The 144179-nt window shown below is 43.9% G+C and overlaps 2 protein-coding genes across 3 annotated transcripts in view; one reads left to right on the top strand and one right to left on the bottom strand.

The window, feature by feature from the left end:
- LOC138773770 (sulfotransferase 6B1-like) overlaps window positions 1-8811 on the bottom strand; it is a 25190-nt gene extending 16379 nt beyond the window's left edge. Inside the window, exons 1-3 of one of the 2 annotated variants that reach the window (XM_069954144.1) lie at window positions 8482-8811; window positions 2756-2865; window positions 2346-2435 (exon numbers count right to left, since the gene is read on the bottom strand). In XM_069954144.1, the coding sequence (XP_069810245.1) occupies window positions 2346-2435; window positions 2756-2865; window positions 8482-8692 (411 nt within the window). In that variant the 5' untranslated portion in view covers window positions 8693-8811. Of the gene's footprint in view, window positions 1-2345; window positions 2436-2755; window positions 2866-7170; window positions 7399-8481 lie in introns of those variants that run through there. The other variant, XM_069954145.1, reaches the window with a different exon arrangement.
- A 26196-nt stretch (window positions 8812-35007) lies between these two features.
- Window positions 35008-115305, top strand: STRN (striatin). Its single transcript, XM_069954143.1, has 18 exons — window positions 35008-35539; window positions 67118-67221; window positions 70082-70155; window positions 71884-71965; window positions 72489-72656; window positions 80253-80382; window positions 80904-81039; window positions 87071-87181; window positions 96881-97024; window positions 100663-100799; window positions 101865-102040; window positions 104671-104718; window positions 106541-106662; window positions 107515-107682; window positions 109455-109595; window positions 112436-112537; window positions 114326-114412; window positions 115100-115305. Exons 1-18 carry the CDS (start codon window positions 35282-35284, stop codon window positions 115267-115269), a joined length of 2358 nt encoding a protein of 785 aa, XP_069810244.1. The 5' UTR covers window positions 35008-35281; the 3' UTR covers window positions 115270-115305.
- Window positions 115306-144179: the final 28874 nt, after the last annotated feature.

Here is a 144179-nt window from a genome sequence, read left to right as displayed (position 1 = left end):
GATGGTTAGTTTCATATGTACATTTTCCATAGGTACTCTGTCAGTTCTCTGTTTTTTCCCTTCATGCACTTACATTGACCATCTATCATATGCACAGCACCTTCAGCTGTCCAGGCATGATGGGAATTGTAGTTTTGCAACAGCTGGAGAGCCGAAGGTTCCCTATCCCCAAGCTAATTGGTGAAGTTGGCAAGAAATGGACCTCCACCAACCTAAGAAAAGGCCAAAATTTTCAAAGAATGAATAGCTCCTTTAGGCCATGCTCCCACAACGTCTATTTTTTTATTTATTTTTTGTCGATTTCATAACCATTTTTTTGGAAGGCTGTAATTTTGGAGCTAAAATGCAACAGTTTTATGCAAAGTATGGCTCAATGGCCATTTTAGTGGCAAAAAGATGGACGCATTCCTCCTATTTATTGCTTGTCTAAACAGTTCACATGTGCCGCTTCGGATCGTTAAGGTAAATGTGCAGTGTTCAGACAAGTGGTGAATAGTAAATACATTAGTAAATACAAGAGTAAATACATTTTAATGGGTCATTCAGTCATTTCAAGATCCATGTGCATGAAGCCTATATGACAGTGTCATTCCATGTGACTTAAGGGGGAATTATCAGCAGGTTAGACAAATCTAACATGCTGATATGTCCCTATTGCACTGGAGACACTGAAGGTATGTCTCTTACCTTCATCCCCGGTGCTGTTATGGTGCAGTTAGTTGTCTGCTCCACAATCCAGTAAGACCGTTAGAAGCACTGGGGCACCCATTAGGGACACTGCCCGCCTCCGTAGCACCGATCCCACCCGCCCCTGGCTGGTCCGCTTGATGGATTATCATTAGAAGGAGCCAATTGAGGGAAAATTGGTGCCATGGGGCCGGCAGTGCTCCTAACAGTCTTACCGAACCATGGAACAAACTACTAACTGCACCGGAATGGCGCAGAGGATGAAGGTAAAAGACATACCTACCTACACAATAGGGACACATTAGCAGGTTAGATTCGTCTAACCTGCTGATAGTTCCCCTTTAATATGATGCCTCTGTAAAGCTCCATATTATAAAGATATTCTTTTAGGGTGCGTTCACACCTACAGGATCTGCAGCAGATTTGATGCTGTGTTCAGTTATTTAAATGAAATCTGCTGCAGAAAATCAGCTGCAGATCCTGTAGGTGTGAACGCACCATTAATCTGGATTTTTATAGTAAGGTTTTCGGCATAACAGAGAAAAGAGACAGTACAATCTCAAACAAGTGATGTTCCATCGTATAGATAACAAAGAATCAACAAGAAGTCCATTAGGTTGTAAAGTCTCCAGAGGAGACACGAATTGTACCAACAGTGCCTGTCAGGGCCGGCTCCGCAGTGCGACATGGCAAAGGACAGCGGGTGATATATAGTGACCAACGACCCAATGTGCTCAAAGAAGAAGGAAAGGAAGAAGAAGAGCGAGATAGAAGGCAGCTATCTAAGAAGGAGAGAAGAGGCAAGGAGGCAGAAGAGGAAAAGGGGGGTGGGGAGAAAAAAAAATGCCCTGGCCCTCTGCCACTGAGTAAGCCAGCGTGCCAGGGAGAGGCCAGCCTTAAAAGTGAGCCATGGGAGCCCAGTGCGCTCCACCTTCTTCTACAGCCATGTTCCTCCACTGTTATAGAGTTTGAGCTGTGTAATATGGCATTGATCCATGCTCCAATTTATTTTGCTTTTTTGGAACTTTGTAGAAATGGAACCAAAAAAGAACTAGACTTCTCCGGGTGCAAAGTTATGTCTTGTAACTAGCTGGGAAATATAATAAGTCAATGTGAATAAACCATAAAATGGAGATGGGAAAAGCAAATAATTTTGTGCAGTTCACACATTACTCTTTCTATTTTTTCACAGTTTTAGATTTAAACTTTGCTCCCGTTTCTTAATACTTGGCATGTACTTTAGCATTGGTGCCAGGTGATAATGACAACGATGGCCTAGGTGCTAATATGCTGAAATCTGGCTGTGATGCTGAGCATTGCTCTAAGCTCGGGGACACGGCCCCACACTGTCAGGGAGAAGGGTGCACAACAACAACCCATCACTCATACGCACATTGTACAGAGTGGGCGACTTATCAGGAGGCAGGAGAGACGGGTCAGTAAATCCTCCTTTCTGGTTTTGACTAGTGATGAGCGAATAGTATTCGATTGAATACTACGCTATTCGAGCTATTCGTTTTCGTTTGAATATTCGAACAAAAACGCAGTAAAAATTCGATTGGACTTTAAAAAAAACTCTAACTGTGATTGGCAGGCTAAACTACGTCACCTCCTGAATATACGAATAGGTGATTTCAGTTACTCCTCTCCGCACCCACCTTGACTTTCTTTTCAAAAAAAGACTTTGGAATGGCTTGGAATTGCAAATGTGTTGAGAATATCCTCGGTGAAGGACGGTCTTTAAACCTCTGCATAAAGAAAATAATAAGTTTTATGTTACATTTTTACCTTGACAGGTTTTAGGTGTAGATTTACTAAGGGCATGCATCATTTTCTGCATCCAAAGCTTTGAGGAACGTGTCCACCAACCATGAGGCGGCATAAGGAAGAGAAACTGCACCAAATATACTAATCTACGCAATACTTATAGGCCGCTGCCACACTTTTATATTTCCCGTTAGAGATGAGCAAATTGCTTGGTTAGCTCGGCAATCTGCTTATCAGCCGGCTGCTTTTGAAGTCCATGCCGCTCCATGCCTTTATGGCAGCCATTGGTTTTAGTACTCACAGCAAGTACTTCTGGATTTCCAAATTCAATCATTGTTGCGTCCAGCCCCCGCTCCCTGTTGTGAACTAAGGCCACGATTTCATACAGTATCTGGATTACCCAATTTGTTCCTGAAACAAAAAATATGTAAATTAAATATAACAATCTTTTAAAGATTTCTTTCCTTCTAGTCATTGTCCTATATTTCTGTATAAGGCGCCATGGAAGTTATTATGTTTTACCTATTTGATATACACCGTCCCAGTGTCACCATGTCGAAACTACTGCAAATAAGCTGAAGTTGACATTTGTAACTGTGCAGAGCTAGATACGTATTTTCTAATGACCTAGGCTGGGTTCACACTACGTTCTTGCAATCCGTTTTTTGTGTGCATCCGTTTTGAACTGTTTTTTATTGAATTCCATAATAATAATAAAAAAAAACGAATCAAAACAGATCTGTTTTTTTCAACAGACACAAAAATGAGGTCGACTACGTTTTTGTGTACGTTAAAAAAACGTATCCGTCTTGATCCATTTTTTTAATAATGGAATTCAATGGAAAAACGGATCAAAACGGATGAACTGTTGTTGTATATTGTATGATAGTAGCATTCAATTATAACGATAGTATTTCTGTATTTTTGTGTATTTTTTTATTTTACTTAGCAACCGCATAAAAATATTATTCAGTCACTGTATGGCAGTGTTACCCAGTCCTGGTATACGAGTGTCCCCCAATCTATGGCGGTGTTACCCAGTCCTGGTATAGGAGTGTCCCCCAATCTGTGGCGGTGTTACCCAGTCCTGGTATAGGAGTGTCCCCCAATCTATGGCGGTGTTACACAGTCCTGGTATAGGAGTGCCCCCCAATCTGTGGTGGTGTTACCCAGTCCTAGTATAGGAATGTCCCCCAATCTGTGGCAGTGTTATCCAGTCCTGGTATAGGAGTGTCCCCCAATCTGTGGCGGTGTTACCCAGTCCTGGTATAGGAGTGTCCCCCAATCTGTGGCGGTGTTATCCAGTCCTGGTATAGGAGTATCCCCCAATCTGTGGTGGTGTTACCCAGTCCTGGTATAGGAGTATCCCCCAATCTGTGGTGGTGTTACCCAGTCCTGGTATAGGAGTATCCCCCAATCTGTGGTGGTGTTACCCAGTCCTGGTATAGGAGTGTCCCCCAATCTGTGGCGGTGTTACCCAGTCCTGGTATAGGAGTGTCCCCCAATCTGTCTTGGTGTTACCCAGTCCTGGTATAGGAGTGTCCCCCAATCTGTGGTGGTGTTACCCAGTCCTGGTATAGGAGTGTCCCCCAATCTGTGGCGGTGTTACCCAGTCCTGGTATAGGAGTGTCCCCCAATCTGTGGCGGTGTTATCCAGTCCTGGTATAGGAGTGTCCCCTAATCTGTGGTGGTGTTAACAAAAATGCAAATATGGAAATACAGGCTTAGACTATGTTCATACACCGTTTGAAACAACAGCCATTTTTACTGGACATCCATCATTTACTGGCAAATAATGGCCATTATTTTATAAGAATGCCCGTAATTTTACAAATACCAGCTGTTATTTGTCGTTAAATGATGGCCGTCCAATAAAAACGTCTGTCATGTTAATGGTGTGTAAACATAGCCTTAGAATGCAACATCATACAATCATTTCATAGTAAAACATGGAGCATAGTTCTCTCTTCTTTCCTTCCATCTTCCCTCCATACCTGCTGACTCTCTTCTCCTCCTTCCACCCCAGCTCCTCGCAGTCTGATGCATGGGCCAAAACAAATATTTACCTATCACCTTCCATCTCTAATTCCCTTTAATCCCCGATAATTGCATCTCATGAAAAAGTGGCACTGCGAGTTGTTCAGATTTCACTGTAGAATTTACATAGAGATATAACATACTTAACCATGTTATACGGTCAAGGACACCTGTGCAAGAAAAGATTTCCACTCTTCCCAGGCATATTGTATTTTCATAGGTCATACTCTGTTAGCATGCGCATAGACTAGAAATGTAATATAAAAGTTATAGTCCTGTTTAATAGAAGTTGTGATTCTTATAGCTCTATTCTTTAAGCGAATATACCATCAGGTGCATCGCTTTAAGATTATTACATCAATAGACCGGCACCTGCGCTGGGATGCCATTGCTGCGGTCCTTTTTCTGAACTGCGGCCCAGTTTCGGCGAATGGCGTTGGTCTGGCCTAGCCTGCAGCACTGAAGGCGGACCCGTCACCCCCAGTGTGACGTTCTGTCCTCCCATCTATGACGCGGCTCCATTAGAATCAATAAAGATGTGTCACAGGTGGGAGGGGATTTCATCACACTGGGGCAAACAGGTCCGCCCCCAGTGCTTCAGGCCCAGAACAGACTGGTGGCGTTTGCGGGAACCAGGCTGCAGTTAAAAAAAAGACTGCAGCAACAGCATCCCCACATTGGCACCATCTATTGATGTAAAAATCTTACAGCGATGCACCTGATGGTATATTCGCTTTAAAACAGAATCTGTAACCTAAAAAAATTGCTTCGAAACTGCATATTCATGGAAACAAAATGTAGGCTCCTTTTAAAAATGTAACAGCAGGAGCGGCACCCAGCAGCCCCTCTGCATGTGTCTCTAAGTACTTTAATTAGTAATTTATTAATTTACTTTAAATTTAAACATACAGACTTGGGCGGCCCACTAGGAAACTGCCCAGCTTGACAGATTGTCAGTCCGGGCCTGGGCTGTAATCTGGGCCGTTTCTGCTATGAGGCAAAATTAGTTTATTGCTCAGGTGGAAGATTTGTAGGGGCGGCATGTTTTATGGAGTGGCCATAAATGATACTGTCTGCTACACGCCACTGACTTCATTGACCTCATAAACTGTAAATGATAGCTGGATACAGACAGAGAATGAAAGGAAGTCAGGACTGCAAACAATCTACAGGTATTGTTATACCTATATTAAAATAAAAGGACATCTGTGGATGGCTCAAGTCTTTCTAGTCACTCAAGCGCAGAAGTTCTTCTTATTAGCCTACAGGCAACGATCACACAACATCTTTTATTTGCCATCCGACTGATGTTTTTTGTCCGGTTGTCATTTTGCAACCAAATAACTGCAGTCAAACGGCCAAAAAAAGACGTTGTGTGGTAGTGGCCATTGGATGACATTCTGAGTAGTAATGCACATGGACTGGTGGCTTTGTCCGAAGCCTGTGTGAATGGAAGCAGGAGGTCCCTAAACTTTGCTACAGAAAAATACAGGTACAAATGTAATAGAGATATATTACAAGATCATACAACATAACATCGATAGATACAACAGGAGGTTCTGGAAGGTATGACATTGACTTTTCATCAATTCGGTTATAATGCATAAGCAATGTTTAAAATACAGTGGTACCTTGGTTTAAGAGTAAATTGGATTAAGAGCGTTTTGGAAGAAGAGATCAGTTTTTCAAAATTGTAACTTGGATTAAGAGCATTGCTTTGGTTTAAGAGCTTTCATTACTGGGTGGGAGGGGGAGTGGGGGAGGGGCATGGTCTGCATAGCGGGGTCTACAGCCCTGTACTCTGTCCCAGAAAGTCTCCCTCACCTTCCAAATCATAGCAGATCCACTTCAGGCTGGGGCTTACATCAGGGAACAGGACTGTGGAGGTAATCTCTTCATAGCTGTAACCCCTCTCTCCCCGGACAGAGAGCGCTGCACGTATGTGCCCACATCTGTCCTGCTCATCCCTTCCTGCTCCCTGCAGTCTCTGTCAGCCCGTGTGTTTCACATTATCTCCATACCTGCTATAATGTGCACTTACACTCAGCTATACATACTGCTGCTATGTGCCTGAACTTACACTCAGCTGTGCACACTGCTGCTATAATGTGCCGGCACTCACACTCAGCTATACACACTTCTGCTATCTGCCTGCACTTACACTCAGCTGTGCACACTGCTGCTATAATGTGCCTGCACTTACACTCAGCTATACACACTGCTGCTATAATGTGCCTGCACTCACACTCAGCTATACACACTGCTGCAGATAATGTACACTTACACTCAGCTATACACACTGCTGCTATAATGTGCCTGCACTCACACTCAGCTATACACACTGCTGCTATAATGTGCACTTACACTCAGCTATACACACTGCTGCTATAATGTGCCTGCACTCACACTCAGCTATACACACTGCTGCAGATCATGTGCACTTACAATAAACTATACACACTGCTGCTATGTACCTGCACTTACACTCAGCTGTGCACACTGCTGCTATAATGTGCCTGCACTTTCACTCAGCTATGCACACTGCTGCTATAATGTGCTGGCACTCACACTCAGCTATACACACTGCTTCTTTTACTGTATACACACTGCTTTCTGTCACTGTCCTCCTGCAGAGCTCTGTGGTTCTCACTTCCTGATTGGTTCATGCTGAACACTCACCATTTTTGGGATAGGTTACAATCAATAAATCATCTTCTCTGGCCTCAAACACTTCCAGCGCCTGAAACGTCTCCAAGCTGCAAACAACACTTGGGTATAGGATCCCCTTATAAGAAAAGAGCAAGTCTTCACACGATGTTCTGGTAGTGGAATGAATCATTTCCATCAATGCCGCTCGGTCATTTTTGCTTGTTTGCGTAATGTCCGCCATCTTTTACCTGTGTGATCCTGACCTGGACTCTCTACTTTCGTCTACTGCACCGAGCTTATATAGAGAACAGCAGTGTGGAGACTATGACAGAGGGCAAAAATGCTTATAATCTCTGCCAGTGTAACATAATATTACAGGGAAACAGCAGAGAGTTGTTCTAGTATTATCCATGTAATCAATTCTACCACATCCCCACATAACCGGCATTATATAACTATACACTGGGGGGGGCTGCAGCGTATAGAGACAGACGTATAAATGACCAACCCAGATCTCTCACCATGGACAATGGGCAGGATTGCCAATATACAGAGCAATTCTTATTAGCTCAGGGTCCTTTTACACAGACAGATTTATCTGACAGATTACTGAAGCCAAAGCCAGAAATAGATTTGAAAAGAGGAGAAATCTCAGTCTTTCCTTTATGACCTATTCTTGGTTTATAGCCTGTTCCTGGCTTTGGCTTTAATAATCTGTCAGATAAATCTGTCTGTGTAAAAGAACCCCTTATATTATGGTGTTCTGAGTAGGGCATATGGCTGTTTTGCAACAGAACAATTCAGCTACAACCTTTATAGAGAGATTGTCAGGACTAGGGACTTGAGGACATGAGACAAGTGATACCCTAGCACTGACAACCTCCCTGCTGTCCCTGCCTAATTACCTCAGCTGCCCTAACTGGCAGCAGAACTGGTCGACAGTCCTTGATCTGCACACAAGACAGACAAACACAATAATTAACAATTATATTAAAAACAAGACATCCAATAGATACTCTGAAAGGTATAACATTGACTTCAGGTATAATGCATAAGTAATGTAGTTGGATTTTCTCTGAAGGGCATGCAAGGAGGAAATGTTCAAGTATATCACATTGCTTGGAGTAGCAGTATGGCAGTATCCCCTTCCTGTGCTGTTTACTATAGTACTTTATGTATTACGCCTTAGTGAAAGATTTGATCACTTTGTGGCATGATTTATGTTCCTTTCAGTCACATAGGCGAGCAACATATTATCATAAACATGTAATCATCAGAAAATACTCTTTAGCTGGAAACAAATCTCTGATATCACTATAATTCTATTCTGCCACCACTCACCATTTTTGGGATAGGTCACAACCAATAAATCATCTTCTCTGGGCTCAAACACTTCCAGCGCCTGAAACGTCTCCAAGCTGCAAAGAACACTTGGGTATAGGATCCCCTTATAAGAAAAGAGCAGGTCTTCAAATGATGTTCTGGTAGTGGAATGAATCATTTCCATCAATGCCGCTCGGTCATTTTTGCTTGTTTGGGTAATATCCGCCATCTTTCACCTGTGTGATCCTGACCTGGACTCTCTACTCTCGTCTACTGCACCGAGCTTATATAGAGAACAGCAGTGTGTAAACAGTGGAGTCTATGACAGAGGGCAAAAATGCACATAATCTCTGCCAGTGTAACAAAATATTCCTGGGAAACAGCAGAGAGTTGTTAGTGTCCCTGTCATTATAACTTTCAAATTCTAAATCAGCAGTAGATGTGATATAAAGCAAGTTTGCAATTTACATTCATCATTTATATATTTTTTAATTATCATGGAAAACACGGCAATTCCTGTGTTCTGACTCGTTTTTTTCAAAGAGTCTAAAAACAAGAAGTCCTGTGTTTCCCAGGTCACCTGCACTCACAGAGAAGGCAGTCATGTGACTGATGGACACACTGAGCCCTAACACTCTGTACAGGTTATATAGCAGCCTTCAGGAGACTGGACCTGCATAGAGTAAGTATAGCTGTTATATACTGTAGACTGGACCAGGATACATGTAAAACAAAAACAAAAAATGCCCAAAATATATAGTCCTTAACGCACAACAAGATACAAATCAAACAAAAAAGGATCCACAAAGGGATACAAAGAATGCAGGACAATCAAAGATAAATATTATTGTTATTTTATATTGTTATATAAATATTATTATTATTTAAATAATTAATACTTAATAAAATTCATTAAAACAATGAAAGAAGATGAAACAGAACCATACAATAAAGAAATTGGTGAGGGGACATACATATATACTTTATGGAATAATAGATTGCACGTGCATAGAGAATGCTCATAGAAAAAAGTATAGATGTTGTAATGCAGGCAGCCTCCACTAGATGGCGAACAAATACAAATGCAGGAAGAAAGACATAGAATGGCAAGAGAAAAATAGTTTTTTCTTCAAACAGGCAAAAACCTATAAAGTGCCAAGGGTACTGGATAGGTACCACACAACAGGTGAAGTCACCCAATCATGTTACATGTATACTAACCCAGGAGGATGCGTGTATTCAGCCAAGTCCCTCTCACCCACTCACCCCACGCAGGGCCGTCTTACCCATTGGGCAGGGTAGGCGGCTGCCCGGGGGCCCTTGCGTCCTAGGGGGCCCCCTAGGACGCAAGGGTACCCATTGGGCAGCCGCCTACCATGCCCAATGGGTAAGACGGCCCTGCGCGCCCCCCCCCCCCCCCCTTCCCCTTCTCTTGCGACCGCAAGCACTTTCTTGCTTGCGGTTGCAAGAGGAAATCCGGCCCCGACTGATGCGTCGCTCCCTGGGGGATTCTCCGGGAGCGCACGCATCAGGAACCTCAGTGCGCGTCGCTGGGGCTTCCTGTACTGGAAGTCCCGGCCCGAGCGCACACTGAGCTTCCGGATGTGTGCACTCCCTGAGAATCCCCCGGGGAGCGACGCATCAGCCGGGGGCAGAAGAGGAGAGGAAGCAGCGACAAGGGAGCGCTGGTAGGTGAGTTGGGTGTTTGTTTTTTTTATCTGCTGTGCAGGGGGGAGCGATCAATAAGGGGGGAATACGGGGGAGCCATCTATACGGGGGGAGGGGATACAGGGGGGAGCCATCTATACAGGGGGGATACAGGGGGGAGCCATCTATAAGGGGGGAATACGGGGGAGCCATCTATACGGGGGAGGGGATACAGGGGGGAGCCATCTATAAGGGGGGAATACAGGGGGGGAGCCATCTATACGGGGGGGGGGGATAGAGGGGGGAGCCATCTATAGGGGGGATACAGGGGAGCCATCTATACGGGGGGGGATAGAGGGGGGAGCCATCTATAGGGGGGGATACAGGGGGGAGCCATCTATAAGGGAAATACGGGGGAGCCATCTATACGAGGGGGGGGGAATACAGGGGAAGCCATCTATACGAGGGGGGGGAATACAGGGGAAGCCATCTATAAGGGGAATACGGGGGAGCCATCTGTAGGTGGGGGGGAATCAGGGGGGAGCCATCTATACGAGGGGGGATACAGGGGGGAGCCATCTATAAGGGGAATACTGGGGAGCCATCTGTAGGGGGGGGATACAGGGGGGAGCCATCTATACGAGGGGGGGGGGGATACAGGGGGGAGCCATCTATATGAGGGGGGGGATACAGGGGGGAGGCATCTATAAGGGGGGAATACGGGGGAGCCATCTATACGAGGGGGGATACAGGGGGGAGCCATCTATAAGTGGGGGAATACGGGGGAGCCATCTATTGGGGGGAATACGGGGGAGCCATCTATGGGGGGGATACAGGGGGGAGCCATCTATACGAGGGGGGGGATACAGGGGGGAGCCATCTATAAGGGGGGAATACGGGGGAGCCATCTATACGGGGGGGGGGGAATACGGGGGAGCCATCTATAGGGGGATAAAGGGGGGAGCCATCTATAAGGGGGGGATACAGGGGGGGGCCATCTATAAGGGGGTAATACAGGGGGGAGCCATCTATAAGGGGAGGGATACAGGGGGGAGCCATCTATAAGGGGGTAATACAGGGGGGAGCCATCTATAAGGGGGGATACAGGGGGGAGCCATCTATAAGGGGGGGATACAGGGGGGAGCCATCTATAAGGGGGTAATACAGGGGGGGAGCCATCTATAAGGGGAATACGGGGGAGCCATCTGTAGGGGGAGCCATCTATACGAGGGGGGATACAGAGGGGAGCCATCTATATGGGGAATACGGGGGAGCCATCTATAAGGGGGATACAGGGGGGAGCCATCTATACGAGGGGGGGGGGATACAGGGGGGAGGCATCTATAAGGGGGGAATACGGGGGAGCCATCTATACGAGGGGGGGATACAGGGGGGAGCCATCTATACGAGGGGGGAATACGGGAAAGGGATACAGGGATACAGGGGGGAGGCATCTATAAGGGGGGAATACGGGGGAGCCATCTATACGAGGGGGGGATACAGGGGGGAGCCATCTCTACGAGGGGGGGGGGATACAGGGGGGAGGCATCTATAAGGGGGGAATACGGGGGAGCCATCTATACGAGGGGGGGATACACGGGGGAGCCATCTATACGCGGGGGGGATACAGGGGGGAGACATCTATAAGGGGGGAATACGGGAAAGCCATCTATACGGGGGGGGGGAATACGGGGGAGCCATCTATGGGGGGGATACAGGGGGGAGCCATCTATAAGGGGGGAATACAGGGGGGGGCATCTATAAGGGGGTAATACAGGGGGGAGCCATCTATAAGGGGGGGATACAGGGGGGAGCCATCTATAAGGGGGTAATACAGGGGGGAGCCATCTATAAGGGGGGGATACAGGGGGGAGCCATCTATAAGGGGGTAATACAGGGGGGAGCCATCTATAAGGGGGGGATACAGGGGGGAGCCATCTATAAGGGGGATACAGGGGGGGAGCCATCTATAAGGGCGTAATACAGGGGATGCCATCTATACGGGGGGGATACAGGGGGAGCCATCTATAAGGGGGGGATACAGGGGGGAGCCATCTATAAGGGGGGATACAGGGGGGAGCCATCTATAAGGGGGGGATACAGGGGGGAGCCATCTATAAGGGGGGGATACAGGGGGGAGCCATCTATAAGGGGGGGATACAGGGGGGAGCCATCTATAAGAGGGTAATACAGGGGGGGAGCCATCTATAAGGGGGTAATACAGGGGGAGCCATCTATAAGGGGGTAATACAGGGGGAGCCATCTATAAGGGGGTAATACAGGGGGAGCCATCTATACGGGGGGGATACAGGGGGAGCCATCTATACGGGGGGGATACAGGGGGAGCCATCTATAAGGTGGGGATTAAGGGGGGAGCCATCTATAAGGGGGGGATACAGGGGGGAGCCATCTATACGAGGGGGGGGGATACAGGGGGGAGCCATCTATAAGGGGGTAATACAGGGGGAGCCATCTATAAGGGGGTAATACAGGGGGAGCCATCTATACGGGGGGGATACAGGGTGAGCCATCTATAAGGGGGGGATACAGGGGGGAGCCATCTATAAGGGGGGATACAGGGGGAAGCCATCTATAAGGGGGTAATACAGGGGGAGCCATCTATAAGGGGCCAATACAGATGTGCAGTGTGTAGAGAGATGAGGATGGTGACAGAGTGTGGAGCCTAATATGTATGTCTGGCAGATTCTGTGGATTCGTGGCTCGAAGAAGTTCTCATAAAGGCCCAGGGCAAATGGAAAAGAAAATGAAAAGGGAAGAACTCCGATCAGAGAAGACGTCCCCTGTGAGTCACCTGATATAACTGCACTTTAATGTATATGGTGTATAGAGCCTGTGTAGAGCTGGGTACCTCTATATGACTGGATGAGGTGATAGTGATCTGTGTACAGTGGATTAGTCAGTAGCAGCGGTGGGGTTAGTCAGTATGCGGTAATAATATTTGTGGCTTGTTATCTGGCATATATATAGAGAAGGGCAAAACAACATGTCTCATACATACAGAGGAGCAACAACATGACTATTATATTATATATGAACCATGTTGTTTCCCTGTATTCTGTATACATGGAAACAACATGGTTCTCATATATAATAGTCATGTTGTTGCCCCTCTGTATATATGAGACATGTTGCACTGGTGTGACAATAAACCCTGCAGATTGCTGTTGGAAGTGCTGTCTCCATTGCGTTTTTTAGATACTTTGAGGCCAACCTGGTCTGGTTTGGTGAGGCGGCACGCACGGTTATTTTTTGTTTTTGTGCTGCTGAGAAACTGTGTTGTGAATTACAGTTTATGTTAACAATAATTTGTATTTTTTATTGTATGTAATTGTACTGGCTAGGGGCGGGGTTGTAAAGTTGGGGGGGGGGGTTGATTGCGGCGGCCGCGGGGGGTGGGGCCCAATTTGCACCTCTGCCCAGGGGCCCATAATGCTGTTAAGACGGCCCTGACCCCACGTACGTTTCGCTTAGCTTTATCAAAGGATGTTGTATTTGTTCGCCATCTAGTGGAGGCTGCCTACATTACAACATATATACTTTTTTCTATGAGCATTTTCTATGCATGTGCAATATATTATTCCATAAAGTATATATGTATGTCCCCTCACCAATTTCTTTATTGTATGGTTCTGTTTCATCTTTTTTCATTGTTTTAATGAATTTTATTAAGTATTCATTATTTAAATAAAGATTACAATAATATTTATTTTTGATTGTCCTGCATTCTTTGTATACCTTTGTGGACTCTTTTTTGTTTGATCAGGATACATGTAAGTATAGTTGTTATATAGCAGCCTTCAGGAGAGTGGACCTGGATACAGTAAGTACAGCTGTTATATAGCAGCCTTTAGGACAGAGGTGGGGAACCTTTTCCATGTCGAGGGCCGATCGGGCCTTAATAAAATCATTCGAGGGCCGCACTCAATGTTATACCGTGCGCGGCAGTTAGTAGCGGGGGTTTGCAGCACCCAAACAAGGCAAAGTATTGTTCCCCTAATGCCCCTGCTATTGTAGTTAACCCTCTGTGATGCCCCTTGTACCTGATTTGAATTCTTAGTGATGCCCCTGGTAGCCTAGTTAACCCCCCAGCCATGTCCCTGGTAGCCTAGTTAACTCCTCAGTCATGTCCCTGGTGGCCTAGTTAACCCCTCAGTCATGTCCCTGGTGGCCTAGTTAACTCCTCAGTCATGTCCCTGGTAGCCTAGTTAACTCCTCAGTCATGTCCCTGGTAGCCTAGTTAACCCCCCAGTCATGTCCCTGGTAGCCTAGTTAACTCCTCAGTCATGTCCCTGGTAGCCTAGTTAACTCCTCAGTCATGTCCCTGGTGGCCTAGTTAACTCCTCAGTCATGTCCCTGGTAGCCTAGTTAACTCCTCAGTCATGTCCCTGGTGGCCTAGTTAACTCCTCAGTCATGTCCCTGGTGGCCTAGTTAACTCCTCAGTCATGTCCCTGGTAGCCTAGTTAACTCCTCAGTCATGTCCCTGGTGGCCTAGTTAACTCCTCAGTCATGTCCCTGGTAGCCTAGTTAACTCCTCAGTCATGTCCCTGGTGGCCTAGTTAACCCCCCCAGTCATGTCCCTGGTAGCCTAGTTAACCCCCCAGTCATGTCCCTGGTAGCCTAGTTAACCCCCCCCCCCCCCCCCCCCAGTCATGTCCCTGGTGGCCTAGTTAACCCCCAGTGTCTGCCCCAAATGAAAAAAATAAACATCCCACTCACCTTTCCTCCGCTCCCACGCTGTCCAGGTCCTCTTCTCCCTCCTCTCTTCTGTGCCGGTCTTCTCCTGCAGGCGGCGCGCGATGAAATGACATCATCGCGCGCGGCTCGCAGGAGTCAGAAGACGTGCGCCGCTCCGCGCCGCGCTGGTGAGGCAGGAGCCGGCATACAACACATCTTCCTGTGTCTGTGCCAGCTCCTGCCTCACCAGCGCGGCGCACGTCACAGGAGGGCAGGAGATGTACACCGCTCTGAGGGGAAGGAGCCGGCACTCACAGCATCCTCCTGGCAGCTGTCACAGACACAGGAGGATGCCGTGTGTGTCGGCTCCTTCTCCTCCAGATCGGCGCATGTCACAGGGAAGCCGCGGGCCACATCCGGAGGTGTCAGGGGCCGGATGCGGCCCGCGGGCCGGAGGTTCCCCACCCCTGCTTTAGGAGACTGGACCTGGACACAGTAAGTTAGCTGTTATATAACTGCCTTCAGGAGACTGGACCTGGATACAGTAAGTATAGCTGTTATATAGCTGCATTCAGGAGACTGGACCTGGATACAGTAAGTATAGCTGTTATATAGCTGTATTCAGGAGACTGGACCTGGATACAGTAAGTATAGCTGTTATATAGCAGCCTTCAGGAGACTGGACCTGGACACAGTAAGTATAGCTGTTATATAGGAGCCTTTAGGAGTCTGGACCTGGACACAGTAAGTATAGCTGTTATATAGCAGCCTTCAGGAGACTGGACCTGGATACAGTAAGTATAGCTGTTATATAGCAGCCTTTAGGAGTCTGGACCTGGACACAGTAAGTATAGCTGTTATATAGCTGCCTTTAGGAGTCTGGACCTGGACACAGTAAGTATAGCTGTTATATAACTGACTTCAGGAGACTGGAGCTGGATACAAGTAAGAATAGCTGTCAGTCAAAGAATATCTGAGAGTCAATGCTGACAGCTGCATTTAAGTGTCTGTGTCAGTGCCTGTGTCCCCCTGTCCCAGGTGTCTAGTGGGGGGATCTCCCCCTAGCAATGCGATTGCAGAGGTGAGATCCCTTCTACTGAGCTAGTCGGGGCTCAGCATCGGAATGATGCTGATCATGGCTCAGCAATAAGTGTATCTGGTCTGCTGCAGACCAGAATAATAGAGCACTGATCTGATGGATCAGTGCTCTATTATATACAAAGCATTGATCTCAATGGGAGATCAGTGCTGTGTATACTTGTAATTTACTTATTTTTATAGATCTTCAGCTGCTGTATGTTCTGCAGGAAGTGGTGTATTCTTTCCCGTCTGACACACTACTAGAAGCTGCTACCTGTGAGTCCCTGGATATAACAGCACTGTAATCACTCATATCCAGTTTATAGGGATTATATCCTGCAGAGACCCAGTGTAGTGCTGGTATGTGACCATTACATTAGAATTGTATGGCAAAATAATTGGTTATATTGGAGTCTGTGGTGGATTTATGGGTCATGGTCTGGAGATATTATATGGAGCTTGCATAGTGCTATTTGGCTAATACATGCATGACTATTATTCGGCGATATATTATTATTATGACTATTATTCGGCGATGTTTATACCAGGGTAATATATTTGAGGACAGTGCTTAGACCCGGATTGCTGGGACTGGTGTTGAACCTGCTTGTGGGCTCTGTTTTTTTGGGGGCTACTAATCACGGAGGCCAGAAGTGGTAACACCCACCGCTGGACACACACCAACCGGACCTTGGTTAAGACTAATAAGACGTTCAACTTTACTTATGAAAGTTATACTTAATGCCAATAAATTACAGCAAATAGAAACTGATAGGAGATGATCTGATAGTAAAAGATAACAGTAGCAGGTGTCAGGGATCGGATTGGAGGACGCCTTGCCTAATTTAGTGAGTACTCTGGCGGGATGTGGTGAAGCTAAATAGTATCTTGAAAAAGTCCTCGTACTAACATATAGAAAAATCTCAACAATTTCCTCAACAATGACCACCTTCTGTTCCTTAGTGTCAGGTTTCTGTCCTAATGGGGTAGTACAAGTCCCAGGTATTTGTTACTGGGGGAGCTAGCTAGTAGTATCCCTCATACTCAGCCGAGTGTAAGTCAGTAGAGAGCAGCTAACATGCACTGTGCTCTACTGCGGTACAGCCTTAGTGTTCCTCTCCTTTCTTTAGGTGGTTGACTGTCCAAAAACTAGAAAAAGGCACAGAGTAGGCAAGTAGTGAGACTCCCCTGTGTCTGGCTTCCTGGGGGTAAAGTCTAGCAACCTGTTAAGGTTGAGTCACTAGTGCTGTGGAAAAGTCTGCTCTCCTCTCTGGCTGGAACTACACTAGACTAAACTTCCAGGAAGTGGTGAGTGAGAGAGAGGTGCGTGTAGCTGAACCTAGTATTGACTGCAGCTGTTCTGTGGGAGAGTGTGACACCTAGTGGTTGGAGTCGGCTACAGCAGCTTATTGTCCTAAGTGTGACACTGTAGAGAAAACACTTTTACCTAGGTGTAAGAAAACAAGAAAACACATAGTAGGACACTGCAACAGGGCTGATGTATCTATAGGCAAAGGTCTGATGACACCTCCGATATAGGGGACAGTGTCCTGATGTGGGGGTATGTCTGAGTCAGTTGACAACCCATGTCATGTTAGTATGGCACAGATAGTCAGCTATAGAGGTCATGTGGCATATATATTGATGCAAGGGATTGTGCGGCTCTCCTGAATTTTCAGTTGGTATCATGTATCCCCCGGTCTCTCTGGAGGTGCCCTTCTCTTGCTTTATGCCTAATTAACATATGTATGAGTACACATCATTCATATAGGAATATACAGTTTATATCTGCATTCATATGTTAATGTTTCCTTTGTACTCATACTTCACCAGGGCTGCCTATCTCTGCATTACTATAGTGACTTTAGTTACATACATTCCACCCTGATCATGACTATATATATACAGTATAGACTTATATTCTGATGCCATGTACATCAAGTCTATTGAAAACAATGTACTTGTAGGATGTGCTCACATATGGCAAATCATCAAATCTCCGTCTCATTTATATCTGACCCTTGTGAATGCACATCTGCAGAAAAGCCATACAAATATACAACGGTGCATCTTGATTCCTATATTCTTGCAGTAACATTGCTATCTAGTGGCCATTTTAGAAATTACATTGGATAAAAAAAAAATCTTTCAAATCAACTGTTGTCAGAAAGTTATATAGATTAGTAATTTACTTTTACAAAAAAAAACCTCAAGCCTTCCAGTACTTATCAGCTGCTGCATGTCCTGCAGGAAGTGGTGTATTCTTTCCAGTCTGACACAGTGCTCTATGTTGCCACCTCTGTCCATGTCAGGAACTGTCCTGAGCAAGTTCATGGACATGGACAGAGGTGGCAGCAGAGAGCACTGTTTCAGATTGGAAAGAATACACCACTTCATGCAGAACATACAGCAGCTGATAAGTACCCCCTCCTAAGGGGGTACTTATAAGGATCCCCTCCTTCTCTATTCATTTCAGCAGCTTTATTAATAATACTCTTTGGCCGCCTTTTCCACATACAATTTCATAAGATATTCAGCAGTCTCCTTCATGTTAACAAATCAGCCATATATAACCGTATACCAGTGGATTCTAAACTGAGTGACTGGTAATGCTGGGAATTGTAGTGTATAGAAATGTCAGAGAACCACAAGTGTCCCTCCAAAAAGTTGGGAGCTATGGAGGAAGGGCTGACTACTAACCAATCACAGCTCACCTTTCATATCCTAACAAGCTCCTATAAAAATAAAGCTGAGCTTTGATTGGTTGCTATGGGCCAGTGAGACACATGGCATGGCACATGGCAACCAATCAAAGTTCAGCTTTTATTTTACCAGAGTAATGAGAAATGAAAGCTGAGCTGTGATTGGTTGCTATGGGTCACATCAAACCATATTATTTCGTGTTCTTAGTGAGGCCTAACCATGAGCTGTTTGCTTGGTCACAAGTGTGTTTAGTGACCTCTGCAGTAAAGCGCATTGCCAGTCATTAATGGGTTAATGCTTCAGATGTGTTTACCTGTTGTAACCATGGCAACCGTACACTGTAATAACAAGCGCTTATATCATAAAGAAGGTTCCATAAAGCAATGCGCCGCGCCCTGATCAGTGCCATCTTGGATGCGCCAGAGGACCTTGAGCTTGACCACTTTACTGCCCCCCCTTAATGGAATTTGGAGGTTCTAGCAGGGGAGAAGGGGTGGTCTGCTTTAGACTACCCCTTCATCGAGTCGCCACCTTCTTGTGGACCTGGATCTAGAGGGAGAAGAGATACATCCGCCATCCATAAGGTGAAAGATATTGCAGCCAGATTTCTCTCCCATCCAGCTTATTATATTTATAGTATGGTATTACCCTCTAAGCCCAGGGGCGGGGCAACTCTCCAGCCATGGCTCCCTCGAGGTTTCCCCCACAGGGGGTTTTTCCTCGCCTGAGTGCTGGAGGGTGACTCTTTGTGAGTCAGGGGGTCTGCCATTTTTCAGTGTCATGTAATTTTAAATAAAATTGGGACCCTTTGACACCTGATAACCATGTGTTGTGTCTTTATTTTGCATTCTTTGGTTGACCTTCTATGCTCTTGTGGGGAATGTGGGGAACGTTTACCCCTTCAATAAACAGTGCGGATGGTGCTCCATTAATTCTCTATGGGTCTTTTTAGCCCTTTTTCTGTGAATAACTTTGGGACATGGGTATGTTCTCATGTGCTGTAATTTTCATAAATATGTCATATGGCATTGTTGGGGGTCGCAACGCTGCAACCAGATGTTGGTCAGTGAGGAAAAGCGAAACGCAATACTCATAGGACACTTTTCTGCTATGGTGGGGTTTTTTTTGTTTTTTTTTGTGAAATCATGGCAGGCTATGTGTTTGGTGTATTGCCACAGACTTCTATGGGGGGGAATACTGTTTCCCCAGTTCTTGAACAGAAATTCAACGCCTAGAGTAATTTACACTAAAATGAGATAATGGCAGAAAAAGTGCCAGAAAAAAAAGACCAAAAAGTAGGAAGTGTCAGAAAGTTATAAAGATTTGTACTTTGCTTGGATTTAAAACTCTCCAATCTTCCCATACTTATTAGCTGTTCTATGTCCTACAGGAAGTGGTGTATTCTCTCCAGTCTGACACAGTGCTCTCTGCTGCCACCTCTGTCAATGACAGGAACTGTACAGAGCAGGAGAGGATTTTTTATGGGGATTTGCTGCTGCTCTGGACAGTTCCTGACATGGACAGAGGGGGCAGCAGAGAGCGCTGTGTCAGACTGGAGAGAATAAACCACTGCCTGCAGGATATACAGCAACTGATAAGTACTGGAAGACTTTTAATTAGAAATAATTTACAAATCTAAATAACAGTTGATTTGAGAAAAAAAAACTTTTTGCGGGAGTACATCTTTAAATTAAATAAAGTCAATGAGGAATTAGCTTGACAGTGGAAACTTAGAGTAGACAATGTAAAAATGTTCCATATTAGGACACAGGAGGAGGGGTGGGAGAGGGTCTGCAGCCTGCACAGTATGGCTTCGGAGCAGAAGATCTGACAGCATGTGAGCTCTACCTGGTGAGTTCCGGTACCAGAGGTAAATCTGTGTACATGAAGGATGTTTGTGAGACTGTGTGTATTGTGCATGTGTGTATTATCTATGCATATATGTAATGTGCATTTGTTTATATCTGTATATGATGTGTGTATGTACATATCGTGCATGGGTGTACTATGTATGCATATAGGTAATGAGTATTTCTTTATATCTGTGTGTATATTATTGTGCATATTTGTATGTAATATGTATGTACAGGTTATGTTCATCTATTTGTTACTCCCCCTCCCATACCTAAACCTGCTGGGGACTCAGCTTCCAAGTGTCAATTAAGCAGGGAGAAGCCTCTATGACTCTTTGTACAAGAGAATAAAAGCAGTTTGTATGCTATGGAAGCACAGACAAATATATTTCAGGTACCATGTGTCTTTTTGACCTAACAGCATCCATCAGTGTCAGGAATTTGGAACTGAATTACAGCTGACAGATTCCCTAAAGGAGAAGTCTTGTGAAACTAACAAATGACAGGGAGGCAGGGAGGTGCGTGAAAATCATAAAGAGAGTATACTTACCAGTCCCTGTGCCCCAGTAGCGCTGCTCTTGGGTTGCTCTTCTCACAGCCGGCAGCAATGATTTTTGCCCGGGTTCGGTCTACATGTCAGCTCTGGCTCCTCCAGCAGCAATGTCATGGAAACTGATGGATTGCCTGCTCAGCTAGTCAGTGACTGCAGAGGTGTCCCGTCCCAGACACTCTCTGGCTGAGTGGGTGATCGATTGGCCGAGTATGTGACGTTGCAGCTGGAAGAGCTGCAGTAAGCTGGCGTCTGTTAAGGAAGCGCTACGAGGGAACAGGGGCAGGTGAGTATACTTAGGTTATTATGGTTATTTTGGTTATAATTTTTTCTTTGTGTCAACATAGCCTCAGCGGATTAGAAGAATCTGACTATCTCCCTATAGTGTTCGGGGGGCTGAGAAGGACGATATGTCTCTCGCCAATCTAGCCTGACCCCGGTTAACCTGCCCCTTCTATTGAATATCAGCAGAGCAGAGCGCCCTGTGTGCAATAGGGACACAATAGGGACGGGTTAAATACTTCTAACCTGCCGGTAGTTTCCTCTTTAAGAAATCTGCATAAATAACCATATTACAATACAGTATTAAATGAAGATAAACTGGGGCAGTCATCACATAAACGTAAGAAGTAAAATAGAGACGCAAAGCTGACAAGTACTGACATAAATACCCAGCTACAAACCATTTCATGTCCTATTTAGCTTTTTATAGCACTTCTGCATAAGAGGACTGTAAGAAGCTCTAAGAGTGACGGTTTAATAGTCTTTTAATTAGCTGGGATTGCCGCTAATATCACTGTGATTTGTCATTGTATGTTGTTTATTTTACTACTTTATTCATAGTCACATGACTACTTGTTCATCCCGCAGTACTGAGGCTCCTTATCATGTGTTGTGCAAATAATCTATTTATCATGCAGTATAAATGCCAATTGTTTCCATATTAATACTCATTGTATTATTATTATTATTATTATTATTATTATTGTTTCACATTGCATTTTATCAAGCTGTTTGACATGTGAGGGTGGAAAGCTGGCGGCACATTCCTCAAACTGATCCATGGGTCTTCATAGGTCACATTCATAGTCTTGCTTTACTATTCAATGGCTGATAAACTTTCAAATCAACTTTCAGGTGTACGAAATCCCAGTAAAAACATTAAAGAGGGAACTTGAGTGATTTATTTATTTATTTTAAATCAGTTGGTTGTAGAAAAGTTCTAAAGATTTGTAATTAAAAAATCTCCAGTCTTCCAGTACTTATCAGTTGCTGTTTGTCCTGCAGGAAGTGGTGTATTCTCTCCAGTCTGACACAGTGCTCTCTGCTGCCACCTCTGTCCATGTCAGGAACTGTCCAGAGCAGGAGAGGTTTTCTATGGGGATTTGCTGCTGCTCTGGACAGTTCCTGGCATGGACAGAGGTGGCAGCAGAGAGCACTGTGTCCGACTGGAGAGAATACACCACTTCCTGCAAGACATACAGCAGCTGATAAGTACTGGAAGACTGGAGATTTTTAAATAGAAGTAATTTACAAATCTTAATAACTTTCTAGTAAAAGTTAATTTTGAAAAGTAAAAAAAAAAATCCACTTTAAGTATGGTCCAATAAATAATGAAGCAAGTTTATAGAATGGAAACCTTAGTGTGATACTCCTTGTGGAGAACCAGATTCTGTCTGTCAAAATGTAATATAGTCATAGTGTGGGCTGCAGGCACCCAGGGCAAGGCAAGATACTAAAACGAAAAAATGCTTTTTCAATTAAATATACTGTTAATAAATAAATATATTATATATATATATTTATATATTTATTTATTTACAGTATATTAAATTGAAACAGCATTTTTTCTTTTCCGTTTTGCTATTATAAACGAAAAATAGAAATATGAAAACAAAAATTTGCTGTTTTAATTAAATATTAACTGTTACAGGGAGCGGTATTAGCTAATACCACTAATACCGCTCCCTGTAATAGCTAATATTTAATTAAGAGGACGCCGGGGGAACGTGGACGGGTAATTATGGTATACTATACTATATAAACAATTGTTAAGCTGTTTTACTAAAGCCCATTAAAATTTACATTTTCGATCAGCTACTCGATCAAAAACTAATTTTAGTGCATATAAGTGGCCATGTAAGTGATTACAGTGCAGCTTCAACCAGTAAATCACAGGTGAGAGATGGAAGCCTTTATACCAGAAAATTTTGTCTGATAAGATATATCGCAAACTTTCCAAAATTTGCTTGTAATATTAATTTATGCAAAGTTTGTTGAAAAGGAATTGAACAAAAACAGAATCGATCCACGACCACCCAGATTGTGGTAGATTTTTTTTTTTTAATCTGAAGGCAAATCATTATTAAATTGAAGACAGAACACATCAGGTAAGGATCCATGACATAAATGGTCCCCTGAGGTACACATCCCTAATAAAAAGTGTCAAAAAGTGCTAAAAAAATCCCCAAACAATAAAAATCAATCGAAAAAAACATAGAAGGATATCTTCCTGGGAAATGCATCTCTTCAGTTGCTGCCATATTTTAACAGAACAATATAGACTGTATTTTACACACTGGGATAGATGCAGTGGGAAAGGAAGTATACATTCTATGGAATTGCAGGAGATAGCAGAGTACAGCACTCACCTATCAGCTCCATAGAAAATAAATAGAGTGACGTCCCTTACAAAAACAACACCATTACACGTGTCCAGGGACAATCCAAACTCTGGAGACATGTGGGATGTCAAAAGGAGATATAAGATAATGCAATGTACAGTGGTCCCTTGGATTACGAGCATAATTCGTTCCAGGTCTGTGCTTGTAATCCAAATCCACTCTTTAACCAAAGCAAAATTTCCCATAAGAAATCACTTAAATGCAGACAATTGGTTCCACACCCCAAAAATGTTTTTTTTTTAAATTCTGAATAACATCTGAAAAATCAGCAGCAATTTGTAGATACAGGATAGAGCTGCAGATCCCCATAATGCAGTAGCGTAGAACAGCAGGCTAGAATAGAGAAGCAGGGCTGCTGTCAGAGGTCTGTGTGATCACATGACAGCAATAGTGAAGGGGCGTGTTCAGCATGGACCAATCAGGAAGTGAGAATCACAGAGCCGTGCAGGAGGACAGTGACAAAAACTTTGTATACAGCAGTGTGAATGGCTGAGTGTGAGTGCAGGCACATTATAGCAGCAGTGAGTATACCTGAGTGTAAGTGTAAGTGCAGGTACATTATAGCAGCAATGTGTATAGCTGAATGTAAGTGTAGGCAGATTATAGCAGCAGTGTGTATAGCTGAGTGTAAGTGCAGGTACATTATAGCAGCACTGTGTATAGCTGAGTGTAAGTGTATGTGCAGGCACATTATAGCAGCAGTGTGTATAGCTGAGTGTAAGTGTAAGTGCAGGTACATTATAGCAGCAGTGTGTATAGCTGAGTGTAAGTGTAAGTGCAGGTACATTATAGCAGCAGTGTGTATAGCTGAGTGTAAGTGTAAGTGTAGGCAGTCTATAGCAGCAGTGTGTATAGCTGAGTGTAAGTGCAGGTACATTATAGTAGGAATGGAGAGGATGGGAAACACAAGGGCTGAGAGAGACTGCAGGGAGCAGGAAGGAATGAGCAGGGAATATGTGGGCACATACATGCAGCACTCTCTGTCCGGGGAGAGAGGGGTTACAGCTATGAAGAGATTACCTCCACAGTCCTGTCCCCTGATGTAAGCCCCAGCCTGAAGTAGATCTGCTATGATTTGGAAGGTGTGGGAGACTTCCTGGGTCAGAGTACAGTGCTGTAGACCCCGCTATGCAGACCATGCACCTCCACCACTCCCCTCCCACTCAGTACAGGGAGCTCTTAAACCAAAGCAATGCTCTTACACCAAGTTATAGTTTTGAAAAACTGTGAGCTCTTCTTGCAAAACGCTCTTAATCTGAGTTACTCTTAAACCAAGGTACCGCTGTGTTTACAAAATTGCTGTCTTTTGCATTTTCCATCATGCAGTAAAAGTTTAGGTAATGAGAATACTCTCACAAATGAATTTAGTCAGTGCTTAATGTAGAGAGCTGCAGTGGTTGTCAGGTACTCCTACACATACTCAACTCCCACCCGCTATTCTTTACAGATATTCCAGGCGGCAATGAGTCATCATGTGAGGCAGCAGAAAACGGCAAGTATACGGTATGCCCTGGGTGTCACCATGTGCCCTTGTAGCTGTCTAGCACGAGGCAAGCCTATCAACTAAGGCATTATATCCAATAACATAAATAAATAAGAATAACCACTATCCCCTGACGTCACTATTTTCATGAAGCCACGTCCCGCTGCTCAGTATTTCCTAGTTATGCTGGGAAGGATAAACTGAGGTAAAGTTGCTGATTAATTCATTGTGATTAACCCACCGGGCATTACAAAGTTGCAGCTAGGGACTTGTTTACATCAGCCGTCTCAGAAGGGTGGGGGGAGGAGGGGGAGACAGAGAGAAAAGCTCACACACAGATTTTTATGTCTTCAGCAGAAAGCAGACCAAAACTTGGGGAAGGAGACTGAATAGATAATAACAATTATGGAATGAATTGTTAGTCTCACCATGGGCAGCAACATATCAGAAGTTACGTTTGAGTGGAGTGACCCTTTAACTGGGTATTCCATGATAAAATACCTTGTCTTCTATCCACAGAATAGGGGACAAGTAAGATCACGGGGGTCCGACCTTTGTCACCCAGGGCTCCTTTGTTTTGAATAGAGCCACGGGTATGGCACGTGACCCGCAACTCTATTCATTCCAATGGAGCCATTGAAAAGAGCCGAATTCTGTACTCCGATGCCTCTATAGAGAATGGCCATTTCTGCTGCTGTATTCATAACATAGAGGCGATACAGAGATCCGCAGGGGGTACAGAGGTTGGACCCCCCCAGTGATCTCTCACTTGTCCCCTATACTGTGGATAGGGGACAAGTGATGTTATATTGGACTACCCCTTTAATTACTCCTGGCACAGTTGCATATTGTTAACCCTGCTAAATGCGCTGTAATCAATACTAAGCCTCCCCTAATGCCTGCTATGCGGCACGTTAGCATTAGAATAGACATTAGTCTTGGGAAAGAAGCCTGTGTCAGAAGCATTTCAGCCACCGCACAGTCAAGCAGACAGATAGCTGTCAATCACTGCCAGGCTGCCGCTTCCCCAAGTGTAACAGGCATTAGATGGGACACAGAAGGATGCTCAGTGTCGCAGCTCTAGCTATATGTCACTGTGCTGGGTCAAAGACTTGTGCAACCCTGCAGTACCTGACACAGCCTTTGGTGGCAGCAGAGGGGCTGTGTCACATATTAAAATAAATAATAATATAAATAAATAAATAAGTAAATAAATATAAGTATAAAAATACATCTGCAACAAAAAAATTGCATAAATATCAATTGTAAATGATTGTATTGTGATTTTTCTAGTCCAAGTTTACAAGTTTAGGAGGATAAAATATCTAAAAAAAAAAAAAAAAAGACCCCTCAGCCGTAATACTGTAGATGGAACTCATTGATATGCTGACAAATAACCAGTGAATGATCTGTGCTAGAAATAAGTGTTGCCAAGTGGTCAGTTGGGGGCGTGTCCCTGCACTGATTGGATAGTGAGGGGACACGCCTCTGACTGGTAACACCCAGTTGGCTATTTGGTCATACATTTGTAGTAATCATAATGGAGAAATGGCACAACCCCTAAGAAGAGATGTCCAGAGCTGTGATTGCACAGGGAATACATGGATTTACTACATCCCACAAGTCAGGAGAGGCTTTGGGTTCTCTTTCAGCACTGTTACTTACAATTTCAATTTTCTTCTTCTTGAGTATTGATCACAGAAGCACCTACACAGCCTTACGATCAGGGCTATCTTTGTCATTAGCTGATTGGCATTGCTCTCTTGCATGAGGTCATTCATATGAGATAATCACTTATGGTCAACTGAACAATCATATACTGGATAATTTGTACAAACAATTGCTCCATACACAAGCCATTAAAGGGGAACTCCATCAATTAATTTTTTTTATTTCACATTAGCTGGAGTCAGACAGTTATATAGATTTGTAATTTACTTGTATATAAAGTGACTCTGTACCCACAATCCCCCCCAAACCCCTCAACCTTCAGATAGCTGCCTTTAATCCAAGATCTGTCCTGGGGTCCGTTCGGCAGGTGATGCAGTTATTGTCCTAAAAAACAACTTTTAAACTTGCAGCCAGTGCCAAATTGGCGTGGCCTGTGCCCTAGGCCTGCGACGCCCGTCCGTCCCACCTCCCTGCTCTCTTCATCATTAGGAATGTCCCGGGCAGGATTTCTCTTATTTATTACTTGTCTGAACACTGCACATGTTTTGGATCATTAGGGCACCTGTGCAGTGTTTAGACAAGTGATGAATAGGAGAAATCCTTCTAAGGGTGTTCCTAATGATGAGGAGGACTGAGAGGCGTTGCAGGCCTAGGGAACAGTCAATCTAGGACACACCAATTTGACACAGGGCTGCAAGTTTGAAAGGACAATGTTTTTTAGGACAATAACTGCATCACCTGCCGAAAGGGACCGCAGGACAAATCTTGGATTAAAAGCAGCTATCTAACAATAAAAGGGGTTTGGGCGGCCAGATTGTGGGTACAGAGTCGCTTTAGAAATCTCCAGACTTACAGTACTTATCAACTGCTGTATGTCCTGCAGGAAGTGGTGTATTCTTTCCAGTCTGACACAGTGCTCTCTGCTGCCACCTCTGTCCATGTCAGGAACTGTCCAGAGCAGGAGAGGTTTTCCATGGAGATTTGCTGCTGCTCTGGACAGTTCCTGACATGGACAGAGGTGGCAGCAGAGAGCACTGTGTCAGACTGGAAACAATATACTACTTCCTGTAGGACATACAGCAGCTGATAAGTACTGGAAAGTTGAAGATTTTTAAATAGTAGGAAATTACATATCTATATAACTTTCAGACACCAGTTGATTTGAAAGAAAAAAACTAAATATTTAGCTTGAGCTTTCCTTTAAGAAACTTTGATTTTTAAAATGATCTGTGCATGATTGATGCTCGTTTTCAGAAACTGTTGGAGATATTGGCACATTTACAGAACAAAAAAATGTGGATGAGAACGCTTATTTCAGAGAAACAGCCTTTGATAGCGACCTTGTGTTTCCTGGCAACCAGGCGTTCATTAGATCTTAGAAGCAGTATATCAGTCAAGCTATGGCGGCATTATAATGTGTTCCATCAAAGTAAAGGAATTAGAACAATACCGCCATGAGGAAAGAGAGACAGTCTTCAAGTCAAAAATATCAGTAATAATACAGGACATGCACATAATTCTAACCAGCATGGGAGACCATACATCTGTACGCCTTCTTTGTCTCTATCTAGCAATGTTTTTAGAATGTTTTCTGAATTGAAATACGCAGGTTTAAGTCGGTCAGCTGACTTTAGTCACATGACATGTAAGTTGGTGTTTGGTCGACATACCCCATTTTCTAGCATTGTGTTTTGAGCTGATTTTAAGCATGTATGTTCGCCCTTCCAGGTGCCAGGAGGTGAGCTGGATCAGGTGTATGTCTTTGACCTTTAGCAGCAAATGATGGTTTTCTGTATGACTATCAGTCACTTCACTTTGTCCCACTCTTCTTTACAATCTGGGTGAGGTTTTTGGACATAAGTGCTGTCAGAAAGTTGTATAGAAGTGTCATTTACTTTTATTTAAAAAAAAATCTTACGTCTTTTAGAACTTATCAGCTGCTGTTTGTCCTGCAGGAAGTGGTGTATTCTTTCCAGTGTGACACAGTGCTCTCTGCTGTCACCTCTGTCCATGAGAGGAACTTCGCAGAGTAGTAGAGGTTTTCTATGGGGATTTGCTACTACAGTTCCTGACATGGACAGAGGTGGCGGCAGAGAGCACTGTGTCAGACTGAAAAGAATACCCCACTTTCTGCATTAAATACAGCAGCTATTAAGAAGTAGAGGACTTATTTTTTAATAAAAGTAAATTACAAATCTGTATGACTTTCTGAAACCAGTTGATTTGAAAGGAAAAAAAAATATGCTGGAGTACCCCTTTAAGGCCCTTCAATTGGGTTGAGGTCTGGAATTTGGGACATTACTACACATTGATTATTTTTAGATATGCTGGTGTACTTTCATCATTTGATCAGCTCTCGGTGTATCAATTCCACCAACCGATCCCTCTCTCTTCATGAATATTCATGCAAGTCTTTACAGTAACATCACTTTGGCTTCTTATCACTGCAGAGGCAGGTGGGAGATCAGTGCACTAAGGCTCTAGTACTGCACCAGTGCATCAAACAGCCTATTAATATAATAACAAAAAGTATTTTCACCATTTTGTGGTCTTATACTGGGGTGTATAATATATTGGGGGCCTGGTACTGGAGTGTATAATATCTTGGAGATCTGATATTGGAGTGTATAATATACTGGGGACCTAATAGTGGTGTGTATAACATACTGGGGATCTGATAGTGGGGTGTATAATATACTGGAGATCTGATACTGGAGTGTAAAATATACTGGGGACCTGATAGTGGGGTGTAAAATATACTGGGGACCTGATAGTGGGGTGTAAAATATACTGGGGACCTTATTGTGGGCTGTATAATATACTGGGGACCTGATAGTGGGGTGTAAAATATACTGGGGACCTGATTGTGGGGTGTATAATATACTGGGGACCTGATTGTGGGGTGTATAATATACTGGGGACCTGATAGTGGAATGTATAATAAACTAGGGATCTGATAGTGGGGTGTATAATATGCTGGGGATCTAATAGTGGAGTGTATAATATACTGGGGATCTAATAGTGGAGTGTATAATATACTGGGGACCTGATAGTAGGGTGTGTAAAATACTGGGGACCTAAACATGGGGGATATAATATGCTGGGTACCTGATAGTGGAGTGTATAATATACTGGGGATTTGATAATGGGGTGTATAATATGCCGGGGATCTAATAGTGGAGTGTATAATATACTGGGGATCTAAAAGTGGAGTGTATAATATACTGGAGACCTGATAGTGGGGTGTATAATATACTGGGGACCTGATAGTGGAGTGTATAATTTAATGGGGTCCTGATAGTGGAGTGTATAATATACTGGGGACCTGATAGTGGGGTTTATATACTGGGGACCTGATAGTGAGGTGTATAATATGCCGGGGACCTGATAGTGGGGTGTGTAATATACTAGGGACCTGTTAGTGGGGTGTGTAATATCCTGGGGACCTGCTCCTTTTGTGTTGTCATGACTGGAAAAACAAAACAAAACAAAAAACACTGGTAAAAAGCCACTCTGCATAAACCACACCTACAGCCACACACCCCACAAGACCACACCCACAATAAGCCACACCCCGAGTCAACGCTAAAGTGTCCCTGGAAAAAGAATACAAGTGTTGGGAACTATGAATCACTTTGTATGTACATTTTATATTGTATCAGCCCTTCTGTAAACTTTTCCCTATTTTGGATACATTCCTGGTATGGAAAAATAGGCAAAAAACACTAAATCTCGACAAGTCCAGCTGGGATTTATCTGCGATCGTTCAGACACCCGTTTGTATTCTCTCCCTCAAATTCCACGTGATCCGTCCACAACAAATTCTAGATATGCATATTTGCTATTTTATGAAACAAAACAGAGAAGGGTATGAGAGGCATGCGAAGTATTCATTCATGAACGTTGTGAGATATAAACACGGGGGGGGGTCAAGAACTTTCTGCAAAGTATTAAGTATGTGTCGCGAAGCAAGTTCAAAATGCAACATGCAAAAAATAAATAAATTATTTAGGATGGGTGACCAAAGCATGGTCCTTCATGTGTTTATAGATATAATGGTAAAGGGGGCCTACGCCATCACCAACCATGTGGACCCCCTCCCCCTTTCCATTTTTATTGGCACCCTATATGCCAATGAGGGACAACACTATGATCTCTTAAAGGAGAATTCCAAGCTGGGGTGATTTTTGGCAGAGTGCCGGGGAGGGGGTGCTCTGTTCATGTCTGTTTGCAAGTTATCCGTCGTCATCACTTTTTTCGTTGAGCATGCACAGAAAACATGAGAAAGCGGGAAGAAAAAAAAACAGTCAGGGTCCTAGACAAAGCGATTTTTAACAATTAACAGTAAATGATTGCAAACGAGATTGTTTATCGCTCACCTGAAATCGTTCCCCATATGATAGTCCTCAGTTACGATCGTTGATCTGCACGATAATCGCCCTTTGTAATAGGGCCCTTATGCAAGTGGATGCCAAGGAAAAAAATGATAGTTTTGCAGTCTGTTTGTTCATAAGTCTGTGATTCTACATTCATTTCATAGGACAGATCCGTTCATGGATGAGACAAAAGCAGGTGTGAACCCACAACATTTTGCCCCCCTAAATGTAAAGTGAGTGGCAATACGTCATTTAATATACATCTAAGAGGGGGAGGAGGGGAGTTATACTGGGGGCATCCAAGGGGAACGATGGCGGTTATACTGGGGGCATCCAAGGGGGGAGGAGGGGAGTTATACTGGGGGCATCCAAGGGGAACGAGGGGGGTTATACTGGGGGCATCCAAGGGGGAGGAGGGGAGTTATACTGGGGGCATCCAAGGGGAACGAGGGGGGTTATACTGGGGGCATCCAATGGGAAGGAGGGGGGTTATACTGGGGGCATCCAAGGGGGAGGAGGGGAGTTATACTGGGGGCATCCAAGGGGAACAAGGGGGGTTATACTGGGGGCATCCAAGGGGAAGGAGGGGGGTTATACTGGGGGCATCCAAGGGGGAGGAGGGGAGTTATACTGGGGGCATCCAAGGGGAACGAGGGAGGTTATACTGGGGGCATCCAAGGGGGAGGAGAGGAGCTATACTGGGGGCATCCAAGGGGAGGAGAGGAGTTATACTGGGGGCATCCAAGGGGAGAAGGGGAGTTATACTGGGGCATCCAAGGGGAAGGAGGGAGGTTATACTGGGGGCATCCAAGTGGGAGGAGGGGAGTTATACTGGGGGCATACGGGGGATGAGTTATACTAGGGGCATCCTGAAGGGGGCAGGGGTTAACTATACTAGGGGCATTCTGGAGGGGGCAGTGGTTGACTACAATACTAGGGGCATCCTGGAGGGGGTTAATTACAATACTAGAGGCATCCTGGAATGAGCAGGGGGTTATTTAAAATACTAGGGACATCCTGGCAGTGGAGGGATTATATACATTACTAGGGGCATCTTGGCAATGGAGGAGTTAACAATAATACTATTGGCATCCTGAAGGGGGGACCTTAAAGCTATATAGGGGCACAGAGGGGCTTATTTACTGTATGTTCTGGAGCAAGGAACCTGAAATGTTTCTCTAGCAGATTCTGGATAGAGGATTTGTGGCCAGGAGAAGTCTTTGAGAAAGCCTGGCCTGGTTGGAAAGGAAAAATAAACGACTGATCAGAGAAGACGCCCCACGTGAGTCACTGGATGTAACTGCACATATCTGATGCTGTGTAAACCAATATAATTAAATTTCTAACTATTACATCAAATCTGTAACCGATATCCATGTGAATGTACACTAAGGGGGACATTTATCAAGTGAAAAAAGCGTAAAATGGCCAGATGCAAATAAATTTATTCGCAAATGGCCATTTTGTGAATAAAATATTTGCATCTGGCCACTTTCCACCTGGTACGCCAGGGGGGCGGGGGTGTGGAGGGGCAGAACTTGAGGTGCGGAGTCAAAGTCCGCGCTATACAACATTTTGTACGGCAAAAAATAGTCAGGAAACCTACTCCAGCTCTGACCTGGCGTAGGTTTCCTGATGCGAGCACTGGTGCGCACAGGATTTATGTAGAGGCAGTCCGCCTCAACATAAATCTCCGTAGTGTCGGCGCTGCGGGGACATTTTTAAGTCTGGTGCAGAAAACGCCGGACTTAATAAATGTCCCCCTACCTGTTCCACTATCTTACATTAGACTATGGTACCGACTTTCCTGTGTTAGGTTTTTGGTTTGCCCAACTTTGCTTGAACATTGCTCAGCTCACTTGTCATTCCGCTCAACAGTGGCCGGAGCTTAGAGGGAACATTGTTTGCTGAAGGTGAAATAAATCTCCAAAATCTGAAAATAAAATGGATTTGAACACCTACGGCATTTCTTTCTCTTGTGTTGTACCTTTTTTTAAATTGTTACAAACTACTTGCTTAACAATTGACCAGTAATGAAGTAACTCAGTTTCATCTGGTATAGTACACTCATAGCCTAAAAAACAACAACATGCCAAGGAGATGGAGGAACCAAGTACAACTTTATTTGCTTGACTGTATTGATGATAAATGTAAAACACGACATGGAGACAAAGGAACAGCTGCACATCCCATCTATGGCTGATACTAATGCCGCTAAGCCTATTTAAAAAACAACACCAAGGTGTCTGTATATAATTTGATCAAACCATAATAGCCCTGTGTACCACGTGCAGGTCCCTTGGTTCACACGGGTCCCTACGCTAACTCCACACCATCTCCTGGATGATAAATGTAAGTGATTACAATATTAGTGCAAGTATAAGTTCATTATACAACTGGCACCGCATGGACCAGTATATGCAATCCAATGATTGCTGCTAATAGTGCCCAAGGGAGACTTAAAGGAAAAGTCCAGCGAAAATTTTTATTATTGTATTGTCCCCAAAAGTTATACAAATCCCCAATATACACTTATTACGGGAAATGCACATAAAGTGTTTTTTTTCCTGCACTTACTACTGCATCAAGGCTTCACTTCCTGGATAACATGGTGATGTCACTTCCTGGATAACATGGTGATGTCACTTCCTGGATAACATGGTGATGTCACTTCCTGGATAACATGGTGATGTCACTTCCTGGATAACATGGTGATGTCACTTCCTGGATAACATGGTGATGTCACTTCCTGGATAACATGGGGATGTCACTTCCTGGATAACATGGTGATGTCACTTCCTGGATAACATGGTGATATCACTTCCTGGATAACATGGTGATGTCACTTCCTGGATAACACGATGATGTCACGATCCGACGATGGCAGAGGGATGCTCAGTGTCCCTCCAGTGCTCTGTGTTCCTCAGTCACTCGCCCAATGTAAATTGAAAAGTTTAAATCACCCCCTTAATCATTTTATATATAAAATGCATAAAAAGTAAATAATTATATATATCGTACCATGCGTAATTGTTCAATCTAGTCAAATATAACAAAAGTGAACAGTGTAAGCGAAAAAAACAAAAAAGTGCCAGGATTGCTGCTTTATGCTACAATATATATCATGAAACAAATACTGAAAAGAAAAATACAGTAAGGGCCTTTTCATACTACGGAAATTCTGTGCGGAACCCCTGCGTGCGGACTCGCCACCGAATCCTGCCTGCTATCTGCTCTCCGCTCAAAGAATTGACATGTCAAAAGTTATTGATCAGAGCGGGTCTCACGCAGCCCGTCAATAATTTCCCATAGACTTCCATTATGAATATTGACTGAGCCGCCAGCCGGGGAGAGGATCGCAATGCCGCAATTTCTGCAAAAATTGTCCTTTATGGCTATGTTCCCCACAGTATTTTTGCTCAATATTTTGCAACCCAAAAACACAGAAAGGCTATGTTCAAACACAGTTGAAATTAAGCTGATGGACGACATTTAATGGCAAACAACGGCCGTTATAAAAAAAAATTGACTTTCGTCCACTGTTGTCACACTGCCAACACACAGAGAGGGATGCCCCATATCACACCTAGAAGAACCAAAGCTATGGGGGTAGAAGCTGGCATCAAAGTGGGCATTGGAGCCATCCTCATGACAGTGAGGTCTGACCACCCAGGGTAGTCTGTCATTTTGTAAATTGTGTACAGTTACATTTGTTAATAAAGTTTTGTGAAATAAAAAAAAACTAACCAGGAAGAATCGGCGCTAAGGGCGGTGCCGAACCTTACGGCTTGTGGTCGTACGTGACGTCACGGCGCCGCTGTCAGAGAGGCAGGAGACCCGCCCAGGCAGCCGCTTCTCTTCCTTCGAGTGTGGGCGGCAGCGGAGCCCGGGTGTTGGGTGCAGAACGGCGGCGGACGGGACCTATGTGACGTGAGGCGGCCAGTGCGGAGTCGCAGCGTTACCGCCTGTGTGAGCGCCCGTCCCTCCTCCTGCTGCCGGCGGCTCCTCAGTCTCCTCTGTAGGGATCGGTGGCGGCCGCTCGGTGGTAACCGCGGCCCCTGCTGCGAGGGCGGCCATGGACGAGCAGGCGGGGCCCGGCGTCTTCTTCAACAACAATAACAATTCGCTGCTGTCCGGTGCGGGGCCCGGGAAAGGCTTCGAGGCCGGGGCTGGAGATGCGGCCTCAGCGGCTGGCGGAGCGGGAGGAGGCGGCACCGGGGCGGCGGGCCGGGCCCAGTACAGCATCCCCGGCATCCTGCACTTCTTACAGCACGAGTGGGCCCGCTTCGAGGTGGAGAGAGCGCAATGGGAGGTGGAGCGGGCCGAGCTGCAGGTAACATCACGGAGGGGCTGATATATACTGTATACAGGGTGAGGGGCCGAGCTGCAGGTAACATCACGGAGGGGGGTATACTGTATACAGGGTGAGGGGCTGATATACTGTATACAGGGTGAGGGGCTGATATATACTGTATACAGGGTGAGGGGCCGAGCTGCAGGTAACACCACGGAGGGGGGTATACGGTATACAGGGTGAGGGGCTGATATATACTGTATACAGGGTGAGGGGCTGATATACTGTATACAGGGTGAGGGGCTGATATACTGTATACAGGGTGAGGGGCTGATATATACTGTATACAGGGTGAGGGGCCGAGCTGCAGGTAACATCACGGAGGGGGGTATACGGTATACAGGGTGAGGGGCTGATATATACTGTATACAGGGTGAGGGGCTGATATATACTGTATACAGGGTGAGGGGCCGAGCTGCAGGTAACATCACGGAGGGGGGTATACGGTATACAGGGTGAGGGGCTGATATACTGTATACAGGGTGAGGGGCTGATATACTGTATACAGGGTGAGGGGCTGATATATACTGTATACAGGGTGAGGGGCCGAGCTGCAGGTAACATCACGGAGGGGCTGATATACTGTATACAGGGTGAGGGGCTGATATACTGTATACAGGGTGAGGGGCTGATATATACTGTATACAGGGTGAGGGGCTGATATATACTGTATACAGGGTGAGGGGCTGATATATACTGTATACAGGGTGAGGGGCTGATATATACTGTATACAGGGTGAGGGGCTGATATATACTGTATACAGGGTGAGGGGCTGATATATACTGTATACAGGGTGAGGGGCTGATATATACTGTATACAGGGTGAGGGGCTGATATATACTGTATACAGGGTGAGGGGCCGAGCTGCAGGTAACATCACGGAGGGGCTGATATACTGTATACAGGGTGAGGGGCCGATATATACTGTATACAGGGTGAGGGGCCGAGCTGCAGGTAACATCACGGAGGGGGGTATACAGGGTGAGGGGCTGATATATACTGTATACAGGGTGAGGGGCCGAGCTGCAGGTAACATCACGGAGGGGCTGATATACTGTATACAGGGTGAGGGGCCGATATATACTGTATACAGGGTGAGGGGCCGAGCTGCAGGTAACACCACGGAGGGGCTGATATATACTGTATACAGGGTGAGGGGCTGATATATACTGTATACAGGGTGAGGGGCTGATATACTGTATACAGGGTGAGGGGCCGAGCTGCAGGTAACATCACAGAGGGGCTGATATACTGTATACAGGGTGAGGGGCTGATATACTGTATACAGGGTGAGGGGCTGATATATACTGTATACAGGGTGAGGGGCCGAGCTGCAGGTAACATCACGGAGGGGCTGATATATACTGTATACAGGGTGAGGGGGAGTATACTGTATACAGGGTGAGGGGCCGAGCTGCAGGTAACACCACGGAGGGGGGTATACGGTATACAGGGTGAGGGGCTGATATATACTGTATACAGGGTGAGGGGCTGATATATACTGTATACAGGGTGAGGGGCCGAGCTGCAGGGAACATCACGGAGGGGGGTATACGGTATACAGGGTGAGGGGCTGATATATACTGTATACAGGGTGAGGGGCCGAGCTGCAGGTAACATCACGGAGGGGGGTATACGGTATACAGGGTGAGGGGCTCATATACTGTATACAGGGTGAGGGGCTGATATACTGTATACAGGGTGAGGGGCTGATATACTGTATACAGGGTGAGGGGCTGATATACTGTATACAGGGTGAGGGGCTGATATACTGTATACAGGGTGAGGGGCTGATATACTGTATACAGGGTGAGGGGCTGATATATACTGTATACAGGGTGAGGGGCCGAGCTGCAGGTAACATCACGGAGGGGCTGATATATACTGTATACAGGGTGAGGGGGAGTATACTGTATACAGGGTGAGGGGCCGAGCTGCAGGTAACACCACGGAGGGGCTGATATACTGTATACAGGGTGAGGGGCCGAGCTGCAGGTAACATCACGGAGGGGGGTATACGGTATACAGGGTGAGGGGCTGATATATACTGTATACAGGGTGAGGGGCTGATATATACTGTATACAGGGTGAGGGGCCGAGCTGCAGGTAACATCACGGAGGGGGGTATACGGTATACAGGGTGAGGGGCTGATATATACTGTATACAGGGTGAGGGGCCGAGCTGCAGGTAACATCACGGAGGGGGGTATACGGTATACAGGGTGAGGGGCTCATATACGGTATACAGGGTGAGGGGCTGATATACTGTATACAGGGTGAGGGGCTGATATACTGTATACAGGGTGAGGGGCTGATATACTGTATACAGGGTGAGGGGCTGATATACTGTATACAGGGTGAGGGGCTGATATACTGTATACAGGGTGAGGGGCTGATATACTGTATACAGGGTGAGGGGCTGATATACTGTATACAGGGTGAGGGGCTGATATACTGTATACAGGGTGAGGGGCTGATATACTGTATACAGGGTGAGGGGCTGATATACTGTATACAGGGTGAGGGGCTCATATACTGTATACAGGGTGAGGGGCTCATATACTGTATACAGGGTGAGGGGCTCATATACTGTATACAGGGTGAGGGGCTCATATACTGTATACTGAGGGGCCGAGCTGCAGGTAACACCATGGGCTCTGTGAGGGGGAGTATACTGTATACAGGGTGAGGGGCTGATATATACTGTATACAGGGTGAGGGGCCGAGCTGCAGGTAACACGGGGTCTGTCACTGAGGGGGAGTATACTGTATACAGGGTGAGGGGCTGAACTGCAGGTAACACCACAGAGGGGGAGTATACTGTATACAGGGTGAGGGAGAGTATACGGTATACAGGGTGAGGGGCTGATATACGGTATACAGGGTGAGGGGCTGATATACTGTATACAGGGTGAGGGGCTGAGCTGCAGGTAACACCACAGAGGGGGAGTATACTGTATACAGGGTGAGGGAGAGTATACGGTATACAGGGTGAGGGGCTGATATACGGTATACAGGGTGAGGGGCTGATATACTGTATACAGGGTGAGGGGCTGATATACTGTATACAGGGTGAGGGGCTGATATACTGTATACAGGGTGAGGGGCTGATATACTGTATACAGGGTGAGGGGCTGATATACTGTATACAGGGTGAGGGGCTGATATACTGTATACAGGGTGAGGGGCTGATATACTGTATACAGGGTGAAGGGCTCATATACTGTATACTGAGGGGCCAAGCTGCAGGTAACACCACGGGATCGGTCACTGAGGGGGAGGGGGGTATACTGTATACAGGCTGAGGGGCTGATATACTGTATAGTACAGGCTGAGGGGCTGATATACTGTATAGTACAGGCTGAGGGGCTGATATACTGTATAGTACAGGCTGAGGGGCTGATATACTGTATAGTACAGGCTGAGGGGCTGATATACTGTATAGTACAGGCTGAGGGGCTGATATACTGTATAGTACAGGCTGAGGGGCTGATATACTGTATAGTACAGGCTGAGGGGCTCATATACTGTATAGTACAGGCTGAGGGGCTCATATACTGTATAGTACAGGCTGAGGGGCTCATATACTGTATAGTACAGGCTGAGGGGCTCATATACTGTATAGTACAGGCTGAGGGGCTCATATACTGTATAGTACAGGCTGAGGGGCTCATATACTGTATACAGGCTGAGGGGCTCATATACTGTATACAGGCTGAGGGGCTGAGCTGCAGGTAACACCACGGGCTAAGGGGCTCGCACACGGTGTATACAGGCTGAGGGCTATGGGTGTTTATATAGTGTATAGAGGTGGGAGCTATGGTGCACAGGCCTCGTATTGGTATAGTGAACTGGCTATGGGGGCAGATGCATGTGTAGCGTCCAGGCTGTGGCGGCACACATGTACAGGCTGTCAGCTCTGGGGCGCTCACATGACAGCTCATACATGTACTGAGGGCACTGGTTTGGTGTGTGTGTGGTGCAGCTGGTAAATACCCTCTCGATTATATGTGTATGTCGTCATGCCTTGTGTGTATAGGGGGATGTATAGAGCTGGGTGACGAGGGGTTTGCATTGGGCTCCTATATCTCATGCCCAGATCCTATGTAGTGAATATCACTGTGATTGCACTTTCAAGTAAAGGGTCAGGGGAATCCTGCTCACTCCTCGCACATGAATGCTGAGAGTCCCAGGGGAGGTTTTTTTTTTTTTATTAATAAAGTTTAAAAGGATATTTCACTTTAACATAACTTTTGATATGTTGCTGCCCATGATGAGACCAACAATTCCTTCCATACTTATTTTCTATTCAGTCTCCTTCCCCCAGTTTTCAACTGCTGCTTTCTGCTGAAGACACAAAAATCTGTGTGTGAGGGTCCTATTACACTGAGCCTTTTTTTTTTAACGATAAGCGATCGCAAACGGGATTGTTTATCGTTAAGCTGAACTCGTTCACCATATTACGCAGAGCGATAATCGTTATTAGGATCGTTACTATGATTGTTTATTCCTTCTGATCCCAGAAAAACAATGAACAATGTGCAGCTACAGTGAACGATTAGTGAAAAAACGTGGAACTTGAACCAACGTGGAATTACAGCGAACCATTAGCAATAATTTTAGGTTCAGATCTAAATCAACGACCATACGAACGATTTTGGAAACGTTGCCTGCAATTACACAGAACGATTATCGTTTAAATTCGAACAATTTAACGATTTTTCTCACGATAATCGTCCTGTTTCTCTCTGTCTCCCCCTCCTCCGTCCTCCCATCTTAGACGGCTGATTTAAATATGTCCCTGGCAGGCTTTATCTGCAACATTATAGCTTCTTTGTAATACTGGGAGGGTTAATCTGAGGACAGGTTGCTGATGAACTCATTATGATTAATCCTCCTGACTTTACAAAGAAGCTTGGGGACATGTTTACATCAGCCTCTCAGAAGGGGGGGGGGGGGGGAGTGAAAAGCTCAAGCAGAAAGCAGCATCTCAGAACTGGGGGAAGGAGACTGAATAGATAATAACAAGCATGGAAGGATTTGTCTCACCATGGGCAACAACATATCAAAAGTAAGTGGAATATCCCGTTAATCTTGGTCACAGCAATAATTTATTTTTAGACTAGGGGCTGTATCATAATACCCATGTTATGCCGCCCTCTGGTCCCTTGTAGGTGCTGCAGTGTCTCCCCGTCCTCTGCTGTGTCCAGGTTGTGTATCGCCCTGTTCTCACAGGATGTACCCGTCTAGCCTCAGACCTTGATGGGCCGAGCAGGTGGGTCTTGTAGGCTCAGGAGGACAGAACCTGGAAGACGTGGAGCATTGGCGTGGCATCTGGGGGGCCTGAGCAGGTGACTGTGGCACGTCCGTTATTGTTTTATGCCCTTTTAACATGATAAAGCTGCAGCTCTCCCTCCTAACTGAATAGGATCCATCCCTCATCTACAGGAGGGTTTGTATCACAATGATCCAGCACTTGATGCCAAACCTGATCAAATGCAGCAAACCAGGTAGCCAACACCTTGTATTTACTAGGGGTGCCCAGCTTTGCATTGTTTTTTTGCCCTTGCCAGGCTGTGTTAGTTAGGTTGGCATTTGTCGTCTTGAGCCTGTAGTCCTGAGCATTGCTCACGCAGACAGCCGACTTCTCAGGCACTGACTCTGCAACTCACTTTGACGCCTATAGTCTCCCATTCTCCTTCATCCATTGAAAAGTGAGCTCCCAAACCTGTGTACGGCTCAAGATTACATTATTGGTTTATGCTGATGGATCTGCCCCAGCGCATGCCAATGTGGCCGATATCGGGCATCCGCAGGTTTCTAGACAATGGGCCTAGGAACATGATGCTGTATACATAGTATACATCAGCCTTGCAGTAGTGTGTGTATATACATCAGAAGGAGCTATAGTGATACGCCATATATCAGCCATACAGTATATTGTGTATATACATCAGGTAGAGCTATAGCCATACGTCATATATCAGCCATACAGTATATTGTGTATATACAGCAGAAGGAGCTATAGCCATACGTCATATATCAGCCATACAGTATATTGTGTATATACAGCAGAAGGAGCTATAGCCATACGTCATATATCAGCCATACAGTATATTGTGTATATACAGTAGAAGGAGCTATAGTGATACGTCATATATCAGCCATACAGTAGTGTATATACATCAGGGGAAGCTATAGTGATACGTCATATATCAGCCGTACAGTATATTGTGTATATTCATCAGGAGGAGCTATAGTGATATGTCATATATCAGCCATACAGTATATTGTGTATATACAGTAGAAGGAGCTATAGTGATACGTCATATATCAGCCATACAGTAGTGTATATACATCAGGGGAAGCTATAGTGATACGTCATATATCAGCCGTACAGTATATTTTGTATATTCATCAGGAGGAGCTATAGTGATAGGTCATAAAACAGCCATACAGTAGTGTATATACATCAGGGGAAGCTATAGTGATAGGTCATATAACACGGGTTGTCAGTGTGGTGGACTGCAGTTGCAGAGCTATATGTCTGATTTGTAGTTTTGCAGAGAGGCAAAGGTTGGCTTATTGACTCCCTGATATTCTAAGGGTTAGTCAAGGACTGATCCTGGGTCAGTGTTCGGGATGGGGAACCTTCAGCTCTTCGGCTATTGCAAAACGGCTGTCCAGGCATGATGGGAATTGTAGCTTTGCAACAGCCGGAGGGCCGAAGGTTCCCCATCCCTGGTCTGTGGCCTCCATTGCTCATATCTGTAATGTAGTAAAGGCGTGATGCTTGCTGTCAGGCATTTACATGGGATAGATCTGTTGCTGGCACATTGTAATTTCAGATGCATATTTATAGATGTGGCCAGGGCTTGGTCTTTTTGGCTGCAGTTGCTGGTGTTATACAGGTTTGTAGAGATTATTGTCTTTATGTAATGTACATAAACAGGACATAATGTCACTGCAGAGAATCCATAGGAGCCGCGCTGCCAGGATACTGGAGTAATAGTGATGCAGTGATGGCAGGGTTCCCGTGGCTGTGTAAACCATCCTGGTACATCATAGCTTTTACTGTCCGCTTCCTGAGCCTGTGATGGCGTCACTAAACCAGACTACTGCGCTGAGCTAACTGGGCTCGCTCTGAAGAGTTATGAGATTGATAATATTACCTATATATAATGTATGTACATGGTATTCAGAGTCATTGCAACCCCGACTTGTAACTAGACTTGTAACCCCACATTTGGGAGTTCAGCAAAGTTTAGTGAAGATTTTAGAAATCTGTAATAAAAGAAGGAAGAAACAGAGAGAAGTTTAAAGGGGTACTGCAGCGAAAATCTTTTTCTTTCAAATCAACTGTTTTCAGGGGGGAAAAAATTAAAAAATAAATAAATATTAAATATTAAAAATAATAAATATTTGTAATTTACTTCAAAAATCCCCCGGTGTTTCAGTGCTTTATCAGCTGCTGTATGTCCTGCAGGAAGTGTTAAGTAGTATTTTCGGTCTGACACAGTGCTCTCTGCTGCCACCTCTGTTCATTTCAGGAACTGTCCAGAGCAGGAGAGGTTTTTTGTTTTTTTTTTTTTTTTTTTTTTATGGGGATTTGCTACTGATCTGGACAGTTCCTAAAATGGACAGAGGTGGCAGCAGAGAGCGCTGTGTCAGACTGGAAATAAAACACCACTTCCTGCAGGACATACAGCAGCTGATACGTACTAAAACACTGGAGATTTTTAAACAGTAGTAAATAACATATCTGTATAACCTTCTGAAACCAGTTCATTTGAAAGAAAAAGATTTTCGCTGGAGTACCCCTTTAAAGAGGCTTTTCAGGGGCAAAACCAGCTTTTCCCCTATCCGCTGGACAGGTGACAAGTGAGAGAACACAGGGGGGTCCGATCTCTGTATCGGGCCCCGACTTCTGTATTATGAATAGAGCAGTGGGTTCGGCACGTGACCTGCGACTCTGTTCGTTCCTATGGAGGTGGCGGAGGGATCCCAGTACATCGCTCTTTCGGCATACTCTGCTCTTTCTGACGTTCCATAGGAAATAATAGAGGAGAGGGTCACATGCTGTACCCGCGGCTGTATTCCTATCACAGAAGCCGGGGCCCGATGCAGAGATCGGCGGGGGGTTACAGAGGGTGCCCCCCACAATCTCTTGTCATGTGGATAGGGGAAAAGTTGATTTTGCCCAGACAACCTCTTTAAAGAAGTTCCATGAAACTGAAGAAATTGAGGCAGGCGGGGGGGTTGCGTGAAAATAATAAAGTAAACTCTCTTGTCCTGGTGCCTCCGTAGTGCCACTCCTGGGTCCTGATGCCGGCTGAAATCCGAATACATCACGTATCCGGCTCTCCCATCTGTAACCTCACGGCCCGGCTGACATTTCACATTTATCCCTGATTCTCAGCAACCCTGGCTTTATGGGGATTCCTTGTTGCACACTCCTTCTTGGAGCAGTCATGCAGAAGAGTATTGGCATGTAATGCGTGTCAGTGCTTCATGCCAGCAGGGCATCCTACATATTGCCATGGTGTATAATGTAGGGTTTGCTGCTGCCTGGGTGCCAGCTTGGCAGGAGAAGCTGCCATCATGAATACCATCCTTACCATCACAGGATAGTGGTAGGGTTAAGCAGATGACGCACACGCGGATGGTGAATCAGTTGTGTAGAATTAATTCTGCATTGCTAGCTGTTTCATGTTGGGGAAGCTGCTCATCTTTTATTTTTGTAGGGGTTTCTCCCTCCATTGAGATCATAATTTATTCATAAGCTGATGACAACACAGCAGCGCTGCCTGTCAGGGATTTCATGGCAACACAGCAGAAGGAACATTTCCATGTAGAGTATGTTGCATATATACAAGCTCATCAGTTATCCGGAGAAAGGCCCCGTGTATACTTGTTATAATGGGGTCTAGACTACATACAATTGTATAGGATGTGTCAACTGGATTTCCATTGATTGTCAGTGTGAACGACCTTTAGATGCAAAGATATTTAGCTAGAATGTAGACACATTGATCTCATCTGCTATTTCCCATGATGGGGGATTCCTCGATGCCCTACTTTCTCATGCAGCGATCACTATTTATAAGTACAGCCCTATTTATAATAGTCTGGAAAGAATGGGATGATTGTTAGCCGCCTGCCGTCTGAGGGAAGTGATCGTCATACTGCTTTAAATGGGCTTCCATATGAGATAGAAGGGTCTGCTTCATCCCCAGGAACAGCATCCCCCTTGTTTGTGGTCTCTGACATGGCGGGCCTATCCTGTTTATTAGATTACAGGAAAGACTAGGGAGTGTGCTTGCTGGCTTGGTGTTTGTTAAAGATTCCGATCCAACCTCCAATTTTATGGCAAATAGATAGATATAGCTATAAATCATCCAAGTATACCAACAAAGTTTCTTCAGTGGCAAGAGGTCAGCACGCAACCTTGACGATCCTTAGGCTGGGTTCACATTGCGTTTTGTTTTTTGCAAAAAAACAGATGCATTTGTGTGCATCTTTTTTTTTTTCCATTAACTCCCATTATACTCCCACTTCCATTATAAAAAAAAAAAAAGGATCAGTAAACACGAAAATGAGGTCAACTACGCTTTTGTGTGCATTATGTTGGGATCCATGTTTTTTTTTTGTTATAGTGGAAGTCAATGGAAAAACGGATGCACACAAATGCATTATTTTTTTCATCAGTTTTTTGCAAAAAACGGATGACAAAAACGTAGTGTGAACCCAGCCTAACCTTGTGTGAAGACATATAAATTATATTTTCGCACACACAATCCATTAAAGTGGGAGGAAAACACCTATTGAAACGGATCTGTAAGTTTGTTCACACTGAGGAATAGGTGAGAAATTGGAGAGGAAAGTTTCCTGTTTGAAATCTCCTTTTCTCCAGCTTTGGCAGAATAGGCGCGGAATGCGGAAATTCAAAACCCCATTGACTTCTTTGGGGTTTCTCTAGCAGATCTGTGTTGGAAATTCCACTGTGTAAACAGCAGAGTGGAAATCCCATTGAACACAATGAGACATTGCTGTGTACTTATTTAACAGGTGGAATTTCAAGCAGAATACATGTAAAATTAATTGTTGATTCCGCTTGAAATTCCTCGTTTATTTCTCAGTGTGAACATACCCTTAAGCTTTCCATAGCTCACCAATTTTCCCTCATATCATTGGCCTATACTCATGCGTGCTCGGCCTGGAAGGTGTGCTTGTGTTTTTGCTGTCTTTTGTGGTCGTGCACTTGTTTAGGAGTATGTTTTTGTTTTCACTCCACCAATTCCCTGGCCCCTTTAAGGTTGAATCTGCATGCTTACACACCTTTTCCACCGTGGACCTTACAGCCAATTTGATCTGTTTGTTCCAAGGGATGTCTCTCCACATTTGCATTTGGAATGTGGTTAAAGGGGTAGTTCACAAAAAATGTTTTCTTTCAAATTAACTGGTGACAAAAAGTGCCAGAGATTTGTAATTTACTTCTATTAAAAATATCTCAATTCTTCCAGTACTTATCAGCTGCTGTATGTCCTGCAGGAAGTGGTGTATTCTTTCCAGTCTGGAAAGCAGGAGAGGTTTTCTATGAGGATTTGCTCCTGCTCTGGGCAGTTCCTGACATGGACAGAGGTGGCAGCAGAGAGCTCTGTGTCAGACTTGAAAGAATACACCACTTCCTGCAGTACATACAGCAGCTGATAAGTAGTGGAAGACTAGATATTTTTTTTAAATAGAAGAAATTTACAAATCTCTTCCATTTTCTGACACCAGTTCATTTAAAAAGAAAAAACTAAACTACCCCTTTAAGGTAGCAAAATTCTCAAGAAATATGCTGTTGGTGTGTTTTTTGCCTTTGTGGCTACTAAAGTCTTGTATTGGATTCTGGAGCTGTCTCACTCATCAGTGCTAGAGGCACGGGCCTGCCCTCCAGGGCGTTTGGGGGTTTCCCAATGTTTCCCTCACATCAGATGTCAAGAAGTTGGAGAAAAGGAATGATTGTGCTGTGGGATTTCAGTGACCAGTCCCTTTGTCGCGGGGGGGAAATAAGCGGCTATCAGAGGTGTCTGGCAGCAGCAAACTCCCCTCTTCCCATTAAGAACACAGACTCAGCTGAGCCTGCATGGGTATGGGAGGCATGGGGTAAGGAGGAATGGTTGGTTCATGCGTCAGCTGTCTCATGTGTACAGCCAGCCTTGTATTGTGTATAGAGCTGCTGGTTGTCACCTGAGTCTGCAACATACAACGGAGATGCAAATCGCCTGACATATAATAGAATTGTTATAACACCATGTAAATATTTATGTTCCATGGCATATCTTGTCGGGGAAGTGAAAGGCGTGCAGTCTATTGTGTATAAAGTGCAGCGTCTATGTAACCTGATCAATGATGAATCATAAAAATGATTATTACTGATGAGAAACTTGGTGGAAAATTGATCAAAGCCTTCCTTCATTTATTCCTTCATTCATTGGGGACAGTGGCCCTCTAGTCTCAGGATCTATTGGGGTCGCAGTGGCCGGACCATCACCTGTCAGCTTGTTTTGTTGGGTTAACCCCATTTATTGTCAGACATCTAGGACTTTACGCCTTGCTTAGGACCCCTTGGACACGTTTCTTGATTTTCTAAGTAACTTATTTTCTTGGGTCTTGTTTACAGCAGTTTCCCTGATGGCTAAAAGTCATCTTCTTTATATGAGCGTCTAGTCAATAATTTGCCAAAATGGAATGTCTCACTGTCACAGCAAGTTGTAGCCGTAAGTGCTGCTTACCAGTGGCATTAAAGGGGTTTTCCAGCCTTATTAAACATATGTTGTTTTCTCAGCATAAGAGATTAGCTTTCTGGTGATCTAAAGTCACAGTGTAGCCCAGGCCTTAAAGGGGTAATCCAGTCTGACACAGTGCTCTCTGCTGCCACCTCTGCTTCCCCATAGAAAACCTCTCCTGCTCTGGACAGTTCCTGACATGGACAGAGGTGGCAGCAGAGAGCACTGTGTCAGACTGGAGAGAAAATACCACTTCCTGCAGGACATACAGAAGCTTATAAGTACTGGAAGACTTATCAGACTTTTATAATAGAAGTAATTTACAAATCTGTATAAGTTTCTGTAATCAGGTGATTCAAAAACTATTTGTAGTATAAGGTTGTTAATGTTTTATGTTCATTGTGTAATAGTAAAATAGAACCTGCTTTATAAACCTGTGTATTACTAGGTGTGGCGTAACACTTGTGTAGTGTATTCTCCTTTCTCCCTTTGTGGCAGGGTAGAGTTTCTTTTCTTTTCTCCCATGCTGTGCTGTTATATAAGGGTAAGAGATGAAAGGGCGGTATGACCGCGTCTCTTCTCTCTGGGACATGGCTGTGGCTTTCGCTTTCTTCCTCATTTCAGCCACTTTCCTGAAACCCAACAGAATGTTCCCAGCTTTCAGCTGCAATTGAAGCATTGGGGTAGAATATAATGATTTCCAGACATTGACATGACTTTTTTTTTTTTTTTTTAATTTAATTAAAACTTACATCAATCAGAACTTGACATCAATGATCCGGTCTGTATTTAAAGTGTCACTATCATTTGTAAAAACTTGTCTAAAGTTTTGGATGGTCCAAGTCTAATTGTTCAGACCGATATCAATAACGAGCTTGGAGAGGACTGGGCTAAGACACGGATCTATAATGTGTCAATAGTTTTACAATCCACAGTGACACTTTAAATACTTGTATTCCCCCTAAAATATCCGTGCTAGATCTCCTCTTACCTCCCTGTCTTATGTCATTCCTATTTAAATGTTTTTAATAAATTGGCAACTGGGCGTTACCACTTACAGATGGGGTGATTACTTAGGACCCAGTGGACAGAGTCAGACTGTATAGGGACCATATCCCAGCTAGTTGTCAGCAGGGAGGGGAATAAAACATTGTTTCCGAATTGTAAAATTTTTGGGAATACAAAAACATTCTAAAACAGACAAGTAGGTATCAATATTTTTCAAAGGCTAGAGTTCTAATCATGGCTGAGACATATTGTCAGTATTATACCTTCTTGCTATGAAATTGCCTAAGGGCCTGTTCACACCGCGGAAATGCTGAGCGGAATCTCCACTACGAACATGTCAATTCTTTTAGCGGAGAGCAGAGGCGCCCCTGTACTTAACATTGATGCATTGAGGCAGGTGGAATTCTGAGCGAAATCCACAGCAGTGTTTCCACTCCTGCAGTGTGAACGGGCCCTTATAGTTATAAGATGTGTCCATAGTGTCCATAGCTATGTGTAACATAGAACTGACCTGGAAAGCTTATATTGTGTAAATCCTAGATCCATTTCCTTATGGAACAGTGAAAAGAAACCCTAGAGAGTGTGAGTTAGGCTAGGTTCCCACTGCGTTTTTGCATTCCTTTTTTTATCTGTTTTTTTTTTTTTCATTAAAACTGATACATTTGTGTGCATATGTTTTAATCCATTTTTCCATTTCCTTTCATTAGAAAAAAAAAGGGGTAAGGGTAAGGTTTTTTTTAGCATACACGAAAATGTGGTCGACCACAAAAAAAAGGATGTGTTCTGATCCTTTTTATCATTTTTTTAAAGAATGGAAGTCAATGGAAAAATGGATGCACACAGTTCTTTTCATCTTTTTTTTTTTTTTTTTTTTTTTTTTTTTTTTTGCAAAAAACGAATAAAAAATACTTCAAAAACGCAGTGTGGACCCATCCTTGTAGTCACTAGTATTCCCTGTGAGGCTGTGTGACTGTAGGTGCGTGCATTCTTACAGCTTGCTTGTTAAAGAAGCTTTCCACATATTTTTTATTTGTCCCCCGGCTGCACGCTGGCACATATACTTACCAATGACGATCGTTGTCCAGTTTCTTCAGTCCGGTCTGCAGTGCCGTTCAATCCCGCCGCCGCCCATGTGACCTCTCAGCGCTGCAGCTATGGAGGCTGGAGGTCATAGTCTTCAATGTATCTCCATAAGAGCGCTCTCCTACGGATGCAATGGAGACCCTGACTTCCGGCCTTCAATAGCCCTGGAGAAAGAAGAGAGATATGACTTCACCGCCTGCGGAATTTGAACGGTGCTGCAGGACCGGAACAAAGATCCGCCACAGGACGCCGATCATTATTGGTAAGTATGTGTGCCCTTGTGCAGCAGGGAGACAAATAAAAAAAAATAATGTGGACTGCTTCTTTAACCGTCCTGATGGCACCGCTGTCTGCCTCGTTGTTATAACCTTCTGATATAATGCCTCCCGGACCGCCTTACTGCCCTTTATTAGTACCGTTTGACCACGGACGTTACCATATGTTATTAGAATGAGTGAGAACGTCTTGTATTCTAAGAATAGCCGGGCTGTAAATGCTGTTACTATAGGAACATAATAAATAGATGAACATGTCTTACCTGTGAGCATGCTGTCCAGCATGTACTATAAGTACCTGGCGTCACTAGGACATGATAGGTGATTACACATTATAATGGATCCTGAATTATTGAATGCTCACTGCAGAAGTATTTATAGCTCAGCCTCCTGTTGGGGTGGAAAACCTCCAGAACGGAGACAGAAAATTAGACTAAAATTAAAAGTTAACGCAATCTGCCGCTATAATTCTGTATATTAAAGGGCTAGTTCACCAGAAATTGTTTGCCTTTCAAATCAACTGGTGCCAGAGATTTGGTACTTATTAGCTGCTGTATGTCCTGCTGGAAGTGGAGTATTCTTTCCAGTCTAGAGAGCAGGAGAGGTTTTCTGTGGGGATTTGCTGCTGCTCTGGACAGTTCCTGACCCGGACAGGGGTGGCAGCAGAGAGCACTGTGTCAGACTGGAGGGAATACACCACTTCCTGCAGGACATACTGCAGCTGATAAGTACTGGAAGGCTGGAGATTTTTTTAATAGAAGTAAATTACAAATCTCTGGCACTTTTTGGTACCAATTCATTTGAAATAAAACATTTTGTGACCCACCCCTTTAAGTGAATTTTCCAAGTGGGCTCAATCTCCAGGTTCTGTTGATCTCCACCATATGTTGCATATCTGGGATGGAAAGAAAGGCTTTGCTTTATTCAAGACTTTATAGTATTATTCATGGATAGACCTTGAGGTTACGTTCACCAGTGATGGCTTCCTGCAGAAAAAAAAATAAACGATCACAGCCATTGCCCCATGAACATATGAGTAAACTAGCCTTGGGGTATGTTCACACCTGAAACTCCACTAGGCATGTGGTATATGTTGATAAGCCTGCAGAACTGTATGATGTGTGCAACCAGATCTATTCATTTTACTGGTATTCTCGTTCTCACTACATTCGGTTTATTTGTAAGGTCAGGTTCATGACGCATTTCATGCATCCGAATCAGAAAATCTGCGGCCAACATATCTGTGCTTGGGCGGGGAAAGGGCTACTCCGTCGCTATGATTCGTAGAATACGCGCGGGAGCCAATCGGCAGCTGAAGGGGTTAAGGGGACAGCTGCATTACATACTTGCAGTGGTCTTTCAGGACCTTAACTCGTAGCGGATCTCGCTGCTAGTCAGTACGTGTGAACCCACCCTTAGACTACATTGGGTTCTCAGGAACCTGTTTCTGCAGGAGTATATGTCGGCCTACAGCTCTGTTGGTCTCATGTATTCTGCAGACATAATACAAATACATTTCATTAGATTTATGATCCGGCCGCGCGCACACGAATGATAAGAGCAGAATGAAATCTCATTAATAAGTTTAATGAAGAGTGGAGATGTCACACCCTGATATATGGCCGGGTCCTCCACCTCTCCAGGGTTTGCTCTATGCCCAGCAGGTAGTCACAAGCGCCAATCTCAGTTTCCTTACAGCCCCAAAATGACATCCTCCAACTAAAGGGTATAGTAACAAAGGATTCCCATTAGTTTCCCCTTCAGGCTTTCCCATCGCAACAAAGCCAGACCTTGTTGTTGTTTTTTTTTTTTTTTAATTTTTTATTAAATGGGTTATTCAGTGCTACAAAAACATGGCCACTTACAACATGACTCTTGTCTCCTGTTTAGGTGCAGTTTGCAATTAAGCTGTCTCTAAAAGAAAGTGGCCATGTTTTTGTAATGCTGGATAACCCCTTTAATTCTGCACAGTTTTTGGGACACTGTTTGACATATTATGTGTCGTATTGATTGGCTATATCTTCTGATCCTAGCACCAGGTAGTGAAGAGCAGCCCATACTGGCCACCATGGTATTGGAGGCTATGGTGGAGCAAGGAAGGTAAGTACAGGGTTTTCTTATTTTAAAGGGGTTATCCAGCGCTACAAAAACATGACCACTTTTCCCCCTCTCTTGTCTCCAACCTGGGTATAGTTATAAACAAAAAAAGAACTTTCTTGAAAAGCGCTTTCGTTTTTCCCTCCTCCCCTTCTAAGAGCTCCAGCATTCTCAGTTTTCTATCTACAGGCCATGTAAGTGCTTGTTTGTTACAGGAATAGTTGTACTTTGTAATGGCGTCATTCATTTTACCATAACATGTACGATGGAATTCCAAATATATTATTTATGAAGATATAAATAGGTGAAATCGTAAAAAAGAATGCAATATGGTAACGTTTGGGGGGTTCCTGTGTCTACGTAATGCACTATATGGTAACAGCGACATGATACTATTATTCTATAGGTCAGTCTGAACACAACCATATGCAGGTTACACAGATTCTCTAATGTTATATATGTATTTTTTTATGAAATCCCTTTTTTTGGCAATTAAATATTAATAAAATGGGGCTATTGTGACGCTTATAACGGTTTTATTTTTTCACCTACGGGGCTGTATGGGGTGTCATTTTTTCCGCCATGATCTCTAGTTTTTATTAATACCATAATTGTGAAGATCGGACGTTTTGATCACTTTTTGATTTTTTTTTAATATATAATGTAACATAAAATCGGTAATCTGCGCACTTCTTCCCCTCTTTTCGTGTACGCCGTTCACTGATCACAATGACGCTTGTTATATTTTAATAGATCGGACAATTACGCACGCTACGGTATATTATATGTTTATCTATCTATTTATTTTTATATGTTTTATTTATATAATGGGAAATGGGGGTGATTTCAACTTTTATTGGGGGAGGGGTTTTGGGGTAGTGTAATAGTGTTTTGAACTTTTTTTTTTTTTTTACACATTTGAAGTCCCTTTGGGGGACTTTTACATACACTACTTTGATTTTTACACTGATTATTGCTATGCCATAGGCATCGCATTGATCAGTGTTATCGGCGCTCTGCTCATTGAGCCTGCCTGTGCAGGCTCAGTGTAGCAGATCGCCGTTCGGACCGCACGGAGGCAGGTGAGAGACCTCCGGTGGTCCGTTTCACTGCGGGGGTCCCGATCGGTAAGTGACGGGACTCCCCCTGTCACTTACACTTAAACGTTGCGGTCGCGCTGCGATTGCGGCGTTTAAGGGGTTAATGACACGCGGCAGCGTGTCATTACCGGTGAGGTCCCGGCTGCTGATTACAGCCGGCCCCCACCTGCTATGAAGCGCGCTCTGCTCCGGAGCGCGCTTCATAGCGGGAGAAACACCCAGGACGTAGAGTTACGTCATGGGTCGTCTGGGGACAGACTTCCATGACGTAACCCTACGTCCAGGGTCGTCTAGGGGTTAAAGACCTGAATGTCTTTTTTTTAGCACCTTTGCATATATTTTTTCCTATAAAAGGCTTTCCATGGATCAGACTTGCACACTTGACCTGTATAGAGTTAACCACGTGTAGAGCGCTGTAGGAGCTGTTTGTCTTTGAGCTGAGAGGTTAGTCTGGTTCTTTTCAGAGCACATTTGCCTTTAGGAGCAGAACGCTCTGTCATCTAATGACAAACACTGTGATTTCCGCTCCTTTTATTCCTATGGATTCTGCAGGTTTGGCCGATACAGTAATGAGCCGCGTCTCTTGTGCCTGGAGGACGCGTCGCTTTCCTTACGTCTCAGGATTACAGCGCGTTCACATTATAAACCACCACTTTTAATTACATTATTAATAATATATGACCTGCAGGGAAATAGTTATACGGATGAATTATTTAAGAAATAAAGATGAGACTGAGCTGAAGGTTTTTATCAATAGGCATCTAGAGCACTTGCAGGTCTCCTTTCTATGACCTGTGTATAGTAGGTCCTTGATCTATGGCCTTGTAGGTGGCACAAGTGCTGGAGTTGCCCCTGAAAACAGACAGCAGATCATCTATGACATTTGCTCATATGGGTGGGCGGAGCGCTCTGTTGCAGGAAGTTGCCAGCATTCCTCTAGTTAAAGGGGTAGTGCCACACTGACTTTTTTTTTTTACTTTTTTTTTTTTTTAATCTTGCACCACATGACAGTTTTATATAACTATTTTTGTCATGTACTACTACATTTAAAGAGAATTTGTCACCAGACTAGGAAATGTTTTTTTTTTGTTAACCATATTTTTAAAGAGTTTTTGATTTTTTTTTTCCCTTCAAATTTAAATTTTTTTCTATCTATATAAAAAAAAAAATGATATTTAGCAGTTTTCATTCTCACCACTGGGGCTAATACTAAGCTGAGACTTCCTGTTGTGTCTGTGGTGATAAGAGGAGGCTGCTGTAAAGTGATCTGTATAGCATTGCAGCGTCATGTGACACCAGTAGATAGAGGAGACCATAGCCGCTCCCTGTGCAATAACCTCTTTACAGGTTATTGCGCGCTCCGTAATGTCTCACATTCATCTCAAGGGGACAGTCTGTCTATTGTCTTCTATGTCCATGAGTATTGCTGCAAAGCATGTCACTTAGTGCTGTTAAAAACAGCTTGGGCAAGATGGCCGCCCCTATAACAATGTAAAAAAAGTAAAATAAAAAAAAGAATAAAATAAAAAAAATCTAGGTGACACATTAAAAAAAAAAAGTCAGTGCCGCAGCCAATCTTATAGGTTTCTTGCAGAACTGCTGCGGTAGGTTTGGGAGTGTATGTACTCATTGTTTGTTACTGTGATCATTTGTATACTAGACTATGCGAACACATAACTAACATCTGTATTATGGTGAATGCTTTTAGGTCGTTTGCAATAGTTTATCGTTAATAAGTGAAAAGTAAAAAATAGGTCCGTCTAATAGGACCCATATACACCTAGCTGGAGCATAGCTGCTCCGTGTGAACATAAGCTGTAGACAGGGAAGAATGCAGAATAGTTACTTACAGGGTTCTTCTCAGGATGCTGCTGCTTCATTTCTGCAGGACATACAGCAGCTAATAAGTACTGGAAGACTAGAGATTTTAAACAGAAGTAATAAACAGATCTATATAACTTTCTGAAACAGTCGATTTGACAGCAAAATTTTTTTTTTGCTGGAGTAAATTTAGCTGGGGATCCAGTTTTAGGTTAATTAAGGGCAAATAGGAGTTGCTTAAAATTTGGTGATAATTCACTTGTTTCCTGTGGATGGAAAAACGTGTTTAACCTGCCGCCTTTATACTAGAGCTCCATGTGTCACACACGGGTTACTCAGCGTGTCAGAGCCGGCTGTGATTCAGTGGGATGGGAGGGTATTGTGTAAGTGGATGGGCTGACGCTTTGTCACTATCCTGGTGGAAGCTTTTCTCATGCGGGGTGGTAATATGGCCGCAGGTTCCTGCTTGTCTGTCCTGATAGTTTACTGACTCCACCAGGGTGATGCAAAGGTTATTTTCTGTTGGTATGTTGGCATTGCATCACCTGTGTTTGCTGTGTAACAACCTTTAAGGGGTCTGAAACCGTAATCTGTAATATTTAAAGGTCCTGCAAACAACGTTCTTGGCCGTTTTTTTTTTTTTTTGGTTTGTAAATTGCATAATGGCCTTAACTGTAGCAAAAAAGAAACGACTGTGAGAGGATAAAGAAAATGCCATAGATGTTGTGCGGATCTGACCTGTCCCCGGACCAGAGGAGCCCTTTCTTTCAGTGTCTGATACCAGATCTGGGGCACATGGAGAATGCTCTGGTCTGTTTCCAGTCTTTTTAGTGTAGTATAAAAACCTTCAATTATTTTCCTCTAATACGAATGGGAAATCCTCAGGAAGTGTGAGTGCCAACCCTGTCACCAGTGATGAACCCAAGATAGTGGTTAAAGAGGCAGTCGTCACAATTCTTCTGACAATCTGCTTTCCTAAGCAGTGTATGTGTGTGTGTGTGTGTGTGTATATATATATATATATATATATATATATATATATATATATATATATATTGCTTTTTTAGGAACTTGTAAAATCCACTTCTCTGTGGCGAACGGCTTAGGCATTTTTTTTTAGCATCTCATAATTTTTATTTATTTTTATTGCTGTCTCTTCCCATTTTAGGGCCCTATTCCACCAGACGATTATCGTTCAGACTATTCGTTAAATCGTTCGATAATCATTCGGTTGAAATGCAGTTAACGATTAACGACCGAACGAGAAATCGTTGATCGCTTTATAAGACCTGGACCTATTTTTATCGTTGCTCGTTCGCAAAACGTTTGTAAATCGTTTGCATTGAATAAGACGTCGTTCGCAGTAGATACGAACACAATAGTGAAGAAAAAATTATCGCAAATACAATCATAAGTAACGATTATCGCTCCATGGAAATGAGTGAACGTTTTCAGGTCTTTCGCAATAGGGTCATTTAAAATCGTTAACGATTATGCGAACGATAATCGTCCGTTGGAATAGGGCCCTTAGGCCCGACCCTATGGTTCCAATGAAGGGTCAGTAACCTCTTAAGCATGGAGGGATATACCACAGGGGCAAAACTGCATGGCGTGTGCTAACAATGTATAACATAGTGCTCAACTCCTGGGGTTATGTGCCGACTGCACAAGTACTGTAAATCCATCATGGTACAGTAGTGCCTGTGCAGCGGATATGCCGGTGATCTTAGACACAATTATATTTGCCTATATATTTAAAGGGATTTTCCTGATTAAAATGTACTTGTCCACTATCCACACGATAGGGCACAAGTCCAAGATTGCGAGGGGTTTGACCTCTGCCCCCCAGCAATATCCTGATTGACCACCGGCTCTTTGGTTTTGAATATAGCCGGGGGTCCCATCATGCCTGAACAGACAAAACTATACAATTTTAGCTGTCCAGGCATGATGGAAATTGTAGTTTTTCAACAGTAGGAGGGCTGAAGGTTACCTATTGGAGATTGGAACTGGTGCATGCTTGAGTCCGATCATTGGGCATTGGATGAATACCCTAGGGAGTCCAAGAACATGAATATAGCCATAGGCCATATGCTGTATCCATGTTTTCTCAGACTCCTAAGGGCCACATCCAGTTTCTTCAGCCACTGGTAATTAAATGCTGACCGACTGGAGTCGCGTTGCGACATGACATCTCAAGGCAGCTGAGCCATTTAGCGGCCAAGACGGGACTGCTATGACCGCTGAATGGCTGAGCTACCTTGAGTCATTCAAGCCGCAGCTCAGACCAGGAAGTGGCAGCGAGACAGGAGAATGGCGCGACGCGATCCGGGACCCAACGCTGGAACCGGGGAGGTAAGTGGACAGTGGCATCTAAAGCCAACCCCTCCCCGGCCACACAGTAAGAACACACCTAGCCCAGAGTACCCCTTTTAAAGGCTTGTCTGGCACTACAGATTTATTATTTACTAGCACAAGCTACTTAAAAATGTATTTTTCTCCCTTGCCCAGTCTCCTGCCACTGCTTCTGCTTCCTGCCGGAGACTGAGCGGCCTTTTCCTGTGTGTGGAGAGGAAAGCTGGATGTCCTGGTCAGCAGGAACCCCTGTCCTGTTATAAGAATGCTATAGACGGGGAAGCCCTGTAGTGGAGTGATCCCCCCCCGGCATGATGTATCGATATCCTGCTGGGAGCAGGGAAACTTTGAATCTCGCTGTAATGACACGGCCGTGTGGCTCTGTTACGACGGTGCTGCGGAGATTCAATCAGTTTGTATCTCCAGTACCAGGCTTCCCCCTCTGTAGCATCCGTAAAATACGGGACGTGGCAATAAGCCCTAAGGGATTAGGCAGATGAGATTGTTGTTTTTTTGTTTTGTTTTTTTTTAAGCAAAGCTGAGCCTATAGAATAAAGTGAGTGTGTGGCTGTGCACAACCCCTTTATCTGCAAATAATGTATACCTCACTAGGATGGGGTTTCCTATACCGCTGTATACCTCACTAGGATGGGGTTTCCTATATCGCGGTATACCTCACTAGGATGGGGTTTCCTATATCGCGGTATACCTCACTAGGATGGGGTTTCCTATACCGCTGTATACCTCACTAGGATGGGGTTTCCTATATCGCGGTATACCTCACTAGGATGGGGTTTCCTATACCGCTGTATACCTCACTAGGATGGGGTTTCCTATATCGCGGTATACCTCACTAGGATGGGGTTCCCTATACCGATGTATACCTCACTAGGATGGGGTTTCCTATACCACTGTATACCTCACTAGGATGGGGTTTCCTATACCGCGGTATACCTCACTAGGATGGGGTTTTCTATACCGCTGTATACCTCACTAGGATGGGGTTTCCTATACCGCGGTATACCTCACTAGGATGGGGTTTCCTATACCGCTGTATACCTCACTAGGATGGGGTTCCCTATACCGATGTATACCTCACTAGGATGGGGTTTCCTATACCGCGGTATACCTCACTAGGATGGGGTTTTCTATACCGCTGTATACCTCACTAGGATGGGGTTTCCTATACCGCGGTATACCTCACTAGGATGGGGTTTCCTATACCGCTGTATACCTCACTAGGATGGGGTTCCCTATACCGATGTATACCTCACTAGGATGGGGTTTCCTATACCGCTGTATACCTCACTAGGATGGGGTTTCCTATACCGCGGTATACCTCACTAGGATGGGGTTTTCTATACCGCTGTATACCTCACTAGGATGGGGTTTCCTATACCGCGGTATACCTCACTAGGATGGGGTTTCCTATATCGCGGTATACCTCACTAGGATGGGGTTTCCTATACCGCTGTATACCTCACTAGGATGGGGGTTTCCTATATCGTGGTATACCTCACTAGGATGGGGTTCCCTATACCGCTGTATACCTCACTAGGATGGGGTTTCCTATACCGCTGTATACCTCACTAGGATGGGGTTTCCTATACCGCGGTATACCTCACTAGGATGGGGTTTTCTATACCGCTGTATACCTCACTAGGATGGGGTTTCCTATACCGCGGTATACCTCACTAGGATGGGGTTTCCTATATCGCGGTATACCTCACTAGGATGGGGTTCCCTGTTCTCTTTTCTTGTCTGTAGGAATGGTAGAATCAGAAATCCTATGTCATGTCGCCTCCATTGTATAGGCAAACACTTCTGGGTCCCCTCATAGGGATATGATATTCCTTACCTGATCTATCTAAATTCTTTACAGTCTGAGTACTCGCCATGACTGATTGATTTGAATTGAAGCAAAAGTAATAACCCTGAGTGTGAGTGTGCCCTTCATGTATCCCATGTGCACAGACTTGTTACACTATTCTTCCACCGTTTCCTGAATTCTATTACTGTTATTGCTATCAGCTTTTACACATATTTTATGTGTTGAGACATGTGGAGACATTTTTGAAGCCATAGATTGCTGCTTTATTAACCTTGTCATAAAGGGAATGACTGCGGCTTCTTTCCCTGGGCTGACATGACTATAATAGATGTAACCGGGTGCCCGCTCCCAGCTGCATCCTCTGCACTTATCTTTAGCTGATATCTGCTTATTTTTCCGAAGACCTTCCCTTTCTAATACGCTGCCCCATGTATATACTCTTACAATGCCCTTTAGTTTTGCCTCCAGGTGACTTCCCACCCTAAGAATTTCTAAGCTTTAGACTTCTGTAAGGTCCAGGCAGTGGAGTGTTGGCCAAGTCATAGTAGTACGGGCAAAACTAATGCTACAAGAACAATTAAAGGATTTTACAACAACAACTCGCCTCTAAGTCATGAGTAATATCCAGGCTTTATGGATTGCTGGGTGTAAAGCTTATAGCAGGAAGTGCTGTAATGAGGTAACTACTCCCTGCACCTTCAACACATTTTATATAAATCCAATGTATAATCGAATATAGGGGGATCTATATTATATCTTATCAAACCTGTCTCATAGCAGAGATCACTTACAGCAGACGTCAGACCGTGTAATACGGCCTTTCAATAGGCATTGTTGTTTCAACAAACGTTGCGTAGATACATAGTGTAAACAAATATAAGAAACTGTTAGGGCCCTATTACACGGAACGATGATCGGCAAAATCAGCCCTATCCGGCCGATTATCGATCCGTGTAATGAACACAATGGTCAGTCGAGGACATTGATCTAATGGCCCTATTCCACGGGTCGTTTTAGAGGAGCAAACGAGCGCTATTAGCGCTCGTTTGCTCCTCGTTCGCCGCTTGCTGCCGCCGCTATTCAACGCGGCTGCAGCGAGCGGGTGAGTGCGGGAGGGGCGGCGGGGAGCTGCGGGGGGGCTGCCCGGGGGATCGCTGATCGTCCGGGCAGCCCATAGGATATAGCAGCATCGCTGCTATATCAGTCGCTTGTTTTTCAACATGTTGAAAAACAAGCGACTGCAACGATCAGCCGACATGAACGATGTCGGCTGATCGTTGCACTCTATTCCACGGAACGATTATCGTCCGTAGCGGTCGATATCGTCCGAAAACGAACGATAATCGTTCCGTGGAATACGGCCTTAAGACCGCGCTGAGACAGCTGAGACAGGCCGCTCTGAAGCTGGAGCGTGCGGGACCCGGAGAGAAGCAGAGCGCAAGAGGAGCCCTGCAGCATGGATAGGTAATGTATACAGTTCCGAAATAGTCAGCCGCCGTCCGCGCACCGCTATTACACGGTAACTATGTCCATGCAGCCCTTGTTAAACGATTATCAGGCCGTGTAATAGGCCCAGTAAATCGCCGATCTAGCAGATCGGCACTTGTTTACAGTTATTATCGGCCCGTGTAATAGGACCCCAATATATCTTATCAGGCACAATTGCTTCCTTCTGTTATGAGGCATCTTCCTTCCCCCCCCCCCCCCTTCTGCTAAACTGTCATCCACTGTCCAGAGCAGGAGATTTTTTTTTTTTATGGGAATTTGCTGCTGCTCTGGATAGAATACACCACTTCCTGCAGGACATACAGCAGCTGATAAGTACCATTTCAGGACTCTATATTATGTCTGCATTCGTTATCAGCAATAAGCGCAAAATTCAACCGTAGTGCATCTGGAATCCATATTTTTTTTGTGGATCGGTAAAAAAAGCAGGTGATAGTTTAAATGATGGTTATCTGTACATCCGTAACGTCCACAAAGTGCGGCTCTCAGACCCCTATTTTATGGAAAGGATCCATAGAACTTGGGATAGTGTGAATAGCTCAGCAGAAATCGATTGGCCCTAAGTTTGTCTGTAATTGCAGAGCCGCTATTGCAGGCACATTTACAGAACGTTAGAATACAGCCTTAGGGCCCTGTTACACGGGGTGATTATCGTGCGGAAAATAATAAAATCGTTCAAATTTAACCGATAATTATCCAGGCAACGATTGAAAAAACGCTTGTGGTGGTGTTCGTTGATTTCGATCTGATGCTAAATTTGTTAATCGTTCGCTGTGATTCCACATTTATTCACTAATCGTTTAGTGTAACTGCACATCGTACCTTCTTTTGCTGGAATCAGATGGAGTAAGCAATTGTAACAAACGACTATTGTTCTGTGTAGTATGGTGAATGATTTCAGGTTAAAGATAAACAATCTAGTTTACGATTGTTTATTGTTAATCGGTAAAAATCACCTAGTCTAAAAGGACCCTTAGAATATGTTCACACTAGGGATTCAGCGAGGAATTTCAAGTGGAGTTCGCGGTGAAATTCCTCACCAAATCCTTAGTTTGGAAATATGTCCTCTTAGGGGCCATCTGGTCACTACAACAATCTCTGGAAGGAATTTCCCCTAGTATGGAGCTATTAATGTGTGTGGATTTTAGCTTTCTCTTGATCACCATTAAAGGAGAAGTTTGGCGAAAATTTTTATTAAAGTATTGTATTGGCCCCCAAAAGTTATAAAAAATCCCCAATATACACTTATTACGGGAAATGCTCATAAAGTGCTTTGTTCCCTGCACTTACTGCTGCATCAAGGCTTTACTTCCTGGATAACATGGTGATGTCACTTCCTGGATAACATGGTGATGTCACGACCCAACTCCCAAAGCTGTGCAGGCTGTGGCTGCTGATGGATGATTGCAGAGGGATGCTCAGTGTCCCCCCAGTGCCCTGTGTCTCTCAGTGTCCCCCTGCCATCATCCTCTCCAGCAGCCACAGCCCGCACAGCTCTGGGAGTCGGGTTATGACATCACCATGTTATCCAGGAAGTGACATCACCATGTTATCCAGGAAGTGAAGCCTTGATGTAATAGTAAGGGCAGGGAAAAAAAAGCACTTTTTGAGCATTTCCGTAATAAGTATATATTGGGGATTTTTATAACTTTTGGGGGGCAATACAATACTTTAACAAACATTTTTCTCCTTTTAAGGTTGGACTTTTTTTTTTTTTTTTCTTTATTATATATTTTTGCTTTTGGCTTTTTATTTTAGTGAATGTACCCCTTTAAGGAAAATTACAGCTGGAACTTTGCAGAAATGAAAGGGCCGTTCTCATTAGTTATCTGCTGCCCTGGCAGAGTATGTGAGGAATGTGAATGCCTGAATGGGGCCTGTGTAAACACACAAAGCTTCTCGCATCCACATCTCCGCTTACTATTAGATCATGCTTCCCCCTTCCCGTCGGATACTCGCTCACACATCTGATGTCCGCCACTAATGCCTTCTTGTAAAGATTGTGTAGAAAACTTTGGTGGACTTGTCAGTTGTCAGCCATTGAGGATCTTCTATAGTCTGGGAAACAATAACGTAATAGGCCATTAGAGGTAAAGTTATGCCAGGAATGCTGGGAAAACTGCTTATGTTTGGGAGTGGTGGTATAAGGAGGGATTACTCTGGGTAAGATAGATCTTGGAATGTTCATGTAAACAGTGATCACCTCCAGACTCGTAGTAGTTTAGCAGAACGCTGGCTCTTCGCCCTCCTCTGCTATTGGAATGTGACTTCTCCATGACATTTGATCATAGTTATGATTGTTTTGCATCCGAATGCTTTGCATCCTGTTCGGAGTCTGTATAATGTGTAGGTACGGCCATCACATGACTTGTATGCAACAATACACGCTGGGTCCTATTAGACAAAGCAATATTTTGCTTATTCTGATTAACGGTAAGTGAGCTCTTTTGCAAACGTCTTTAGAGAGACTCAGCATGTTTATGGTGTCCTATCTCAGGGTGGCATAAACTAGTGACAGAGAAGCTGAACAGAATGATGTAACACTTACATTGTTCTGTGCAGCTGATCCAGAGATCTCCTCCTGAATAACATGGACAATAAGTAGTCCTCTCCATTATGTGCATGAGCCCAGTAATCCTGGATATTCAAGAGAAGCAGAAAACTCCGCCCACCAGCTGCTGATTGGCAGTTATCTATCCATGCTGTGTATAGGCAGTCACCTGTCAATCAGCAGCTGGAGGGCGGGTGGAGGGGTGTGACAAGATTCCTATTCTCCTGCATATTAGGAGAACGGCTGAACAGAATTATGCAAGTTATACACTGATCTGTTCAGCTTTTCTGTTTCTAGTTTGCACTGTTCTCATTTAAGGCAACACAAGCCTAGTGACAGATTCCTTTTAAGGGTGCCTTCATACCTACCGGATCCGCAGCCTTTTTAGCGCTGCGGATTCACAGGAGAGATCCGCTGCGGATCCACTCCCATTCATTCCTATTGAGCACATGCTTGCAGCGGGATTGATTTCTCGCTGGGAGTATGTGTGTTAACCCCCCACAGCCCACCACCGAGAGCATACATTACCTGCTTGGCGACGCGGCTGCATGTCAGGCTCCCGGCTCCTGTCCTGCTCAGCCAATCAGTGACTGTAGTGGTTTCCCGTCCCAGTGACTGACTGGCTGAGCGGGGCATCAGTCAGCCAGGTTGTGGCATAGCAGCAGTGGAGATATGCAGACTGTCAGCAGGGTCCAGGAGCAGGACCTGCAATGCACCTTCACCGGAATGGGTAAATATACCTTTTTTTATTATGTTCCCCCCAACCCCCAAAATCTTTTTTTTTTTTTTTTTCCCCTGCCGGACATCTCCCCATCATACACAGATTTAGTCATTAGTTACAGTCCCAATTACAATTGTGGTCATGATTGTTTGTACAATATGAAAGAACAATTAACAGCGATTTTTTTTAAAGGGAACCCATCACATGAAAATGCTACATAAGCTATCGGCATCATGTTATAGAGCAGAAGGAGCTGAGCGGATGGATATATCTTTTTATGGGAAAAGATTAAATTTAACTTGTAATTTAGTGATTTAACTGTGGTAAATCCATGCTAGAGAGTCTTGTCCACTGAATGACCCCGCCCCCTGGACTCCTGACACAGAATGATCAGGGATTTCCATCAACATGTTATAACTTACACTAAATCTTTTCCTACAAAGATATATATATATATATATATATATATATATATATATATATATATATATATAAATCTGCTCAGCTCTTCCTGCTCTATAACATAATGGTCATAGATTAGATAGCATTGTCTTGGTGACAGGTTCCCATTAAATTCAAACAATATAACAATTTTTTGCATGATAATTTGTAATAGGGCCCAAAGTAACTTTTGGTCTTTATCAGTCGGCTTTCTGAGCTACATGAGTTCTTCTTTAGGAAACTGATTGGCACCTTGGCATCACTCTCTATTACTCCTACAGGTACGGGCTTGCACTCATGGGATGCGGCCCTGGAAAACCTGATCAGTTGCTGGAGTGGGGAGTGTCTGGATAAAGCTGCTGGCTGTGCTGTATTAGTAGATTATATTATGTCCCGTTCACATCTATCTCCAATATATCCACTAGTTCGTAGAGTACGGCTACCACTCCCTCCAGATCCACTATGACTGTATGAAGATTATTGCATGTTGGCAGAACATCGCAGGACACCATCACGCAGTTGTTTGTCAATGTGGGTTTACTAGCATGATGCGTGATGACGGAGAACGTTCCCGAACCGCTTAACACTACCCAGTACCTTTAGCCCCATTAGATCCGGCCCTTTGTAGGCCTTCAGGGTGGAATAACTTTTTTCATTGTTGGATTTTAGAAACTTTAGCTTTAAACTTCACATTTAAGGGTATGTTCACACTGAGCAAATGTGGAGGAGGGTTCTGCCGCAGAATCCCGCCTGCCTCAGTGTCAAATGGTGTCAATACTTTGAGAAGAGAGCAGAGATGTGCGAGCCCTCCCGTAAAGATGCCGTTTGAGGCAGGCGGAATACCGCCACACTTGCTCTGTGTGAACATACCCTAAAGAAGCTTACTGTGGGATGAGTAAGAAAAGAGCCTGTACTTACGGTCCTATTCCTCAGGACGATGGGGGCCCGATCTATAATGTAAACGAGCGCCGATCTGCTAGATTGGTGCTTGTTTACTGGGCCTATTCCACAGCCCGATCGACGTTTAGTGAGGGCGGCAGGGACATCGTTACCGATGTCCTTGCAGCCCTTGTTTAAACGCCATACTTTACCTAAATATGTTGCAGGTCTTTTCCTGCCTCCCGGTCCCGTACACAACAGCAGCAGCTTGGGTGCGGCCTGTGTGAGCTGACAGACCACTCAGCCAATCACTGGCCATGGTGGTTCTGGCCAGTGATTGGCTGAGCCGTCTGTCAGCTAAGACAGGCAGCACCAGAGGGAGGAAGAAGGAGCGCAGGAGAAGACCTGCAACATAGGTAATGTATGGTGCTTGTGAAATCGTTAGTCGCCTGCCATCGCTATTTCACAGAGCGATGCACAGTTGGTGCCTGATTTGAGGTTTGAACGCGATCATTGGCTGATCGTTGTCTCTATTCTACGGAGCGATAATCGCCCGAATCGTGCTGATTCGGCCAATTATTCCTTTGTGGAATAGGACCCTTACTGTCCTTACTGTTCATAATGCCCCACCAGTCGAGCACTCTCATCTCCACACTTAGGAAGCCAATCACTGGCCGAGGTGGGTCCTTGACTGCACGGAAGTGGAATCGGTGGCAGGTGAGTACATTTCTTGTCTTCATCCCACAGTGTGCTCTTTTAAATGTATAATCCGTTCCCAGACCACCCCTTTAAATCTCGGCCATGTCATCTATGAGGTTAATCGGACGTATTTTGGCTCCTGGCAGTGGTACCCATACCATCTACTGGTGTGAGCACCACACTTGGGACATAACAGGAGGTCTATTTGCAGGGAGTAAATAGTATTTGATTAGTAAAATATATAATCTATGTGCAGTCTCTTATTTTACCATAGAACCTGTTTGACAATGGGTTGTTGTGATCCTCGTCTATTGTTTTTCATCATAAGAATACGACATGCAGATCTTTTCGTCATGGTATTGTCCTCTTGTGTTACTGTAGGATCTTAACTGTTCCGAATACGTTTCACAGCTCGACTAGGAGACGTCTTGTTGAGCGCTGTCATCCATCTACTCTGTATTTATCTTGCCTAGATGTGTGCTGGCATGGTGTGGATTTTAAATGCCATGTTGTTGTCCTGGCGCTGTGCCCTTCTGAGGTGTGAATGGGAGAAGGATGGTGTTGCTTGGCCAGAATCCTTCTTTCTAGTGTTGCAATTTGCATATTTTGAAGTAATTGGCTTTGGTTGTGATGCAAGATGACATTACCAATGTAGTACGGCCCGGTACATAGACCTGTGTGCTGTCTCTCGGTGAGTGGAGTCTATTCCGATGGGCTTCTCGGTGCTCCAAGTATCCTGACAGTAAAAGGAATGAAATAAGACCCAATGCATTTGTCTGCAGTACCGTAGCCTTTCTGTGATGGATCTCTGTAATATGATTTGTTAATACTACATTGAATTAGGGCATACTTACCGTTTCTGGTTACTTTTCAGCTGTCACGTGTGTGTACGGGAGGAGTAGCACTATTTCTGGCCGAGCTCTGTAGAAAATATAGGTAGTTTTTAGGTTAAATGGTCTCTTTTCAACAGACCTTGCCTGATATTATGTTTACAAGCAACTCTGAGGGATATGGTTAAATGCTGCTCATAGAAGTCTATAGAGATTGGAAGAGGGCAAGGGGGGGATGGGAAGGGCAGTGACCGGAGAGAGCCAGAAGCAACCATAGACTATAGCAAGACTACATAAAAACATACTGTGGGTATTACATCTTATCCAGGGCTTAAATCACAGCTTAAACTGCTCAGTACTGATCCATAATGTCCTATATGCTTTTCTTGAACTAAGCAATCGCTTTAGTCACATTCTCCCAGTTTGGGTTTGTATGAAGGCAAACGTTTTTGGAGGTGACCATACTTAGGTTGAAGTTTCTCTTCAGGTGGAATGAACTATGGACTAGTGTCACAGTGTTCACCATTTATTTTGCCAGTATCTTTTGTACATTCCTAACATTGTTTATTCTTTTGTGTCTTACAGGCCCAGGTAGCTTTTCTTCAAGGTGAAAGGAAAGGACAAGAGAATTTAAAGAAAGATCTAGTCAGAAGAATAAAGATGTTGGAATACGCTTTAAAGCAAGAAAGGTATGCGCCATCTCTGGGTGTAGCTCCAATACACGGCGAGGATTATCCTGGCGCTGCTGGTCAAACGTGTCTTTTATTCTTGAACAACTGGTTTATTGTAGACAATAACATGCTCCATCCTTCACCTTTCTGGGAGTAGTAGTAACCAGGGTGGAGCTTTAGACTTTAGTCCTGTGTAACCGGGAATAATGTGAAATGCTATATAGATGTAGTTGTATCACATCATTCCCACATTGTAGCAAACATGGCCCGCCTTGCCTACTGTAGTGGCATAAATATCTCAATAGAACATATGTTTTGTTTTTTGCCGCTTATTGGACGCTTATTAATTGTAGCAACTTAAAGGGGTACTCTGGCCAGTGTTATTTTTCAGTTATGGCCAGGGATGGGGTGGTTATGGAAGGCGGAGGTCACTTACCTACCCCGTTCCAGCCCCGGGTCACGGATCGTGCCGCTCTGTACACCCGTCCCATGGCCGCTTCCTGGTGTGAGCTGCCGCATGAGATGTGACGTCTCAAGGCAGCTCAGCCATTCTGCGGCTGTAGCAAAGTCCTACCTTGGCCGCTTAATGGCTGAGCTACCTTGAGACGTCACATCTCATGCGACAGCTCACACTAGAAAGCGGCCGCGGGACGGGTGTGCCGTGCGGCGCGCTCCGGGACCTGGCGCTCGAACGGGGTAGGTAAGTTACCTCTGCCGTCCATAACCACCCCATTCCCGGCCATAACTGAAAAATACCCCCGGGCTGGAGTACCCCTTTAAATACTCCTGCAGCAATAGTATAATATAGAAGCTACAGTCCTGCACATACCATTGCGTTAAAAGGGTACTCCGGTGAAAATCACTTTCCTTCAGATCAGCTGGTTTCAGAAAGTTATAGATTTGAAGTTTACTTATATTTTAAAATCTCCAGCCTTCCAGTACTTATCAGCTGCTGTACGTTCTGCATGAAGTGGTGTATTCTTTCCAGTCTGACACAGTGCTCTCTGCTGCCACCTCTGTCCATGTCAGGAACTGTCCAGAGCAGAAGCAAATCCCCATAGAAAACCTCTCCTACTTTGAACAGTTCCTGACACGGACAATGATGGCAGCAGAGAGCACCGTGTCAGACTGGAGAGAATACACCACTTCCTGCAGGACATACAGCAGCTGATAAGCACTGGAAGCCTGGAGATTTTTAAATAGAAGTAAATTACAAATCTTTTTAACTGTCTGAAACCGGTTGATTTAAAAGAAAAAGATTTTCTCTGGAGTGCCCCTTTCAAAAGTTTACTACTTTATTCAGAATCTGTAATGCATGATATCCATCCTCAGAAACCGCTGGCACATTTCAGACCATGTCATTATTCAGAGGGTATACAGACTGCTGGACTGAGCCTTCTATATACTATTACAGCAGTATCTAGCGGTATTGCTTCATGGTTAGAGAGATGACCCTGGGACGTGACGCTCCCGGCCTGCTCAGCCAATCAGCAGCAGAGATGAGACTCCACTACGGCCGCTGACTTGCTGATCGGGCCTGAAATGTATGAATAAATTACCAGCTTGGGGAGTTTCTATACTCAGACCAGTATTGTCCAGTCAGTGGTGACAATTCTGCTTTGTTTTAACCCCTGAGGGACACAGTGGATGTTGGATGTAATGACCAGGCCAAATTTCAATTAAGCATTTTTGCTTTTTCATCCCCGCTTTCTAACAACCATAGCACCTTAATTTGATCACCTTTTTATATTTTATTTTTATTTCTTTTCTTTGCGCCGGAACTTTTTCCTCTTTTCGTTTACACCAGTCACCATACAGGAATATTATTAGATTAATAGACTGGATAACATCGCACGCTACGATATATATATTTATTTTTTATTTCATGTTTGTGTTTTATATATAAAATGGTAAAGGGGGTGGTTTTAACTTTTATTGGGTGAGGGGCTATGTCATATTAAAAAAAAAAAAAATAGGGCAGGGGTGTCCAACTCAAATACACAGTGGGCCAAAATTAAAAAATTAGACAAAGTCACGGGCCAGCCTTGATATTTAATGAAGAGTGCATGCAGCATGCGGCGTTCCTATCCTAAAGTAATTGCCCTCACATGGTAGTTACCCATTATACCTTAAGCAGTAGTGAATCCCATAATTGTGCCCCATGTAGTAGCACCCCCTCCCCCAATAGTACCCCACTTACTAGCCAGGCCTACTATTAAAGCCCTACATATTAGCCAGCCCTCCCAATAGTAATCCATATAGTAGCCAGCACACCTTATAGTGCCCAATATAGTAGTCAGTCCTCCCGATAGTGGCCCGTATAGTACCCAGCCACCATTAGTATTATAAAGTAGCCAGCCCTCCCCAATAGTGTCTAATGTAGAGGCCAGTCCCTAAAATAGTCGTAGCCAGCTCTCCAGAATAGAACCCCGCAATCACACTGCCTTTAAAGGCTTCATACTGGACCTTTTGTTGTTAGGCTTCCCTATCACTTTCACAAGGCCTCCACTTTATGGCTATGAAAATCCTATACATTGCAAGGCTTCTGATATCGTGTAGGCCGTAACTCATCAGTTGTGACCTCATCAGTTGTGACATGGTGGTTTCTCCTGTTACAGATAGGAGGTAAATAATAAAAAAAAAACTTGAGTTTATTCCCATGTGGGGATGATGTGCTGCTGGAATGCCGGCTGTAATAGGAGATAAGACCGCTTCACTGACAATGGCAATTGTTAGCGGCCGAGCAGTAATTTGCCGCCAGGGACAATAGAGGCCTTTCCTGACTTCTCTGTAATAATGAGAGCATATCAGGATGCTTGTGTGTGTGTGTGTGTGTGTGTTCTCTATGCCAAAAATATCTCCTCTTCTCCACCACTAGAGCGAAATATCACAAGCTGAAGTATGGCACAGAGTTAAATCAGGGAGACATGAAGCCACCAAACTACGATTCCGGTAAGATACCCACACCATTAGTTGGTTGCCGATTTTTAAAAATTCCTGTGCATTGTAAAAGCTTGATATTTTCTATCAATATTTGTGTATACATGTGCTTTTTTTATGCAAAGTTTACAAATGTCTTCATGTCAAGCACTGTTGCCGCAGCAGACTGAGGCTGCAGGAGGATTTTGGGGGTTAAGGCTATGTTCACACTATGTGAAGAGACCGGCCTTTCCGTGACCTGGCCGGGTCACGGAAGGGCCAGTCTCTGCACGGATCATTCCGGCCGATACTGCAGTACTGTCCGGATGATCTTTTGGCCGCAGGGTTCTGAGGCTGGCGCAAATCAGCGCACGCCCGCATCAGAACCTTCCACAGCACACAATGAAGCAAGCACACACCGCACAAAGTACGGCCGTTGTTGCAGATGGCAACAATGGCCGTACTTTTACGTAGTGTGAACATAGCCTAAAGGTGTACTTCAGTGAATTTTTTTTTCTTTCAAATCAACTGGTGTCAGAAAGTGCCAGAGATTTATAATTTATTTATATTAAATAAAATTTAAACTCTTCCTGTACGTATCAGCAGCTGCATGTCCTGCATATCTATTTCTATAACATACAGCAGTTGATAAGTACTGGAAGACTTGAGAATTTTAATAGAAGTAAATTATAAATCTCTGCCACTTTCTGACACCAGTTGATTTGAAAGAAAAAAATTTTTCCCGCTGGAGTAACCCTTTAATATAAATCAGATAAATAATGGTAGATAAGAAGCAGCATCTTAAGCTTCAGTAAGAGGTTCTGCAGCAGTTGAGTTCCATGGCCTGTATGAGTATTCTCAGCAAGCGGCCATTTCTTTTCACGTGATCCTAGAATTCCTTGGTGACTTTCGATATTCTTATAATTTATAGTAGGTTGTGCAAGTCTAATTTTGGGGTGGATTCATATTGAGGAATTCTCGCGGATAATATCCGTGCCTTTCCGCCGGCTCCATAGACATCATTCTATGGGCCGGCGTATGTCCGCTACGGAATACGCCGGCCCATAGAATGGTATACGCCTGTCAATCTAAAAGGACCCCTAAAGTGGTGGTCCCACATATGAGTTTTTGATGGCGCTATTTTCCATCAGCCGTAGTAAACTGCGGATGACCTTTTACCTGGTTATAAATCATTGAGCAAACGCAATTTGTGAATACCGCCTTACTCTTAAGTCATCTGTGCGTTACTAAAAAATAAAATCTAGCTTTAATTTGACCATATTTTTGTGTATGTTTAAAAGTATCCATTTGAAAATGGATATGTTTACTGCAGTGTGAACCCAGCCTTACTTCTATTTAAAAATCTCCAGTCTTCCAGTACTTATCAGCTGCTGTGTGTCCTGCAGGAAATAGTTTATTCTTTCCAGTCTGACACAGTGCTCTCTGCCGCTACCTCTATCCATGTCAGGAACTATACAGCAAATTCCCATAGAAATTCTGTCCTGCTCTGGACAGCTCCTGACATGGACAGAGGTGGCAGCAGAGAGAACTGTCTCAGACTGGAAAGAATACACCACTTCCTGTAGGACATACAGCAGCTGATAAGTACTGGAAGACTTTAGACTTTCTAATATAAGTCAAATCTACCCAACTTTCTGCCATCACTTGATTTGAAAAGATTTTTTTTTCACCAGAGTTCCCCATTCATTTGTCCGCCATCCAGAGTGTATAATTCATGGTTTCATGTTCTTTTCCCATTAGACGAAACAAATGAGTCGGACGCCCAGCCGCAACCTCAGAACAGCCAATTTATATGGAAACAGAGTCGGCAGTTACTAAGACAGTAAGTGGCTCATGGTGGTTACTTATCATAAGCAACAGGTAGAGCAGGGGTAGGGAACCTTGGCTCTCCAGCTACTGCAAAATTACAACTCCCATCATGAATGGACAGACAGAGCTTTAGCTTTGGCTGTCCAGATATGATGGAAGTTGTAGTTTTGCAACAGCTGGAGAGCCAAGGTTTCCCACCCCGGAGGTAGAGTGTTAACTGCGCTCAGGTGGCGTTCTGTCCACTTTACCATGACTTTTCCTCGCTCTTCGTTTTGCTGTATCGCTGTTACAATTGCTCCTGTTTCTCCATTGTAATGAATAGAGCATTGTATCAGTTTGGTTTCTCAGTGCCTGGAGAGCCTGGTAGAGACAACTCTTGCAGCTGGTTCCGGCTGATTTATTAGCATGAGCGGTATTCCGCGTGCTGCGGTATAAAAGCTCTGTCAGACTCTATATGCTAATTGTATGTTTTTGTTTTTTTTTTTCCCTCTCTGAAAAGTGAAACTCATGCGAATGTTCTTGTCATTCCCTTCTAGGTATCTTCAAGAGGTCGGCTACACAGACACCATATTAGAAGTGAAGTCAAAGCGGGTGCGGGCATTGTTAGGAATTTCTGCTGATTCTTCAGATCGGCTCACGGATACAAATCAGGACTCCATGGTAAATGGCACAGAGACTGAACTTCCCAACCCACTGGTCATCGGGTAGGTTGCTTTTTGGCTTTTTTAGTAGCTGTAAACCACATAGCTGTGTGCATAAGTCCTATCAGTATATAGATGACCATAGCATTACATCTTTTTATATGATGATCTAGTCCAGGGGTGTCAAACTTTGGTCCTCCAGCTGTTACAAAAGTACAAATCCCATCATGCCTGGATAGACATTAAGCTTTGTCTGTCCAGGCATGATGGAAGTTGTAGTTGTGTAACAGCTGGAGGACATGAATGTGACACCTGTGATCTAGTCCATTTTCATAGAATCCCTGTTTTTGTACATGTATAGGACTTTAGTGCTTCGATTGAATGCTCTTCTGCCAGCTTCTTGTGTTTTATACCCTTGGGAAAGGTCTGCACTAGTATTTGACAGTTTTTTGTTTTTTTTTAACCCGGTTATCAATTGTGGATGTTGCAACTCTATTCAACGTAAAATACGGACATGGAGAGAAAAAGGAGCGCTGCCCCTCACACCTATGGCCAACACTAATGCCTCTCGGCTACATTTAAAAACTAATGCTGGATAAGGATAAGGATGTTGGTATAAAATTTGATCAAACCATGTTGCCTCATGTACCTAGTGCAGGTCCCCTGGCCAACATGAGTCCCTACGCTAACTCAACACTGTGTCTGTATGCGACCGCTAACCCCCGCAAAGTGTGCGCAAGCAGGAAAGGGAGGCCACCGAATGGCCCTGCAACCCCAATATCACAGGACCAAACCCCAAGGGCCCCCCAAACCCAGCAGGTGCTGCCGTCGGGAAAACTGCCACCAAGCAACACAAGTGTGAACAAGGTCTTACCTCTCACCACTGCACTGGAGGTAGAATGGGAGAAATAGGAGGTACTTGCCATGTGTGCACAGGTGCTTCCTGCTAATTGGGGTCACATGGGTCTTACCAGAAGGAGTGCTAGGAGAAATAAAATACGGACAATGGAGAGAAAGAAGCAGCTGCATCTCACACCTATGGCTAACACTAATGCCTCTTGGCGGGGGTGTAGGTTTAGTGGACCAGGGGACCTGCACGTGGTACATGAGGCAATATGGTTTGATCAAATTATATACCAACATCCTGGCATTGGTTTTTAAATGTAGCCGAGAGGCATAAGTGTCAGCCATAGGTGTGAGGTGCAGCAGCAGCTCCTTTCTCTCCATGTCCTTCTATTAGACATACATTGCTGTATAACATTGAACTTTCCTGTTTTCCAGCAATGTGTCGATGAAATTTGTCCATTGCAGAGTTAACATATATAGTAGCTTATCCACCATAGTACATGTGAGGTACTAGTACACAATGCTTTGTGAGAACTTTGTTTTGCATTACCAGTTTTTTGGTGTAGCTTAGCAGGCACAATTGTTTTTCACGCTGAAGGAGAGAATCTGTAGCGCCCAAACACTGTCCCCAAATCCCCGGGTACCGTTTGTCAGCTCCTCTTAATCCATGCCTATTCCAGAGGTTTATCTGTCCCCTGGTGTTCAGGTGAAAAAAATTTTTTAATTCAGACTTTGTGGTTCAGTGTTGTGTCAAAGGGATGGGGCCTAGAGCATCTGTGCCCCGTGCACAGATGTTCTTGTCCCCGCCTCTTTGACAAGGCACTACATTGCCTGAATAAAGTTTTTTTTACACAAACACCAGGTCTGACCCCTAAAAGACTTTGAGAACGAGCAAGAAAATAGGTCCGCCCTTAGTGCTGTCCTCTCCCGACTCTTGCTTGCTGAGGTTAGTAACCACTTCTTTGCATTTAGGGCCCATTTAGAACTTTTTGGGGGCTTAAAAAAAAAAAAATCATGGATAACCCCTTTAAGTTTTTCCCATCTGAGTGTTTGAATAGAAAAAAAATATAATTCCACCATTTGACTTCAGGGTTCTCTGTGTGGTATAAATCCTGTTGTTGTCTTCTATGGCTCAGTACTGTTAGGGTGATACCAACTCTATATGGGCATTATGGACCTATGGGACCTATAACTAACTATTTCTCCTATCTAATATGTTCCTACATGGGGAATAGTTTCTTGCGGGGTTAGCTGTAGTGTCAATTGATATCAAGTTAAACCCGTGTAGATGCAGAGGAAGTCAAAAAGCCTCATGAGGCGGATGTCTTATTGCCCCACGGAAAAAAATCCTCCTTGAAGGGGTTGTCCAGTGAAAATCTTTTTTTCAGATCAACTGGTTATACAGATTTGTAATTCACTTCTATTTAAAAATCTCATGTCTTCCCATACTTTGCACCTGCTGTATGTCCCACAGGAAGTGTTATATTTACATTCAGACACATTGCTCTCTGCTGCCATCTCTGGTTGAGACAGGAACTGTCCAGAGCAGGAAAGGTTTTCTATGGCGATTTGCTACTGCTCTTGACAGTTCCTGACATGGACAGAGGTGGCAGCAAACAGCACTGTTTCTGAATGTAAATAAAACACCACTTCCTGCAGGATATCTAGTAGCTTATATGTATGGGAAGACTTGAGATTTTTAAATAGAAATAAGTTACAAATCTTGATAACTTTCTGACACCGGTTGATTTAAAAGAAAACTTTTTTTTGCTGGACACTCCTTTAACTTCAAGTATGGCAATCTGAATAAATCCCTAGACCGTATCCTACCTTGTGATATTATGTAGACCTTTTATATGGAAAATAATCGTAATTGTGGCCCTGATGATGATGATAGGCCTTTGAAGTCACTTGTTGAGGACAACAACCGAGCCTGCAATCCAGTGACTTCCATATGTGAGGTCAGAGACTGAGCCCAGAATCTGCCTCTTGCAGTTAAATAAAAAGTCAGGTGAAAATTTTTATTACAGTATTGTATTGCCCCCCCCCCCCCCCCAAAAAGATATACAAATCACCAATATACACTTATTACGGGAAATGCTTATAAAGAGCTTTCTTCCCTGCACTTACTGCTGCATCAAGGCTTCACTTCCTGGATAACATGGTGATGTCACTTCCTGGATAACATGGTGATGTCACTTCCTGGATAACATGGTGATGTCACTTCCTGGATAACATGGTGATGTTACTAACTGGATAACATGGTGATGTCACTTCCTGGATAACATGGTGATGTCACTTCCTGGATAACATGGTGATGTTACTAACTGGATAACATGGTGATGTCACTCCCTGGATAACATGGTGATGTCACTTCCTGGATAACGTGGTGATGTCACTTCCTGGATAACATGGTGATGTCACCTCCTGGATAACATGGTGATGTCACTTCCTGGATAACATGGTGATGTCACCTCCTGGATAACATGGTGATGTCACCTCCTGGATAACACGGTGATGTCACGACCCGACTCCCAGAGGTGTACGGGCTGTGGCTGCTGGAGAGGATGATGGCAGGGGGATGCTCAGTGTCTCTCCAGTGCCCTGTGTCCCTCACACAGCGACACCCCTGCTCTACAATAGTCATCTGTAGAAACACAAATTGTTGGTCTTGATGCTTTCAGCCACCAGGATGTCACCATTTTTGAAGCAGGTTGTCAGCCAGTGCATTCTGCTGTTATCGTAGTGGATATGTACAGTCTTCCTTACTACATTGTACACTGGCACAAGAAGAGTCGCAACAGGCTGTAGGCCATCAAAGTCTTGGAACTGTTTGTGTAGGAGCTCTTGGGCCATGTTGATGATGATATTGGCCAGCATGCCCCTGTAGCCTGTTCTGGATGGATAAGTGCTCTAGAGATGGGAGTTTATGTTCTGCCTCTCCAGTTGTGGTGGTCCCAGCTTGGGCGGCCTAGATCTCCAGCAGGTGGATCATAATAGCCTTCAGGCGCCGCTCTTTTGGCTGATGAGAATGTCCCGGGCCGACTGTCCTTGGAGCTTTACCAGAGGCCTTCATAATATCTTCATGAGGCTGCACCATATATTTTTCTCCAACATTTAAAAGTGTCACTGTTGGATTTTTTTTATTTTTTTTTTTGCAGAAATCAATAGTCTAGGTGATTTTAAGAAACTTTGTAATTGGGTTTATTAGGCAAATTTCAACAAGACTTTCCCCAGGTCCCCCCCCCCCCTCTCTCTCTTTCACTGCTCATTATCAGGAAGTCTCGACTCTTTTACATCAGTCGGGCCCTGTGTAACCTATGGAGGGGGGAGGAGGGAGATTAGTCGCCAGCAGAGAACAAAGGATTACGCAGTGGGAGCTGTGTGAAAGACGGTATTCAGAGGTCAGTGCTGACTTCATAGGAGATAGCCCGGTGATGTAGTTGTAAATTTACTCTTTGTTGTCCTGTTTTGGTGCCTCATCTCCCTCCACCCCTTCCCTCTCCATATGGAAGACAGGAGGAGAGCTTCAAACTGCTTTTTCATGATAAAAATGCATTTTTCAGCTAATAAACCCAATTACAAAGTTTCCCAAAATCATCTGTACTATTGATATCTGAAAAAAAAAAAAAAAAAAAAAAAAAAAAAAAAAAAAGTTTAACAACAGTGACACTTTCCACTAGTTTTCCAATAGTTAGAGGGCTCACCTTCCATGGCTGTGTCTAGCCGCCGCCTTTTAGTAGGCGGTTACAGATATGGATTAGAAACGGATCTGCAGCATCATCATTCCGGGTCTTTTTTGTTGGCGTTGAGGTGTGAGAAGCCCCTCACTCATCTCATCAACAGGAACATCTCCATTTTCTGCAATCTTGTTAGTGTAATCAGCATCTCCTACCTTGTACTGTAGGTTTGTTTCTCCTGCGTCATGGATGACGATGCGGGCTCTGTTTTGTTTTGTTTTGTTTTAGTTTGTATTCAAGACTACAAATCTCGGTTATTCTCGAACTAAGATATTTGCGTTTTCTATTTATTTTTATTTTTTTGTAGAATGTGAAATTATATGGTCAATACCAATATAGTGGTACAGCCCATTGATCAGTCTTGTGTAATACATGGAGTTAGTTATGTGTCTTCTACAACTCCCATGATGCTCAGACAACCCACAACTGATGTAAAACTACAACTCTCAGCTTCCCTAGACTGCAGACGGCTGTTTGGGTTGGCTGGCAGTTGTGGTGTTGTAACAGCGGGAAAGTATCAGGATGGAGACCTCTAGGGCGGGTATAAAGTAGCTTTCTGTATGTATAGACTGAAAGATAGAAAACACTGCTGTGTATAGACTCAGTGATGTAACTAGAACCCTATGCTAAAGTACATGGGGCTCAGATGCAATACCGTATACAACCTTTGGACAGTTGTTTTGTAGCCTTTTTTCTACTTCTGTCCAACAACTTTAAAGCAAATCTGTATTGCCCGAAAAATCGGTGCCTGGTGCGGGGGTCTTTTAATCTCCTGGTGTTTGGGTAAATTATTTTATTCAGGCGGTGTGGTGCAACACTGTAAATACCTGATGTATAACTATGTGATTGGAGAAGAAGCCTCCTGCTCTGTCACATGGGTAACAGTAGCCATTGAGAGATCATTATTATTATTTATTTATTTATTTATTTATTTTTGTCTGTTGAAGGGTTACTTCACGGAAAACATTTTTCTTTTAAATCAACTGATGGCAGAAAGTTATACAGATTTGTTATTTACTTCTGTTTAAAAATCTCCAGTCTTCCAGTACTTATCAGCTGCTGTATGTCCTGCAGGAAGTGGTGTATTCTCTCCAGTCTGACAGTGCTCTCTGCTGCCACCTCTGTCCATGTCAGGAACTGTGCAGAGCAGCAGCAAATCCTCATAGAAAATCTCTTCTGTTCTAGACAGTTCCTGACATGGACAGAGGTGGCAGCAGGGAGCACTGTGTCAGACTGGAGATAATACATCACTTCTTGCAGGGCATACAACAGCTGATAAGTACTGGAAGAGTGGAGATTGTTTTTTGTTTTTTTTTGTTGTTTTTATTCTTTTCTTTTGGGAGTACCTCTTTAACACCAGATTAGGAGTGATATGTCTTGAGTGACCAAGATTGCGTTTGACATTTAGTAAGCAGACACTTAAAACTCTTCTAAAGCCAAGAAAGTCCCTTTAACTGTATCTGTAACTCTTGATGTGGCCAATAAAGTTTGAGATATCTGAACACAACCATTAGCTGGAAGAAACCCTCGGTGGAGTCCTCTGTCCTGCACAGAATAATACAGTGATCTTTCAACTTACAATGGCCTCAAGATACAATATTTTCAACATACAATGGTCCTATCTGGACCATCGTATCTTGAGACCAGACTGAACATACAACATACAATGCTACAGACAGTCAGGATCTGCGGCACATGCAAATAACTAGATGATCAACCAATGAGTGGCCATTTTACTGGTAAAACCCCAGTATTAGTGAGGTGCCTGCACTGGTTGGCTGTCTAGTAGGGATTCTCTCAGTACAGTGTGATACTACATGTCCTGTGCTGCTCCTTACCTGGGCCAGTTTTCCATAGAATTTTGGTCTTAACATACAATATTATAATTATGGTAAGTTTAGCGACTACTGTACCTATAAACTGTGGAGTGATTCATCGTTGCAGACTCCTCAGACAAACCAGTTGGTCCACATGATTATCTTCTTATGTTCTTCCAGTCGCTGTGAAGGCCGGATACAGCTCTTGACTTGTGCGCGGTTCAGCAGATTATAGTATTGTTAGTGGATTACACGAATTCAATTTTAGTTGTAGCTATTCTGAATTATTATAGTAAATTGCTTAATGGGTGGTTTCTTCTATGGCTGACATTTCACCGCGCCTAACATGTCAATCACGCTGCTCCTTTCCACAGGATAATATCCACAGATTGGGGGATAGGGCATTACATCCAGCGGAGAGCAACAGTTTTCCTCGCCAGGAGTAGTAACTTTCAGAAATATAAATTCATAATGAGATCAAGTCTCGTCTAATAATATACCCAATAGACATATTAAGAGATCTAATGGTACAGCCTTTGCTTTATATATGAAATACATTTATACTTACTATCCAGGCTCCTGGGTGTCCTTCTGCTCTTTTCCCTGCTTACTGCAGCCACCTCCTGAATCTTCTGAGGCCATCCATATAGTGACAGGAAGCTCGGCCAATCACTGGCCAATGCGCTCTCTTGTCTCGACCATTGATTGGCTGAGCGGCATGTCACTTCAGAGATGGCTTCGGCTGTGGGAGGAAAGCCAGCAGGACACTGCGAGAGCCTGGGCAGGTAAGTATAGCCTTTACTATTTTCTTTACAATGTCATCAGCTATCGGATGGGCACCTCCTATTACACGTAGTGATGCCTGGTTGTGACCAATGATTTTTCAAAATGTTGAAAGACAACGATCAGCCTATGATTGGCTTCTCGGTTGATCATTGTCTTTATTACACGGAGCAATATCTGTCCTAACCGGCCTGATTCAATTGATGATCGTTCCGCATAAGTTGCTTTATTAGTTTAGTGTGAACAGCATGTTTTCCTATTGATGTAATATTTTATTTAATGCAGTAGAGTTGCCTAGAAGAATGTGGGATGAAAGCCATGGGTTTTGTGTAGGAGACATGACAAGCTGTAATTACCAGGTTCTGTGAATGACATCTGCCTATTTGGACGCAAAAAAACAACTTTATCATATAAGTTTTCAGTATTTCCAATCAGCTCAATAGATGATCTGTGTTCTTTTCATTTTACATTAGGAAACCAGATATGACTGACTCGGCCTCTGTACTCGAAACATTCAAATTTCTGGAAAATGCTGCTGCGGAGTTCAGTGACGAAGAGGATGATGATGACAATGATGGCAAGACAAGCATAGATGCTGCAACGGTAAACTAATATGACACCCCTTCCCAAAAAGTGCACGCCTCTCCAATCACACACGCTTCTATTTCACAAAGATGCATTGTGCATGGGGTGCAAGTTGGTTGCATAAACATGTCACTTTATATGCACATTCCTCCAATCCTAGGGAGCCAATCTTCCTGTGTAATAAGAGAACTATCAATTGTTCATGCAGCCCTGGCTGCACATTTATTAAGCTGAGGTCCTCTAATACAGCCTTATGGTTGCCCCCAGCTTTTCTTTCCTATATGGCAAACTAATCTGCCCCAAAAATATACTCTAACTACATTGAGGTATTACACATTAGTAAACCTCTGTATGGAAAAGCCCAGTCTGCTCCACTATACTATAATGTATAACATTACGTGGGAGCCTATACAGTGGTATCCAGCATCGCTATATGTCAGACCTTTTTTTTTTTTTTTCCCCCACCAGTTTTTCTCACCTTGTACAGTAGATGTCTGCTAACCTTACTGTCTGGGTTCTTTTCTGTCTTTGATATGAAGATTGTGAGAAGGCGAGTCATGCCTGACCCTAACGAAGATCGGGACACAGAGGAGGCTTTAAAAGAGTTTGACTTCTTGGTGTCAGATGATACTGATGGCGGAGAGTCTAGGAGCGCCGGTGACGGCACTGAATGGGGTAAGGCTGTGTTTATTCTCTAAGTCTTTGCAGCTCTATATTGTAGCATATTATTTATACCACTTCATTGTGTATGGCACTATATCACTTCAGGCTGGTTCCTTCACATGAACAAAGTTCTGACTTGTTTTTTTCTTTTTGTCAGATTTTTAATGCTATATTACCAGTCAGCCTTCCCCCATGTTGGTTTTCATGCATCATAATTCGCTTGTTGACCTATGGGCAACTTCTTCGCCTTCTGCTATTACCATCTTTTTACTTGGATAAAATATTCCTTATGTTATCGATAATTAGTTTCTTAGACTATGTTCCCACTCATTCTTCGGACCTCATTTTGTCACCCCCCTCCCTTCCATGTACGCCTGAACGAGGCATGCGTCCAGATGCAACTCTGTCCATTGTAGTATTTCTCTGTGTCTGTAATGGGCTGCAGAAAAGTATCGCTATCAGGCTGGATTTAATGTATCTCATCTGTAACGTGAGCCTTATTGGAGGGATGCGAGAGGTAGAACTTGACTCTTCCTGGACCCCACCCCCCCCCAAAAAAATAAAAACTCAGCCTCCATACATTTCTCCCTAATATTATCAGGAAGGTGAACCAAATCAAATATGAGTGTGCAATTAAACTCTAATCACCCAGTTGTTAAAGTGGCTTTTCGATGGTCCAAAAACTATAAATATGTTCCTGGCTTTTCAACCCCCTTTAATTCTGTAGACTTCCTGTGTAACTAGTCTCTCACTCCGGCAGATCCAGTGTTTATAACTTTTATGTCCTGGCAGCCGGTCTTTGTAGACAATTAACATGTTATCACTTCTGGAAGCGTTCCATCATAGTCAGAGCTTAGTGTTGGGTCACTTTTAAAAAATTTTTTATATGTCACGAGTTGTGATTGATTGGGGGGTAAGAACCTCACCGATTACTAGATATGTAGAGAACAAGCATGAGCTGCACATGTCACTTCCCAGCTTGCCACTTGATCAGACATGTTGCAAGAGATGGACTCTCTAGACTTAGAGGAGATGGTCCTTTCCATCTAGATGGATTCAGTGGCGAGCCTGGGATTCAAACACACAGCCTTTCCTGGTTGTATCTAGCAGTCAGTAAGGGCCCCTGATCAATTAAAAGTTTTAGTTTTCTTTAAGTTGTTGTAATGAGATTAACACTTTAAGGAACACTTGTCATGAAATGTAACCCAAGATGATATCATGTTAAAGTGATACTGTATTTTCAGACTCTGCCCCCAAACCCCCTGTGGTGCGGGTCGAGCTAAGGACACCCGTGCACTAGGCCTACAGCGCCTCTCTCCCTTCTGGGGCTAGATGTTAATCTTCAGCAGGCCGAGGGCACGGATGTCCTAAGCCCTGCTTCGTTGACGCTGCGCCACCCTGCAACGCAGAAGTAAATATTTTTAAGTTCCATTTTTAGAATGCAAGGTTCAGACACAGCCATTGCCACTACTGATACGCTAGGAGTTGACATGGAGTTTAATAACAAGCGCTACAAGATGCTCACTCACCTGTAAATGCTGTAGTACCAACAGAATTGGTCAAAACATAGAGAAAATGAGTTAAATTATGTTTTTAAGATTTGGAAATAAAGCTAAGTGCAGGGTTGTGCAGCATGCAGGAACGCTAGTACCTAGCTGATTGCGCTTGTGTGACAGCTGTTTCGCCCTGATACCGTGCTTCTACGCACAAATGCAATCCGCTAGGTACTAGCGTTCCTGAATGCCGCACAACCCTGCACTTATGTTTTAAAGATTTGAAAGTAAAGCTACTTTTAACGGTGAGTGGCCTCTTACCCATTTTCTTTGTTTTGAGGTTATCTCCTCCTCTTGTTTACGCATAAGGTTTGTTACTACTGCTCTTTGTGGTCTCTTGGGGGAACTCTTTGAATTGCCGGGTTTGCATTCGACGTCCATGTCATCCGTGTTTCACGGACAGAACACAGGATGTGTGAATGCAGCCTAAGTGTACACAATGAGTAAGAGCTGGTTTGTTTGGCTTCTCTCTAGTTTTAGTTATCACTTCAGTCTATATGCACGTTATGTTGGATTGGATTGTGCAGCTCAAAAAATGTCCATTTCTTTTAAAAGCACAAACATTTAGAACTTTTAAGGCTTTTTTTTCCCATCCTTTTTTTTAAAAAAAAACAAAACAAACATTTTATGACTTTTATGGGGCTGTAGGCCAAAACCATTTTTTTTTATTTTTTTCATTTTGAACATACAGTATTTTGGGCTATTTATGCTCCCTAACTATGGCCATATTCTGGCACATAAAGTCTTGAAATTATGGCTGTAAAATGTATACAACCTAAGGGACATTTCACCATTGGTTTATTCTCTTCTAACTGATTCAGCTCAGCATCGCTGTGTCCATTAGAGGGTAGGGCTAGCTTCCCCCTGGAGGTGTCTGGCAGCAGCTTACTCCCCCTCTCCCCACTGAATGCACATACACGTTCCTGTGAATTTCTGTTTTGGTGTGGGGGTTCGGGGGTGAGGACGGGATGCAGCGATGCTGAGCTGAATCCGCTCTGCATATTTACATCCCCCATTGAGACCACAAATGGCTCCAGGGACAATTCACAAGACCTGGAGTCGTCTGTGTTTTGAGTGGGAGACACAAAAGCTGGCTGAGGATACTTACCAGCAAAGAGGAAATAAGCTGCTGCCAGACACCTCCAGGGGAACCCAATGGATCAGCAGGTAGAAATGTTGCCCTGCCCTATTATTCTTCCCGACATCTGTTGTGTAGAGTAAGGAGGCCCCAATAGACATAAGATAGTTGGCTGATCCTGACAGTACCTGTTGTTTGCTGGGTTCTCGGTGACACCCAGTATGTTTTTGTGGGAATAGTGCAGAGTGTAATAGAACAATCTTATGTTTGAGGCCTTCTACATTTATTTACATGGCCATGAGCTCTGACACCAGATCTGCAGAAGCATCGGTATAATAGTAGGTCAGTGACCATATAGTGCGGTTCCTCTTCGCCATAAATCATTTACACCGTGGATAAAAGATCTCTATACCTGAGTGTAATAGCTTGACAAGTAACCTGTAAGATTGTGTATATGCTAATATACTAAAAGGAGAGAAGTTTATAGAAATCTGGCGCTATATATAACAGCCTGAGCTTGCTGCACCTTGAGATGGGATGAATGCTATCCTTGGAATGAGGAAATACAGAAGAAACGTCACCGATTATACCTCAGGTCGACATTCTCAGAATGTTATAACCCGACTAATACTCCCTGTTTCTTAGGATTTCCAGATTTATAAAGGTTTTTAGAAAACATCTGGGTTTCTAAGGACATTCATCATGTTTTGTTGCCCTGATTTCTCTTATTTGTCACATACTGTGAACACTAGAGATGGCGTCATATATTTCTAATAACTTGCACAGAAGCGATCTATTGAAGACGTTCATTTGCTCCCATCATTGTTTTCTCCTGTGACCTTGGTTACTTCAGTGTATGAATCTGCGTTCACACTCATTGTGGTTTTTTATATATATATATATATATATATATATATATATATATATATATATATATATATAAAATTTAACCCTATTTTACATTTTGTCAGGTTTTACATTCACAGTTGCATTCCAAACGATTGAACCCCAATGGGCGGCTTGTTTTTCTGCTGTTCAGTGACTACAGTAGTATTAGAATTACTCCGCCTCTCTGTGACCAGTGTCTACTTTGTAAAGCACCATATGGCTATGGGTCTTTCTTTTAGCATATGCTCATTTGCAAGTGTTTCCTAGTCACAAAATTTTTGGATGACTCAACTTAAAGGGGTTAACCGGCACTCGCACATCTTTAACATAACAAACATGTTATACTTCTCCGCGCTCCTCCGGTGTCCTGATGTGGTTGCCAGTGACCCCTGCTGTCTGTAGTCACTGTTACTTCTGACACCAGCTCGTCTTGGGAGTTACAGCCCACTTAGCCAATCACTGACTGAGATAGGACAGCTCCCCGGCTAGTGATTGGCTGAGCAGGCGGTCACTCCTGAGATGAGCTAGTCTCAGAAGTAACAGTGACTACAGACAGTGGGGACCTCAGTGAACTGCATTTGGACACAGGGGGAACGCTTAGAGGTAAGCATAACATGTTTATTTTCTTATATGACAGCAACATGTGTGAGCAGCAGAGAACCCCTTTAAAGCGAATGTACCATCAGGCACATTCGCTTTAACATGACCCACGGATAGATTGGTGCTGGTGCCGCGGTTGAAAAATGGACCGCTGCACCATCCGTGGTCATGTTAAAGCGCATGTGCCTGAGCAAACACGGCGCAGTGTCCTGCTTTGAGCGAATGGGAGAGCACGCGCCTGTCCGCTCCCTCTCCTCTCCGCTCAAAGAATGAACATGTTCATTCTCTGAGCGGAGAGCGGCGGCAGCGGACGGCCGCGCGCCCTCGCCATTCACTTAACAGCAGGACACTGAGCATGGCGGGATTCCGTGACGGAGAGCTCCGCCGCACAATTGCGTCATGTTTGCTGAGTGTGAACCGGCCCTAAGGCTGATCAATGGTACATGGGTGAAGCACACCCGATGCATCTCATAATAAAGTTCTTGCACATGTGTGCTCCTATAAGGATTCCGTTTAGGAGGTTGGAATAATTTTGAGGCTGCTGTAGTCACTAACAGTGGCATGTAGTTACATTTGGGGAAAGCCCCTTGTTTTATTAGTATTCAGCTACTTGAATTGTTCTTGTTTTGATTTCTTTTTGTTTCTTTGTAAACTGGCGGCAGTTTGTTATTAAAGGGAACCAGGCAGACCAATTGGGCTGATATGGTTCCCTGGAGCGGTGTATAAAGCTCCTGTACAGCCTGTGGCACGTGTCAGCTGCAGCATCAGCTTTATACCTGAGAAAATGAAGGTTAATTCCCCCCCCCCCCCCCCCAGCATGTGGCAGGTAGTCATCTGGGTGGCTCCCCGCATGTGTCTAGTCACTACTCTCTGCCTGTCAGCGCACTCTGCAAGGATGATTGACAGAGAGGCTCGTTACTGGCACCTGTCACTGTCAGTCATCCCCGCCAAGCACACTGATTAGACGCGTATAGGAAGCCACCCAGATGAATACCTGCCACGTGGGGGGTTTAAACGTCATTTTCTCGAGTATAAAGCTGCTGCAGCTGGTGCGTGCCCCACAAAAGCTTTATACTGTGCTCCAGGGAACCAAACCAGCCCAAGTGGGCTGATTGGTTCCCTTAAAGCCCCTACTAAATAAATAAACTGAATTTCCATTAGTGGCGGCTCAATCATTTTGAATATAACTGCACACTTTAATGTTTCTCTAGGTTTTTATATATGCGCTGCACCACTTTTATCATTAGAAAGAAAGTTTCAGGTGGGAGATTTATCCAAACTAGTGCAAGGGTGACCAAAATAGACAAAGCATGTAAAGTGCTGCGGTATCTTAGTGCCATACAAATCAAAGCATACAGGTCACATTAACCACTTGCCTCCAGGAACCTGTTGAGTTGCAGGGCATCTGAACACTGCTACCAGCAGCTCAGCCACTCTACTGTGCTCTAGTTTTGTTATATCTGTCCTGTTGTATTTCCCATCTGGGGCTAAGCAGTACTGATCAGGTACAGTAGTACATGTGACCGGGATGGTCAGTGTGCTGAATCTAACCAAACAAGAATCAGCATTAGCACTCGTGTTGGTTGACAGCCGGCCCTACTCCCATGGGTGCCAACTGGCAAGCTGTGTTCATTAGGGAGTCTGTCGGGCTTCCTAAAGAATACCTAAAATTAGAAACCCTGGTAGGTATGAATATCCTTTTATACTTGTGCTTGTCATACTGTAATTCTGTGCCGTAAGTGGAAAAGAATGAAGCTCTGTTAATCGGCTATAACAGCGAGGGACGTGCCGTGCACACATAATGTTAGTGTTCATGCCTCGTTCTATGGCAAAAAAAGAAAGTTGCAGGCGTCTTCTTCAATCACATTTCTTGGTAAATCATTTATATTGAAGAGGAATATGTTTGATTTCTTTCACTGTTTAGAAAAGGAAGACCAGTGCCCTATACCGGAATCCTGGAATATCGATCAGGGAGTAATAACCAAGCTCAAGGAACAATACAAAAAGGAGCGCAAGGGGAAAAAAGGGGTGAAGAGTAAGTGGAAAACATTGCACTTCCAAATCATCAATCCCACCTCTTTCATATCCTCCCTTCCCTCCAAAGCTATTTTTCATTATTTTTCTTTCAATGTTTTCCTGAACCACTTACTCTTTTACTTTGCTGCTCCTCCTCTTTTTCCTGCTCTTCACCTTTTAACGGGCATTTGAGCTCTGTCATCTCTTAGATAAGTCAGGCCGTACTAGCCGTGATCTTGTACATGGTGTCGTATCTGTTGTCTTGTAGTGGAACTAAACTCAATCCTACATTTCAATGTAAAAAAAAATGTATTTCCATCATAGTTGTATAAAAAAGTCATACCCCTTGCATTTCAAGGATTTAAAGGGGAACCTTGGCAAAGTTTTATACATCTGTAGTTTACTTCTGTTTAAAAATCTCCAGTCTTCTAGTACTTATTATCTGCTGTATGTCCTGCAGGAACTGGTGTATTCTTTCCAGTCTGACAGTGCTCTCTGCTTCCACCTCTGTCCATGTCAGGAATTGTCCAGAGTAGCAACAAATCCCCATAGAAAACCTCTCCGTCTCTGAACAGTTCCTGACATGGACAGAGGTGGCAGCAGAGAGCACTGTCTCAGACTGGAGAGAATACACCACTTCCTGCAGGGCATGCAGCAGCTAAGTACTGGAAGACTTGTGTTTTTTTAATTTGTTTTTTGCCAGAATAACTCTTTAACATTTGGCATTGGAGCCTGCTGTACATTCACATGAATTAAATACTTTCCAGGCAACTTCATATACTTCCTGCTATTATGTTCACACATCAAATTTTATCAGCCATGTACAGAATACCTGTGGCAGAGCTGGCCTTGGCTGCACACAGAGATTAGCCCCATCGTTGTTATTGGGGTGTGGCAAAAATAAATAAATAAATATATATATATATATATATATATATATATATATATATATATATATATATATATAATGTGTTATTAGCAATTTTCACACTAGTCCGGGTCAGATGAGAACTGAAAATAACCTCAAAAAATCTCCATGTTACAGGCAGGTGCTTGGCCAGTGGGAAAGCCGCTCTGAGAGCCCATGTCTATAACTTTTTACCAGTGTGGAATCTGTGGATAGGATTGCCAGCATTTATTTATTTTTTTTTTTTTTTTTATAAATATGATTGAGTTTAGTTCCACTTTAAGAGCTACATATTTTTGTCCCGTTAAAGTGGTATTCCCATCCCATAAGGTGTTAGTACAAATCGCTAGAGTATACCATCCCAGATCTGACCACTGGGGCTGTGAGAATATTGTAGATACAATGCGGATGTAGCTCTACATCTCCTGACTGTGTGGCTGTGCAGAGGACTACTCCTGCATTGGGATCCCTATACAGCCAGGTGGCCGGCGCCGTTCCCTGTACACCAGCATCCCCTTCCTTCTCATGATCACTGGTAGTTCAAGAGGTAATCTTTCCCCCCCCCCCCCCCAAAGTGATCATAAAGTGATGGTATAGCCTAGGGATTTCTACAGTGGGATACTACAAGATTGCAAAGCTTATTATTCCTCCATTCAAATATAATTAAAAATTTTATAGTTTATATTTGGTGCTGGCGCCTCAGTGTTCAGTCAACCACAATGAAAGAATTTACCAAAAAACGCATTAAAGCTAGAGTCACACTTAATGGATCCACAGCGGATTTGCAGCAAAATCAAATGCAGTTCCCTTACTGTCATAATGAATAGGGTTACATACAACGGAATGAAAACTCCGCTGTGAGTATGTAAACGTCTGCCCCTTTAACCTATGGCGGCCCAGTTAATACATTACCGGTCTGCGCTCCGGCCTACTTCTGTGGCTCCTGGCATCATGATGTCCCGCTCAGCCAATCAGTGTGCTGTTCTGCCGCTGCCATTGCTTTGCTGAACGGGATGTTAGGATGCCGGGAGCCACTGAAGCAGGCCGGAGCGTGGACTGGTAATGTATGCACTGGGCCGCCGGTTACATACTTGCAGTAGATTTAAAAATTCCACTGTCAGAATGTAACCTCTATTCAGAATGGCAGTAAGGGATTTGCAGCAGATTTTGCTTTGAACTCGCAGCGTGAAATCTGCTGTGCATCCGTGGGATCTTGTCTAAGGGTATGTTCACATGCTGCATATCGATTGTAGAATATGTCCAGTGTTTCTGCACCGAGACAACTGAATAGCTGAGCTGCTAAACATTAGTTACAAAAAATCCACAGCAGATCTGCAGCGTGTGAATGGGACCTAATGCAGATATTATTCCTGATCTTTTATAGGAAATTCACTTCACTTTATGTTGTTTTTTTTTTGTTTTTTTTTTTGCTAACCTTGATGCTTTAATAAGAATTGTAGATTTGCTATGGAGCTCTTTGTGCCCGTGAAAAGACAGATAAATTTTGCATTGAATATGCATCATGATTCCAGACCATTGCAGTGTCCATGCTGCGCAGAGACAGAGCTGATCATGGCCAGTGACTTAGTGCCATCATCCATTCCCCCAGCATTACATTACTGCATCACAATAAAATACTATGTACGTTAGTACACTACTGTTGTGTGAACGTCAGCGGTTGATAACCTGCAATTTGCTTAGTAAGAGCCGAGGGACGTCGCTTATCCCATCAAATCGCGGAGAATATCATTGGTGATGGCTGCAGCTGTCCTATGACAATAATGGGGGGTGTTCCCATCTCCAAAAGGTATCCCTTCTCCACATTATTGGAGATTACAGGCTGCTTGGTTGGGGTGTAACTGCTGGGACCCCTATCGGTCACAACAAAGGTGATAAAATGGACCCCAAAATACCAAAGTACCAAACACATGACCAGTGCTCCCTCATGTAATTCTCTATAAGCTTCCGAGCACTGGAGGTGAGAATACCCATTTATTTTACTTTCATGAGGAATGTACCCACATGAATTCAGCCTGTTTACATTTTGAAAGTTGAGAAAAAGAAACTTTTGGCCCAGACAGCCCCTTTCAAGGGGATGCAAACATTTGCCTCTGTGTGTACAGTTAGATATGCTTGAGGCTGATTGTTTATACCTAGGTACATTGCTGTATACACCAGTGCATCACAACTCTAGTGGGGTTGGATATATTGACTCAAAGGGGTACTCCAGCGGAGGGGGGGGGGGAATATATATATATATATATATATATATATATATATATATATATATATATATATATATATATATTTATTTATTTATTTTATTTTTTAATTGGTGTCAGAAATTTATAAATTACTATAAAAAAAAAAAATCTCAAGTCTTCCAGTACTTATCATCTGCTGTATGTCCTGCAGAAAGTGGCTTGTGCAGTCTGACACAGCACTCTCTGCTGCCACCTCTGTCCATGTCAGGAACTGTACAGAGCAGCAGCAAATCCCCATAGAAAACCTCTCCTGCTCTGGACAGTTCCTGACATGGACAGAGGTGGCAGCAAAGAGCACTGTCAGACTGGAAATAATACACCACTTCCTGCAGGACATACAGCAGCTGATTTTAATTATTATTATTATTATTATTTTTTTAAATAGAAGTAATTTACAAATTTGTATAACTTTCTGACTCCAGTGGATTTGGAATTATTTTTTCCCGCTGCAGTACTACTTTAAGTGAACAGTCGATTCTTTAGGTTGATGAATTGCAAGCGTAACGATTTGTCTGACTTTGATGAGGGACAAGCTGTCCTGGGTAGATAACAGGGGCAGAGCATCTCCAAAACAGCAGGTCTTATTAACTATTAGTAAGGCCCCATTCCCACTGAGGAAAGGTAGCGGAATTCCGCGACGGAATTGTCCGCCGCGGAATGCCGTTAGCCTCCCGCTCATAATGGGAGTCTATGGGAGGCGCGCGCTCCTGCCCTGTCCGCGCTGAAGAATGAACATGTGACTTTCCTTGTAAATTCTGCCTCTTTTGCTCAGTGTGCACGAGCCCTTACACAGATGAGCTGCTGCACTGCACATGAACCCATCAGCACCTGTCCACGCCGACCTCTGACCTCTTATCAAGCCTTGTGTAAAGGAGCAGTGACCTATAGCAAACAATCAGAATCCAGCTTTCTTTCTTCAGAAGCCTTTTTTTTTTTTTTTTTTTTTTTAAATGAGAGAAGCAATCTGATTGCCCAAGCTTTGAAATGACCTTGCTGATTTACAAGATCAACATTGTTTTGAGGGGGGGGGGGGGGGGGTTGTAATCTTTTAAATGTTCAGCTAAAGTGAGACATACAGGGGGGGTTTATTAACATGGTGCTGCTGTTTTTGGTCAAAAATGTGACTCCTGCCCTTTTACACCACTCACTCACTCATTTTTTTTAAAGGGTTGGGGGCACAGACTGTTTTTCCACTGTGGTTTTTACCTCTCTTGGTGTTACAGATTTGACATACATTTTTAGCCAAATCATGGAGGGGGGGGGGGAGAGCAAGATCATGTGTGTGTATACTCCTTGATCTCTCAGTGTCATTTATGGCCATATTTTTAGAGTAAGTAAAACTTTAGACATGACCTTTGACATCAGACATGTCAAAGTTGTTGATCCCACCAGGTTTCACTGTGGGGACCTGCCAGGATCAGGAGATAAATTCATAGAGAGATGTTGCAGCAGTGCGATCCACTCCCCGGCCACCTGCTCTGACTGGCAAAGTAATCTCATAGACCTCAATTTATGGACGAAGCAGCATCACCTGCTCTGGTCATACAGCTGTGGAGACAGTGCCGAACCCAGCACATTCACTCCCCGGCCCTATCACTGATGCTGCTCTGTCTGTAAATGGAGGTCTATGAGACCACTTTGCCGCTCAGAGCAGGTGGCCGGGAGTGGATCTCGCTGCTGCCACCTACTGACAGGCATGTCAATTCTTTGAGTGAAGACGCGCGAGCACTCATTCACACTACAGAATAGACACTGAGATTCCTTGTTGTACATTTATAGTAGAGTATGATTTAAAACAGAGGTGGCAGCAGAGAGCACTGTGTGAGAATACACCACTTCCTGCAGGACATGCAGCAGCAGCTAAGTACTGGAAGACATGATATTTTTAAAGAGAAGCAATTTACAAATCTAAATAACTTTCTGACACACTCAGTGGTGGTCTCCTCTGCACCTGGACCCTCGGTGATCAGAACTCTTTAGCGTTTTATCACACGTCCCAGCGTTGACCTGACCATTAGACTTTGAGGTGTTTCACCTTCAGAGACGTGTTGTAAACTCTTGTGTTTTAAGGGCAATTAACATAAATACCAAAGAGTTAATCATTCCCATTGCTTCGTGGCCAGGAGGAACTTATCATATTTTATTTAAGCGAACATTAAATGCTAAAGGCTTTATCTGCCTCAATGACTAACAGGCAAAGATTTAATAATTTAACTTGACAAAATGAGACGTCTCTTTGCTGTCAGGGTTTAGGACTATAAAAAGCGAGAAGTACTTCTGATTTCTAATGAATATAGGGGGGTGGGCTGTGTTAGTATCACTGTCTGCTCTCCTACGGCTCTACAGCATGATGCCTGCAGAGCGGCCCAGCGTGATACATTGCTGGTGTAACACGGACAGGGAATAATACATTATATGGCTGCTGTCTCACTATGTCATTTTTGAGCCAAATGTAATACTGGATTCAAAAGGAATGGAAACTATAAAGGGTGGCCTTATACTTCCCTCCTGCTGGATCTATTTTTGGCTTTGACTTAAAGGGGTACTCCGGCAAAAATATTTTTCTTTCAAATCAACTGGTCTCAGAAAGTTATTCAGATCTGTTATTTTACTATTATTTAATAAAAAGTCTTCAGTTTTCCAGTACTTATCAGCTGCTGTATGCTCTGCAGAAGGGGTCTTTCCAGTCTGACACAGCGCTCTCTGCTACCACCTCTGTCCATGTCAGGAACTGTCCAAAGCAATAAAAAATCCCCATAGAAAACATTTCCTGCTCTGGACATTTTCTGACATGGACAGAGGTGGCAGCAGAGAGCGCTGTGTCATGGTGGAAAGAATACACCACTTCCTGCAGGACATACAGCAGCTGCTAAGTGCCGGAAGACTGGCAATTTTTACAAATCAACATAACTTTCTGAAATCAGTTGATTTGAAAGGGGGAAAAAAAAACTGAAGTACCCCTTAAATTGCAGTGATGACTTCAAAACATAGTTAGTTTCATGGTATTTCATAGAAGTGTCCTGGAAGGCCCCGAAGAAAAAAAAATATAAAATAAGCACTGAAATCTCATTATGAGTGCTAAGAAAAAATATCGCTTACTGTATCCAGGTCCAGTCTCCTGAAGGTAGCTATATAACAGCTATACTTAACTGTATACAGGTAAAAAAAAAAACACAAACACCATTATGTATCCCAAAATAGTTCAATAAAACTACATCAAATTTTAAAATTACTACAGTGGTCCCTCAACATACGATATTAAATGGTTCCAGGACGACCATTGTATGTTGAGACCAAAACTGTGGAAAACTGGTAATTGGTTCTAAATCCCCCAAAATGAGAAAAAAAATGAAAATTTAAAGGAAAATAAGGCGCTAACTAATATGGATACAGCAAGTCCTTACATATAACAGTCAGAAAGAGCTACAGGAGGGGGGATTTACGAAGTGTGCGCCAGGGAGAATGTGCAGACTTGTCTCCCTGGCTTACGCCTCCCATACGCCCAGTTTGCTGGATGGGCGGGCTGGCTGAGCTTTTTCTTGGGGGGGGCCTCCTCCCCCGCCTCATTTATTAAGATTTACGCCTGCTCGCAGGTATAAATCATGATGCAAATCTACACCTGCAGGTGTAGATTTGGTATGCCGGGCGCAGATTAGTGTGACCGGCCAGCCGGATTCACTGAGAGGCGTACGCCTCTTAGTGAATCCTGCCTGGGAAAAGGGGGTGGGGCTTAATATAAGACCGGCATACTTGTACGCTGGTCTTCGTTAATCCCCCCGAGAGACTCTAAATTTCTTTCTGTGTAGAGGACTGGAGCTTTTTCGGGTCCTGTACAGATCACACAGGTTTCCAGAAAAATAAAATGAAGCCGCCCACACCTGGTGCCCAAAGGTGCAACTCATCCTGGCACAGGTAAAGAGCAGCACAGGACATGTAGTATCACACTGTACTGTAGGGAGTAGATGCCAGATACACACAGCAGTACAGGACATGTAGTATTACACTATACTGCAGAGAGGAGATACTAGTCACACAGCAGTACAGGACATGTAGTATCACACTATACTGTAGAGAGGAGATACCAGACACACAGCTGTACAGGACATGTAGTATCACACTGTACTGTAGGGAGGAGATACCAGACACACACAGCAGTACAGGACATGTAGTATTACACTATACTGCAGAGAGGAGATACTAGTCACACAGCAGTACAGGACATGTAGTATCACACTATACTGCAGAGAGGAGATACTAGTCACACAGCAGTACAGGACATGTAGTATCACACTATACTGTAGAGAGGAGATACCAGACACACACAGCAGTACAGGACATGTAGTATCACACTATACTGTAGGGAGGAGATACCAGACACACAGCAGTACAGGACATGTAGTATCACACTATACTGTAGGGAGGAGATACCAGACACACAGCAGTACAGGGCATGTAGTATCACACTATACTGTAGGGAGGAGATACCAGACACACACAGCAGTACAGGACATGTAGTATCACACTGTACTGTAGGGAGGAGATACCAGACACACACAGCAGTACAGGACATGTAGTATCACACTATACAATAGAGAGGAGATACTAGACACACACAGCATTACAGGACATGTAGTATCAAGCTGTACTATACACAGGATAAACTAGACAGCCAACCAGTGCAGGCACTGGCAGGTCCAGTCTCCTGAAGGCAGCTATATAACTACTATACTTACTGTATCCAGGTCCAGTCTCCTGAAGGCAGCTATATAACAGCTATACTTACTGTATCCAGGTCCAGTCTCCTGAAGGCTGCTATTTAACAGCTATACTTACTGTATCCAGGTCCAGTCTCCTGAAGGTAGCTATATAACAGCTATACTTACTGTATACAGGTCCAGTCACCTGAAGGCCGCTATATAACAGCTATACTTACTATATCCAGGTGCAGTCTCCTGAAGGCTGCTATATAACAGCTATACTTACTGTATCCAGGTGCAGTCTCCTGAAGGCAGCTATATAACAGCTATACTTACTGTATCCAGGTCCAGTCTCCTGAAGGCCGCTATATAACAGCTATACTTACTATATCCAGGTCCAGTCTCCTGAAGGCTGCTATATAACAGCTATACTTACTGTATCCAGGTCCAGTCTCCTGAAGGCTGCTATATAACAGCTATACTTACTGTATCCAGGTCCAGTCTCCTGAAGGCAGCTATATAACAGCTATACTTACTGTATCCAGTCTCCTGAAGGTTTTTAGTCTTGTGCTGGTTGAGAAAAAAAGACTAAACATATGATGTCCCGGCCAGTACAGTGTGTCCCGGCTCAATGTGTCCATCAATCACATGACTGCCTTCTCTGTGAGCTCACATGACCTGGGATACACAGGACTTCCTGTGTTTAGTCTCTTTAAAAAAAAAAAAGTCTAATAAAAACAAAAAAAAAAGTAAATTGCAAATATGCTTTACATCACAACATCTCCTGCTAATTTAGTTTTCAAAGTTATAGCGACAGTGAGCCAGGATTTTTTTTTTAATGCCCCCCATTCTTACTTATCTCCTTGGCTTCCACACACATTCGGCCACTCCGCTACCCAGTGTACGACCACTTCCGCGGTCCAAGATGTGATGTCACTGCCGCACTCGACCATTCAGCAGCTGTCAATGGCTGGCTGTCAATCATACCAGGGAGAAGGCAGCGAGACATGTTGCTGCCTGAGACGGAGTTATTTGGGTCTTTTTGAATCCCTATATATTTCTTTGTAGTGCTCCCCCGGCGGCTCTGCACATTAGTTCGGCTCCAGTCAGGTCTTACAATTCGGGCTCAGTTCTTTGTAGTGCTCCCCCGGCGGCTCTGCACATTAGTTAGGCCCCAGTCAGGTCTTACATTTAGGGCTTTGTCTCTTGCAGACTGGTGCGTGTTTATAAATGAAATCTTTGCCTGTGATGACATCATATGGAAAGGCTTATTTGGTTATTGGCATCATATAGAGTAAAGCAGGTGTGCTGATCTAGGAAATGTCTTAGACCGGTGGTCAGACCTTTCCATTTCTTAAAGAACGTTTTATCCCTAAACTCATAACAGGAAAAACCTCAGAAGAAATGTCTCAGCCTGTGTCCCACATAAAACAATCAAAACAGGGATGTGGGAGCATATTGGAGAAAGGCACAGGTAAGTGTCACCATGGTGCGAGGACGTAGGCGATGGAACCCTGCCTCCATTCTGATTGGCTGCCGTTGATGTTTTCCATTCTGTATGACATGGATCTGCATTTACCTTGGCTTGTAATAGTAATGGACCCCTGAAGTTTTGCCTTGGAATGAATACATCTCATTTTTTTTATTTTATTTTATATTTCAAAGCTCCACATGCTTAGAATTATTTTGCTCAGCTAAAAGTCTTGGCTTTGACTTGACACTAGTTCTCTTGATGTAGTGATGATGTAATCATTGGATGCTTGTAAATATTTTATGATCCTTGTTTTGTTTTTTTTCCCCCTTTTTTTTTTTCTTTTTCCCCTCCTTTTTGTTTTCTTTGTTGCGGTTAGGGCCAAACAGATCGAAGCTTCAGGATATGCTGGCTAATCTTCGAGACGTCGATGAACTTCCATCATTACAGCCCTCTGTGGTGTCGTCTTCAAGACCTGCAAGCTCCCGACTCAGTGAGCAGGAAGTAAACCGAACGGATGAAGGTGAGCGCCTGAACATTGCAGACAGGCATCTGTGTTATTATTATTTCCCTGTGTTATTTCTCAATGTATGGACATCTATGGCATGGTTTCTTGTGCTTGCGTGCATTGGATGGGATTTTATCTACTGACAATTTCAGGTCAATAGCACTTTTAAAAACAAAATTTTACTTAGAAATATGTTGACATGTTTAATAATTATTTCACCCCTGTCAGTAATCATGAATACTGATCTGTGCGGTGCTAGTTCTAGGAGAAGAGTTGGTAGGTAAGTATAGTGACATAGGAGAAGGTTTGGTAGGTAAGGATAGTGATATAGGAGAAGGGTTGGTAGGTAAGGATAGTGATATAGGAGAAGGGTTGGTAGGTAAGGATAGTGACATAGGAGAAGGGTTGGTAGGTAAGGATAGTGACATAGGAGAAGGTTTGGTAGGTAAGGATAGTGACATAGGAGAAGGTTTGGTAGGTAAGGATAGTGACATAGGAGAAGGTTTGGTAGGTAAGGATAGTGATATAGGAGAAGGGTTGGTAGGTAAGGATAGTGATATAGGAGAAGGGTTGGTAGGTAAGGATAGTGATATAGGAGAAGGGTTGGTAGGTAAGGATAGTGACATAGGAGAAGGGTTGGTAGGTAAGGATAGTGACATAGGAGAAGGTTTGGTAGGTAAGGATAGTGACATAGGAGAGGGATTGGTAGGTAAGGATAGTGACATAGGAGAAGGGTTGGTAGGTAAGGATAGTGACATAGGAGAAGGGTTGGTAGGTAAGGATAGTGACATAGGAGAAGGTTTGGTAGGTAAGGATAGTGACATAGGAGAAGGGTTGGTAGGTAAGGATAGTGACATAGGAGAAGGGTTGGTAGGTAAGGGTAGTGACATAGGAAAAGGTTTGGTAGGTAAGGATAGTGACATAGGAGAAGGGTTGGTGGGTAAGGATAGTGACATAGGAGAAGGTTTGGTGGGTAAGGATATACACATAGGAGAAGGGTTGGTAGGTAAGGATAGTGACATAAGAGAAGGTTTGGTAGGTAAGGATAGTGACATAGGAGAAGGGTTGGTAGGTAAGGATAGTGACATAGGAGAAGGGTTGGTAGGTAAGGATAGTGACATAAGAGAAGGTTTGGTAGGTAAGGATAGTGACATAGGAGAAGGGTTGGTAGGTAAGGATAGTGACATAAGAGAAGGTTTGGTAGGTAAGGATAGTGACATAGGAGAAGGGTTGGTAGGTAAGGATAGTGACATAGGAGAAGGGTTGGTAGGTAAGGTTTGTCTGTTTGCAGATGACACAATAGTGTGCAATAGGGTTGATATTCCTGGAGGTGTCTAATATGGAAAATGATCTATCATTATTAGATCAGTGGTCCAAACAGTGGAAACAGTGCAGTTTAAAGGTTCCAAATGGGAAAAAATGCACTTGGGGAGCAGGAGGAATCTTCTGTCAGAGTATCATATCAGCTCTGTATTAGTGAAGACTTCAGAAGAGGACGACTTTAGGGGAAGGGATTTCAGGAAAGACTTAAGAATTGGAGTCCATATTGTCTGGAGGAAAGAATGGAAAAGGGGGAACATGCTTGAAACCGTTAACTGTGGTAAAGGACTAAAGGTTTAATAGGGAAGTGTTGTTAATAAAAGAAAAAAACGAAAACTGAACTCCAAAACAAGGGTCCATATCTAGCCGGCTGCCTTTTAACTCTGTGCGGCTCCAGGTGCTGGTAAAAGCTGGATCCAGTCCTGGGAAACTAGGGGAATTTTACCAGGACTGCATCCAGCTTTTCCCGACACCCGGGGAGGAACGGCACGGAGTTGAAAGGCAGACTGCCATATCGGTTTGAATATCACACCTAGTATCAGCTTCTGAAATGCCGTAGACCTGTGTGGAAGCAGTTCAGGCAGATTTGTAGTGCTGGACATCTGTATTTTCTTAGATTGTGGCACTATACGTCACATTAATATGAGGTTTCCGCCTTCTATCTGGATGTAGAAGTGACTGCTGCTGCACAATAGGATATCCCATTAAAACTGCAGTAAGACAATACAGAGTCCGGGCTTGCTCTGATAGGTTACAGTGCACACCCGATCCCTCGCCTACAGCTGCATACAGAGATAATAGTAATTTGTGCTAGTAAAGTTTCAGGCTTTGAGGATGTGACTAGTAGGAGGTAGGAGATGTCGCTGCTTGTGGCTGAGCCGCTCTCGTGATTCAACGGACTCCTCCACACGCTGCAAGAAGCCAGTTTCCAAGCAACAACCTTCCATACATTTTCCTTCTCTTCTCATCTTAATCTAAGCATCTGTCACATTTGTTGTGGCTGTCGCTGTATTGCAGAATCTTTTTCAAGGAGCTTCAAAAGAAAAAAATTAATACAGGAGCATTTTCGCATATGGAATCTGTTAACGTCTTGATACGTTGCAGATTGTGACCAGGTTCCTCTACATTTGTCTGCTGTCGCTTTAAGGACCCCCAATCTGACAGCTTGTGTTGTATCAGTGACCCTGCTGCGTTAGCTTCATGTTTTACAGCTGGTCTATTATATATTCAATGTCGGAGAAAACCTGTGAAATTCCGTGTTCAGATATTTTTTTTTTTTTTGCTCCTGAATATGCAGCAGCTGTGCAGTCTCTGTCTTGTGAGCTCAGACCTTTGCTGGCTTTCTGGGACAGGAAGTAGTTTTATAACAGCTATTTCTTATTACCTTATCTGCTGTCGGGAGGTTAAAGGGGTACTCCGATGAAATATTTTTCTTTCAAATCAACTGGATTCAGAAAGCTATTTGTATTTAACTTCTAATTAAAAATCCCCCCCCTTACCAGTACTTATCTGCTTTATGTCCTGCAGGAAGTGGTGTATTCTCTCCAGTCGGACACAGTGCTCTCTGCTGCCACCTCTGTCCATGTCAGGAACTGTCCAGAGTAGCAGCAAATTCCCATAGAAAACCTCTCCTGCTCTGGGCAGTTCCTGACATGGACAGAGGTGGCAGCAGAGAGCACTGTGTCAGACTGGAAAGAATACACCACTTCCTGCAGGACATACAGCAGCTGACAATTACTGGAACACTTGAGCTTTTTAAATAGAAACAAATTATAAATCTGTATAACTTTCTGAAACCAGTTGATTTGAAAGAAAATATATTTTCGTTTGTGTCCCTGTTACGAGCGCTCATAGTTACTGTGCGGAGCGCAGCTCAATATGCAGGTGTACTGAGCTGCAGCAGGGGCCCGGACAGCTGGCCTCCGCGGTCCACGTTCACACCGCGGTCCGCCAGTTGAGGACCTCTGTTATAGAGCCTTTAACCTAGTTCATACAATATATAACAGGGATGGGAAATCTTCGGCCCTCCAGCTGCTGCAAAACTACAATTCCCATCCCATTGACTGTCCAGACATATTGGGAATTGTAGATGTGCAACAGCTGGAGGCCCGAAGATTTCCCATCCCTCTTATATAAGGTTACCAGCCATTGTTTTATAAAGAAGCTGAAAAACTAAAAGCTCGAAAGTGTCGTTACATAGAAATATGTACATTTAAAATCTTATAAGACGCATGGCCTTGATCCCTTCTCATAGTTAATATTGACATAGAAGGATTTTTGTATCAGTAAATATAAGTATTTCCTTACCAGAAACTCTTTACTCTTTTCTGCAGTTGAAGCATTAACGTTTCCGCCATCATCTGGAAAGTCTTTCATCATGGGAGCGGATGAGGCATTGGAAAATGAACTAGGACTGGGAGAGCTGGCTGGACTTACAGTGGCCAATGAGGCCGACTCTTTGACATATGATGTAAGTTGTCATGATGGTCTTCGAGGGCCAGACTGATATATACTGTGGTATCATTTATCATTGTTTCAGCAGCATAGATGCTCTGACACAGGGGTGGTCACAGCTAGTCAGGAGACTGGATGTGGCCCACGGGCAAAACAATGCCCAGGTCTGTTCTAGATGAACAATAACTTGTGTTTAAACTTTCACAAGGGTGGAACCCACCCGACCCCCCAATAGAGCCTTAATACTTACCTCCTCCTGCCGGTCTCGACATTGCGAAATTGCTGCCCGCTCGTCTGCGCCTCTAATATGCAAATCAGAAGAGATGAGTCTGTTGTCCATAGGAAATCAGGCATTGGACTCCCCTCTTCTAATTTGCATTTTGGGCACACAGATGTGCTGCCTGCAATTTCTCTGTGGCGGGGACCGGCCTGAAGGTGTTAAGTATTGGGGCTCTATTGGGAATTTGAGTGGGTTCTGCCCCAGGCGCAGGGGTGACAGGTTCCCTTAAAGTAATTTATGTGGACTAGTACTACGGGTGCTGCTTCTTTTCTCTCCCCCTGTTCTTATCACAGACAAAGTCTGCTTTATAAAGGAATGTTTCCATTCCAATCATTGTCATTCCCTTCCAGCCCATGTCAGTTCATAATGGTTGTATGAAATTAGAAAAACATGGTTGATTTCTTCTATGGGATGTGTCTGGTAAAGCATAGGCATACCAGCGGTCCTTCCTTATGGCCCCTATACACATTAGACATGTGTCGGCAGATTTCAGTCAGTCTGGCCAACTATTTTGGGGGGATATGAATGCCTCCTCATTCCAACCCAGCAGATTATGTTGGAGGGATGAGAGGCAGGCATGTTGGATTTCAGGTGTGTGTAGGGACTGGGAGACATTGCTGTCACATAATATAAGCTACATAATATAAGAAAAATTTCTGGCTTCCTTAGGAAAACATTATATTACAGCCAGAGTATGAAAAAAATGAATTGCCCTGCTCTTCCTTCTGTTATTTGCCACATTTACGGCTTTGTGGTCGCATGTCTGTATGTTGTTCTTAATGGTTTCCGTTTCCGTCACAGATCGCAAACAACAAGGACGCACTTAGAAAAACCTGGAATCCTAAGTATACTCTTAGAAGTCACTTTGATGGAATACGGGGACTTGCATTCCACCCAGCAGAGCCTGTTCTCATAACCGCCTCAGAAGATCATACATTAAAAATGTGGAATCTGCAGAAGACTGCTCCTGCAAAAAAGTACGGCTCTCATTGTCCTTTAGATATAGTTTACATTTACATACATGCCTTACATTGTCTACCACCTATTAGAATGCAGGGCAGATGAATAGTCAGACATTGGTTCCCCTTGCAATAGGTGCTGGTCGGCAGGAGACCCCTGACAAGCCACATATCGCTAGGCCATTTGCTATTTGAAAATTCCTAGTCCGGATTTCACCATCTTCCTTTAAAGATTTAGATTTCATCATGCCCATGCTTTACCATCATACCTAAAGGCGTATTCCAGTGATTTTTTTTTTTCTTTCAAATCAAATGGTGACAGAAACTTATATAGATTTGTAATTTACTTCTAAATAAAAATATCAGGTCTTCCAGTACTTATCAGCTGCTGTATATCCTGCAGGAAGTGGTGTATTCTTTCCAGTCTGACACAGTGCTCTCTGCTGCCACCTCAGTCTATGTCAGGAACTGTCCAGAGCAGTACAGCTTTTCTATGGGGATTTGTTAGTGCTCTGGACAGTTCCTGACATGGACAGAGGTGGCAGCAGAGAGCACTGGAAAGAATACATCTGCAGAGCATACAGCAGCTGGTAAGTACTGGATTTTTTTAAGTAATTCATAAATCTGTATAACTTTCTGACACCAGTTGATTTAAAAACAATTGTTCTCCCTCATTACTGCACTCCATTTGGTCGGTTTCATGATTTATACGTTTGGTGGGACATAGACTGCAATAGACTATATACCAACAACATGTGTTTGCAAAACAGGACAAATATAGTCAATAGACAACTTATATCTGAATATTTTTTAAGGGTATCCCTACACAGCGGTAACAGGCTGGAAATGGGGCCTAATATGAAGCTGTTTGTATTAATATATGGAAATTATTATAGTTGCCTTCAATGCATCCATAATACTCGCCCCAGACATGGAATTTCTAATATCCAGCACTATTCTTTATATGTCCATGTGTAATGGAGTCATTGGAACTAGTCCATTCTGCAATTGCTGAGTCAGTGGATTCCAGGAGGCCTGAGTGTTGTACGTGGGGCAGCGGGCACTGCTGATGGTAAAGCGATGGAGGTGGTCTTCAATCTTCTGCTCCGTCCCTTAATTTTAGAAGGACAGACCCCCGTCAGACTATAGGAAACAAATGCCAGTGGACCTGCGTCCAGCTAATGGAACGTCGCTCAGAAGGTGGTCCAGTGTTCTTATATAGCGTTGGCGCCCGTGATCTGTCAGTACTTACAGCAGCTGTGGATGTTTTGGAGCTCACAGTATAATACGGAAGCCTTGCGTCTCCTTGGCAGGAGAATCTGACAGTCTACTGTACATCGTCACTGCTTAGAAAGTCAATAACATCGACTAAAAAAAGTCTTAATGGATGTTAATAGATATCCAGAGCAGCAAGTCGTGTAAAACGCTTCCAGGCATTGATTATCCTGATCTTAAGCAAAACCCTGGGAGTTAATTCTGTCTACTATTGTAAGCCAATGGCAGCAGCAGCTTAGTAGCCGCTTGGCTCTTGTTAAATATGTAACAAGCAATATGGTGAAGCTATCGATTGCACAGTAACTGAGGGATGGCTGGGACTTAAGAATCCGACCCGCTACGAGAGATGTCATCCAAGGACGGATGGAAGCTGCTGCTGTCCTCTTATAGTTCATCAGTTCTAATGCAGCAGTGTCGCGCTATGGGGGCCAACATGTAATGGGGGCCAATATGATCCCTCATGTAGTGACCATTGGTGGCATATCGATAGAATTTGACCCAGATTTTTCAAACTGGTTTAAAAGTTAAACTGAAACCACACCTAGTTTTAGACCTAACTTAAAAGAGAAGTCCATTGTCGGACATTTTTTTTCTCAAAGAGCCAGGGAGGAGGTGACTGAACATAAAATGCCCCTACCTCCCTGGCTTTAGCGCCGGGGTCCGCTGTCCCCCGCTCTGGTTCCCAGCCCATGTTTCATTTTAGGCCACACCCCTTGTTATTATACCACGCCCCTTTCCATTTTTCTTATCTGATTCACATCCATAGCTGTCAGCTATAGCGGGGAGTGTCCCTTATACCTCTGTGGGCTCATCTGTGCCACAGTTAGACAGGAATAGGACACTAACAGTATTTTGTGCTTCAATTCTACAGCACGGACACATTTTATTAATTTACTTGCTTCTATATACAAGCTTGGATTACAAGCACCCGTGTTCCCAGAACACATTGTGCTCGTAATCTAAGTTTTCGCTGCATCTGGCTTCACGTATTCCCATAGTAACACATCTTACTGCTGAATGCTTTGGCGTTGGCTAGTTGTGACCCATGTACCAAACCGTCCACTAACTCCAATGGTGATAGCAGCTGATGGACTCTCAGCAAGCGCCCAGAAACCAAGGCCGCTTACCCTTACCCTTGATGCATTGAGAACGTATATAGTGCAAAGTGCAGCCCAGACAGATAACAATAATGTAGCTGATGCATTAGACTATATATATATATATATATATATATATATATATATATATATATATATATATATATATATATATATATATATATATATATATATAGTGTGTGTGTGTGTCTTCATTCTGTGTTATCGCTTGCTATAGTCATGAAATTCTCATAAAACTTTTGTCTTCATTTGTAGGAGTGCGTCTCTTGATGTGGAACCGATATACACATTCAGAGCACACAGGTAATATACGTGCCCCAGTCACTGGTGGGCTTTAACTCGCTCAGTATTTTATATGTGTAAACGTTATCCTAGGTGTATTTCTGTGGGGTTATTATTACAACACATAACCACTGTTAGTCAAAAGGAACATGTCCTATTGTAAATGCAGTCTAATCTTCCAGCATCATGTTATACAGCACATTAATGTATAGTTTAAAGTGTAACGTTTTTTTTTTTTTGTTTTTTTTTTACAGAAATCAGTAGTATAAACGATTTTAAGAAACTCTATAAAAGGTTTTATTAGGCAAAAAAGCCTCTTTCTGTACTCAATAGGCACTTTTCAAGCCTCCCCCCTCACTTCTTATCTGTGCAGTATAAGGCAAACCCGTCTTCGTTACAGAGAAGCCAGTGAAGGCTGGTTCTGCTGGGTCCATTATATCCTATGGAGAGGGAGGGGCCGAGGGAGATGAGAGCATATAGAGGAGACATGAAGGTCAGCTGTTTATAGACTGTCTGGGCACATAAAACGCTGGATTCAGGGGTCAAAAAGGTCAGTGCTTATCTAGGAACTTGCTGAGAGAAGATTGCAGGGTGTTGTGCTGTGCAGGACTGCTCTGTGTTCACTCACTCCTCTCAGCCCCTCCCCTCTCCATAGAGCAGAATGGACACAGAAATCGTGCTTCTTCTCAATCGAGGAGGGGGGGGGGACTAGGAAGACAGCTTTTTCAGTACAGATGGAAACTCTTTTGCTAAATAAAACCTATTACAGAGTTTCTTAAAATCGCTTGTTCTACAGATATTTATTTTTTCAAAAAAATTACCCTGAAATGTCAGTTACGCTTTAAGGCAAAAAAGGAATTTGTAATTTTATTCATTACGGGGGCTTAGGAATCCAGTAAGCAGTCTGATTAATTGATTGACAGCTATATCTCTCTATATGTAAAGTTTTATACAGAGAAGGCTGTCAGTCACTAAGACCGCCCACTGGACTCGAAAACTTAAAATGTGTAGGGGTCTAAATCAGCACATTACACATTATACTGAATCTTTTCCGAGAGAACTATATATCGTCCTGCTCTATAACATGCCGCCTGAAGCTCAGACTGCTTATTTCCTTTATAGCGTAACTAAAAAGGGAATATGTGACACTCACTTTAGTGTCCCATCAAGCAGATACATTTTTACGTTTCCAGAGCTGATAGACTATGAGCCGAAACGCGTCCTTTCTCGATGTACCTGCTTGATGGGATACTAAGTAAACAAGCATAAACAAACTTTGGTGAGTGCTGGGATACTTCAGCGATCACATCAGACAGCTGGTCATCCCACTCTCAAGCTCTCCCATCCAGCCACTGCTGTATCTTCTGGCCACCACCTCCTCCAGAATGATTGGCAGCCAAAGGAGGCAGGGTGGCCGGAGAGCAGGATGCTGGATCAAACAGCAGAGCATTAGGTAAGTATGCACTGCATGTGTGATCTGGAAACTGACAGCACATCGGTGCATATCGGTGCTGTCTGTTTCCATGGCAGCATGAACCATAGGGGGGATCATTCATGTGGCCCAGCCGCCTAATTTTATTTTGCTGTGTAAAGGCATTGGGTATGAGCGCTGATCTGGCTAATCAGCACTCGTTTGCAGCTGCCCAAAAAAATGCTAATATTTTTGGGAGCTGGAAATTACATTTAATTTCCAAGCCTTTCTGTCACCAGCATTATGTGTAACACTAACATGTATATGAAGCATATATATGTAACACTATATGTAATGTGATGAGGTTCTTGTATATGTAGGGCTATCTATCTATCTATCTGTATATATAATATTTTTTTTTTCTTTTTTCAGGGGTCCTGTTCTGTGCGTGGTGATGAGTACTAACGGGGAGCAGTGTTACAGCGGAGGAACAGATGGTATCATCCAGAGCTGGAACACCCCAAATCCTAATGTGGATCCATATGATTCATATGGTATGTGGAGAAATGATAATACCAGGACTGGCAGACCATATACATGTTATCTGCCTGATTTGTTTCAGACTGGAGCCATAAGTGAAACCCATATAGCTGAGCACTGAATGGCATCCTGCAGCTTGAATTATAAGGCGTAGCGACTACAGAAGACAAACTAACCAGAATAAAAATACATATAATGCAGTTTAAAAAAGAAAAGTTCACCATGGCGTCCATAGCTTTCATAAGAAAAGGTTTCTTATGAGCGCCTCTTTTCGCTCTTGAGCCAACTTCTAAAGGTCCTATTAGACAAAGCAATTTTTAATGATAAACTATTGCAAACTAGATTGTTTATTGTTAACCTGAAATTGTACACTGTATTTCACAAAACATTAGTAAGTTATGATTTTTTTACTACAATCGTTTACTCCGTCTGATCCCAGCAAATGAAGGAGAGATGTGGAATTACACTGAGCGATTAGTGAACGAATGCGGAATAAGGGTGCAAACACACAGAATTTCTCGCTGCAAATTCACAGCGAAATCCGCTCCATATACCTGCCCATTCACTTCAATGGGCTGCGGATACGTCGTGTGTTTGTACCCTTACCGCGAACAATTATGATTTTGGTTTCTGCACCAAACGAACGATTTTTCATTAGTCGTTTGATCGTTGCCTGCATGTACACAAAATGATTGTTTAAATTTAAACAATATAATAATTCACACGATATAAGTTTAGCTATGACCACTTGTCATTGTGTAGGCGCTGGTGTACAATACCATACGACTTGTATTACACCGATGTTATTTACAAGGATTGGATTTTCTATAAGAAAGTGTTGATGTTTTCCTCCTCTCTCTCAATAGATCCTTCAGTCCTGCGAGGTGCGTTTGAAGGCCACACTGATGCTATATGGGGCTTGGTGTACAGCGCAGCTCACCAGCGTTTGTTGTCGGCCTCAGCAGATGGCACAATTAGAGTATGGAACGCATTAGAAGCCGCCCCTGCATTAAGCATATTTAATGATAACCAAGGTAATGGTGGTATTATGAGCAGAACGCGAAGATGCAGTGTTAGTGTTGTGCCTTATTCTATTGGTTATCTAGTAAGACGTATACACTGTGACTCTTATTGCAGAATGTTAATTATCCTGCCCCTATGGGGCATATTAATGTCAGATTAAAGCAATTTTTACTGTCTTACAAGACTTTAAGTATAGCAGTGTACACCTTACACAGTGCATTACTAGTGAATATTCTCTGAAAAATAATCAGTATGCAGTAATGGCTGTCTGCCCATCAGAATGCAAAGTAATGGACGCATAGAAGCAGAGCTGCAGCAGACACTTCTTATAGACGCCCAGTCCTTTACATGTATTACTAGATTTGGATATTGCGGTGTAGCTACTGTAATAGACTTGGCTATATTTAAAGTGACACGGTCACCCCCTTTTTGCATTCTGACATCTCTACACAGGTGTAAAGGGTAAATTTAGCGGTTTTCATACCTTATTTTATATCATACGTCATGGTGCTTGTTCAAGTTAAAAGAACTGCAGATTGTGTTAAGTGGGCGTGACCTCGCGGCATTAGCACCACTTAGCCTCGCCCACAGCACCACAGTTGGCCCAGCCCCCTCGCCGGCCATCGGAACAGGCTGGCTGAAAGGTCTAGACCCCACCCCCTTTACTGCGGCCAACCAATGGCCAATAGTGCCGTTGTGGGCGGTGCTAAGTGGCGCTAATCCCGCAAGGCCACGCCCACTTAATACAATCAGCAGTTGATAAAAGGACACTTTTTTACTTCAACAAGCACCATGACATATGATATGAAATAAGGTATGAAAAACGTTAAATTTACCCTTTACACCTGTGTAGAGATGTAAAAATGCACAAAGGGGGTGACAGTGTCACTTTTAAGTACAGTAATACCGTTAGCACTACTGACCATCTAATGTTGCTGACCCCACTGATATATCAGACTTGCAGTAGAATCCATGGTAAATATTCAGTTGTACTGTGGGGCACATGGAGTAGCTACCACCACTGCACTGCACATACAAGTCCTTAGGATACAAGACACTTATTACAGCCGTAGATTTTAGCTGCTTTATCTGTTCAGTACTATCTTAGGCCTCAGTCACACGTTTAGAGATTTTTAGGAACTGCGCTTTTAGTCCGCTAGCTAAATCCGTGATCCATTTAATACAATCGTGATTGCATCCGTTTTGACATCCATATCTGTATTTTTTTATTGATGTGCATCACATGACCACTTGTGTTCTCTGTTCAGGCATAGCAGAGCTGAGTGTATTGCCCCTTATTCCCCCCTCCCCCACCACCCTGGATGTAGTAGAGCCAAATGTGTCACACTGAAAGAAGCCTGCATGCACATAGGCACCTGAACTGGCATTGCTGTGGTAGTGTTTGACGGGGGTCAGTGAGGTGGGGAAGGTTCAGTGACACACTAGGCAGGAGTTTTAGCAGCACAGATCGTATTAATGTATGCATAGGATTCAATGTCCCCTAAAATTATGTGTGGGTGTGAATCCGCGATGCCCAACAACTTTGCGGGATGTGTGAATAAGGCCTTACTGTGCTTTCAGTGTTCAGTTTCTTTTTGTGGTAGGAAAGCCCCCATTCACCTATCAGAGAACTGACTGCCATGTACACAGACACCCAGTAAAGTGTATGCTGTGCCTTTTGCTTATTAAATACAGTGATGCCTGTGGGTGCAGGACGCCGCTCTTAAGTGTTTTTCATAATTGATGCTTGCAAGGGATTAATTTCATTTTCATCTTTCTCTAGAATTGGGAATCCCTTCCTCCGTGGACCTAGTAAGCAGCGACCCAGCTCACATGGTTTCGTCTTTTGATAGCGGACACACAAGTATTTTCAATATGGAAACACGGCAGAAAGTTCTAACATTAGAGTCTTGTATAGAAACAGGTATGTACTTCATCAGCACATGTCCCTGTAATTCTGTAACATCCAGAGGTCATACACATCACTTACACACACGTCTTTATGAATGTATATTCACATATTCCTTTAACCCTTAGGGGACACAGCCAGTTTTCATTTTTGCGTTTTCGTTTTTCCCTCCTCGTGTATATAAGGCCATAGCGCCTGCATTTTTCCACCTAGAGACCCAAATGAGCCCTTATTTTTTGCGCAACTAATTGTACTTTGCTATGGCAGATGTAATTTTTGCCTAAAATGTGCCGGGAAACCAGAAAAAAATTATATGTGTGGTGAAATTGAAAAAAAATAAATGTTTTTTTTTATTTGGGGGGGGGGGTTGTTTTTACTATGTTCGCCCTGGGGTAAAACTGACTCGTTATATATGTTCCTTAAGTTGTTACGATTACAACGATATGTAACATGTATAACTTATATTTGATTTGATGGCTTGTAAAAAATTAAAACCTTTTAAAGAAAATATATGTTCCTTAAAATCGCTCCATTCCCAGGCTTATAGCGCTTTTATCCTTTGGTCTATGGGTCTGTGTGAGGTGTCATTTTTTGCGCCATGATGTGATCTTTCTATCGGTACCTTGATTGCGCATATATGACTTTTTGATCGCTTTTTATTACAATTATTCTGGATTTGATGCGACCAAAAATGCGCAATTTTGCACTTTGGGATTTTTTTGTGCTGACGCCGTTTACCGTACGAGATCAGGAATGTGATTAATTAATAGTTTGGGCGATTACGTACGCGGCGATAGCAAACATGTTTGTTTATTAATTTATTTATTTATTTTTATTTATAAAATGGGGAAAGGGGGGTGATTCAGACTTTTATTAGGGGAGGGGATTTTGTGTTATTAAAAATACTTTTTTTCTTTTACTTTACACATATACTATAAGCCCCCCTGGGGTTAGGGTAATTACCCCCCTGGGGTTAGGGTTATTCCCCCTGGGGTTAGAGTTATTCTCCCCTGGGGGACTTCTAGTATATGCACTCTGATCTCTCATAGAGATCCATGCAGTATAGTTATACTGCATGAATCCATGAGATCGGTGTTCTATTACTTTTGGCTGCTGCAGCCAAAAGCAATAGAATGCCGAGCCGGGATCAGCGCCATTACGGAGCAGACCCCGGCCCGGGATGGATGCGGGGATCGCCCCCCCGCAATCGCGCCGCAGGGGGGCGATCCCCCCACTAGACCACCAGGTATGCATTTGAGCAAGTATTTAGAAGCAGCTGTCAACTTTGACAGCTGCTTCTAAGTACTTAATTAGCGGGCACGGCGATCGGACCGTGCCCGCTAATAGCCGCGATCCCGGGCTACATGCGGCACCCGGGATCGCAGCAGTTCAGAGGGGGGTCGCCGCGCGACCCCCCTCTGAACTCCCACAGCGGCACGAGGGAGTTAAACTGAAGAGAACAAAATTATCTGTGGTCCAGGCAGATGTCCTGAGCCTGCGCCTGCTTACCTTTTAATAGAATAAAATCTGTTATAATTCTAGAGCACTGTAGATAGTAAGGGGTCATTCACCGATTCCGTAAATACGGGCGATGAGCTATGGAACGGACTTCAGAGCTCCCGGCATCAATCATTCCTTATGATTCTGTGAGCTCTGAAACAGTTCAAAGGACAACTCAGGCGTTTTAGTTTTTTTTCCTTAATTAACACACATTACAAGGTTATATAACTTTCTAATGTATGTTTATTAGCTATCTCCTTATTACCAAGTCCTTGCGCATCACATGGCTTCCAGCTTGCTCAGCCCTGATTGGCTGAGCAGTCACGTAGCTGTGTACAATAATGCAAAGTTTTAAACCAAATTCCATTCCGTGCACAGACTGTAATGGCAGAACGTGTGAGGAGTGTGCCCTAAGGGACATTATTTCCTGGGGGGGAGAGGGGCTTCACAGCGATGGCAGAATCATGGTTTGAACCCATATGTTCTAGTCAGATGTTTAAACTTTACTGTGCTGCTACCAACCTGGGGCTTGTCAGGTCCTTTCCGGTCCCCGTTTCCTGGTCCTGTCTCCACACACAGGAAGTGTCTGCTCAGCTAGGCTTTGGCTGGGTGACAGACATTTCGACTCCATGAGTGGTAAAATAGCAGCGGCTTTAAACCACTGGGCAACCACTTTTAACGTTATTGATCTTTTACATACCTCCTCGCCAGTAAACAGGTTAATTGTGGGACCAAAAAAAGGACTAAAAGAATAATTTTTTAGCGCAAGTCCTTGTGTTTTAAAGGGGAACTATCAGCAGGTAAGACAACTGTAACCTGATAGCCCCCTAATGCGCAGGGGGCACCAAGGAGGAAGTTATGTGTCTCTTACCTCTAAACTGTTACCATGCAGTTAGTAGTTGAATCTACAGCCTGGAGCACCGTTAGGAGCGCTGTCCCTCCCCCATCACGTTGATCCGGCTCAGCTCAATGGGGGAGGAGCAGTACTTGTAATGTTGCTCCATATCGAGGATTACACTGTTAACAGCATGGGAACAGTGCAGAGACATATACCTTCCTCCTTGGTGCTCCCTGCGCTTTAGGGGCTATTGTCAGGTTAGATTTGTCTATTATTGATAATATGATAGTGTTTTGTTTTTGTCACCTTTTTATTTTTGCATATTTTGTGTCATGTGGTGTTCTGCATTTAGTGGATTTTGCGATGCAGCTAAGAACCCTGCATGAACCCAGACTAGGATTCTCCTCAACAAAGATATATGCAGCAGGGTAATGGAAGGAAAGGTTCTGAGCCGCTGGTACATATAAATACTGTGTATCTATGGAGACTAATATGCCTGACTTGCTTCTTCCTGTAGCTACGAGCTGCCAGATAAACCGAGTAATTAGCCATCCGACTCTTCCAATTACCATCACTGCTCATGAGGATCGGCACATCAAATTTTATGACAACAATACAGGTATGGACGGGACTGAAATGATTCTGTGCTGCTCAGCCTGGACTGAGAATATCTGGATGGCAGCTACAGCCTGTAATGCTGGGTGACGTTCACAATGATGGTTAGCAGGTGTCAGTGACGGTAAGACGTGGTAACAATGTACAGCAGCGATGACACTGATACACATGGATCATTACAGAGGCTGAGACCACTAGATGACGTCTGAAGTTCTCAGAAGCTTAACGTTTCCTTTCTTTCCTTTTTTCGTTGCAATGTTCTTTCCCTGTGCTACTTCTCTGCAATGTGAAAATATATTAGCACAGTGTATAGAAATAATGAGAAGAGATCCTGATGCAAAGACCCCTTGAAGCATTGCTCTGACTTATGTTACTTATACTTTACAATGCAAAAAAAAACTTAGATATCTATCTTATTATGGAATGTGTACAAAGCAAGAATCACAGCCTTAAATAGGCTTAAAGGTGAAGTCGGGCGAAATTTTTTATTAAAGTTATTGCCCCCCAAAAGTTATACAAATTACCAATATACACTTATTATGCTTTTTTCCCTGCACTTACTACTGCATCAAGGCTTCCTGGATAACATGGTGATGTCATGACCCGACTCCCAGAGCTGTGCGGGCTGTGGCTGCTGGAGAGGATGATGGCAGAGGGATGCTCAGTGTCCCCCCAGTGCCCTGTGTCCCTCAGTGTTCCCCTGCCATCATCCTCTCCAGCAGCCACAGCCCGCACAGCTCTGGGAGTCGGGTCATGACATCACCCTGTTACCCAGGAAGTGACATCACCCTGTTACCCAGGAAGTGACATCACCCTGTTACCCAGGAAGTGACATCACCCAGTTACCCAGGAAGTGACATCACCCAGTTACCCAGGAAGTGACATCACCCAGTTACCCAGGAAGTGACATCACCCAGTTACCCAGGAAGTGACATCACCCAGTTACCCAGGAAGTGACATCACCCTGTTACCCAGGAAGTGACATCACCCTGTTACCCAGGAAGTGACATCACCCTGTTACCCAGGAAGTGACATCACCCAGTTACCCAGGAAGTGACATCACCCAGTTACCCAGGAAGTGACATCACCCAGTTACCCAGGAAGTGACATCACCCTGTTACCCAGGAAGTGAGACCTTGATGCTGTAGTAAGTGCAGGGAAAAAAGCACTTTATAAGCATTTACCGTAATAAGTGTATATAGGTAATTTGTATAACTTTTTCAACAACGATCAGCCGAGGAAATGATCAGCTAATCATTGTGTTTTAACATGTTCAAAGATGATTGGCTGCCGGACATGCATCGATATTACATATAGCAATGTGCGTCCGGCAGTCAATGATTTGGCTGAGGAATGTGTAAAGTAAAATAATAACCTTTTATACTTACCTCTCCACGCTCCCTGCTGTCGTTGAAGCTTCTCCCCCATCTGAAACCATCTGTGCAGTGACAGGAGCTCAGCCAATCACTGGCCACGGCGCTTTCCCATCTCTGCCACTGATTGGCCTGTCACTTCAGAGAAGTCTTCAGCAGCGCCTGTAGGGAGGAGCTATAATGACATTGGGGGGAGCATGGAGAAGCAAAGTATATACAGCCAGGTCTGCACGGACATCCATAACTATATATACAGCCTTAGTTTCACGATCATCAAGAAGTCTAATAGGCTCAGTAAGTGAGTGTCGCCCTAGCAGAACATCGCTTGCTTACATTAAATGTCGGGCCATGTCATACGGCCCTTAGTATAGAAAATGTTTTATTTTCTTTTGCTAATATAATGTATTTCCCTCCTGCAGGAAAACTCATTCATTCAATGGTTGCACATTTAGATGCTGTAACAAGTTTAGCTGTTGATCCAAATGGATTGTACCTGATGTCTGGCAGTGAGTATTTCTACCTTGGTTATAGATGAACTTAATCTATGTGTGTGCATCACCGCTTATGGGAGGAATAATGAATAGCAACATAGTTATCAAAAGATCAATTGTGATGAGGCAGTATCACCTAAATACAGACATCTATAGTACATGTATGGATAGTTAGTGTAGCTGACAACTATGCCAAAGCTACGGTCAAACTGGGCCATGGCCTAGGAGCGTCTTGTCTGTCCTTTCCATGGGGACATCAGAAGTGGTGAACAGTGAAAGGTTGTATACCGACGCCTCTTTAAAGGGGTTATCCAGCGCTACAAAACATGGCCACTTTCTTCCAGAGACAGCACAGCTCTTGTCTCCAAGTCATTTGCAATTAAGCTCCATTCAGTTCAGTGGAACTTAGTTACAAAACCTGCACCCAAACAGGAGACGAGCAGTGCTGTCTCTGGAAGAAAGTGGCCATGTTTTTCTAACCCCTAAGTAAGTTACAAAACCTGCACCCGTTTTTGTAGTCATTTTAGAAAATCCCTTTAAGCTTGCAGGAACTACTTCAAGTGGGAGAACCAGAGGCTGACATGCCTATTTCCATCCATCAAGATGTCTCCTAGCGTGAAATAATATCTGGTTTTGATGATCAAATTGGAATAATGTGCAGTTTCTGCAACTTTCATTTATTTTTATTTATTTTTCTTACAGGTCACGATTGTTCAATACGCCTATGGAACTTGGAAAGCAAGACCTGCATACAGGAATTCACCGCCCACCGCAAGAAATTCGACGAGTCTATTCACGACGTGGCATTCCACCCATCCAAATGCTACATAGCCAGTGCAGGCGCAGACGCCCTCGCCAAAGTTTTTGTATGACACCATGCGTCCCCGTAGTTTTTAATTTCCCCCGAAGCAGCCACATTGAAAGCAGAGACGCGCTACTTATGAGCGAAGATTTGATTTAACCGGCCTTTTTTTTCTTTCCTTGTGTTCAATAATCAGGAAAAGATGCAAAAAAAAACAAACACAGAAAGCAATGTCGTGGGCTTAGTTTTGCAGGGTGCTGTTTTCTAAACTAAACTAATGGTTTGTTCAGGGTGCTGTGAACTGGACTGGTGCTTGGAGCCAGGATTCTGTCTTTCAAATGACCTCTGAGCTACAGTAGCAGCATTTTATTTTTGAGAGTGCACATTTGACCAGGCAGGCCTGGATCAAACTAGTCTCCGGTGTATTTTGCGGTTGTGGCAATTGGGACAAAATTAACAAACACAGCCAGTGGGACGGCGACTAACTACAATATAGGAAACACAGTACTCACCGCTCCCCTTTCTCACTTACAGCTCTCTCGCAAGCGTATTTGGTGGAAACCATGGACCTCTTACTTACCAGTTCTCATAGTGGAGCTGTTGAGCTGAGAAAGGAAGCGTTTCCCAGTCCATTGGGCCGCTAGTAACCAGTGAAGTCAGTGTAAGAAAAAAAAAAACAACAGCAACGAAGAACACACTTTCTCTTTTACCGCTTTGTTTAGTATCCGTTGTGTTGTGTTCTTGGAATGTACTTCTAGGTAAAATACCAAAATAAATTTCTAAAGGGTTAAATGTGTTGAATACATTAAAGGTCCATTGTAATATCACCGTTAGCATGGAAGACTTCTCGCCAACATAACAGCCGCGTGTCCTGGGTTTTTAGAGGCTTTTTTACCCTGACAGTGAGGTTCCCTAGAGCAACAAATTTGTATTGTCTTCGTGATTTTTTTTCTTTTTTTTTCTAATTATGAATATACAATGTCCTCGCGTAATCCTGAGCAACTCTGCTGCTTCTGTCTTGTAAATAAGTCTATTTAGTTTAATATTTGTCACCAGGCACATAAGAAATAACTTACCCCGTGCAAACGTTGGGCACATGATGCTGTTGTTGCATTGTGTACCTGGATGCATAAATCTAGACCTGCCACTAAAATATATTGCTGTCATTCAGCCATAATGTTGAAATGTACAAAGAGCAATGGCTATACTGCAGGGGTTGTCTAAGATTTAGTTAAAGGGGTTATTCAGTGCTACAAAAACATGGCCACTTTCTTCCAGAGACAGCACCGCTCTTGTCTACAGTTTGGGGCAGGTTTTGTAACTCGGTTCCATTAAAGTGAAGGGAGCTTAATTGCAAACAACTCATGATTTGGAGACCAGAGCGGTGCTGTCTCTGGAAGAAAGTGGCCATGTTTTTGAAGCACTGGATAACCCCTTTAAATCTTTGAAACAGCACCAAACTGTGGGCCATGTAAGGTATTGCAGCCCTATTCATGTTAACCAGTAGAGATGAGCGAACCTCAAACCCAAACACTCAGTATTTGATTACCCGTGGCTGAAGAAGCTGGGTGCGGCTCTATGGACTCTTGGAAAACATGGATACAATCTATAGGTGGCATGCATATTTTGCTGGCAGCCTTAAAGGGGTTATCCAACGCTACAAAAAAATGGCCACTTTCTTCCAGAGACAGCACCGCTTTTGTCTCCAGGTCAGGTGCGGTTTGCATTGAAGCTCCTTTCACTTTATTGAAATGAAGTTACAAAACCTGCAGCCAAACTGGAGACAAGAGCGGTGCTGTCGCTGCAAGAAAGTGGCCATGTTTTTTTAGCGCTGGATAACCCCTTTTAAGGCTGTATCCAACTCAGACAGCCACCAGTAATCAAATGCTTAGCGTTCAGGTTCAGCATGCTCAAGATTCTCTCATCTCTATTAACTTGGCATAGCTGCAGTAGCCAACACAGCCCATGGCCAAAGATGGCGCTGTTTGTGGGGGGGAAGATAGGCCCATTGACAGCCCTCTCGAACAGGTTGCTGGTTTAGTAGACTTCCAAGAATATATTTATTAAATCATTACGCATTAAGTCATGTTTGTTCTAAACCCAGATGAGACACACATAGGTCAGAGAGGATAAGTCTGTATGGAAGTGACCTAGAAGAGCCAATAGTTCTGCAATATATAAGTAATACCACCGCCTGCACTGTTCCTGCTGTTCCTCATTTTACTGACTGATCATGGTGAGACTGAACACAACCTATGGCCCTGGTATAACAATGCTCCTGGACTTTATACACACTGATCTCCTGTTGTTGCTAAGTCTTTCTCAAAGTGGCTTAGGGGGAAAAAACTTTTTTTTGTAAAAGTGGTATTTGTGCAAAGTACATTTAAATGGCTGCATATCTAAGAAAAGAAGACGAAACCAAGCGAACAGAAAGGCCACCGATTTAACACAATGATTTTAATATCTTCGGTTTGTTTAAAGGAAAGAAACGAGCTATGTGGCTTTGTACTTAGACATTGAAATTGTGGATTATTTGTGTATTTGACATTTTTTGTTTTTTCTTTTCTTTTTTTTTTCCTACTTTCTTTTTAGACTAAGTAATTACAAAGATTTATTTGGAAATTCTAAAAAAAAGCTATGTATATTATATATAAATATATATATATATTGTAAACATATATTAAATGTGTTGAGTATGGGATGACTCAAGGGGTGCATTTTAATCTTTTTGTATTGAGTTCTTCTAAGTGTACACAAAGATAATGGTATGGGTATGGACTTGAGTATTTTGCTGTTACATACTACTATATACAATTTACAGCTGTTTCAATTGATGTACATACATCTTAAGTTGGCATGCTTGTTTTATGACTGTAATATTTAGTTGATTAAAACCTGAATGTAAGTAAAAAAAAAAAAAAAAAAAAATACCGGCTATTTAAACTCAAGCAAGATAAATTCCACCTTGCCATCTGTTGTAGTAAATTATAGGAGCGGATAGAAGGTGCCTTTAACGGAGAGCCTTACGGCAAACGTAACCTACTGATCATATACGCAAAACCAAGACTTAACACGGAAGTCGTGCAGAATCTCATGTGCAAGTCGTATACGTATGTTCCAGTGTTCACAAATTTTTTTTTATTTTTTTTTTTTATGTACAAGGGATTGGAAATTTGGGAAGTATATTCACCTGAGGGCATCCATTTTAGTAAAATGCACATTTTTGAAATTTTTTTTTTTCCCCCTCCATTTTAGAACATGCAATATCCAAGCCTTTGCATGTTCCACTATTATTATTTTGTGAATGTGTACATATATATAGACGATATATTTGGACTGTAGAAACTTTTGAAAACAATGAAATTTAGATTTGCAATCGACCGCGTGGAGAAATCACTTTTTTTTTTTTTTTTGTTCCGAGCCTCCTTTGAATCTCTGAGTATTGGTTATGTGAATTGAAATAAATATGGATGAGTGCTGGGTAAAGTCAACTTGCCATGGTAATGTTTTTATTTTCAATATTAATAAAGGGAAGACTACTTGGGTGAACGGATTGTTATTGATGTGTAGATTAAACAGCAGCTTTTTTTTTTTATTTTACAATTATTCTATGTGGATGAAATGTCTAATTGTTTTGTCCTTAAAGGGGGTATTCATCTCAACTAACACAGCTACTGCAAAAAGGGACAGATGCCTCACCACAATATGGACTCTTCCACCATCTGAGCAGAATCTTATTCCAGAAAAAACACAGTGACATCCAGCACATCCAAAAACATGCTAAACTATTGAAGATCCATAAAGCGTATTACATCAGAAAATTGTAAAAAAAAAAAATCCAACGCGTTTCAGGCAGGAGCTCCCTTTTTCACAGACATGATAACATAGTTACACTTTTAGGACTTAGAGAGTTAAATATTTTTGCACATACATCCTGATGGCTGCTCTTTCCCTCCCATTACTAACAGCTCACTCATTGTCTAGGTTACCGACCACCACACTGCTCTAAAAGTGGTCTGCCTGATGCCTATATAGTTCTAATGTAGATTTAGTTTGTATATTCTGTATATTACTTTAAATATGTATACTACTTTTATATATACACCCATCAGAAAACTGCTTGCAGAGCAGAGTGGTGGTCGGTAACTTAAGGCCCTATTCCAAGAGCTGTGTTGACGAGCAAACAAGCGACAGCAGCAGATCGTTGCCGTATCAGTCGTTTGTTTTTCAACAAACGACTGCAACATGAACAATGTCGGCTGAACGTTGCCTTCTATTCCACGGGACAATTATCGGAGAAGGAGTTACGTTTGATAAGTGAAGGTATTTGCAAGAATATTTAACTTGATGAGTCCTACAAGTGTAAATAGGTTAGCTGAGATAAGAGCATCCCTTTAAAGGGAACCTGTCGCCAAGACAATGCTATCTAATCTATCGCCATCATGTTATAGAGCAGGAAGAGCTGAGCAGATTGATATATAACTTTGTAGGGAAAGATTCAGTATAAGTTATAACATGTAGATTGAAATCCCTGATCATTCTATGTTAGGAGTCCAGTGGGCGGAGTCACTTAATGGACTGGACTCTTTAGCATGGAAGCATCAGAGATTTCAATCAATAAATTACAAGTTATACTGAATCTTTTCCCATAATGATACTATATATCAATCTGCTCTATAACATGATGACAATAGCTTAGGCAGCGTTTTCATGGTGACGGGTTCCCTATTAAGTGTTATTGCCTTATTACATGAGGTTGAAAAAGTCTATATCATCCTGAGTAATAAGGTCAGAGGTCAGCCGACATGAGCATTTTCTAGGCAAATCACATGGTTTTACACCATCAGACAATTAATAGATGACTTGCTGCTGCACATTACCATGTGTAATAGGTGATGTGTGACTGACGGATAATACAAGGGCCAGGTGGGGTATTCAGCCGTCATCTGCCACCCTGCCTGCTGCATAAATAAGCCGTGTGATAGGCTGAGTGAGTGCAGATCTAGGGGCCACGCTCTTATCAGGCAGGCGTTAGGCTGTATTCTGTAATAATGTATGAGCGCTGGATGATCACAGAAAACCTGACCATATCCTGGAGGATGGTTATAGTTGTGGGTATGGAGGGGAGCTTTTTATTAGAGATGAATAAAATACTTGAAGGCCGGGTGGTTCACTGCGTTCTTGCTCTCTGTTTAAGGTAGAGTATGGGTACTATTACACAACGATTCGGGCGATTATCGCTCCGTGTAATAAATACAACAATCAGCCGATGACAACGATCATCGGCTGATCGTTGATATAGGTTAGAACTAGAGATGAGCGAACCTGGAGCAGCTGGAGTCCATCCGAACCTGATCGTTCGGCATGTGATTAGCGGTGGCTGTTGAAGTTGGATAAAGCCCTAAGGCTATGTGGAAACATGGATATAGTCATTGGCTGTATCCATGTTTTCCAGACAACCTTAGAGCTTTATCCAAGTTCACGGTAACGATGTCCCTGCAGCCCTTGTTAAGCGATTATCGGGCCGTGTAATAGGCCCAGTAAACAAGCGCCGATCTAGTAGATTGCCGCTCGTTTACAGGTATTATCTGGCCCCCATCGGCCCGTGTAATACCACCGTATGTGCTTAATGAGAAACCGGTTTGTGTGCATCTGTTTGGATCTGTTTTTTCTATTGACTTATATTATGAAAAAAAGGATCCAAACAGATTTGTTTGTGTTTTTTTTTCCTACACTTAAATATGATCCACATCTTTGTATACACAAAAAAAATCTGATGTTTTGATTTTTTTTTTTTTTTTTTTTTTTACGGAAGTCAATGGAAAAACTGATGCAAGTGGATGCTGTATACTGTCCTATTACCAGACTGAGTATACAGCTATTACTGGTAAGATGGTCAGATGCTTATTCTGTGTCACACACGGATATCACTAGTACTAAAAAACCCTTTTGGATAGTTATGGATTAATGCTGGTACTTCTACGACATAATCTAATAGCAAAAACTGTAGCACAGTATCCAACTGCGTATACCAGCTATATACCAGTACACTGTACCACTATCCGGATACCATATAATACAGGTATATTGTATGTAATATAATTTTTTTTTGCGCGTGAGATTACTAGTCCAGAAAAGTTTTTTTTTTGGGTGGGTGTTAGCAAGTCGCCAACCTAATGGTGTGTTTACTCTAACAGTTTTTTCTTTCGTTGTTGCAATTATTCAAAACAAAGCCAGGAAGGGATTTGAAAAGAGGAGAAATCTGTTCCTGGCTTTGGTTTCAATAATTGCAATGGAAAATCTGTCTGTGTAAACGCACTCTAAGCCCTGCACCTGCTCTGTCCCTGCCCCAGCAGAGAATCAAGCATCAGGTGACCCTAGTCTATATACACCCAGGTCACCTGATGTGGTCAGCCAATCACTGCTACACCAGCAGTCGTCATGGCTGCGACATAGAAGGAGGTGCCAGACCCTTCCCTGCATGTTTATTGGCTGTTTAAAGGGAGGAGACTCGCCATTTTACATGAGTACCATGTGGTACATGTTAGAGTATTAAGTATTTTCCAGCGCCCCGATACTCAAGCAGGAACCCCTGTAATATCATACTAGTCTCTGCATTTTCTGCAGAGCTTCTGTACCTTCAAACCTATTGCTCACTATGAGGGGCCGCTGATTATTTCTGGTCCTGGATACAGGATGAGGCTTTTAGTGCCTCCCTGGTCCTGCAGATGGCGCTGCATGCAGTATCATCAGACACTACACATGGGGGGTATAAGGACCCTGTTATATTAGGTGGTACTGGTAGGGAGGGGTTCTCTAATATACAGGGTTTTGTACATTTTAGTAGGAAATTCTCTCCGGCAACCAGCGGAGTTCTTGGAAAGTCCTTGTCCTGGGTCTGACTTTCCTGCAGCCATCAGACGTTTCCTTCCTCTGACCTTGTGGATTATATTTGCTCATCTTAAGATGCAGCTTTCCTAACAGGGAAGTCATTATTCTTGGGTGACGCCTCAGAAGGTGACATGTGAGCTCCATGTTTTATGACCTGAATCCCTCTCTTATACCAGGAGTGAGAACTCCGCATAGACGCAGGCCCAGACCTCATCCAACCATGGTGTAAAGTGAGACTGGCTCAGTCGCCCCCGGCAACCAATCAGATTCCACCAAAGAGTCTGTGAGGAATGAAAGGTGGAATCTGATTGGTTGCTAGGGGCGACTGAGCCAGTCTCACTTTACACCATGTCTGATAAATCTCCCCCTTATTCCTATATTTATGGCTTTTCCATTTTCCTTTGCTCAATTAATGTATAGTTGCACCAGTAAGGCCCTAGTCACACATCTGCAATTGCGGACAGAAAATAGGATCCATGTATTTCAGTGGCCCCATTCACACCTCTGTAGTTGTGTACAGGGCTGTGATGTGTGCTGCAAAAAAAGACTGGCCCTAGTGCTGATGAACGTCCTCCACGGACACTCTAATAGAACCCTATGGGATTGGCAAAAATACGGCTCCGCAAATAGTGACTAGATTATTATTACCTCACTTTTCCATACGGATTCAATATGGATGCAAAAATAGCGGACTGAAATTTTAATTGTAAAAAATATAATTAACGATGAATAATGGTTATTATTTTAAAGCAACGTCTGTTATATTACGGATAATGGCGTTTTCTTACATAACGTCCATTATTTGCTGTTTAAGGCTATGTTCCCACTACGTAAGAGACCGGCCGTTCCGTGACCTGGCCGATCTCTGCAAAGAACATTCCGGCCGGTACTTAAAGGGGTTGTACAGTGACATTTTTTTTTCATTCAAATCAACAGGTGTCAGAAAGTTATACAGATTTGTAATTTTCTTCTATTAGATATCTCCAGTCTTCTAGTACTTATCAGCTGCTGTATGTCCTGCAGGAAGTGGTGTATTCTTTCCAGTCTGACACAGAGCTCTCTGCTGCCACCTCTGTCCATGTCAGGAACTGTCCAGAGCAGCAGCAAATCCCCATAGAAAACCTCTCCTGCTCTGGACAGTTCCTGACTCGGCCAGAGATGTCAGCAGAGAGCACTGTGCCTGAATGTAAATAAACAACACTTCCTGCAGAATATACAGCAGCTTATAAGTATGGGAAGACTTGATTTTTAAAAAGAAGTAAATTACAATTCTATTTTTTTTTCTCGCTGGACTACCCCTTTAAGTACCATATGATCTTTCGGGTTGCAGTGTTCTGATGCAGACGCATCAGCGCTTCACACAGCACACAATGAAGCAAGCGGCTAGAGCCGCTCGCTTCATTGTGTGAACTGACAGGTCTTTCTGCCGCGGCAATTCAGTGACATGTCAGTTCTTCGCTGCGCCGTATGGGATCACAGCCGGGATCCCATAGCAGTAAAGGCAGTGTTCCACCCCGCACAAAGTACGGCAGTTTTTGATGATTGCAACAACGGACGTACTTTTATGTAGTGTGAACATAGCCTAAGGGTGCGTTCCCATGCACAGGATCCGCAGCAGATTTGATGGTGCAGATTAATGTAACTAAATGACTGAACAGAGCAATCTGCTGTGGATCCTGAACGTGTGACACACCCTAAAGGGCTCTTCCTCTCTAACATAGCTTTTGATATGTTGCTGCCCATGGTGAGACTAACAATTCCTTCCATACTTGTTATTATCTATACAGTCTCCTTCCCCCAGTTCTCAGCCACTGCTTTCTGCTGAAGACACAAAAATCTGTGCTTGATCTTCTCTCCCCCTCCTCCTTCCCCCACCCTTCTGAGACAGCTGATGTAAACAAGTCCCTGATTGGCTTTATCTGCAACTTTGTAGCTTTCTAATGCTGTGAAGGTTATTCTGAGGTCAATGTTGCAGAAAAAGGCTGCAGGGACTTGTTTACGTCAACTGTCTCAGAAGGGAGGGGGAGACAGAGATAAAGGCTCACACAGATTTTTGTGTCTTCAGTAGAAAGCAGCAGCTGAGAACTGGGGGAAGGAGACCGAACAACAATTCCTTCCATACTTGTTAATATATATTCAGTCTCCTTCCCCCAGTTCTCAGCTTCTGCTTTCTGCTGAAGACACATAAATCTGTGTGAGCCTTTAAATCTATAATGCTTTCTGACACCAGTTGATTTGAAAGAATCATTTTTTTTAAATAATCTGGACACAAAAAAAAAGGAAAACAAAGTACAATGATAAGGGTGACTTTCATTTTTCTCTTTTTCAAAACATTGGCCCAGATTTATCAATGTGAGACAAAAACACAAAGCAACCAATCACATCCCATAGTGAGAAATGTAAGCTGAGCTGTGATTGGTTTCTCTTTGTCTGAGACATATTTGATAAATCTGGGCCAATGAGCATGTGTGTATCTATTGAGAGAAGAGGGGAAACAGGGAGAGGTGAGTATGTAGGACACCGATCGGGACCATCTAGCCTTTTTCCAGGAGTCTCCAAGTCATTCTGAAAGAATTGGCAAATGTGTTAAAGGGATTATCCATCACTACAAAAACATGGCCACTTTCTCCCAGAGACAGCACTGCTCTTGTCTCCAGTTTGGGTGCAAGTTTCGTAACTCAGTTCCATTGAAGGGAATGGAGCTGACCTGGAGACAAGAACAGTGCTGTCTCTGGAAGAAAGTGGCCAAATTTTTGTAGTACTGGATAACCCGTTAAAATTACTAAAGCAATGAACTGAAATCATTCAAAGAGAATAAATTCCTACTATCTGGGCACCTGTGAGTACTTTCTTGAGTTTAATCATTTCCACAGATTACCACTAGGTGGAGACATTACACCAGTAACTGCATTTACAATTTGTTTATCACCATAATTATTCAGGTTTACAACAAATATTACATTTTTTATGGTGCTCAGTCCTAGTGGTTTTGTAATATTTTACATACATCACAGATTAGATCCATTAAAGGGGTTATCCACAGTTAGAAAAACGTGGCCACTTGTCTTTTGTAATTAAAGATTTTCGCTGGAGTACCCCTTTATCATTTAAATGAACTGGTTTCAGAAAGTTATATAAATTTGTAATTTACTTCCATTTAAAAAATCTCTAGTCTTTCCATACTTATTAGCTGCTGTATGTCCTGTAGGAAAGGTTTTCTTTTTAGTCTGACACAGCGCTCTCTGCTGACATCCCTGTCCAAGATAGGAACTGTCCAGAGCAGGAGAGGTTTTCTATAGGCATTTTTTTGTTGCTCTGGACAGTTCCTGACATTGACAGAGGTGGCAGCAGAGAGCACGGTGTCAGATGCAAAAGAAAACACCACTTCCTGCAGGACATAAAGCAGGTGATAAGTACTGGAGGACATGAGATTTTTAAATAGACGTAAGATACAAATTTATATAAATTTGATTTGAAAGAAAAATATTTTCACTGAAAAAAAAAACCTCTTTAAGCTCCATTCACTTCAATGGAACTGAGTTATAGAACCTGCACCCAAACTGGAGACAATAGCTTTGCTGTCTCTGGAAGAAAGTGGCCGTTTTTCTCTAACCCCTTTTAAGCTATTGCCTATAAGCCCTGCTATTTTCTGTTAGGCTGGTCTAGGTGTTTTTCAGAAAAGAAAATGCCACTAAAAACACCAAAATGGTATTTTTAGGAAGTCAAAAATGCTGTGGCCAAATGTTAGGTGAAAGTCAATGTGGAAAAATAAAATGCAATATTTGACATGGTGATGGTGTTTTTCAGGGTGGAGTTTTGTCAAACTGCGGTGGGGGACTGGGTTCCACGTTTTACGACACAAACATTGATTATAGAATCACATGTACTGAAAATATTCAGGGGATAAAATGGCAGAGGGGGAAAAAATCCATAGTAATGTACACTAAAAAGATAAAACGACGGCAGTTTTTTTGTTGCTTTTATCAACCCAAAATACACCAAAAGCCACGTCTAAGGGAAGTCTTGCGGTAGCAATTCCCATTGGTTATAGTTAAAGGGATACTCCAGCGAAAAATTTTTTCTTTCAGATCAACTGGTGTCAGAAAGTTATATAAATTTATAATTTTCTTCTATTAAAAAATCTTAAGTCTTCCCATACTTATTAGCTGCTGTATGTCCTGCAGGAAATGTTGTTTTATTTACAGTCTGACACAGTGCTATCTGCTGACATCTCTGGGCGAGACAGGAACTGTTCAGAGCAGGAGAGGTTTTTTATGGGGAATCATAAGAATATGGGGCACAGTAGATGGACCCAGTGGTATTTTTCTGCTGATAATCTTCTATGTTTCTTTATATACTATAGTTGTTCAAATGATTTCTGCAAAGTGACTAGTTAAAGTGATAGTCCCCCCCCCCTTTACTCCATGTGCGGTTCTCTGCACCAATAAATTTAAATAGTTTACAAAAATAAAATTAGATGGAGTGGGACAAGGAAGAGCAGCTCTAGCTTCAGGCATTTCATTCCTCCAGTGGTGCAATGCTTTATTCTTCCTGTGGTGGCACTGCAGTAAAACGGAACACTTGCTCCCCCACAGATTAGTTGATTGCTGGTCTCCTATAATGGGGGCACTATGTAAGGTGTTATTGCTGGGATCCTATAAGGGGGCACTATGTAAGGTGGGATTGCTGGGGTCCTATAATGGGAGCACTATGTAAGGTGTGATTGCTGGGATCCTATAAGGGGGCACTATGTAAGGTGGGATTGCTGGGGTCCTATAATGGGGGCACTATGTAAGGTGTTATTGCTGGGGTCCTATAATGGGGGCACTATGTAAGGAGTTATTGCTGGGGTCCTATAATGGGGGCACTATGTAAGGTGTGATTGCTGGGGTCCTATAATGGGGGCACTATGTAGGGTGTTATTGCTGGTCTCCTATAATGGGGGCACTATGTAAGGTGTGATTGCTGGGGTCCTATAATGGGGGCACTATGTAAGGTGTGATTGCTGGGGTCCTATAATGGGGGCACTATGTAAGGTGTGATTGCTGGGGTCATATAATGGGGGCACTATGTAAGGTGTGATTGCTGGTCTCCTATAATGGTGGCACTATGTAAGGTGAGATTGCTGGGATCCTATAATGGGGGCACTATGTAAGGTGTGATTGCTGGGATCCTATAATGAGGGCACTATGTAAGGTGTGATTGCTGGGATCCTATAATGGGGGCACTATGTAAGGTGTGATTGCTGGGATCCTAGAATGGGGGCACTATGTAAGGTGTGATTGCTGGTCTCCTATAATGGGGGCACTATGTAAGGTGAGATTGCTGGGATCCTATAATGGGGGCACTATGTAAGGTGTGATTGCTGGGATCCTATAATGAGGGCACTATGTAAGGTGTGATTTCTGGGGTCCTATAACAGGGGCACTATGTAAGGTGTTATTGCTGGGGTCCTATAATGGGGGCACTATGTAAGGTGTGATTGCTGGGATCCTATAATGGGGGCACTATGTAAGGTGTGATTTCTCGGGTCCTATAATGGGGGCACTATGTAAGGTGTTATTGCTGGGGTCCTATAATGGGGGCACTATGTAAGGTGTGATTGCTGGTCTCCTATAATGGGGGCACTATGTAAGGTGTGATTGCTGGGGTCCTATAATGGGGGCACTATGTAATGTGGGATTGCTGGGGTCCTATAATGAGGGCACTATGTAAGGTGAGATTGCTGGGATCCTATAATGGGGGCACTATGTAAGGTGAGATTGCTGGTATCCTATAATGGGGGCACTATGTAAGGTGTGATTGCTGGGGTCCTATAATGGGGGTACTATGTAAGGTGAGATTGCTGGGGTCCTATAATGGGGGCACTATGTAAGGTGTGATTGCTGGTCTCCTATAATGGGGGCACTATGTAAGGTCAGATTTCTGGGGTCCTATAATGGGGGCACTATGTAAGGTGAGATTTCTGGGGTCCTATAATGGGGGCACTATGTAAGGTGTGATTGCTTGGGTCCTATAATGGGGGCACTATGTAAGGTGTGATTGCTTGGGTCCTATAATGGGGGCACTATGTAAGGTGTGATTGCTGGGGTCCTATAATGGGGGCACTATGTAGGGTGTTAGTGCTGGTCTCCTATAATGGGGGCACTATGTAAGGTGTGATTGCTGGGATCCTATAATGGAGGCACTATGTAAGGTGTGATTGCTGGGGTCCTATAATGGGGGCACTATGTAGGGTGTGATTGCTGGTCTCCTATAATGGGGGCACTATGTAAGGTGAGATTGCTGGGGTCCTATAATGGGGGCACTATGTAAGGTGAGATTGCTGGGGTCCTATAATGGGGGCACTATGTAATGTGTTATTGCTGGGATCCTATAATGGGGGCACTATGTAAGGTGTGATTGCTGGGGTCCTATAATGGGGGCACTATGTAAGGTGTTATTGCTGGTCTCCTATAATGGGGGCACTATGTAATGCGTTATTGCTGGGATCCTATAATGGGGGCACTATGTAGGGTGTGATTGCTGGGGTCCTATAATGGAGGCACTATGTAAGGTGAGATTTCTGGGGTCCTATAACAGGGGCACTATGTAAGGTGTGATTGCTGGTCTCCTATAATGGGGGCACTATGTAAGGTGTGATTGCTGGGATCCTATAATGGGGGCACTATGTAAGGTGTGATTGCTGGGGTCCTATAATGGGGCACTATGTAAGGTGTTATTGCTGGGGTCATATAATGGGGGCACTATGTAAGGTGTGATTGCTGGGGTCCTATAATGGGGGCACTATGTAAGGTGTTATTGCTGGGGTCCTATAATGGGGGCACTATGTAAGGTGTTATTGCTGGGATCCTAGAATGGGGGCACTATGTAGGGTGTTATTGCTGGGATCCTATAATGGGGGCACTATGTAAGGTGTGATTGCTGGGATCCTATAATGGGGGCACTATGTAAGGTGAGATTGCTGGTCTCCTATAATGGGGGCACTATGTAAGGTGTGATTGCTGGGATCCTATAATGGGGGCACTATGTAAGGTGTGATTGCTGGGATCCTATAATGGGGGCACTATGTAAGGTGAGATTGCTGGGGTCCTATAATGGGGGCACTATGTAAGGTGTGATTGCTGGGATCCTATAATGGGGGCACTATGTAAGGTGTGATTGCTGGGGTCCTATAATGGGGGCACTATGTAAGGTGTGATTGCTGGGGTCCTATAATGGGGGCACTATGTAAGGTGTTATTGCTGGTCTCCTATAATGGGGGCACTGTGTAAGGTTTGATTTCTCGGGTCCTATAATGGGGGCACTATGTAAGGTGTTATTGCTGGGGTCCTATAATGGGGGCACTATGTAAGGTGTTATTGCTAGTCTCCTATAATGGGGGCACTGTGTAAGGTGTGATTTCTCGGGTCCTATAATGGGGGCACTATGTAAGGTGTTATTGCTGGGGTCCTATAATGGGGGCACTATGTAAGGTGTTATTGCTGGGGTCCTATAATGGGGGCACTATGTAAGGTGTTATTGCTGGGGTCCTATAATGGGGGCACTATGTAAGGTGTTATTGCTGGGGTCCTATAATGGGGGCACTATGTAAGGTGTTATTGCTGGGATCCTAGAATGGGGGCACTATGTAGGGTGTTATTGCTGGGGTCCTATAATGGGGGCACTATGTAAGGTGTTATTGCTGGGGTCCTATAATGGGGGCACTATGTAAGGTGTTATTGCTGGGGTCCTATAATGGGGGCACTATGTAAGGTGTTATTGCTGGTCTCCTATAATGGGGGCACTATGTAAGGTCAGATTTCTGGGGTCCTATAATGGGGGCACTATGTAAGGTGAGATTTCTGGGGTCCTATAATGGGGGCACCATGTAAGGTGTGATTGCTTGGGTCCTATAATGGGGGCACTATGTAAGGTGTGATTGCTTGGGTCCTATAATGGGGGCACTATGTAAGGTGTGATTGCTGGGGTCCTATAATGGGGGCACTATGTAGGGTGTTAGTGCTGGTCTCCTATAATGGGGGCACTATGTAAGGTGTGATTGCTGGGATCCTATAATGGAGGCACTATGTAAGGTGTGATTGCTGGGGTCCTATAATGGGGGCACTATGTAGGGTGTGATTGCTGGTCTCCTATAATGGGGGCACTATGTAAGGTGAGATTGCTGGGGTCCTATAATGGGGGCACTATGTAAGGTGAGATTGCTGGGGTCCTATAATGGGGGCACTATGTAATGTGTTATTGCTGGGATCCTATAATGGGGGCACTATGTAAGGTGTTATTGCTGGTCTCCTATAATGGGGGCACTATGTAAGGTGTTATTGCTGGGATCCTATAATGGGGGCACTATGTAGGGTGTGATTGCTGGGGTCCTATAATGGAGGCACTATGTAAGGTGAGATTTCTGGGGTCCTATAACAGGGGCACTATGTAAGGTGTGATTGCTGGTCTCCTATAATGGGGGCACTATGTAAGGTGTGATTGCTGGGATCCTATAATGGGGGCACTATGTAAGGTGTGATTGCTGGGGTCCTATAATGGGGCACTATGTAAGGTGTTATTGCTGGGGTCATATAATGGGGGCACTATGTAAGGTGTGATTGCTGGGGTCCTATAATGGGGGCACTATGTAAGGTGTTATTGCTGGGGTCCTATAATGGGGGCACTATGTAAGGTGTTATTGCTGGGATCCTAGAATGGGGCACTATGTAGGGTGTTATTGCTGGGATCCTATAATGGGGGCACTATGTAAGGTGTGATTGCTGGGATCCTATAATGGGGGCACTATGTAAGGTGAGATTGCTGGTCTCCTATAATGGGGGCACTATGTAAGGTGTGATTGCTGGGATCCTATAATGGGGGCACTATGTAAGGTGTGATTGCTGGGATCCTATAATGGGGGCACTATGTAAGGTGAGATTGCTGGGGTCCTATAATGGGGGCACTATGTAAGGTGTGATTGCTGGGATCCTATAATGGGGGCACTATGTAAGGTGTGATTGCTGGGGTCCTATAATGGGGGCACTATGTAAGGTGTGATTGCTGGGGTCCTATAATAGGAGCACTATGTAAGGTGTGATTGCTGGGGTCCTATAATGGGGGCACTATGTAAGGTGAGATTGCTGGGGTCCTATAATGGGGGCACTATGTAAGGTGTTATTGCTGGGGTCCTATAATGGGGGCACTATGTAAGGTGTGATTGCTGGGGTCCTATAATGGGGGCACTATGTAAGGTGTTATTGCTGGTCTCCTATAATGGGGGCACTGTGTAAGGTGTGATTTCTCGGGTCCTATAATGGGGGCACTATGTAAGGTGAGATTGCTAGTCTCCTATAATGGGGGCACTATGTAAGGTGTTATTGCTGGGGTCCTATAATGGGGGCACTATGTAAGGTGTTATTGCTGGTCTCCTATAATGGGGGCACTGTGTAAGGTGTGATTTCTCGGGTCCTATAATGGGGGCACTATGTAAGGTGAGATTGCTAGTCTCCTATAATGGGGGCACTATGTAAGGTGTTATTGCTGGGGTCCTATAATGGGGGCACTATGTAAGGTGTTATTGCTGGGGTCCTATAATGGGGGCACTATGTAAGGTGTTATTGCTGGGGTCCTATAATGGGGGCACTATGTAAGGTGTTATTGCTGGGGTCCTATAATGGGGGCACTATGTAAGGTGTTATTGCTGGGGTCCTATAATGGGGGCACTATGTAAGGTGTTATTGCTGGGGTCCTATAATGGAGGCACTATGTAGGGTGTGATTGCTGGGGTCCTATAATGGGGGCACTATGTAAGGTGTTATTGCTGGGATCCTATAATGGGGGCACTATGTAAGGTGAGATTGCTGGGGTCCTATAATGGGGGCACTATGTAAGGTGTGATTTCTGGGGTCCTATAACAGGGGCACTATGTAAGGTGTTATTGCTGGGGTCCTATAATGGGGGCACTATGTAAGGTGTGATTGCTGGGATCCTATAATGGGGGCACTATGTAAGGTGTGATTTCTCGGGTCCTATAATGGGGGCACTATGTAAGGTGTTATTGCTGGGGTCCTATAATGGGGGCACTATGTAAGGTGTGATTGCTGGTCTCCTATAATGGGGGCACTATGTAAGGTGTGATTGCTGGGGTCCTATAATGGGGGCACTATGTAATGTGGGATTGCTGGGGTCCTATAATGAGGGCACTATGTAAGGTGAGATTGCTGGGATCCTATAATGGGGGCACTATGTAAGGTGAGATTGCTGGGATCCTATAATGGGGGCACTATGTAAGGTGTGATTGCTGGGGTCCTATAATGGGGGTACTATGTAAGGTGAGATTGCTGGGGTCCTATAATGGGGGCACTATGTAAGGTGTGATTGCTGGTCTCCTATAATGGGGGCACTATGTAAGGTCAGATTTCTGGGGTCCTATAATGGGGGCACTATGTAAGGTGAGATTTCTGGGGTCCTATAATGGGGGCACTATGTAAGGTGTGATTGCTTGGGTCCTATAATGGGGGCACTATGTAAGGTGTGATTGCTTGGGTCCTATAATGGGGGCACTATGTAAGGTGTGATTGCTGGGGTCCTATAATGGGGGCACTATGTAGGGTGTTAGTGCTGGTCTCCTATAATGGGGGCACTATGTAAGGTGTTATTGCTGGGGTCCTATAATGGGGGCACTATGTAAGGTGTTATTGCTGGGATCCTAGAATGGGGGCACTATGTAGGGTGTTATTGCTGGGATCCTATAATGGGGGCACTATGTAAGGTGTGATTGCTGGGATCCTATAATGGGGGCACTATGTAAGGTGAGATTGCTGGTCTCCTATAATGGGGGCACTATGTAAGGTGTGATTGCTGGGATCCTATAATGGGGGCACTATGTAAGGTGTGATTGCTGGGATCCTATAATGGGGGCACTATGTAAGGTGAGATTGCTGGGGTCCTATAATGGGGGCACTATGTAAGGTGTGATTGCTGGGATCCTATAATGGGGGCACTATGTAAGGTGTGATTGCTGGGGTCCTATAATGGGGGCACTATGTAAGGTGTGATTGCTGGGGTCCTATAATGGGGGCACTATGTAAGGTGTTATTGCTGGTCTCCTATAATGGGGGCACTGTGTAAGGTTTGATTTCTCGGGTCCTATAATGGGGGCACTATGTAAGGTGAGATTGCTAGTCTCCTATAATGGGGGCACTATGTAAGGTGTTATTGCTGGGGTCCTATAATGGGGGCACTATGTAAGGTGTTATTGCTGGTCTCCTATAATGGGGGCACTGTGTAAGGTGTGATTTCTCGGGTCCTATAATGGGGGCACTATGTAAGGTGAGATTGCTAGTCTCCTATAATGGGGGCACTATGTAAGGTGTTATTGCTGGGGTCCTATAATGGGGGCACTATGTAAGGTGTTATTGCTGGGGTCCTATAATGGGGGCACTATGTAAGGTGTTATTGCTGGGGTCCTATAATGGGGGCACTATGTAAGGTGTTATTGCTGGGGTCCTATAATGGGGGCACTATGTAAGGTGTTATTGCTGGGGTCCTATAATGGGGGCACTATGTAAGGTGTTATTGCTGGGGTCCTATAATGGGGGCACTATGTAAGGTGTTATTGCTGGTCTCCTATAATGGGGGCACTATGTAAGGTCAGATTTCTGGGGTCCTATAATGGGGGCACTATGTAAGGTGAGATTTCTGGGGTCCTATAATGGGGGCACCATGTAAGGTGTGATTGCTTGGGTCCTATAATGGGGGCACTATGTAAGGTGTGATTGCTTGGGTCCTATAATGGGGGCACTATGTAAGGTGTGATTGCTGGGGTCCTATAATGGGGGCACTATGTAGGGTGTTAGTGCTGGTCTCCTATAATGGGGGCACTATGTAAGGTGTGATTGCTGGGATCCTATAATGGAGGCACTATGTAAGGTGTGATTGCTGGGGTCCTATAATGGGGGCACTATGTAGGGTGTGATTGCTGGTCTCCTATAATGGGGGCACTATGTAAGGTGAGATTGCTGGGGTCCTATAATGGGGGCACTATGTAAGGTGAGATTGCTGGGGTCCTATAATGGGGGCACTATGTAATGTGTTATTGCTGGGATCCTATAATGGGGGCACTATGTAAGGTGTTATTGCTGGTCTCCTATAATGGGGGCACTATGTAATGCGTTATTGCTGGGATCCTATAATGGGGGCACTATGTAGGGTGTGATTGCTGGGGTCCTATAATGGAGGCACTATGTAAGGTGAGATTTCTGGGGTCCTATAACAGGGGCACTATGTAAGGTGTGATTGCTGGTCTCCTATAATGGGGGCACTATGTAAGGTGTGATTGCTGGGATCCTATAATGGGGGCACTATGTAAGGTGTGATTGCTGGGGTCCTATAATGGGGCACTATGTAAGGTGTTATTGCTGGGGTCATATAATGGGGGCACTATGTAAGGTGTGATTGCTGGGGTCCTATAATGGGGGCACTATGTAAGGTGTTATTGCTGGGGTCCTATAATGGGGGCACTATGTAAGGTGTTATTGCTGGGATCCTAGAATGGGGGCACTATGTAGGGTGTTATTGCTGGGATCCTATAATGGGGGCACTATGTAAGGTGTGATTGCTGGGATCCTATAATGGGGGCACTATGTAAGGTGAGATTGCTGGGGTCCTATAATGGGGGCACTATGTAAGGTGTGATTGCTGGGGTCCTATAATAGGAGCACTATGTAAGGTGTGATTGCTGGGGTCCTATAATGGGGGCACTATGTAAGGTGAGATTGCTGGGGTCCTATAATGGGGGCACTATGTAAGGTGTTATTGCTGGGGTCCTATAATGGGGGCACTATGTAAGGTGTGATTGCTGGGGTCCTATAATGGGGGCACTATGTAAGGTGTTATTGCTGGTCTCCTATAATGGGGGCACTGTGTAAGGTTTGATTTCTCGGGTCCTATAATGGGGGCACTATGTAAGGTGAGATTGCTAGTCTCCTATAATGGGGGCACTATGTAAGGTGTTATTGCTGGGGTCCTATAATGGGGGCACTATGTAAGGTGTTATTGCTGGTCTCCTATAATGGGGGCACTGTGTAAGGTGTGATTTCTCGGGTCCTATAATGGGGGCACTATGTAAGGTGAGATTGCTGGTCTCCTATAATGGGGGCACTATGTAAGGTGTTATTGCTGGGGTCCTATAATGGGGGCACTATGTAAGGTGTTATTGCTGGGGTCCTATAATGGGGGCACTATGTAAGGTGTTATTGCTGGGGTCCTATAATGGGGGCACTATGTAAGGTGTTATTGCTGGGGTCCTATAATGGGGGCACTATGTAAGGTGTTATTGCTGGGGTCCTATAATGGGGGCACTATGTAGGGTGTGATTGCTGGGGTCCTATAATGGGGGCACTATGTAGGGTGTTATTGCTGGGATCCTATAATGGGGGCACTATGTAAGGTGAGATTGCTGGGGTCCTATAATGGGGGCACTATGTAAGGTGTGATTTCTGGGGTCCTATAACAGGGGCACTATGTAAGGTGTTATTGCTGGGGTCCTATAATGGGGGCACTATGTAAGGTGTGATTGCTGGGATCCTATAATGGGGGCACTATGTAAGGTGTGATTTCTCGGGTCCTATAATGGGGGCACTATGTAAGGTGTTATTGCTGGGGTCCTATAATGGGGGCACTATGTAAGGTGTAATTGCTGGTCTCCTATAATGGGGGCACTATGTAAGGTGTGATTGCTGGGGTCCTATAATGGGGGCACTATGTAATGTGGGATTGCTGGGGTCCTATAATGAGGGCACTATGTAAGGTGAGATTGCTGGGATCCTATAATGGGGGCACTATGTAAGGTGTGATTGCTGGGGTCCTATAATGGGGGCACTATGTAAGGTGAGATTGCTGGGGTCCTATAATGGGGGCACTATGTAAGGTGTGATTGCTGGTCTCCTATAATGGGGGCACTATGTAAGGTCAGATTTCTGGGGTCCTATAATGGGGGCACTATGTAAGGTGAGATTTCTGGGGTCCTATAATGGGGGCACTATGTAAGGTGTGATTGCTTGGGTCCTATAATGGGGGCACTATGTAAGGTGTGATTGCTTGGGTCCTATAATGGGGGCACTATGTAAGGTGTGATTGCTGGGGTCCTATAATGGGGGCACTATGTAGGGTGTTAGTGCTGGTCTCCTATAATGGGGGCACTATGTAAGGTGAGATTGCTGGGGTCCTATAATGGGGGCACTATGTAAGGTGAGATTGCTGGGGTCCTATAATGGGGGCACTATGTAATGTGTTATTGCTGGGATCCTATAATGGGGGCACTATGTAAGGTGTTATTGCTGGTCTCCTATAATGGGGGCACTATGTAATGCGTTATTGCTGGGATCCTATAATGGGGGCACTATGTAGGGTGTGATTGCTGGGGTCCTATAATGGAGGCACTATGTAAGGTGAGATTTCTGGGGTCCTATAACAGGGGCACTATGTAAGGTGAGATTGCTGGGATCCTATAATGGGGGCACTATGTAAGGTGTGATTGCTGGGATCCTATAATGGGGGCACTATGTAAGGTGTTATTGCTGGGATCCTATAATGGGGGCACTATGTAAGGTGTGATTGCTGGGGTCCTATAATGGGGGCACTATGTAAGGTGTGATTGCTGGGGTCCTATAATGGGGGCACTATGTAAGGTGTTATTGCTGGGGTCCTATAATGGGGGCACTATGTAAGGTGTGATTGCTGGTCTCCTATAATGGGGGCACTATGTAAGGTGTGATTGCTGGGATCCTATAATGGGGGCACTATGTAAGGTGTGATTGCTGGGGTCCTATAATGGGGCACTATGTAAGGTGTTATTGCTGGGGTCATATAATGGGGGCACTATGTAAGGTGTGATTGCTGGGGTCCTATAATGGGGGCACTATGTAAGGTGTTATTGCTGGGGTCCTATAATGGGGGCACTATGTAAGGTGTTATTGCTGGGATCCTAGAATGGGGGCACTATGTAGGGTGTTATTGCTGGGATCCTATAATGGGGGCACTATGTAAGGTGTGATTGCTGGGATCCTATAATGGGGGCACTATGTAAGGTGAGATTGCTGGTCTCCTATAATGGGGGCACTATGTAAGGTGTGATTGCTGGGATCCTATAATGGGGGCACTATGTAAGGTGTGATTGCTGGGATCCTATAATGGGGGCACTATGTAAGGTGAGATTGCTGGGGTCCTATAATGGGGGCACTATGTAAGGTGTGATTGCTGGGATCCTATAATGGGGGCACTATGTAAGGTGTGATTGCTGGGGTCCTATAATGGGGGCACTATGTAAGGTGTGATTGCTGGGGTCCTATAATGGGGGCACTATGTAAGGTGTTATTGCTGGTCTCCTATAATGGGGGCACTGTGTAAGGTTTGATTTCTCGGGTCCTATAATGGGGGCACTATGTAAGGTGAGATTGCTAGTCTCCTATAATGGGGGCACTATGTAAGGTGTTATTGCTGGTCTCCTATAATGGGGGCACTGTGTAAGGTGTGATTTCTCGGGTCCTATAATGGGGGCACTATGTAAGGTGAGATTGCTAGTCTCCTATAATGGGGGCACTATGTAAGGTGTTATTGCTGGGGTCCTATAATGGGGGCACTATGTAAGGTGTTATTGCTGGGGTCCTATAATGGGGGCACTATGTAAGGTGTTATTGCTGGGGTCCTATAATGGGGGCACTATGTAAGGTGTTATTGCTGGGGTCCTATAATGGGGGCACTATGTAAGGTGTTATTGCTGGGGTCCTATAATGGGGGCACTATGTAAGGTGTTATTGCTGGGGTCCTAAAATGGGGGCACTATGTAAGGTGTTATTGCTGGTCTCCTATAATGGGGGCACTATGTAAGGTCAGATTTCTGGGGTCCTATAATGGGGGCACTATGTAAGGTGAGATTTCTGGGGTCCTATAATGGGGGCACTATGTAAGGTGTGATTGCTTGGGTCCTATAATGGGGGCACTATGTAAGGTGTGATTGCTTGGGTCCTATAATGGGGGCACTATGTAAGGTGTGATTGCTGGGGTCCTATAATGGGGGCACTATGTAGGGTGTTAGTGCTGGTCTCCTATAATGGGGGCACTATGTAAGGTGTGATTGCTGGGATCCTATAATGGGGGCACTATGTAAGGTGTGATTGCTGGGGTCCTATAATGGGGGCACTATGTAGGGTGTGATTGCTGGTCTCCTATAATGGGGGCACTATGTAAGGTGAGATTGCTGGGGTCCTATAATGGGGGCACTATGTAAGGTGAGATTGCTGGGGTCCTATAATGGGGGCACTATGTAATGTGTTATTGCTGGGATCCTATAATGGGGGCACTATGTAAGGTGTTATTGCTGGTCTCCTATAATGGGGGCACTATGTAATGCGTTTTTGCTGGGATCCTATAATGGGGGCACTATGTAGGGTGTGATTGCTGGGGTCCTATAATGGAGGCACTATGTAAGGTGAGATTTCTGGGGTCCTATAACAGGGGCACTATGTAAGGTGTGATTGCTGGTCTCCTATAATGGGGGCACTATGTAAGGTGTGATTGCTGGGATCCTATAATGGGGGCACTATGTAAGGTGTTATTGCTGGGGTCATATAATGGGGGCACTATGTAAGGTGTGATTGCTGGGGTCCTATAATGGGGGCACTATGTAAGGTGTTATTGCTGGGGTCCTATAATGGGGGCACTATGTAAGGTGTTATTGCTGGGATCCTAGAATGGGGGCACTATGTAGGGTGTTATTGCTGGGATCCTATAATGAGGGCACTATGTAAGGTGTGATTTCTGGGGTCCTATAACAGGGGCACTATGTAAGGTGTTATTGCTGGGATCCTATAATGAGGGCACTATGTAAGGTGTGATTTCTGGGGTCCTATAATGGGGGCACTATGTAAGGTGTGATTGCTGGGATCCTATAATGAGGGCACTATGTAAGGTGTGATTTCTGGGGTCCTATAACAGGGGCACTATGTAAGGTGTTATTGCTGGGATCCTATAATGGGGGCACTATGTAAGGTGTGATTGCTGGGATCCTATAATGGGGGCACTATGTAAGGTGAGATTGCTGGTCTCCTATAATGGGGGCACTATGTAAGGTGTGATTGCTGGGGTCCTATAATGGGGGCACTATGTAAGGTGTGATTGCTGGGATCCTATAATGGGGGCACTATGTAAGGTGAGATTGCTGGGGTCCTATAATGGGGGCACTATGTAAGGTGTGATTGCTGGGATCCTATAATGGGGGCACTATGTAAGGTGTGATTGCTGGGGTCCTATAATGGGGGCACTATGTAAGGTGTGATTGCTGGGGTCCTATAATAGGAGCACTATGTAAGGTGTGATTGCTGGGGTCCTATAATGGGGGCACTATGTAAGGTGAGATTGCTGGGGTCCTATAATGGGGGCACTATGTAAGGTGTTATTGCTGGGGTCCTATAATGGGGGCACTATGTAAGGTGTGATTGCTGGGGTCCTATAATGGGGGCACTATGTAAGGTGTGATTGCTGGGGTCCTATAATGGGGGCACTGTGTAAGGTTTGATTTCTCGGGTCCTATAATGGGGGCACTATGTAAGGTGAGATTGCTAGTCTCCTATAATGGGGGCACTATGTAAGGTGTTATTGCTGGGGTCCTATAATGGGGGCACTATGTAAGGTGTTATTGCTGGGGTCCTATAATGGGGGCACTATGTAAGGTGTTATTGCTGGGGTCCTATAATGGGGGCACTATGTAAGGTGTTATTGCTGGGGTCCTATAATGGGGGCACTATGTAAGGTGTTATTGCTGGGGTCCTATAATGGGGGCACTATGTAAGGTGTTATTGCTGGGGTCCTATAATGGGGGCACTATGTAGGGTGTGATTGCTGGGGTCCTATAATGGGGGCACTATGTAAGGTGTTATTGCTGGTCTCCTATAATGGGGGCACTATGTAAGGTGAGATTGCTGGGGTCCTATAATGGGGGCACTACTACAACACCTATTATTTGCCATTGAATGACAGATGTCATTTAGTGGGAAAAGGCGGCTGTCTATTGATAATGATGGTCGCAAATAATTATCTGGATCAATATGTGGCCCCTTATCCCGATAAAATGCTAAAGTGGGAAAGTAACCTTAAAGTGACAAGTTCCCTTTTAAAGGGAATGTGTCGCCCAGATCTCTTTTTACTGATTGGAGTCAGATACTAAAACTTTTTTTTTATTCTAATCTGTTTCTATTTTCTGACTAATTTTTATTTCACTTTTTGTTCATTGTTATGTGGGCAGCCATATTGCCTAGGCTGCTGTTAACTGCACTTAGTGATATGCTTTACAGCAAGACTCATGGACATAGACAACAACAGACACTCTGTGAGACATTACTGAGCGCGCTCTGTGACCTGTGAAGAGGTCATTCCACATGAAGCTGCTATTGCCTCCTCTACCTACTGGTGTCACATGTCTGCTGTACAGATCACTTTACAGCAGCCTCCTCTTATCACCACATACACAACAGGAAGTCTCAGCTTAGTTTTGGCCCCAGTGGTGAGAATAAGAACTGCAAGATATCAGGATTATTTTATAATATAGATAGAAAAATGGAAAAATTTGAAAAAAATTCTTACAAAATATGTTTACCATAAAAACATTCTCATTTTCTCTTTAAGTAATGTACAAAACATAATCTATTCTTAGATGTGAATGTCTATGGCTTCCATATCTTGTGCTGTATGTGTATATATATATATATATGTGTGTGTGTGTGTGTGTATATATATATATATATATATATACATATACACACACACATTAGAGCCGTCTCAGCCAATTACAGAGCCAGCCTGTGACTACTGGCCGTGATGACATCCCTACCCAATCCCCCTAGAAACAAGCAGACGCGGAGCACTAGAAGTGGACGTTACGATGATCGGACCTGACACTCACTCTCCTGGGGTCAGGTTATTGGTTTGTTCCCACCGTCCTTTCTGCCTCTGACTTCGTGGCACTGTTTAACCCCTTCTATCAGACAATGGCCGTTGTATGATACCCCTCTAATATTCCCTAATAATTGATGTAATTACCATGTCTACTAAGTATGTGCAGAATGTTAGACGTCCATGTGGTTACATGCACTTAAAAGGCTAAAACGTCCTTTCTTGGCGTAATCCCTTTAAGCTGTGATTGTGGCGCTCAGCCAAGTGACCTTTATGTCATGTTAGTGTCACTTCACTGGATTTAAGTCACATGATGCTACCCGGCAGAGAGGACTTTTTTTTTTTTTTATTTCTCACAAGAAAATGTCATCTGTAATATTACAGCTTCAATTAAATCCAATAGAAATCTCATTGGCGGTATTCTTATTATTCCTGCGCTCCCCCAACACTGCGGCGTAGGTGTTCTCCAGGGTCTGACTACCAGCAGCTTTTCCGTGAGTCACTAAACCTTTGTTATAAAACCCTGAGCTCAACGTAATGTCGTACAACTAATAACAGGAAGGTGGAGGTCCACAACATAAATTCTATCGCATAAGATAAAAAAATTCCGTGTCACGTTGCGTTACCATTATGAATTCCAAGAAAAGGCGGGTGACAACCCAGCTTTTCTGCAAGACTGAATAAAAATACTAAAGGGGTATTCCACTCAGACATAACTTTTGCTATGTTGCTGCCCATGGTGAGACTAACAATTCCTTCTATACTTGTTATTATCTATTCAGTCTCCTTCCCCCAGTTCACAGATGCTACTTTCTGATGAAGACACAATAATCTGTGTGTGAGCTTTTTTCTCTGTCTCCCCCTCCTCCCCCTCCCTTTTGAGACGGCTGTTGTAAACATGTCCAATAATCAGCACATATCAGAAAAATCCTTAAATATTGAAATTTTACTTCACAGCTGAAAAGATCAAAAAAAAATTTCACATATTTACCCTTGAGTGTTTTCCAGGACAGAAACTTGATAGAACGGTTCAAAGTGCTTAAACTGAAACAACAGAAACTGTCCAGAGCAGGAGAGGTTTTCTATGGGGATTTGCTGCTGCTCTGGACAGTTCCTGACATGGACAGAGGTGGCAGCAGAGAGCACTGTGTCAGACTGGAGAGAATACACCACTTCCTGCAGGGCATACAGCAGCTGATGCGTATGGGAAGATTTGAGAATTTTAAACAGAAGTAAATTACAAATCTATATAACTTTCTAACACCAGTTGATTTGAAACAAAAAGTTTTTTTGCCGCAATACCCCTTTAAAGTACCAAGAATATGCAGGAGTTTTAAGGAAGTTTGATTCACACGTTGTGGAAAACCATCATTTGCCATTCACACTTTTTTCCCTTTCAAAATCTGCAAGAAACATAACGGGGGAGATTTATCAAACATGGTGTAATGTGAAACTGGCTCAGTCGCCCCCGGCAACCAATCAGATTCCACCTTTCATTTTCCAGGAATGAGAGGTGGAATCTGATTGGTTGCCGGGGGCGACTGAGGCAGTCTCACTTTACACCATGTTTGATAAATCCCCCTCATGCACCAAAGTCAACAGCAAAAGTAGAATTTTCTATGAGGACATTTTGATGGGAAATCTGCAGCTTATTTGTGCTGTGTGAATATACCCCGACCTTTACGTCTGAACTCCATCACATTACCCTTACAGTGGTTTATATTACTTCACATTTAGGTGTGCGTTCACACGTACAGGATCTGCAGCAGATTTGAAGTTGCAGATTCATAGCAAATCCAACCTGGGCCATGAAATCTGCTGCAGATCCTGTACGTGTGAACGCACCCTAATACTTCGGATATAAAGTGGTGCGCTCTCCACGATGTCTCCAGCACCATCAGCTTCCGTTTATCTGGAAATAATCTCATATGACACGGCCATATTACGGACTGATTTACTGAGAGTAATGATGTGATGATTGGGTGCTGCGCCCGATAACATCGCCGGCTGTGACAGCTGCGACACCGGAGAACAGACAAGAGGGCGTCTCCTACCGGCATCGTCCATTCCACCATCTGGAGGCCGTCGTCTGGGAAAGTGTCTCTGCCGCACCAGTTATTACGGCAAATAATGAGGTGATTATACAGGCGCAGTTAAAGGGGTTCTCCAGCGTTAGAAAAACATGGCCGCTTTCTTCCAGAGACAGCACCGCTCTTGTCTCCAGTTTGGGTGCAGGTTATGTAACTCCGTTCCATTGAAGTGAACGGAGCTTAATTGCAAACCGCACCTGACCTGGAGACTAGAGCGGTGCTGTCTCTGGAAGAAAGTGGCCAGGTTTTTCTAACGCTGGAGAACCCCTTTAAGGAAGTAGTATGATTGGTGGACACTGGTATCACATAGATTATATACATTGAACCTGTAGCCAGCCATGTACTGTATCTCTTGGCATACTGTAATACAGGCTGTAGTATGGAGGTATATGTTGCCTTGATATGGCAGTCTGTAGAACATCGCTATATACCTACCTGTACACATAGATGTTAATTTAGGTTAAAGGGGTATTCAGAGAAAAAGGTTGCGTGCCGACCTGGGGCTCTATTCATAAAAGAGTCGGCGGGGTCCGATAGTCCCCAGAAATGCTGTATCTTATTCCTGTCTCATCATCTCATTCCTAGTCCCCAGCATAGTTCCCCATCTCAATCCTGATCCTAGCCTGGTTCCCCCTGTCATCCCTACCTCACAGCATGGTTTTCCTTATCATGCATGGTCCCTATCATGGCTTTTCATTTTATTCCGCATCTCCAGCAAGGTTCCCCATCTCATTCCTGGTCCCCGGCAAGGTTCCCCATCTCATTCCTGGTCCCCGGCAAGGTTCCCCATCTCATTCCTGATTCCCGGCATGTTTCCCCATCTCATTCCTGGTCCCCGGCAAGGTTCCCCATCTCATTCTTGGTCCCCGGCAAGGTTTGTCATCTCATTCCTGGTCCCCAGCATGGTTCCCCATCTCATCCCTGGTCCCCAGCATGGTTCCCCATCTCATTCCTGGTCCCCGGCATGGTTTGTCATCTCATTCCTGGTCCCCAGCATAGTTTCCCCTAATATTTCTGGTCTCCAGAATGGTTCCCCATCCCATTCCTGGTCCCCACCAAGGTTCCCTAT

This window comes from Dendropsophus ebraccatus, chromosome 15, assembly GCF_027789765.1.
Source record: "Dendropsophus ebraccatus isolate aDenEbr1 chromosome 15, aDenEbr1.pat, whole genome shotgun sequence".
Classification (NCBI taxonomy): Eukaryota; Metazoa; Chordata; class Amphibia; order Anura; family Hylidae; genus Dendropsophus; species Dendropsophus ebraccatus.
The sequence above is the reverse complement of the archived record's forward strand: the minus strand, read 5'-3'. Positions and strand labels throughout refer to the sequence as shown.

Excerpts from the sequence above, each read along its gene's own strand:
- STRN (XM_069954143.1), top strand. The coding sequence starts at position 35,282 with ATGGACGAGCAGGCGGGGCCCGGCGTCTTCTTCAACAACAATAACAAT. Across the intron at positions 35,540-67,117 it reads TGGAGCGGGCCGAGCTGCAG|GCCCAGGTAGCTTTTCTTCA; the intron begins GTAACATCACGG and ends TGTGTCTTACAG. Across the intron at positions 104,719-106,540 it reads TACACATTCAGAGCACACAG|GGGTCCTGTTCTGTGCGTGG; the intron begins GTAATATACGTG and ends TTCTTTTTTCAG.